Source organism: Phalacrocorax carbo, chromosome 1 (genome assembly GCF_963921805.1).
Source record: "Phalacrocorax carbo chromosome 1, bPhaCar2.1, whole genome shotgun sequence".
NCBI classification, from domain to species: domain Eukaryota; kingdom Metazoa; phylum Chordata; class Aves; order Suliformes; family Phalacrocoracidae; genus Phalacrocorax; species Phalacrocorax carbo.
In genome coordinates this window covers 44,474,978-44,578,237 of record NC_087513.1, presented here as the reverse complement: position 1 = coordinate 44,578,237, position 103,260 = coordinate 44,474,978, and the positions used below count along the sequence as shown (strand labels likewise).

Genomic DNA, 103,260 nt, shown 5'->3' with positions numbered 1-103,260 from the left:
ATAGCTGTGTCTTCGGGGCTGCATGAATAAACGTGTGCAGAACATGAAAGTGGCTCCCCGGAGTACTGGCTTTAACTTGCCTTGGGAAAATTATTTCCAGTTGGGAGTTACAGAGTTTCAGCATATGCCTTTGGGAAGGGTTAGTAACAAATACAATCAAAGCAATTAGCATGAAGTGCTGTGTTTTAACTACGAGACTCCTAACACACATTTTTGCATTCAAGATTTTACATCAGGGTTAAAAGGTTACAGGGGAAAAGGGTTAAATCAGACCGCCTAGGAATAAAGCTTGGCTGAGAGATGAAGTTGGCCTCAGAGCCCGTAAAACTTCTCGCCAGCGTGACACCAGTTTCCCACTGCTGAAGTCACTGTAAAGGTCCTAATTTACCTCTTTGGGATAGAATTTTTCCTTGGGGAAGAATTTCTGATTCTCCTTGTCAAGCTGTTGGCCTCTGTACAGAGGTCCCACACACGGTTACCAGTGCAAGCATCGATACACACGGAACAGACAACAATTTGTTACAGTAGGACCACCGATTTATTTCCCAAAGGCTACTGAACAAGAACTTGGCTAAGACAAGAATTTTGAGTGACATATGCCTTTGGCCAGATTCAAAGTAGTGCATTCAGAGGTAAACTTATCTCAATATAATTCCCAGTGCCCTAACTTTCCCCAAATTAACCTTTTTAATAGAAAATCAGTTCTCTGCTATGCTCTTTGAAATGAAATCAGATTAATAAACTGAGAAAAATTGTTTACTCATTATTTCCAAAGTGATTATGGAATAAAAAAAACTAGTACCACTGTATATATGCACCATAAAAATGAGCAACACTCATATTATTTACTGTGTATTTTCGTAGGTGCTATCACATAATATATTGTTTCTGTCTTGAGCTAGTATCTTGTTCTTCGATGGGTTGTTCCTTATTTTTCCTAAAACGTGTATGCAACTGAACTTTGAATCATGAAATAAGGAATACAGTTCTTAATTATAGCTTTATTTAGAACTTCTAGTAAACAAGGCAGGATTAATCTCACCAGAAAAAATACCATTTCGGAGCTATTCTGTTACCCAGGCTGAAAGGGAAGTGCAGTAAATCAAAAGCTACCGCAATGAAACCCCTGATGTCAAAACAGTGAGTCAGTCTCTCTCTCTCTGAGAAACACACACGCACACAGAGCATACATGGATGAAGCACCTGGATGCTATTTTAGCTGTAAATGCCACAAGTTAGCTGATGCCTATTCAGCTGTTTCACGAAGCAGACATACTCTCTCCCCCACCCCCTGCCCCAGCACGTTATAATCACCGAGCACAAAGGGAGGCTTTATTAATGTGGTGATATTCAAGACAACAGCAGGAGCCCTCTCTTTTTTAACCTCATTAAATTAAGTGTGTGGCGCATTCCACCTTAATCAAAAGAACACTCCCCAAAACGTAACTACTTTTCTTTTATTCAGCATTTCTAGTGATTAAGTTCTAACATCATTAACTATTGGCTTTATCCAAGAACGCAACATTAGTACAGAAGAAGCTCTTTAAGTTCCACCCATTCTTCATACAAAAACTACTGTGAAGGTAGAAACCACATGTATAAGGCCTTTTTTTTCAGACTGTCTCCTTCGAGTGAGATTCCCAAATCTCTGATCTTAGGCAATCTTTTACCACTGATTACACTGATTTTACCACTGATGACTACCTCATTGGTCTATATGTGGAATTATTTTTCAAAATAGGCAAAAAAAAGCTGTTCTGAAGTGGTCAGTATGTGGCTGCCAAGAACTAGGCCATGAATCGTATTTGCAGTTGCTACGGTTCATTGTTCTTCAGCTCTGAATCTGCCCTTCTCCCTTAAACTGTGGTGACTCGTTAATGATAATGGATAGATAATTTTTCAAGCTTCCTTGTTCTATAGGCAGCTGCTCATTCCACTGGGTATTTCAAGAATGGTTAGAGAAACTGAAAATGTAGTACACAGTGTTACATATAGACCTTCTACATCATAACCTTTCCTCAATAAAAGCCTTTTTTAATTCTGTATTTATGTTAAGTACTGAAGTCTATCCCTTGAAAGATTATTTACGTTCAGCTCATGAATGTTTGGGGTTTTTTTTAAATATATTCCCCAGAATGGTTGGGAATGTGAAATCCAACCTAGTATCCAGAATGCAGTACCAGTATCCCACTGTGACTATAAAAGCTTTCTGTTGGTGTTCTGGCCTTCATGCTGCCCCTCTACTATCACTACATTTCTGTGCTTACGTGTTACAACTCATCTATATTTTGTCCCTGGTACTAGAACACACGTCTGTGGGATGTTTCCATAGGACATAGATCTTTTGGACTCGATGATCTTAAAGGTCTTTTCCAACCTAAATGAGTCTATGATTTCATACATGATGACACCAGCAGCATAATGTCCAAGTAACCTCTGGAAAAGGATTTGATGGGACAGAACTTGAAAAAATTAGTTCAAGTCAATGTTTCCCACTGCCACAGTATTCCTGATTGGTACCTACACATTGATTTGGCAGCAAGTTTTTACACAAAGTTGAACCTCTGTAGTATTTGGAAATTGGATTTGTCCCTTAAATTCTTACAAAAGGAAAGGTGGAAGAAAAACAGATGGAAAGAGCTATACAGAACCGATGCATAATTATTAAAAAAATATCCAGGCCCAGTAAGCTGAGTTTATCAGCAGTGCTGAAGGTCAAGAGAAAAAAATTGGATTTGCGTCAGGAAAAATGGAGTGTGAAGGAAAAGGGAAAGGAGCCACATCTGATGCAGGATTTTTGTGACTGCTTAAGCACTGTGAACAGCACAGTGACTATTTGTCACCCTGGAGCGTAGTCTTGTAAACGCCTCCGCCTGTTAGTATAGCATGTGGTTTGTAACTGTTCAAACACCATACATCAGGCCTCATCCTGCTCTCAAAACTCGTAACAAAGACTTTGGTGCAAATGGCTTTTTCACCAATACACAGGTGCATGTATTTGGGAAGGTGTCTGCCTGCAATGTGGAAAAGTAGGAAATCATGCATATGTATTAAGTTTTACTTTCGATTTTTAGCATACAGATTTGGCTAGCTAAAAATGAGACTATTAGACTATAGACTATAGCTGTACTCTAGGTCTTGGATGTTATTAATGAAAACACACAGTAAGCGGTTTAAACACAATATTAAAAGCTGTGCTTCAAGTTCTAATTGTGTATTGGGGTGGGGATTGGTCTTAACAAATGACCTGGTAATAAGGCAATGTATTTATAAAAGTCAAATATTATAAATAACATGGCCAAAGCTTTACTATTTTATAGAGGCATATTCAGTTACAATCTGAGTCTAAGGACAGAGATATATTTACATTAATGCCTAAAAAATCTGCATATCTTTATGGGTAAGCCTTTATATTGTGGAGTTCCTTTTGCAGGCACAGGTGGGTAGAAGAGAGAGCAGGGGAAATGTAGGCATGAAGGAGGGGTGCAACCAGCTATGAGTGGGGGAAGTGGCAGGGCTGCAGCGTAAGGAGTGTGCTCCGTCCTGTGCACAGCTTCTCCCGAGTCCTTCACATTTTCCAGTGGCAGCGTGGGAGTTTGAGAGAGGCATGCATTCCTAGCCTTTCTTTTAGGGGAGTAGAAATTATTTGAGTCCTAGTTTCAGAGGGGGTAGAAGGAAGGGAGCTCTTATAATCACTAATAAACAAACTAATTAATTTTGGTATTTAACTAGGTTAGGTCTGAGTTGGAGCAGTTTTCCAAACCAGCTCACAAGACGCCTGCGCAGACAGCGTTACACATGGCTGGAGGCTGGGGGTTGAGGCAAGAATGCAGAGTTGAAGAGAGATCAGGAAACCGAGGCAGAACCATGAGCTGCATCTACATTTACGTTTAAGTTACAGGCTGAGGGAATATTTGGAGCAGAAGGGTCGTGCCATGCTGCAGGCTCATTCAAACCTTCTGTACATTGCAAGTCCTGCGAGGGGTAGTTCACATATGAAGCATACTACATTACGCCAATGGCAGCTTCCTGGAGGTAATGGGGGTGGGATGGCTGTCCAGAAAGTGGTTCACAAGTTTTAACAGATGTTCGCTTTCTGACCAGGCCAAACCAGTCTGAATTTGAAGTTTAATTGTAAAATGGAAGACAGTCTCAGTCCATATCCAGCTCCACTGAAGATGTAAGATTTTGCTGTAGGCTTCAGGGAGGATCCTGACACAGTTCCTATTGATTGTTGCACCTAAAAAACTAAATTGGGTAAGTGGGAGAAACATTTCTGAGTACCATGTTTCCTATTGCAGGTTATCATGGAGTTAACTTTAACCATAACTGCTTTTAATGTCCACGTTTGTCTAAGATTTTGCATTATCAGTCATCTTTAATGACACAGGTAAATTAATTGCATCGACACTGATTTATTAGCATTCTGCCAAACAATGTTTATTAATTTCTCTTTAACTACAAATACAGTTCTAAATCTTACAAAAGCACATTGCTTATAAAAAGCACGGCCATTTAATCAAAACACATCAAGTGTTCGGTCATTATATGGGAAAATGCTATCTTGTAGGAGCTTCCTTAAGTAATTTATCAAATGCTAAGTTCATTAAGAAGTTTTGGGCCAAACTCTGCTGATGCAAATATAGGATTCGGGTCCCTGTGTTAATAAATCAAAAGGCCCCAAGGTTGTACTTTCTGTTTAAAAGAACTTGTCCTTTTAATTTGCTGTATGACTACACAAACTTTATGGCTATGACTATGATTTAATTTCCATTTCTGGCCTGCAGGAAAAGTTTCTGTACACAAATGCCAGCAGCAATATCAGAGAATATTTTGGTTCTAGGCCCTAGGATATAACAACTTGAAATATCTGCCATACAAATCATAAAAACGTGCAAACAAAGCATATGCTTTCTCAGAACAGCACTTTATTTTGATCACTAAGTGATCACTGTTTCTGTATAATGGTTAAATATTCTACTGATAATACAATGGATTGCTCTTTAATTTTTAAACCGAGTTACTATTTTTAAGGAGGTGGACGAGTAGATGACAGTCTTGTTAGTAAAGACAGATTTCACTGTATATGCTATTTTTCTCTATAAGCCATCAAACTGAACACAGCAGAAGTATAAAGCTTTGTCACACGAAGTAGCAAAATAGCCTTGGATTTTAAGTTTCTTTAAATTTTATATTGCTTATTTTTCATTGTATAAGCCACTGTGATAATCCAGTCTTCTTGTAATTAAATGATGAGAGCTTGAAATAAATTATTTGTCAAAAAGTTTTCAGACTTTCAGACAAGATTTTTAATTCTGAAACAATTTCCATGATAAGGGAAATACTGGCCACACTGAGGTCAATGGAAGAAACTCCCACTGTCATCATTTAAACCAGTTTCATTCAGTGAGTTTATAAAGCAAAATAATCTACTAAAAACAAACTTAAAATCGTATCCTTAGTTATTAAGATAAGACTATATAGTATGTTTAGTAAAAGGGAGAGCATTTCCAGCTTAACATGCTGAATCATGGACATTCACAGCCTGATTGGACATGAATAATGAATAGTTCACTTAAGCCCTGCAAAACATATATTTTACCTGGATTTTTTTCCTGGACTCAAAAACGATTAACCGTAAATTCAGCCAATAGTCCAAATCTCAATATTTAAAAACAAACAAACAAACAACTTTTATGTATTTTAGAAAAATATACTGAACAGAAATCTTCAAACTGGAAAACAAAGGAAGAAACCCATTATGAATAGTTAAAATGTGCAGTATGCTGTTTTTTTAAATAAATATATATATATACATAGAATCTTATTCTACAGCTACTAGACAGGCAATTTCTTATTTGTGAAAACTGAAAAATGCATATAAAATAGAATCCTTCCTATCAGAAACAGCTTTTCGATATTTTTAATAAAGGCACAAATGCTTAAATTCTTCAGCCTTTGCCTAGTCATGCTTCATATAGTATATATATCAAAAATAAGTGTCAAAGGTTTAAAGACATTATTATGATTCCTCTATATGATCTGGAGATTTACTACAGGTACTTACAGACCACAGTCATGGTGTTTCTCAGTGACTTACAAGATAAGCAGAGTCCAGTCATTGACAACAGCTTAATGGACAAAAGATAGATCTTTCAGCAAAATAAAAAATATTTCAGTTGAACCCACTATTTTTGTAATAAATTAATTCAGTCATTCTCAAAACCCTAATATGCTTCTTTTCCAGTTAAATATGGGATCAGTGATGGTTCTTAACTGGAAGTTTCTAAGTAAAAGGAAAAGAACCACTGAGAAATTCTGAACTCTGATAGGTAGCCACAATCCAAAATTTTAAAACACTGGAAATGGATATTAACCAGCTTTCAACAGCTCATCAGAAAGCTACTGAGTAGAAATAAAGGATGGCTAAATTATACCTTGTTCAAATGGCTTTAATTTTCTTTCTATACATGCCATTATTTGAAAAGAAAATTTGAAGAACAGCAAACAAGATCGTCTGTCCTAAATTTGTGAAAAGTTACATTGTAAAGCATAATTAAGGACTTTCTTTTTTTTTTTCCCTGCAAATTATTATAGCCATCCAAGGTCAACAAATAGAGTCTGGTGAAATGAAACTCATTTGAATTCCTCATATTAAATCGTATCCACAGTAATGTTCAGTTCCATTGGCATGAGCAGTCAATAGGCTCTTGAATGACGTACATAATTTCAGTGCCATTTCCTGAGCAGCGTAGTGGCACAGTCAGATTACGTGTTCCATTTTCTCGACAACATTTACAGAATCTTAAATGGCTATCAATATTGACATTGAAAATTGTTGCAGATGGGCATTTTCCATCACAAGAAGCCACTTTTATCTGTGAGTAAAAGAAGAACTGAAGTTAGACATCTCAGATTTTGTTATAAAAATATTACATTTCAAACTTCTATGTGATTAAAACCCATTTTTACATTTGAAAAGGACTCTGGTCTTAAAAATTATTTTGTCTTCTAAAATTCATTCATGCTAATACTTTAATACTTCTTTATTAATTAACCTTTTTTTTGTTGTTTAATCATGTATACTCTCTTAACCTTGAGCAAAATGTTGTGCTGTGGATACTAAAATCGAATCCCTAGTTTAATCCTTCAAAACAGCATAGATAAATTCACGTTCTTTTCATGTTCACTGCTGAAAAGTTAAATTCTTTTAAGCAAAACAAAGGAAAGTCTGTCCTTCTCCTTGAAGGCTCAAGAGGAAAAGCAGATCAGTGCAAAAGCTTTTCCCTTTCTTATTCATACTGCTTGTGAGTAAGTGCACACCAGTATGAGCTGTGTTACCGCTGTAAAAAATATATTTCAAAAGTAGGTGCAGTAACAAACCAGCAAAGGCAGAGACTGGCTGTAAAATTATTTGTGCGCTAGACTTCAGCAGAGCAAATCTTTCTCTCGCATTACATTATGGGAAGAGTCTTCTTAGCTGATACTTGACAAAAAAGAAATTGATAATTTTTAATTAAAACTTAAGCAGAGTTGATATGCTCAGAAATTGAGATCTAGTTTGTTTTGTGATAGTTTTAAATCTGATTTCTTATGAAATGAGCTGTATGAAATGCTTTGATCCACCCCCTTCCAAACAGCTTGTGAACAAATGGGCCGTATCCTATTTAGACCAAAAGGTTACTCCTACAGCTTTCCTGAAATTTGACAGGGGAAAAAAAGACCTTGTCCTAAGCACTAATATTGTCAGTTATTAATTAATTAAATGTAATCATACTCAGCCCTATCCAAAGTTTGACAGCGTTAATCTGGCCAAAGAACACATATGTAGTTCCAAAACAGCCACGGCATGGGGCCACTTGATGGGCCAAAATCATGTGATTGAAATAAGAGTGCCAGGGGCTTTGCGGTGGGGGAGTTGAAGAGGAAAGAAAGTGGAGCTAAGGATATGAATAGAGATTTTGAGGACATGAAAACCTGGAGGTACTTCTGGGTGAAGTGTAAGGGAATCTGGACTGTGGGAAGGGTGGGCAGCCATCAAGGAAGTGGGGAACAAGAAGATACTGAGGAAAGGAAGCTGTAATACGGGGGAGGTGGGAGGGATAGGAGTAGGTCTTTTGGGAAGATGGGTAGAGGGGAAAGGAAAGAGAAAGAATCTACATAGAAAGTCACAAAAAGGAAGGCTTCATTTGTTGTGCCATTTGTGGACTGTTCTGGCCAACATTCTCGTTGCTCATCTCTAACCCTCTCTAATTCTGCAGCAATGTAGAGAGGCCATAACTGCACAGAGCACCCTCGATAGTGCTGCATCATTGGCTCGTAAGAGACACTAGAATGAGTTTGTTTCCACTCCCTATCCTGTTCCCTAAATGTCATAACTCTTAGTTAGCCTTTCTGTCTGCAGGAAAGCATTTAACAGGTTTTTACAGAACTAGATTCAAGGGCAAGGTCCTTTTCAGCTAGCTTAAAAACCTGTGAGGTTTGACTAAATCTTTCTTTTTAATACTTTTTGCTTTAGTCAGTACCACGTCTTTATTTTGTCATATTGCTGTCCCTTAACCTAGGTTGTTGAAGTAACTGTGAACTTCTCCACAGTCTTCTCTCCTCTTAACTGGCAAATAACTGTAATTTCATCTACATATTTATACTCCCTCATTACTAACCCTTTTGCTGAAACTAAACCAATACACCACACACACTTACTTCTGCTATTAAACTTTGGGCATGTCACTGTTGACCTTCTAGCAGGATGGAAATTAACCTGCTCAGCTTCCAATCTGTGATGATATTTTGCCTCTTCCTTTATGACTGTTTAGGTTCTTCAACAAAATCTTATCAGAGGCCTTTTGGAAGTCTCAAGATACCGTGCCGACAGCTTCTCCTTTAAGTCCTACATGAGAAGCGCATTTGCTGCTTGCACATGGCCTGGGTTTTGTAGATGAGGCTACACCAAAGCTGAGAAATGAGATGTCTTAAGCAGACCCATAAATAAATGGGATCATGAATTTATGATATGGAGACACATGCTATGTGGAGGAGAAAGCACCCAGAGAGTAAAGGTCTCCAAAGAGGAATGCAGCAGTGTTTCCATCACATCCTAAGTGGAAGCATTTCTACTCCTCTTTTAGAGTGGGATGTTATTTCATGGTGAGGAGTTCAATGCCGTTGTTGGTTCCAGGGAGGAGGGCTCAGTCTTTCAGCCATAGGAACAGCTAATTTACAAGCAGGATAACATTCCTAGGGTCAAAGGTCTGCTTTTGAGAAGATAGCAGCATTTTTTGTTGTTTGTTGATAGCCATAACCCACTTCTTAACACTTGATTTGGTATGCTATAGGCCCAGCATCAAACACGGCTCTTTTATGCTTACCGGGCTTTGACTTATACAATCATTTTTTCTTATGGTTGTCCTGATTGTCATTTTCTGGCAAATCCTTTCTTCCTTTTTGCCTGATAAAATACAGAAAATGCGTTCTCAATCAGTACACTTGTACTGTGCTACTAAAAAAGTGAAACTATTAAAATATTTTTAATAATTTTAATTTTATTAATTATTGTTTTCATTAATGTACACACTGAAACTATTACTTTCATCATTAAATAATTTTTTAGAAAAAAATCTCTTATATTAATAAATACTTCCTGTGAAGAATTATCGATTTCACAGCCAGCACATATGAGGCATTAAGCTATACAGATTTTATAAATATTAAAAGACTAATACGATTTTCACTTGCACATAAGGCAATACAAATATAAGCAATTGGAAAAAAAGATGTCTCAAGTAATTTTGAATAGTATTAGAACTAATTCTGTTATAATAAGAATATTGAATGTAAATAAGATATTGATTCTGCAATTTAGAAAATCTTCAGAAGTCAACGTTGGAGAAGGTAAAGCTGTGAATGTGATTACAACCTTGATGTTATTTTGAATGTTTAAAATTTAAATAGAACTATATAGTTTCAATATATTTTGAGAAAGGTGTCCTTGAAGGAAACTTTGAAAGAGAGAGATGCATATATTTGCTAAATATGGTGCGGTTTTTACCACCAGAAGTGAAGTACGTAGCTCTGAGTCAGCATACAATTATAGGATTAGGGAAATACTGCTTTTTAAAATACATTTTAGGAGATATTGGTAGGAGTTTTTTATTTGAAAAATAATGCTGTACAGTGCAAAGCCATTTTTAACATAATAAAAATCATAATATAATACTGAAACAATTAAACGTACAATCTTTCATGCTGCGCTCCATATCAGACTGTTATTAGTGTCTGTGTATCAGCAATTACTTAGATCTCCTATTTCACTGCCCATCAAAATCACCTATTAGTTTCACTGTGCAACCCTTGTGGACACCCAGCATATAAAGTAATAAGTGCTATTCAGCAGAGTTTCTCCCCCTTCAGCACATGCCTTCATGGTTGGGTGTACACAAAAAGAACAACTTTCCTGTTCCCCAGAAGCTTGTGAGCACTTTTATAAGGTAAATGAGCTCCGAGTAACCAAGATATTCTGCAATCACAGCTCCAGTGGGTATTTAAAAGTTAGGCTGGCTGCAGAGTACAGCTAGATTTTAATCTGTGCACTGCAGGATCGGCCAAGCTTCTGTTACTGAACTGGCAGATCACCGTACGGTCGAAGGTGTTAGCCTACAGCATCTTGGTTTTCCTTCCTCAGCAACACAAGAAAAAATGTCCTGTGATATTTCCATCAGATAGAGCTTGCCGGCATGGATAAGTGTACACAACACAATCTTTGTACTTCTACAAGTCATACAGAGAGATATATGACATTTCAGCGTATAAGGTGCAGATGTCTAATGAAAACTCTGCTGCTATACTTTTCTCCCTCCCACCTTCAACTGTCAAGAAGATCTGCATTCAGTATCAGGTGTGCTTTTTTTACTCCTTATTTCAGTAAGGAATTTCTATGACTTACCTATTCTTAAAAGCAAAGAATTATGATCATAATACAACAGTTTTGTAACATTCTGTAAAGAGTATTATTAACACATGATTGTAATTGCATGTTTGCTCCCACCAACATTTTCACAACTTTGTAAAACATGTTATTTGCAACAAAAAAAAAGAAATACAGCATAAATCCATATCTGCAAAGGTGAGACCGGGAAGGAATGCGTGCTCTTGCTCTATTTTTCAGCAAAAACAGTTCAGTCATTAAATTCAGAGACCTGGGATCAGATTTAGAATCTCTTGGCAACAATATTCAGGATGATGATATTTTTAAAAATCAGACTTTGTACTATGACTACCCTGTGCAGTAAGTTCATGTATTAAAACCAATTTCAGAAATGAACAGGAGGAAGAACCATCAGCAGCATATACATATACATAAATGGATGAACCTAATTCTGACACGTGCTGAGCAGTGAACCCTAACCAGGCTTTAGAAAACGACTGATCTGGGAGGCCAACAGGGGATCAGTATCTCTCAGTATCAGGCCCAATACCATTAACTGCATTGAAACATTTAATGGTAATGACAGCTATATGCATATATCAAGCAGTGCTTACACTATTATTAAAAAAAGAAAATACATTATTAAGAATAATACCTGGTTCACAATTAATACTATCAGTAGGCACTACTGGACTAATGGCAAAGGGTAATAGACCCAATCCAGAACCTGGCAGAATCATTAGGAATATAAGTTTCTCATGAAATAAAAACATTTTTATATAAATGACATTTCATTAATTCTTACAATGCCAACTGCAATTTTTCTTATAGCAAAAGATGATGAGCTTTCCTGTTAGTCTTCCAAATTTAGAAACTCTGCAGCTGCTTCAAGTCTCACTAAAGATGGCCTGAACTTTATTACTCTCCTGGTTAACAGAAAACGGGAATGATGCTTCCTTGTAAACCAAACTTTTGCAATGAGTCTCTCTATGGCAAGGTAAGAATTAAATATATGCACTCACTTTGCATGCATTGAATCAAGCTCTTTCAGAAAGATTATTTGTTCCCATTAAAACCCCAAGGTGTTGCAAGCTCTATTTATAAGTATTCTTCTTAACTGCTTCACCACAGGGCACATGCTTTTAGTTAAAAATAAAACAAAATAAAAATAAAAATAAAATAGCATCATTTTATGAATTGCGTCTGGTTTTTAGCAGCCACCTCCGCAAGTATTTCTGAAGTATAACAATGCCTTTCCTGAGGCCACAGAATACGGCCAAAATTATAAATCTTCCTGGTCAACAGAAAACCAGCAGCCATTAATTCTTTAGACTAATTTTCTAAATAAAGCCAACCTAATTTGAGGGGGGTTATTGAATATTTTTCAGCATAGTTTATATCACTAGAGATAGAATATTAAATAATAAGATTTTAGCACAATTCTGGTGTGTTACTTTGCTGATTCTCATTCCAAAAAAAGTATTCTGTTTTATTAAAATAGCTTTTATTTTCTATGTTTTGAATACAATAGAACAACAAGGCTTGCAGTTCACTTTCAAAGCTTTGCATAACTTGGAAACTTGAGTATTGTTCTGTGTTTGATAAGTATGAGCATTTCCCCCTATATCACCAAATTATCTACAATACACTGCACTTCTGAATTTTATTAAATAACTCTCCAAAATATTGTTATGTCTGTGACTTCCCATTCAATATTATTAAGTAAAGGTTTGTCTAAAAGAATTCCAAAGACTAATTTGTTTATGTATTTTAACTCTTAATATTGAACACAAAAAAGGCCAAAACAGAGGGAGGAGGATTTTCTGTGGCATTCAACATGTTCTTGCTCTACACAATTAGTTTTACACAACAGTGTTTTATTTTTACGTGTACATAATTATATACCTTGATAATAAAAAGTTTCCTAGTGAAAACTGCAGAGAAAATCAGTTTGTTCTCAACTGACTTTTACAATTGCATAAAATATTAAACCTACAAGTTTGCTTCACAATTCATCATATTTTAAAGTTACACACTCAGAAAATGTGAATGTACTCCCAGGTATTAAAAAGCCAATTTGGATTTGGAGATGTATTTCAAAATGCATTGGGAATCAGTTTCAGGGTGGAAAATCCTTATCTTTTGTTGTGAAATTTCATATAGGCAATATTTTAGAGCCAGCTTAGCCATAAAGAGAATGTTTTCATTATTTTAATCAAGATAACTTTTCATCTTCCACAGCTTCTATTTGGAGAGATTTGGTTATACTCCAGAACAATAATGTTAAAAATCACCAAGTCAGCAGGAATTGTTAGGTAACTATAACAATCTTATCTGATTTGTGGGGGGACTGCATGCTTTTTCCTTCTTTTTGTCACAGCAACTGAGGTTAAAAAACAAGCCTTCCAAAACCAAAGCCAAGCTAGAACATAATGCAGCCTTCATCACTTACAGGTCTTGCAGCAGCCATCATTATATGTCTGCACAATTCCTCCATTCTAGAAAAACAAAAGGAGAATATATCAAAAAAGACTGTGCCCGATGCAAAGGTGAATTGTATCTCAAGACGTTCCATGTTTTAAAGATGTCCAACTATTGAAAAATAGTATCACTGACATCAAGAGAATTACACAGATGTGATCAGCTGACGGTTTGGTTCACAAATTCTTTACAACCTCTGACATTGAAAATGAACTTGTCACTGCTTATCTGATCTGATCTGACCTATTCTCCTTTGAATAAGCCCCTTAGTTCCTATGAGCATCTTTTTATATCATCTACTACTGTTTCCCCACCACTGAGATTTATTAGGATAGTTTAAAAAATTCATGTATGCAACTTTGCTGATAATGTAAAATGATTTACACTGATCATATGCCAAGGAGAAAATTAACACCTAATAAGTAGCTCTTTACAACATTAAGTGTATGTATATGTATATACACTGTTTTGAAAGAGATCATTAACTGCAGAATTTCAGAACCATTGGTGTGCTCAATTATTTTTCTGAGTTATAGTCTTTGTTATTGATTTCTTCTGAAGTTGCTTGTTAGCTAGAAATTAAAAATGTATGAAAGTGAAGAAAATGTCCTTCTGAAATTAAAAGAGAGCATGAGAGGGAGAGGGAGAGGGAGAGAGAGAGGCTGTCAGAATGGGTGCAAGCAAGAAACAGACACCCACAATTTTAGTGGATAGCCCGGAACTGCTTATCAAGCAGACAACTGGACATAAATAGCACTCTTATGATAACAAAAGACAGAAGACATTTTTAAGCTTCGATCTTTTCATGCTAGCATGTATTTTTAATCTCATTACAGAAAAAAATACTGAATAAGTTGTTCAAGAACTTCTTAAATGAGCACTTAAACTCAGCTTCTTAAATCCATATTCCTAAATTATCCTGAGCTGCCTGTCAGAAAAGCTTTCTCCTCAGCTACTGGCTCAAGTCTGTGCTCAGTATCTCTGAAAAACAGGTCAGACTGAGTCAGGAAGTTAATTTTAGGGCCCCATTCTTTAAAATCTTAACCATTATTACTAAGGACAGATCCTAATAGACAGTGGCAAAAGGGTTCCAAATGTGAAACTCAAGCATAAACTCAAAGTAGAACAAGCATTAATTTCAGATAGAATGCCTTCTTCAGGGCTGGAAGAAATAAGGAGTTTTTTAAACAAACGCAACAGGTAGGTAGGACTTGTGCTGAATTTACAATCTGTAGTCAAGGCAGCAATGGTGCTTACCCTCTCTACATGTATATTTATTTTATTATTATTTGTAGCTTATATTAAATATATGGGGTACTGCAAGTGCAAGAATTATAAGAGGTAGTATAAAGTTAGAGAAGTATTTAATTAGAAAATAAAGTTGTAAACAAATATGTAACGTGTGAAGCACCCACAGTCTTCAAACCACTTTATATAGGTATGCCAATGTACGTTTTTAGATATATGATGTAGGTAGATACCCTTTCTTGTATGATAGATATTTTTTGTTGTGTTCCACAAAGTTTAGTTTAAGAGATAATAAAGTTTATATATACTCTGTCATCTTCCTAATCTTTGCACAGCTTAAGGAATTTTTAATATAGCCCACTTTTATATGCAGCATTTCTGAATAGCTGATCCAATTTATTTAGTGTATGTGTACTACAAACATGGCAAAGTGTTATTCCAAACTAAAGTAAGACATAGTGAATAGCACTTTATATAGTGGTATCTCAGGCGTGATTCCAACTCCATAACACTTTAAAATCAATCATCATTAAGACCCAAACCAAACTTTCATACTCCTCACAGATATTTTGTCAGTCAAAAAGCAAACAGGAACATGGAAGACAAGACTGTAAATTGCTCTCTTACATGTTTGCACTTACCACTTTTTCAGTTTAAAGAGAGTGTGTGAGGTATGCGTGCGTTGTCAGGTGTGAGCCAAACTCCACATCAGTTATTGTCACTTACCTCACCCAAAGTACAAACCTTTGTACACTCAGTGTCATTAAAAGGAGGGCACACAACACTTGATCCCAGTATGATAGCCCCCACAGCAGTCTTTGCGCACTTGTAGTTGGTGCAGTTGGAGCTCCAGGTGCTTCCTTCCTGAATAGTTAAAACAAAACCGTTGTCAGGAAAAGCAAATTATTTCAACTTTATCTCCAACCCCAAACGTCTGTAAAAGTGGTGCCCTCATGCTGTAGTACCTACTGGAGTAGAAAGTTTGTTGCAGACCACCCACAGGTGGCAAAGGGAGGGACCATCCTCTAACTACCAGTAGCACACCCATATCCATGGCTCTAGTCTCCAGCATGCTGCTCAGCACAGCTGCCCTAGAACAGAACGAAAGGGCTCTGTGCCAGAAAAAAAGACCGATAGTTTCTTTTGCTCCAAGAGCAATGGGAAGCGTGAACCAAGTCATGGCCGCATCCATGTTTCCTTGTATGTGGATGCTGGAACACACCATTGGGATCCTGAACCCCAGTGCTTCTGCTCACACACTTCCTTTCTGTAGAAACCAGAATGAAGAGAAGAGCGGCCCTGGGAAGAGGGGGACATAGAAGTCCTGATGTGAACTCAGAAGCTCCCAACTCATCTGAATCACAGTCATGAATTAGAGTTACAATTTTAACCCTACCTTGCACTTAGAGCATATCCAGCCTTAAGTAAATGATGATATTCACATATCTTTGTAGAAAATATTACAACCAATGAAATGAAGTCAAGTATTTACCTAGCGTGAAATGGCAGGTCTTCAAATAAACGCACTTTTTTCCTATCATATACCATAAATAGTCCCTAAGTGCGTAACCAGCAGTAAGGAGGTATGAAGCAAGACTCACAGCATGAGTTAGCTAAGAAGTGACTGTCAGGTACCCGTATATCATATCATTATAGTTATTTTCTGTCTCTGTCCAGAGACACTTACCTCATACACAATTAGTGTTCCATTCTTGGTATGAAAAGAGCAGGACACGTTTTGACAGGTACCACAACAAGTATGGTGACTGGAGGAAGGAATATATATTTGATGCTGGAAAGAAAGGAAAGCAAAAAAAAGGAAAAAAAAAACCTGTATTTTTTAAACATTCAGTATATGAAAATTCATTGATTTCTGAAACTAAAAATACCAAGAGAAACAATATACAGATGGATGGAGGGATGGACATGTTTACGTATGCTGCTAGAAATTGCTCCTCAAAATAATCCTGGAGACACAAGATATACATCATCACTATAAAGTTCTCAAGTTCTTTCTGAGCAAACAGGACTAGCAGAAGGCTTCACTTACACTTTTATCCCAACTGCGTAGTTGCGCTCACAGATTACATCATTCCTGTTTTTTAAGAATACTCACAGTTTCACATTGCTGGGAACAGTTCACCATTGCAAAATGCATGGCATTGTATCCTGTGCTCTGATCTTTTTCTTGTAAACACCGTACAGTGTAACAAAGGTCTCCATCCAAGTACTGAATCACTGACTGTCCAGGATTCAGTACTGTGACCTCTTGGAAGATGCACACATCAGCCTTCTCTAACAGCAAAAGAAATAAATGTTACCAGAGGAAAAAAAATCATCAGACAAATTAACAGAATCACTGAAGACAAATATAGGGCAAAGTCCTATGCTCTCCAGAAGTTTTCTCCCTTTTAGACTTGGTTGGTTTGTTGTTTTAATTACCAAACAAGGGGGGGGAGGAGGTATAATTCAGCCTAAGAAAATGCTACAAAATGCAAAACTGCCTAACATTGATAGTGTTCCTACTATAGAAGTAAAAAAAGTTCTGTTGGTCTTACTTTTAAGGAGTTCTAATATTTAACATTGGGCTAAGTACACTATATGAATTATTCTGTGCATCACAAAATGTAGCCTTTCTGTCAATTAAAATACTATGTCTACAATTACCTATGGTACAGTAACATGCTCAAGCTTACTGTGCTCCCAGAGGCAGTTTAGCCTGAGCTGCAGTCAGGATTGCAGCATACTTCAAGCACCCCCATGCAGTATGGCTGAAACTGTGCCTGCGTGGGTTCGTTGAGTGAGAGAAGGGAAGAGAGGCCTGATCTTAACTGGGCACCTACCCTCGTGCTGGCTGGACAGGTCTGTTGCACTGGTGTGAGATGTGATCTCATTTGTGCTTGACAGTGGACTGGGAGCAGTCATACCACTTCTACCCAGCTGAGGTTCATAGCCTGCTTCCTGTCTGCCTCTCACCAGAGAGACAGCACCTGACTCTGAAACCACGGGCAGTTTTACAACGCTCCTACGCCCTGCCAGAACAGACACTAAATGGATGGGTTGGCAGATAAAGCATCATATTCAGGAAAGAAAGCATAATTGCATAACTAGGTAGACACCCATAAAATCAAGATAAAAACGTGTTTATGTTTGAGAAGGTTATTATGGTCCTATTTCTGCTTTCTTTGTGTGCTCTTTTTGCTAAAAACTAAAACAAAACAGCTAGGAATATTAAAGAGTTACCACAAATGTAGTGAGTGCATCCACAAGCACTGGAGACACTACTGTCTATTTTTTTAACTTCTCCCTGAGTGTAAAGAGATAAAAGAGTTTGCAAAGTCATGAACAATTACATGTAGTGCTAAACAGAGAGTTTTTATCTAAAAATGTAAGATATTACTTCCATCACTTCCAGCTCTGCTTTCATAAAAGGCAAAAAATGCAGCATAGTCAAGAAACAGTAGCACGTTCAGAGTTATTTGACATATTTATCTCTTTAAAAAGGAGCAAAGCACTTCATTTTCTCTAGGAATGCATATGAACAGCAGGGTGGCTAAATGGCAATTTTCCCTGAGATAAAAATCATTTCAGTAATAAACATACTAGCAAAAGACTGCCTTCTATGAATTTTCTTCCAAAAGATAGGGGGAAACTCTTCAAATTTGCAACTCCTGTTTAGACTTTACATTATGCAGTCTTCACAGAAGGGGAAGAGAAGGACAAGCTACAGACATTTGATAGGGAAAATATCCCTGTCACTGTGGTAATAATGGGAGTTTGAACTCATAATTATTTTCCACATCACAGTCCCTATTATGAGAAAGTATGTGAGGAGCAAAATATTTATGACTTCTCATATCAGCTGAATTCAATAATGTTAAATCATTTTAATTAAAAGCATAAATGATTAACAAAATAACACATTTCTCCAGATGATACCTATGATCATAAAGCTCATCCTTCATTAATTGTTAAAAAGTATTAGGAATTATTTAGGTAGAAAAAAATTCCCAGCGTGTTGTTTCAAGTCAACATTGAACAGAATAACATTACAGTTGCTCTTCTTCCTTTGACACATCTTGAAACACACAAAGTGAAATTTCCCTAGGGAATAGTTGACAACACTGTGCAGAAACCTGATGGAGTTACATGCCTGAGCTGGGGACTGGGAGGCAGAGTCCCAGCCTGTCCCTGTTCAGCCTCATCACCTTTTACAACTAATTGAAACAAGGAATGGAAAGGGAGGAATAAGAGGGCTGAACACCATTAATAAAAGTATGTAAAGGACAGTGCTTACCAATTTACAGGTCAGCATAGTAGTGTTTTCACAGCTACATTCTGAGAAGAGAACAAGAAAAGCACATTAGTCGGTTACCTGATTGGTAGCTTGTTAACAGCAGTGACTAAGGAATAAAGTAATCATTACCACAGTGCCATTCTGGACAACACTGCCCAGGGATTTTTTTCTTCACAAGTGTCATGTCGTCTGTGCAATTCATGGAAGACTCAGAGCAAAGATTTTCATCACAAACTGAATGGAGAGAAAAGACCTGTATGAGTATTTACTCAAATTTCCTTTGAATTTTCCAGGTTATATCTCTTGATAAACTATTTAAAAATAATGACATCTTTTATAATTTTTATTGTGTTTCTCGAGCATCTCTATTATACTTGGAATTGAAAAATAAACGAAGGCTTTCAAAAGTGCTTTTAGTGCCTTAGAACAAGTTTAAATTTTCAGAAAACATCGCACAGCAATCATTTAATGTTCTTGCTGCTTCAGAGTGCCTCAAGATGATAACGAGTACCAAAGACAACTAAAATTACAGCTTTTGGAAAGACATGCTTTTTTTTCATCTCAGCTTTGTTGTAAAGCAAATTTCTGTGAGATAGCGGGAAGCAACTGCCCTCCTGGGATGACTCTCGTAAGAGAATACTTTCCTGTCCTATCAGAGGAGACTTACTGGGACTCTGAAAAAAGACCACACACTAACTTTCTACCTGCTAGAAGTTGGCAAAAACAGTGACAAAAGCCTTTGCAGAAACTTTCATTCGGGTGCAAGTACTAGGAGAAGGAAAAGACCAAAATGTGGAACCACCTGAAGTAAAAATTACTAAGCTCCAAACTGACTGGAAGACAATTTAATTAACTAAAATTACCTGAAGACTATAATAGGACGAGTTAATGCAGGAATAGTCCATTGATCTAAATTAAGCAGTTACACTTACAGATATTAGTTAAGAACATAGAGCACAATTTCTGTGTTTTATGAGGCCAGCAAAGTGACTACGTTACACTGAAAATACTCTTCTTTTGGCTGCTCATTGTTTGAATAGTAGGGAACCCAGCAGTATTTGAAACCCTTGGCCTACTCCTTCCTCTAAAAGCTAGAAGTGCAGAGAAAGTGCCCAAACACTAATGAATGGTACAACAGAGGAGCAATAGCAAGGAAGTTGTTTTCTTACAGGTGATTTAATACATGAACAATTGTATATTTATACACCAAGGATGGGATTCAGTTCCAGATTAATACATCAGTATTTAGGTCATCCTAGAAGTAGCTGTATACTGTTTGGTGAACTAAATAGGCTCTCCACACTCCACGGACTGCATTGGTTAGACCACTATTAAGTACATACCAAGAAATTTGAACCTATCTGAAATGTAAACACCCTCATTTAGATCTCTTAATCTCTAGCTGAAGACCACCCTAAATGCTGAATCAAAAAAATCTCCCCACACACACTTCCTGTCATTTTTACTAAATTTGGTAATAAGTTGCACCAATAGCAGTTACACTCACCGCAGTAGTAATGAGGACAACAGTAGTGTACGGTGTTAAAGTCTACAGTGAGAATTTCCCCTTCATTACACAAGGGAACAGGCTCAATACAGGATTCACAAACTAAATTTTAAAAAAAATAATCAGACATTTACAAAGTTTTAAATACTAGAAAGTTGGCACATGCGAATTCTATTGAATATTAAAAGTCAGATTATGTTTGTTAGTTGGATAACAGTGCTTTTATGGATTGTTGTTCAAATACAAAAACTTAACAAAGCAGTAGTGCATGCACCTAGGTGTCAGGGCTTAGGCTAGGTAGTAGGCAGTTTGGTAGTGAAGGACTACCGAGGCTGAGCTGCGATCCTTGACACAACACACTGAAGGAATAGATCATAGGTATAACTCAGCTGTGAAGATCAGTGTCAGTTAACAATTTTATTCTGCAGTTCAAGTATGATGTTCAAACTGATGCTGGAAATAAAAGATTCCGAAAACCAAGAGTAATTCATGCTCCAGTCAGGCTGACCTGTGTGAAGTCCCACTGACCTCTCCAAGAATTCTTGGATTAAATTATTAGGTTTAGAACTTTAGACTATTTTTAGCAAATGCTTATCTATTCCTTAGTTATCCACTAAGGCTTCTTACCACAGAGATAAGAGAAACAACAACGATCTTCCTGTTTTGCTTCAACAATAAATTGATCTTCTCGGCAGTCCAGCTGGGAAGCATTGAAACAAAGTGAAGGATCGCATTCTGTAGGATATGAAATAATCAGTATTTTTAAAAGAGCTAAGAAAATGAAAATATATTCTTCATCTCCTTAGTAAAACAAAAACTCCAAATTGACTGTAAATCAAAGGTGACACAAAACACAAACACAAAAAATATTGGAGAGTGTGGAAGAGAAATACATTATTCCTTGGTGCAATTTACAATGTCCCATTCTGTTAACAGTCAAAACCACTTGTAAGGCAAACTTCCTTACAACCCAATGCAAGTGTGGAAAATGTCCCAGTAACTGCATTTTTAAATTTCCCTTACCACATCGGTACTGTGGACAGCAGGACAGGGGGTGATAGCCTGCAACCAATTTTTCATTGGTTTTGCATGTTGGAATAATGGCATCACACAATGACATGTTACATTCTGTGGGATAGAAAACAATCAACTTTGTCATATTTGAATAGATACAAGTCCTATACAGCTCAAGATATTTATGCCTTTTAGCAGAGATGCACGAACTAACAACAGGCCAAGTCAGCTTACAGTGCACTCCACACTACTTCTATCATCAAGTGTTTGTCAATTTCTTTTGAAATTCCACCCAAGAGCTAAAACATTCATTTTTAACAGAAGTTTTGTTTCACTAGTGGACTAGTACAAAAAACCTTGGATTTCAGTGAGTCAGTTCTTACAAAGAAAAGAAGCCTGCTTTGCTGGTCCAACCAGCCGCAAGTACCTAAAAACCACTTCCAAAAAATGTTACTTTGAACCCTGTCTGAAGGTTATAATCTGCTGATGAATATCAAGCACTACCTTTTTACTTCTGTTACTGAAAACAATTTGGTACATACCACAAACTTTCTTTGGACAGCATGCCCCCTCTTCAATGACATGGACGATAACTTCTCCTTCTCTTTCACAGACTGGTGGTGGATCCTCGTCGCATTCAGGTTCTATGGCAACAATGCTTCCATTTTCTAAACAGTTGTGCATGCAACAGCCTCTGATGGACCCATTCCAGATCTCCCCAGCAGAGCGGGGTTGTCCTTTGTTATCTGTACATGCTGAGAGAAAAACATTTATATCCCTTCAACAGGTAGAAAGCACAGATTTCCTGCAAGCAACTCTGAACTAGTTTGCCATATTGGTAGCCTTCTTGAATAAAGTAACAGCACTGTGGGGCATTATGATCAAGGAATTCAAGAAAAGATCATGATCTTAAAAAGCTCAAATGAACAAATGCTCTGCTCTGGGTGAAAATAATCAGTGAGTGCAGGGGAAAGAATCTGCCTACACTATTCCATCCTGAGTACTCCAGGAAAGAAAGCCTGGGAGCTACAGAAAAATGACCATAATTTTTCCCTCACAGAAGTACGTCAGCACTGGGTCTTAAATCCAAGTGAAAGAACAAACTGCTGTAGCTTGAGATGAAGCTAGGCTCTGTTGAAGGGAGCTGTACCAGATGCACACCTACTGAGGACTGACATAGAATTTAAACATTTCTTACACAGAGCTGCAGTTAACATTAGCATATTTGGAAAACTACTCTGTCTTGCTGCACTTACTACATTTTTCTTCCGGTATACAGAGGTCAGAGTCTGTTCTATGCAGAATAGTGCCATTTTTACACACACAGTCTTCCCTTAAATAGGAACAGGGGGAATCTTCATAGAACCACTTGTTCAAGCATGTCGTGGCTTCACAGGGTTGCACACAAGGCTGGTATTCCTTGCCCTCAGGACAACTCAATGCTGCAAGTCATAAAAATAGGAAACTGAGTGGTGCTATTATTCTTTCAGCATTTTGTTGAATAAAGAGGTAGTATGAACAAGTGAGTATATCACAGAAAGCACACATTTATATTCTTAACAGTACTTCAGGTAAGCAACTAAATCAAGATTAAAAATTATTCATGACGCTTTAACTAAAACAATACTTCTTAATAACTTGTACCCTGACATACTAATGCTGTGACAGAACGGGACAGTACTTCTAATAATAATAGAAATATGTTTTTAAGTTATCACTAAACATTGCGGCATACAAAGCCACATTGGAGTATAGAACATGACTATCTGCTTACAACAGTAATCAGGTGTCCTCCATTTAATGCAGATGTTGTGTTTGTTGCATAAAGCCACATATGCAGAAAGAGCATCACACTCATAGTTCCAAAAGTAAGTACTGTTGATCCACATCTTCTCACAAAACTCCTGTGGTGACACCTAGGAACATATTGTAATTGAGAGTTACCATCTAGAAGAGCTTTCTGTAATTAAAGTAAATCATCAATTGCAAGAACTAATACAGCTGCAGGGCAAAAATCATAAGCAGTATATAAAGTAAGAAATACCTTTTTTTTTTTTCAGAACACTCAAACACTCATTCTGCAAAACTTAAACTGCCAGAATTTTTTACACTCCTTAGTAGGCACAGAACACAGTCCTAATGAGATTGTCACACTACTAACAAGAACTTTTGCAGTACAGTCCTGTCAGCTAGAGGTCAACAATCTCAGCTAAACTTTGCTGCTATACCTTCCATAAATTCCTGCTGTGAATGAATTATTACTCAGTGCTCTGTTTCTGTGTCTATAGGACCCGATAGCCTATGTTACTGGGTCTAAATGCAGGTAGTCCAACCTACCTTATTTCTGTTGGGGTTATTTGCATAAGCTTATAACAAGGTGGAAAAAGTCAGATTTTGCTTTATTCTGCCTGTTCGCTATTGTGGTGCTGCAATCACTCACTTCTGCCATAAAGTTCATTACACTGATGACTGTTACCTATCCTTGTCCAGGTGCTTCACGCCTGTGGAGCGCACAATACGCTCCAACCGCTCTGCCACTGCCACCATCAAGTATATAGAAGAAAACTAATTTCATAATGGATGAACCAAGTGCTTGGCAATTTTGATGCTATGTCAGGTTTTGCTATAAGCCAGGAAAAGATGCAGTTGCATTGTATCTGAGACTACAAGAGTTCTCCTGGAAGCATATATGAAGTAGGAATTCTGACTATTCAGATTACCTTTGATTATTTTAAATGAGATATGTTAAAACAATTATGAAAAGCATCCTGCTACCCACTGGTGCTGCTCTCCCTTCTTGATTCCAAACTACTTACCACTGTTCCCTCCCATTAAGTTTCTGTGACAAATATCTATTAATCTTTTTTAAAAAAATTCTTTTTAACCCCTTCCCTTCAGAAGAACTCCCTCACTGTGGAGGGGTCTTGGGAGTTTGAAGGAAGGGGCTCAGGTGCCTGCAAAACCTTTAACTGCATTTGTCTGTGATGAAAACCGAAGAGTAGCACAATACAAACTAAGGATGGAAAGGCAGAACAGCAAGAAGTGAATCAGGAATCTTGACACACCTATCTCTGAGAAAGAAAGGGCCAGTTGAGTAATTAATCCTTTTTACTAAGTGGGAAAAGTAAGCCAGACCTCAGAGGTTTGGGGCTTCCTCACTTCCCGTTCTGGGAAGCAGCTGTGCTGCACTACCCACCTCTAGTGGTAGTTTGCATGCTACGGCTATATCCCTATTACAAAGTACAGTGTCCAGAAACAAGTTGTGAATATTTCCATAAGAAATGCTACCAAATTGTCAAAGTAATAGTGACTACATCAAAATTTGTTTAACGGGGAATTTCTTTAGTCTGATCAGTCTCAGACTGCATTAATTGCTGTTGTATGCAGCAGAAGGTATGCAGCAGAAGGTGAGGCTTTCCGTTCTAGTAAACTGTGTCAAGCATTTATTAAAAATAACTCTTTTGGAATGTATTTGTGTTGAGATAATGATCTGGTGTCTCCCCTTTGAGCGTTGCCTACTAAATCATTTAAGAAACAGCACAGTAGCATAGGGATCTATATAGATGTGTGTTTACAGTGGTCAACATTATAAAAGCATTAAAGCTAACATGACAGAGGTATTAAAGCCACCCATCCAGTTGTTACCTCATGAAAATAAGCAAAACATAAAGAATGTGCATATCTCTCTCACTCTTTTCTTAACTATACATCTCTTATTTAATTTGGACCTGGAATTTCTCTGATCTTCACACTCACTTTCTTGTGACAAGGGATGAAGACGCTTCTGCTCAACAGTTCCATACAGTATGTGCAGTTATCTTCAGTACAGTTTCTTACTGGCCTCCTGGTTGTTACATCAAGTGTTTTCTCAATTTCCCAACTCTTAATGAACATTTCAATTTCCTCCGTGTTTGTAATTATGGTTCTGTTTTGCATTTTCAGGTCATCAGTAGGGTCTCCATTACACACGCCTGAAGACAGAGCATCACATTCAAAGCACAAACATGCCATATTACTTCCTTTGGGAAAGAAAAGTGCACTTGATAAGGTAAGATCAACATTGTGGCAGGCTCACCTAGGAGTCTTAGTCATCTGAATTTATAAATGAAAGCAGCTATATGTCCACTGTAGTTCCAACTTTCTACTTGTGATTTTAGTTGTCAGCATCGAGCTGACAGCTTAGGAAATCAAGCTTAGCAAAACAAGCAGATCATACAATACAAGTAATGATACTTTTGCCAGCAATGAATTAACTCCCGAGAAAAACTGGTGCCAAAATGTGCTGTTGAGTGTAGCAAATTCACTGACATGGCACCAGATTCTGATCTCATTCTACTGAATGGCAGTCAGCTCCATGGGAGTAAGTATAGATGGCTTTCAAATTAACTGCACATTTCTGATGATTTGACACTGTTTTGAAACTTCATTGAACATTCAAAATGCAAGAAGTTATGAAAGGAATCTTTTGATGAGCAAATTGCTTTCTCTAGAGAAAATATTTTTCTTACTCAATTTATTAATACATAACTATTGAAAAAAATGCCCCACCCAAACCCTGACTACCTGACCAAACCCACTGGCTACCTGAATTCATTATTGCATGTATTCAGCTAATTCATCAATTAAAACATATATTTCCTATAGCACGTAACAACTCATTAATGCCAAAATTTTAATCTTCGTAATAGTGGTTTACATCCCAGGAAATAATCAACCAAAGTTCCTATATTGTTTTTTCACTTTCCTTCCACATTTCTAACCACACCCTAAGTCCTTGGCTTCATGCTTCCAGCCCTGCATCCTGATACTCTATAGGGTCCCTTGTTAGAACTGGGCTCGCCTGGCGTGACAGGCTGTTATTCTCTCAGCATGGGGGAACACAGAAGATGGTATTTGCATTATAAGAAGCATTTGACAGTAGCACCGCTTTCCAGTATTCTTGGCACGTCTGCTTCTTGCTGCTGTCCTAATGCCATCCCACAAACTGTGATGGCGTTAGAATTTGTAGGGCCATACTACAGGATTGCAGAATCAATGCAGCTTTAAAAATAAAGCCAATTTACCACAGTCCCACAATTTTTTTCAGTATGAGAGGGAGAGGGTAGGAGAATCCCAGACAGGAACAAACCACAGAGAATAGGAAAGAAGCACTAAGGGAGGCTTCAGGTTTTACTGCAAAATACCAGGTAGAGCAACACTTTACAGTGGAGGTTGGATTTGTCTGCATAGTCTTCCTTTTTCTATTTTTTCATGGCACAAAGAGTAACTATAATCCTTCCAGCATTTGACCTCCTCTCATCCCAGTCTTTTTCAGCATGAGTAGAGAAGATGGCATGATACTGGGAAAAGATGCAGTACATGCAAGGTCCAGCATTCACCTTCTCTCATTAGATCTAGGAAAACTTTTCTGTTGTTCAAGCAGAATATAGCAATGGATTTTAAACACTTAATCGGTTTATATTTAAACCACATCTGAGTTGTTTTGCTTGCTTTTAAAACTAAAAGCAGTTTGAAAGATTATAAAAAGTTCCTTTTCCTGTTCAATATAGGGTAGATTCTGCAAAATTTCAATGCACCAGAAAATGAACATTTATGATAGAATTAAAGTAAGTCTAAAATACCTGCTTACACTTTTCTATATAATTCATACTGGCAGAGTTATAAAAAGGCTATCAGGGAAGCCTGAAACATGCTAAATTTGCTATCACTGTAATTTAAGTCTGAGATACTTCAGCATAGTTTTGGACCCTGGATCCAACCTTAAGAGGTCTGAATTTGGATTTACTATCCTCAGGGGTCTCAGACCCTTCCCAAGATACATGCTTTATCGGTCTTTGCATAGTGACAAGCTGCCACTGCTAAAGTCTGACAGTTTTTCTTTTCTCCCATAACCACTGAAATAGACTGTCACTACCTGAATTTCTTCAGCAGCCACTTCTCTATTGAAAAATTTCCCCCTTTCTATACTTGACTTCAACAGTATTCTTAAAAACAGGCAGAGATTAGTATATTTTTAAAAAGTTAATTAGATACAATGTAGTGATCATTACTTGCTCTGCAAGCTGCTTTATTAACAAGCAGTGCTTTGAAACAGAATTATTGATTTATTACTATTAATTAATAGAATTTTACAAGCCAACCTCAGATAGGATTATCAGTGTTGTTAATGGGGGTCACAAGGAGAGCTATAGGGACAGGAGGTCACAGACACAATATGGAGATGTAAATTTGAAATGGGAAATTATTAAATAAGAAAAAATTTGCCACCATAGCCTCACCACAAAGTCCTTCTGTCTTCATCGACGTGTTAGAGTGTAATCCATATTGTATATCTATGATGCCTGTAATGTGAGCCCACTTGATGCTAATACCAGCTGGGGTATCAATGACATACATTGCACCAGTATCCTGAATACTCAGTCCTTCTTTTGAAAATGGTAATGGTTGAATTACAGAATCCACTACTACCTAAAATAAACCAAATACATTTTAGGGATAAAAACAGATTGAGAAGATGTATTTTATCTGTCTTTACCTCTTATAGCAAAAGATACTTTTACAGCCTCTGCCACATACAATAATGGTCACAGTGCTTAAATCACAAGCTTCTCATCAGTGCCATTTCCTATAACTGCAAATGAAGTAGGCATGAGAAAAAATAATGATACAGAAATCTTTTCTAATTAAGAGAGGAATAAATCTTATTTATCACATAATATATGATAAAACAACAAAAAACTCTCATCCCAATTATTCAGAGTTACCTGTTCTGACCTCTTATTGACTAGCAGGAAAGGCAGCTCAAGTATTTATCATGTCTTGGAACATTTCTGTTCAGTTCTAGGTTATCTGGAAATATAGTCTCAAGTGTAAATGACTTTTGCAGCTTCTTTAAAATCTCAAAGGAACTCTGAAGTGTCATTTTGGGTAGATGACATATAAGTGAAACATGGTATCAGAAATTTATATTTTTTGCTTCTAGCACACCATGAATTACTGAGAACCTGAACCACAAAATTCTAATCCTGTAGTACATTCACTGTAAGTCTGATCTATTGCATTCTACCACAGAATAGCTCTCCAGCTCTCTTTTAAGTGTACACATGCTACATACTGGTGATATATACTTACTTGTCTTGCTAAACGATTGATAAGTAATTTATATGTGTGTGTTGTTACATTTAATTTCTTAAAACAGAGCCCTGAAGTGCTTGCAGGGAGAACCTGGAAAGAAAAGTGTCAAACAAGTTTAGTTATTATTCTTTTTCTAATTCTGTACCAGTACTATAGGGAATTTTTTCAATGAGTGTAATATTAATGTATTTTATAATTTGTAAAAGAAAAAAGTACTCACTAGTTTTCTTATTGAATTTGCACTCTGGAAAACATTAAAAAATAGATTAGAAGTGCAATGATAATCAGCAGCATTCTTATTTGGCAAAAATAAGTTGACTGTTTTCTATGTGTTTGAAGTTCTACAATCAGCTTCATAATTAATTTAATATATTCCTTACAAATAATTAAAAAAACATATTTCCCAGCTAATGTAGTGCACCTTTCTGTGAACTATTTTTAGAAACTTGATTTACCTGTTAAAGATTGAAATCAAAGTTGTTTATGTGGAAAATAATACAGAAAAAAAGAAACCCATGACCTGAACAAGTTGAATTAAAAATACATAGAAATACAATGGTCATGCCAATAAAATCTCCTGACCTAAATCTGATGAAACTGTTATTTTAGCAAGGCGTCTTTCTGCACAAGATTACAGATCATATGTACCATACCTCATCTGGCTTTTAACTAAACAGCTTTAACATTGAGAGCAACTCATTACCAGCATCACAAGATTCAGCATATGCTGCAAAGCCCTTTCAAAAAATATTGCTTGAAGAACTACAGCTATGGACTTCTAAAGCTCATCTGCTTATGTGAGCTGCTTTCAGACCTTTAGACTGCAACCAAGGGACAGTGAAGAGAGCAATTTAAAAGAAAACATCTAAAACAGTGTAAGACTTGGGACTTAAAAATCAAGTGTACAGTTGCCCAGTGAGAGTAGATAAGAGACAAATAGGGATGAGAAGGAAAGACAAATGAAGTTTCTCATCAGGAACTTGTTTATCCACAAACCAAAGATGGAAATACAAGCCAGTTGTTCAAGGGCTGCATGATTTAGGACTATGGAAAGGAAATGTATGTACGGACTCTCAGGATGAGACTGATCTGACCTAAACTGGCAGTCTAAAAATAAAGAGGCGGGATCCCCTCTGTAGGCAATGCAGGGAGTTAAACAACTACAAAGAACAACTCATCACTCTAATCCCAAACTCATTAATACATTCCTAAAATAGCTACAAAATATTCTTGTGACTATTCAAAATATTTTAGTATTTTGACCATACTGTAATGTATAAATTCAAGGCCTCAAGAGATTTGCGGGTGGAGATCCTCAAAGGAGACGTGCAGATTCAGAAGTTATGTCATCCCTGATAATTTAAAGGGAACCTACATTTGAATTTCCTTATAACATAATACAACAATTACTACGTAGCCTGAGATAAAATTCTTTAATCTAGACAGCGTGATTAAGCATGCTCCTTGAAAGTTGCCATTTTCCAGTGGGTATGCCTTTTATCTGAAAGTTTTAAGTGATATATTTTTGAAGAATTTCATGCCTATAACACAACAATTCAAGAAACTATTACAACTATTGCAGAAATGCAAAAATCTTACCTGATTAGTAGGACATTTTTCAATATGAGCAACAATAACTTCTCCTGGTAACTTGACTAAAATGTAGGAAGCCATATTATAGAGGGCTATGTTGTTTCCATCAAATGTAATAACACTCAGTTCAGATAGTACAGAACATTGACCTAAAAAAGAACTGTCATTTAATGAGGTTACCAAAAAACCAAATACAGGACATTTCTAAAAATTTTCAGTTTTAATAATATTTGTTTTCACATATACATTCATATACACATTGATGACCTTGTTTTGCGGACAGCATACTGAGCCATAAGCAGAAGCAAGTATCTTACATTACTCAGTGGAAATACTGTAACCTACTGCTATGTACCCTGAGTAGGGGAGAAAATTTAAATTGGTGAAAATTTTCACTTAAGTCAATGTTTTACAGGCAAAGTCAATGAATCTGTACATTGTGAGTTAAAATATATGCATTAAAATCTACATATTTTGAGATACTGATAACAAGAGACTGATCTGTCCTATCTTGAGACAAATATTTAAAAGTGCAATATTGTTTTTAGTAATGCTGCAACGTTTTTAATATGACTTTTCTTTGGCCTTTTTGTTCCCTTGGCAGACAGTCATCTTCCAGCTTCTGCAGTTTCTATGTATGAGTGAAAACTGCAGTTACAGCTAACTGAAATTTGGGGGTTCTGTCTTTCAGAAAATGCCAGTATTTAATTTGTTTTCTTCACAAGATGTTGAACTCTCAACATCTCTACTGATAGAAATTCTGAAAAGTCTCAGCTGGAAAATGTTGATGTTCATGTTGCAGATTTCATTTCAATGTTTTCATTCAAAACAAAATATTTTTACTCTCTTGAATGTTAATTCAAAGATACCAAAACATTCAGTTTATTTCATTCTGTTTTCCTGATGAACAACTCTTTTAAATTCATTCCAGTACTCAACCTCATATTCCCACTGTAATAAACCCTTAATTTATTACTTGGAATTTACAGATCAAGGCTCTGTGTTTTATTTAAAAATAAAACAGTGACTTACAGGGACATTCCCATTCTGGGCAACAACTATCAGTGTTAACTTGAACTGGCATTCCTCGAAAACCACAGTCTGGCTTCTGCACATCCCTAGGGCAGTTCCTTGAAAGGTTGTATAGCATCCAACCAGTATTAACGCATACATACTGGCTACATTTGTCAACAGGTTCAAGGTATCTTGGCTGTCATATAAAGAAAAAACAACTAGAATCAGTTTTACATTCATTGCTCTTATCAAGTCCAAGTGGTCACTTGTTCATCACCCTGCTCTGTGACAGAATCAGTTCATTTTGGAATGAACTTCTTTTGTGTGGTTGTTACAGGTGGCAATGATGCACATGCATTCACCCACACCCTGGAATACCCTATGGAAAGCATTGTGCATTGAGGCTACACGTTATAGTCAGTAATGATCTGAAGCATTTTAAGAAATACAGAATCATGCATTCTCATCATTTTAAACTCTATGACAAAGAAACAAATGAACAAATGAAAGACAGGGTGAGATTATGCAGAAACCCTAAAATTCCATGGATTATAGCTTTTTCTGCACCTCAGAAGTGTATTTCACTATCTAGAATCAGCACGTGGTTTTAAAAGTCTTTTTTTTCCAGAGCAATACATCCAAGTTGCAGAATATACCAGGGCAGTATAAGAGCATGGGTACAACAATCCTCTAAGAACAACCGAGTATTTTAACAAGTACAAATAATTTTAAAAAGGAGATATTTTAAAATATCTGGTACTGTACGCATAGCATAACAGAATGGACCAAAAAGCAATATATATATTTTAACACATAGGGGCAAGTAAAACCGATCATACCACACATTCAGAAGATGTAGACATCAGTGTATACATCATTGAACCAAAGGAAGCCTTGTCAGCTATAGCTGTCCTTGTTTCTGTGCTTGTCAGAGAAGTTTGTGTTTCCACAGGCTCTGAAGAGGAAGGCAGAGCCATTCCACCACTAGAATGAGATAAATCTATTATAGTTCTGGTCTGCAGCGCTGTGGGCTCTGTTAAACTGAAATAAGGTTTAGTGGTTTTCTGTGTTGGGATTTTGGACCAATCTGATGTTGTTACATCCGGGACTCCAGAAAGAGAGAGATTTTTTACTGAAGTTGTATTTCTTGAAAAAGGAGAACTCTGAACTGCAGATACGGTTAAATAAGGAAAGGAAGATTTCTCAGTTGTAGTTGACTTCGTCTTGGTAACATTTCTTTGCTCATGTGAAGTGTGACCACTTTCTAAAATATCCACGGTTCTTTCAAATAAGGTTGTGTATTTAACTTCTGATGCTGTAAATGAGGTACTCTTCGTCTGTGATAATGGACTTGTAGCACCAGTTGTTTTCATGACCATCATTTTTGGAGTTTTAGTGCTCTGTGACGCTTGAGTCGCTGCAGAGGTGAGTAAAGATTCATGTGACACATGCATGGGTGTTTCTATGGTGGTAGGAACTGAAGCCGAAGCCATATAAAACTCCAAATCAGCAACAAAAGAATCAGTGTTTTTTGTAGTAATCCTAGAGGCTACAGTAGTGCCAGAAGCAACTAATACACTGGCTGAAGAGGTAGGTGGCATTTTTGCAAAAATATCAGATGCTTTTAAGGATGCAGCATTCACTGTTGTGTTCATGATCATTGGTGTAGTGGACTGAGCGATGATTCCAGCTGATATGGCTGATAATTTTCCATCTTCTTCTGAAGAACTTACCGAAGAACTCTGTTTTCCTAGAGAAACAGCAGAGATACGAGTGGTCTTAGGAGGTGGCGAAGACATAGAGACCCTACTGGACTGGCTTTCTAAAGTGGCCTCAGGAGTTCTAGGCATTAGTAAAGAGGGCATTACAGTGGATGTTTTTAGTGCTGCAGAAAGGCTGGTAGAAGGGCTTATGTTTAAAGTGAATGTAGAAAAATCTACAGAAGAAGTTGCGAAGTCTATAACTGAACTTTTTGAGGTTCCTTGTGTATCTAGAGATGGAACTGATGCTTGGGTAGCAGTTATATTTTGTGTTAATGATGATGTCCTACTGACTATGGGAATCAAGAACTTGTAGTATGAGATGTCACGTAACATGGTGCTGATATTGTTAAGAAGATTGTAGATAAAGATGATGACCTTGTAAGAGAAGGATCTTTGGGAATGAAAGTGCCTGAACTTTGTGCTACAGGGCCAGTTTTCAATTCTGTATGTGAACTGCTCGGGTACTCTGTAATTTCTGATGTGGTTATTAATGTAGTATTTAGAGGTAACACCGTTCCCCTAAGAGGGAACGCTGTAGACATAATGTATTTCATTTTCTTTTTAGAAATGGATGACACTGAAAAGGAATTGGTGTGCGTTATGTATTTCTTTTCTGTTGGGGCTTTACTTGTTAGAGACATATCGGAGATTGTTGGATTGACTAGGAGAGTGGAAGCAGGAGAAGGTATTTTATAGAGACTTCCGGAGGCAACAGTGTCATCTGCCAAAGCTTTGGGCTTCAGGGAGGTAAACGGAGACTGCAGTGGTATAGATACCGTGTGTGTTACAGAAGGGCTCGAAGAAGTGTTTATAGGGATTTGAGAAGCAACTTGAGGTGAAGATACAGTCATTATGGGCAAAGCAGCAGAAATACTGCCTTTTATTAATGGAGATGTCTGCTTGGTAACAGTCACTGGAATTTCCACTGAAGATAAAACTGGCTTTGGAGAAAAACTAACTAAAGAACTTGCATTTAATGATATCAAACAAGTTTTAGACAAGGGTTTTGCTGTTTCAAAATATGAAACTGTGAATGACTGAGGAAAACTTGCCTCAAAGCTAGCAAATCTAGTAGTCATAGGAATTTGAGGAGCAGTTGAAGTCAGTGCAGAAATGGATGTTGGGTGAACAGCAGTTTGACCAATGCAAGACCTAGTTCTAACAGACACAGTAGATGTAGGAGAAGTAGGTGTGCTTAGCGTCAACCATGAACCTGGAAGAAATATGGGTCTTGTGAAAGTTGCTCTGCCAGCCAGCAAAGCTGACAAAGACACTTCAGAGGATACTGCTGCTCCCTTAGAATGACTTACTGAAGGACTACTCTTCCCAATCCCTGCAGGCAGCTCAGAAGTGGCAAAAGATGGCTTGGAGGTTAAAGGTGTTAATGCTGAGGTAGGGGGAACAGTTCCTAGCCGAGTGGTTGATATTTCAAGTGGAAATGGAACTACTACTAGGGAAGTAGGTGTTAGTAACGGAGATCATGTTGGAATAGGACTTGCACTGAGCAGGGTTGTTGGAGTTGCTATTGTAACAGGTAAAGTTATAGATGCAATAGAACTGACAGTACGTGATGTGACTGCTGAGGCTTGAAGAGCAGTTGGAAAATCTGCTGAAGAGATGGGTTTGGAAAGGACAGTAGGGCTGGCTGTGCTGTGAAGTACATCAGAAGGCTCCACTGTACTTGGTAATGAAAATGTTGAATAGGTGGCTGCATTAGATGCTTCCAATGAATAAAAGTCTGTAACAGACTCTGCAGACATATTCATTCCTCTTAAAGTTGTGTTTGCCTTCATGGTTATTTTGTCTGTCACAGCAGTACGACTTGACTCAGTCCCTGAAGTAGCAAATAAAGGTGGTGTCTGAGGAAATCTCTCCACGGTAGCACCCGTGAGAGAGACTAACAATGAAGGTTTTGTTCCAATTGCTGATTCTGTAGGTGTCACAGGTATGCCTAAAAGGAAAAATGCATGTTTCACTGTCTTTTAGGGATTATTAGTAAAGCGAAATAGCAACATCTATCTCTACTGAAGTCCCATTTAAATATTAGAAAATCAGAGCATCGTTTTGCTGAGAAGATAACTTGGCAATGGTTCCAGGTTGCCTGATGGCTTTGAGGAACTCAGCTGTCTCAGGGAGTTTTCTAATTTTCTTTGCAAATGAAGTATTAATATTTTTATTATTAGTAAAAAACTTGATTTTGCAGAACAGTTTTGAAGCAACAAGGGAAATCCATGGCAAATTCAGTAAATCCAAAATAATAAAATATTTGGAATAAATATATCTTTGGAAGATAGTATACTATATGAGATAACTTTGTACCAGCAAATGTCAAGCGTAATATATTTAATTCAAAACTTGTAAAATAAAATAAGAGACAGTATTAAAATGCAATTGTTATCTTGAAAGAATACCATATCCCCAAAATAAGCAAACAATGTGGTATCTTCACACACCGTAAGTTATGAAATAGATGTACTGAATTTGTTAGTGGTGGGTCATCAACTGAAAAGTGTAAACTTTTCACCACAGCAGTATTTCTTCCATTTGGATCTTTCTCTTATATACATATTATATACTAGCAGTATATAGTCAAATATAGTTGTGATGAGTATAACACCACCACAAAAGGTTAAATATAACGCACTCTTAGAGAAATGAAAGAGTTCAACTTTAGATATGGCTTGTTTGGATGTAGGAGATGTATTTTGGATGACTGGGAATGGAGTCTATGTCCCAGAGAGACATTCTTCAACAGAAAGATGTTCTGGTAAAGCATTTAATAAAAAACTGGGATCTGTAAAGTGATTTATAAGATTAGATCAATATAATAAAATATACTTACAGTCTTCTGGATAAACACATTTAAGTGTGACCTCATCAAGGATCATGTTTTTGGGACAGTATGGCAAGCATCCTTCAACCCTTTAAAATATTACATAGTTAATTCTAAAGCCACAATAAAAATATAAATTAACTTTAAATTATTTTACTTTGGCAAAATGAAACATTTTAATGTCTTCCCATCAGAGTTCTGAGAACTTCCCAGTGTAATGGTGAACACAGCATTTTGAGGCATTTTAAGGTCCAAAAGTCATTGAACAGCATAATTCTGTTTCTAAATTGTTAATAATAAATTCTTTGCTTCGGCTGATGAACGTGATAGCTTTGGACCATTCTGCTTCCACAACCAGGTGGAAGTTCAGATCCCTAAGGAGAGAGGTTTTCCATAAGATGAAGAACTTCTCAACAAGACTGCTTTTTTACCCAGATGTCTCATATAAGCCATTAAAATATTCAGACTCTTTTGCACTTTCAGCATAGGAGAGTGCAGACAAGTCCATATATTCCCTTACATTTTTATTTTGGGGGGATTTTTAGTAAGAATATCATGACATTAACAACCGGTGTGCCAAAACGGAAAAAGCTAAGAATACCAACAGGGAAAATTAGTAATATTCCTAATTGTAAACTCTATATGCCTAGGGAGGTAGTCTAAAATTCAAAATATCTTTTATTTTCTACCAGATTTTGTGCCTTGAGTTTTTAGGCATTTTTCCTTTTAGTTTGTTGTTATTCCGTAGATGCCAGGGGAGATCCGTGGAGCCCAGAAATCCTGTTACTAAGTAACAAGATAACATCAGTCCTGTGAAATCCCTCACCTCATGCCAATGAGCATCTCCTAGTATAAAGTTCCCTCCTCTTACAGGAGAGGGCGTAGTCCACCCTTGCTATTCCTACAGGTTTTGTTCTGTCACATAAACACCAGAAAGATGCAGGCACTTACAGCATCATGGGATGCTGGTTTAGGAAGTGACTGTAAATCCATAGAAGGGAATAGCCTTCATTTAATTTAAAAGCTTTCTACTTAACCACGGCCAGAAGCGAATCCCCTGGGCTAAATACAAACCCTCTTATTCTTGTGTTGAAAGATTGCCTGTAAACAGCAATATATACCGTGGGAAATGAGAGGCTTGTTACAAATGTTTTCACATGACTTGTGAGTTGCTCACAAGAGTCATACTGAAATCTGGATGAGTAAAAACGAATGGCTATTGCATCTACAGTAATTTTCAGAAAGCATATGGTACGCGTATTACAAAAAACAATACGGTAGCAAGATAAGCTTAATTTTACTTACGGAGGAAGGAATTTACATGCTGTTCCTTCAGGATCATTACACGTTTTAACACAAGGATTAGCACAAGATTCATATCGCCATTCACACATCCTTCTATAAGGCACAGATGCACTGAGTTCTGAGAAAGAAGGAAAAGGTATTATTTATTGATTGTGTAGTCAAGAAAATATAAATTTATAGTCTTTTCTAAAATGTACATTGGGATTTTCAGAAAAATTAAAAATGAAAACAGTAGAGAAATTCTTGAGAACTTTCAAATACATTAGATTTTGTTCATTCTCAGTTTCAAGCATTTAAAATTCAATCAAGCTAAAAGACACAGAGGCTTCAAAGATAAAAACATCTACTCACTTTTACAATATATTCTGTTTAAAAATCTTAAAAAGCAGTTAAACGTAGTGAAGGTACTGTTGGTGGCAGAAGCAATAACAGTAACCCCATTCATTTAAAAGAATAGCTATCTACAGCTCCGTAACAAGAAATTATCATGCAATTTTTTGTGACAGGCCATGTACATTTTGAAAGAGTAAAGCAATGAAAATGTATTTCGAGGACAAAATGATCATCATATCTGTAATCTTTAGAAAATAATAGCATTTGGAGGCAGAATGGAGGACAGACAGAATAGTAATTAAAAATATGATAAAACTTATTTGTTACTATTGCTGATGAAAGACGATTGCTCTGAAGGCAAGCAGAAAAAACGTGCTTATCCCTGGGGATTATGCAAAATTTACCTTCAATACTAAAGCTACTCAAACGTTTGAATTCTTCTGAATCATCATACTTTGCCACTTTAACACTGAATGAGGTGAGAATGATGAAAAAGCCTTTTTTACTGTGCAGTTCGAAGGCGCTGAGCCCTGGACTCCAGAGGCCCTGGTGATGGAAGAAGGTGGCTCGTCTCCGAAAGGAGGCACTCTCCCGCCACTGTTCCAACCCAATGGTTTCATTGTCATGTACGTACAGAAAGTAGTTTGGTCTTTCAGCAGATTCAAGAGAAACAAGAGAGAGAGCTTCCACAGAAGAGAAAAAAATAATAGTAAGATTTTCACAGAAAACAACTTAGAAGTGAGATTAAAATCTGTATATTGGCTGTTAAGTGGCTCCTTTTAAACAACTGCTTTTCACAAAAAAAGAAAAGAGTCAGTTTTATGTAACACACAAAAAAGTTAGAAATGCAGGGTCTAAAGGAGACTTCAAATGATCACATAATCCAGAGCCACCAGAGAGCTAATCAATTAGATCAAAACTACTTTCAGCCTACTGCTACCAGCCTTCAAAATTATTCATAAGCAGTCTTAGTTGGACTTGCTCAAATTGGGAGTTTTTTCTCAAATTCGGACAAATGCCTGATGATTCAGCTGTACCAAAATTTCATTAGTAAACAACATCACACAAATATTGTAAGAACATGCTTGACTTCACCTTGAGGTCAGGCTTTTTTTTACATATAATCATATCCAGCAATATAGTAAGAAAACTTGTGGCCAAATAAAAGAGACTCATCGTCTATTTGCTCTACCCAAGCCAGAAATAAAAAGTGAAGAAAATTCTCTCAAAATTTAAGAACTTAGAAGAATACTGACTTCATATCTGGTTTTCAACTTGAATAAAATCTTGAAGTGCCTTTAATCTAGATTAATACTCATTCCTCACAGATACGAAAACTACCTGTGTACTGCACAGACATAATGAATGTTTTACTTCCACTTGACATCAGTTGGAGGATTGACAAGATTGAATTAATCCTTCTGTTCTATGTACTTTCTCATTTCATATCATATCCGAAAACCTGATTTCTCCACTGCAAAATTGTCGACTGCTTCTGAATATAGTTTCAAATTTTACTGTGAGGAGAGCTCTTCTCTGGGTCAATTTTTGCGGGTTTGGGATTTTTTCAACAAATTAAATTATGTGAGAAAGCAATGACACAATCTGTATTGACTTAATTGGCACAAACCCAATACGTGTGAAGAAAGGAAAATATGTACAGAAGGAAAAATATTTAAATATATTTCTTTTGGGTTCTATAGTTTGGATCAGTCTCTGATAAGTTAAAATAGAGTTTAGGAATAGCTGTTCACCTAAGAAAATTCCTTCCACATTGTATGGAGATACTGCTTACTAACAATGCAGGAGACAGATTGGTTGTTCTAAGTTGCACATTTTATAGTCCACTGAAAGTCACGAAAAATGAGAAAAGAAAAAATAGAAGTGATTTTACTGGAGACAAAAATATCCTGCATTCACATTCAGTGTTGGTACTTGCCAGATACACATGCAAAATTTTCCAGTTTACAGTTATACAAAATATTTTTTTTTTCACAAAGGAATTCTATTCACTTGTATTTTTCAATATTTCTAAAACAATATTAGAAAAGTCAGCTTGAAAGCTGGCAGCAAGGCTTTCCAATATTTAAAGAAATTTTTTTTTAAAAAATCAGTATTTCTCCTCAATTATGAAATAGGCTGCTTCACCCTCACTTATTCCAAAAACTAAAAATACCTATACTATTTTAGGAGATTTAGAAGATGCAGCAAAAATCATTCATATAGTTTGAAAAATATGTATTATGTATTGCCATCAGCAAAATTCTTGAGAACACTTACATAAATCCTTATCTTTGAAAAGACCTGGAGTTATCATGAAACTGAAAAATACATTTCCATATGCTCCGGTTCTAGGCAGAGGAAATATTCTTCTACTGGATATGTTAGCTCCTATAATTGTGTCATTGTCTCCATAACTTGCTAAAATGTAGGGTCCTTCACCAAGACCTAAGGGAAGAAAAATCAAATAGAAAAAAAAATCCTCCTTGCATAACATACAAAACTTAAGTCTTAGTTGACACAATATATTGCCTTAAATATTTCACCATACCTAGAGTCAAAGATATTTGGAACTATAGCTCAGTGCCTCAAGGTATTACGCTGGAGTAGGTCTGTATCTGTCTGCTCAATGTACTCCCTTATTCTTTGCTTGCTTCAGATACAACAGATACCAAGTGAGCACAAAAAAGTGTGGGTAGCTATCCTCACAAAATGACCTGTACGAGAAAGCAGTATCTGGGCTGCTTTTTAATGGTATTTAGTCTTTGACATGTCCTTATTTCTATACTTCAAAAGATAAACAGAGCAACATTAATATTATTCCCCAAATAGACACTGAAGCTACTCTGAGATCTACAAGGCAATTCCCCCCCAAAAAAACAGATTTCAAATTATAAGGCTGTAATTTGACTTTTGGCAGCAATATTGCTTCAGCAGTTGTCTGCTTCATCCTCTCCCACAAACCACTTCATGCTGCTTCCCTACGTCCCCATTCATTATGCCATCCAAAGTGCTTCAGCAGTGAAGTGATGTAGCTGAAAAATAACAACCTGATTTTTCCAGTCTGGTTCACCACATCGTCATTCAAAATCTCACACTGGTTTAACAGTGACAACAGCTTCAGCTGGTACTACTGCCAAAATGGTGCTAGCCTAACCATGCCCTGCAGCAAACCCCTGGGGCTATTTCTGCTGGGCTGGGAAAGCTCACAGGGATACAGCCAGATACAACAGCATCTGTCTTTGTCACTATATCCCACTGAAAGAACCAAGAGCGTTATACCTCTAAAACTTCACCTTGTGAGTAATAAACACAATGTGTAAGTTTTGTGAATGGTTTTAATCCTTACAGTGAAAAGACTGAACCCCTTTCCAAGCCTAAGACAGCTGCTTTCAAATATGACTCTTCAAGAGCAAATGAATTCTCATAATAATGAGATTTGGCTCAGCTAGAGGTTAATCACAAATTTCTGAAGAAAACTGCATTAAAATAACAACAGTCTTTATGTGGAAACTAGGTTGGAACTCATATGCACATGAAGCCCAAAAGATTGCCACAAAATGACTGCTTTTAAAGAAGTGGTGAGGCAATTTATCTTAAAAAGACTCTTTATTCTAAATCACTGAATGTTTATCCCTACCTATTAGCAGACATTTTGCCTATGACTTGAGCAAAAGCAGGAGTGAGCTGTAATTGATAAAAGTTTCCATAAAGATTCAACAGTTTGACATCATGCAGAACAAAAAAAGAATCAGAGAAGGAGCCATCCTATGTCCCAAAATGTGTTTTGCTGGCACTTGGTGGTGGAAACATGCATAATGCCATCCTTGACTTTAACCCTGGTAGGAAGCTAAGAACCACACAGCCGCTTGCTCACTCCCCCGCCCCCCCCCTCCCCCCCAAGAGAACTGGAGGGGAAGAATTGAAAAAACTCATTGGTTGAAATAAAGACTATTTAATAAGTTTAAAGAAAAAAAAAAAAAAGAAACAAAGGAAAGCAAAACCAAGAAAAGTGATGCCAAAAAACCCCAACTGCTTACCACCAGCCAACCAATGCCTGGCTGTATCCCAAGCAATGCCAGCCCCAGCAAACTTCCCCCCAGTTTTTATTGCTGAGCATGCCATCATATGTTCTGCAATATCCCTTTGGTGAGTTGGGGTCAGCTGTCCTGGCTATGTCCCCTCCCAACGTCTTGTGCACCTCCAGCCTGCTCACTGGTGGGGTGGGGTGAGAAGCAGAAAACGCCTTGACGTTGTGCAAGCAATAGCCAAAACATGGGTGTGTTATCAACACTGTTTTCATCACAAATCCAAAATATATCACCATACTAGCTATATGAAGAAAATTAAGTCTCTCCAGGTCAAAACCAGTACACGTTACTATTTTTAAAATAAGACAAAATTCCCTATTGCAAAGAAATTATGGAAAGTCAGCTATACCTAGCAAGCTCTACATGCTGCTATTGTACTGGGCCAGACTCCCTGGAGGAGAAAAAAATTAATCTACTGTATGATGCTCATTATAGCACGCAAGTCACTGAAAAAGATGTATCAAAAGTCATATTCATATCATTGCATTTAGTCGAGTTTCCTTCCTCTTCAGTATCTTGCTCCCCACAAAGCACGTGCACAGTATCCAAATATAAGAGAGGATGCCACAGGAATTAAGTCTGTTAAATGAATACCACTCTTATTCTAAGGAACTGCTCTTTACAGTACAATATTTGTGAGACTTGTATATAAAATCCTGTAACCTATCTATTTCAAAAATATAATAGGTCCCAGTTCTGAAATTTACAGTACAAGCGCAAGCTGAAATCCTTCTAGAGCTTCTCCCGGACTGCCAAGATATTCTGCATGGTGCATTAATCCACCCCCACACTGAATATGATGAGGTTATTAATTGAGACATTAGGGATTACGAAGATCATTCAACACAGCTGGGCCACTGACCTTCACCAATTAAAAATAGAAGCAATGTTAAAACTACATACACCAAGTCAAAGAAAAAGCCCATCAATTACTTCAGTTGAGTTTTTAATTGAACAAGAGCAATCTCTTTTATATGAAAGAAGAAAAAATAAAACAAAGCAAGCCGCTTCAGAATTAAAACTTAGAAGATGATTGCAGTGTGACAAATGTTCATAAAATTTGAGACTTTTTTTTTCAAAAAATCACACCAAATTAATTTTTGTTCTGATTAATCTTAACAGTATTATCAGAGATGCATTATATCCACACCATTCATTTTTTGAGAAAAAGACTTGAATTTCACTGTGCCAAAGGCAATTAGTTCAGTGAGGTGAAAATTCAAATGTTAATAACCATGTAATAATAATAGCAATAAATGGTAATAACCTTCTAAGATACACATTAATGTGTCAGTATTTGAATTCCTTACTAATGTAGGATTGTCTTTGTTTGTATAGGACAAATCTCAAGTAATACATTATATATTGCACAGAAAAACAGTATTTTAGATATCCATAGCAGAATATGAAGGAAGAAAAAGTCAGTAAAATGACATAATAATATTAAATAGAAAAGAATTATGTTGCAAAATGACATACAATACTCCAGGCTGTTCATACAAGTCACCTCTCCTTTCTAACGGATTTAAAGGTCAAGTGAGCTTGAGGGATTGTGACTATGCAATCCTACCCTAGGGAGCGGGAGAACGGAAAAGAGATAACCTCCAACACTGCTGCAGCGACAAGGATTCTTCTCAGCATGAGCTACCAAGGGTTCTATTTGCAGTGTGCACTGTATCATATTTCATCTGAGATGCCAGATGTGTTGTTTTGCTTACAACTACGATATTTGTTTCCATGCCACCACTGTCCCTGGACATAGAGCAGAAAGGCCCATCAGGACTTGCTTTGCTAACTTGCTGAACTCACTAAACTCACATACCCAAATCAGGAGTACTAAAAAAAAAAAAATCATTATAACCTGTGAAAGAGAGAAATTACCAAACTATATTTTCTTCCAGGGTTAGTCTGAGTGAACTGATGTAAGAAAAGTGTCTCTTGGATATTTGTTTTTAAAAGAGAAACAAAATAGGGGAGGGGTGGAGATTAATATCTCAAAATGGCATCATACAGAAAGAAAGCTGATAGAATAGTACGTCAAAGACATCTTCCATATTCTAAAGTGGTCGATGTGCGGAATTATCTACTACTAAATGCTTTATAAAAATGGAATTCATTTTGGAACAAGGGAGTACAGACTTGTTTTTAGCACATAGCTAGCTGGTATGCTAGAGAACATGAAAAGTGACTGTATTCAGCAAGGTATATAAATATGAGAATAAATCAAAGACGACAGTAATATCGGATACCACATACCTTGATTGTAATAGTCACAGTCATATGCTAAAAGAAAAGGAAAACAAGCACATTATTATTATTATTACAAAGTAACAACAGATTCTATACATATCTGCATCCTGAAAACATAAAATTCACTTTCATCAGAGGAAGTCTCATTTCCCATAACTTGTTTCAGCTGGTGACTTTATTTCCTTAGGCTTTTATTCAGTGACATACAGCTGTATTTAAATAGATGTGCCAGGACAGCAGACCTGAAGCATGAATTATTCTGGAGCCAAGAACACTTCTTACTGTCAATGAAAAGTAGAAAGGACTGAATCTCTTTGCAGCAGTACACAGAACGCTGGATGTACCCCAGATCCGGTATACCAGTGCCTTTCCTACAGTCTCCATGCTGGCATACTCTGAGCACAGCCAGTCCTCTTCAGTAAAACAGCAAATTTGCGTTAAGGTGACTAACAGCTAACATACAGACAGCTTGAAAAATGTGAAGAAGTACATTTATTATTCACCTGATTCTGTCTTGTATTATTGGGCAGCAAAAGGCCAAAGATGCTTCAAAGATGAGCTCTGGTGCAAGGCCAGCCCAGGTACGTACCGCAGAGTGAAGGAGATCGCCAGTGAATCGCTGCTCCTTGCTGGCAGCATTTGTGGGCATAAGCTGCAATACTGGTACACAAGCACTCGCAGTCCCCGCCAAGATTGCAGTTGCACGTATCTGTGTGACAATTTTTGACAAAAGAAGTCACATCAATCTGGGGGGTGGAAAAAAGGAAAGAAAAAGAGGGCTGGTGACTTAATCGCATGAGCTGTACAAATTCCTGTTGCACCATTTTCACCAGGAATGCTACTTCTGGACTGAGTGAAAGAATTTAACACAAAAAATAAGGTATTTTCTAAGGTTTGGGTACATTCCTATACAAAAAGCACACTTTGAATGATTAGCTTGTACCTATGCTACAGGCCAAGACAAAATTCCATTCAGTGACTATTAACGTCTGTCAATACACTTCCTGTTCATTGATTTTGGAGAGTGTATTGAAGCTGGCAGTTTTGTGTTTTTATAAGGCAAATACTGCCATCTGTAGTCGTCCAGCCAGTTTCGCATGAACAACATCAGAGCTGCAGCTCTGATTATCAAGTAATTAATTTGTAGAGGAGATTTTGGCCAGGGAAAGAAAGCTTGAGCATGCTGGTGGCATTTTGCAGCAAAATATTTCTGCACCTATCAAGATCTTAATAGACTTTGCCCACAAACCTTCAATAGATCAGAAACCCTCTTCCCCACTCTAAAATCCTATCACATTTCATGGGTTTACATGATACATTTTTTCTTGGGTTTTAATCATCTTTTTTGTAATGTTGAGCAATGTTCCAAAACAGTGTTCTTATTCAACAGGTGTAATGCTTAAAGCAATGCTTTTATTCAGTTTAGACTCGTTTTTAGACTCTGGTCTAGCGTAGTTATAGAGCACTCAAATGGCACATGTCAGATTACAGAAATACCATCACAGTAACAAAGCAGCACTTATCTGACACAGAGACAGCTTCTCAGCTGGCAGTTGCTAGAAGCTGGCAGGGATACAAAGACTGGTTTTCTGCCTTCAGTGGAGAGAGATGCCATTTTGCTTTCATTCTGTTTCTTGTTTTGAAAACAGGGATACCACTGGGGTGGGGGCACAAGCATTAGCTCCATTGAAAATGGCTGTAGTAGCTTCGCAGGACCCACCAAACAGCATGTTGGCTCCAAAGAGCTCAACCTGTCTCTCACATCTGCAAAACAGCATCTCTCCAAGGGTCAGCAACATCCTGCTGTTGTGACAAACTGGGAGCCTAGGATCAAACCTCCTGCTGAGTTCAGGAGTTATGAGGAAGACCTTCATTTCTGTGAGTGTCAAGGCTCCTCAGCTCCTGCTGAGTTCAGTGCTCAGCTGGGCAACAGCAATCTGTCAGTCACTGCCAGCCAGAGATGCAAGATCTTGTCTGCCTGAAAACAGGGTTTTCCAGCCTCAGCTGAACTCTGAGGTCAACTGTCCCACAGGCAGGAGCTTGCCTCCATGCACAGCAGGATCCTCCACCACCCGCACAGAAGGAGTGACTGTAAAAGCACTGCTCCAAGTGCATACTGAAACCCACATCTACACTTTCTCTTCCTTCCGTGTCCCCAGTGTCAGTCTCGGCTTGGGCTTTTCTTCTTGGCACCCAGTTCCCAACCTGTGCAGCCAGCTGCAGATATCCTTGATACGAGGTCACTTTACATTACATTTGTAAGAGCCATATTTTCACATGCTGATGAATAGGTTGTAAAAACACCTGAAAGATGTTTGCTTTACAGGCTATGCCATACAGGATGGATATGTGCATGTGAAAATACTTGACTACTAATTAAATGGCATGTTTTACTCCTGACAAGCATTTTTTAATGCTATATTTTTTGTATAATGTTTGTAAATTTTAATCACAACATGGATAAGATATAGAAAATTAATTTTGAAAACACCTTTCTGTATTAGTTATTATAGTACAGCCCCTTAAAAACTCTCAGAAGTTCCATTTTTATTTATTACTTTCCACTTTGAAAATACACTCATCACTATGTTCTCAGGCACATGCTCAAAAAATTCTTTACATAGTAACTAAAGTCAACATTAATAAATCTCTGGGGTTAAGCTACTGCAACCTCCTCCTCAGGCAAATTCCTAACCATGTTGATATCAAACTTCAGTCCTGAAAGTCAGGAGGTTCAGCTGGGACATCTAATGATCTCATTTAGTATTAATAGTCATAAAGAAAATAAGAGACAGAGATGAAATGTCATAGTGGTTCTTGCTTGCACAGGTATAAAGAAGCACCTTCAATAACTAAATTCCTTTGGGAAGCTAAAATCAGAAATAGGGAAAAATGTACAGTTCACGTCTTGCATTGATCAAGGGTGGACTAAAATGCGATAAAAGATTCTCACACAAGCTGTTGTTGTTTCCATCTTGGCTAGACTGAACTTAAGGACATTCTTGTAACTCAAGTTCCAGGCTCAGCCAGGTATTGGGGAAACCAAGGATGCCAAACCTGAGAGTTTTGATGAGCTGTCAGCTGATTAAAAATCCCTATAGCTCTGAAGCTGAAATCTCACTCTCTCATATTTCTTTCTATATTAAGCAGGACAGCTAACAAAAGAAAAACATTTGATCTAAGCTGTAGGCAGATTACACAAACGCTTATTTTAGAATCCTGCAATATATACAAAAGCCTTAAAAATTTAGTTACCTATATAAATAAAAAATATAAATAAAACCTAAAGAGAACAGAACCTTGATTATCCAGTCTACTAACTCATGGCTCCCAGTTATCACTATTATGTTTAGGCTCCAGTCTTGAAAGGAACAAGGAGCTCTGCACAAACATAGCCCACCCACACAGACATACTTGCACAGCTCTACTCTGTATCCTCCATGGCACTGAGGCTGAGGGGAATGGCAAGAAGAAATTAATTACATCTTGGACATTTAATAAACTTACCACATTGCGACAAGGTGCAAAAACATCACTGTATAAAATTGAGCATTCCTTTTTGGCATAAGGGAACTTGCTCTGATGTACCTCACATGGTCTTAGTGTTTCATTTGGGCTCTTGCACTTAAAAACAAGCAAAAACACCACAAACATTTCATACAAAGGTGTGTTTACCATGTACTCTGATACACTGTAGTATCATATAATTCAATACCTGCATACTCAGAAAACAAAAATAAAGTTAAAATGCTATCTTCTTCATCTTCCCCTTTCCCTGGTTTGTTGTTATAATTGAAAACATTTGCACAAAAGACAATCTTTGTGTCTGTTCTGAAGTACTAAAATGTTCCTGCTGTCTGCTCAGCGCATAAAGACAAAATGTTTTTTTTGTGACACATTATAATCATTACCAGAGCAACCAACTGTAACATCACAAACAAATACATGGTCCAAATCCATCCCTGGTGGTTTTGCCCTGACTTTAAATGGAGTCACACTACAGATGGCTTTAGCAGTGTAAGTTCAAATAAAGAAGCAGTGGTAGGAAGAGAGCAACCCATAAAAAAAACCAGAGTCAAAGATCATCATGATAACTCAAAAATGGCTGAGATACAACTCCCTCTCTTAAAGTCTCTCTTCAAGAAGAAAAACAAATGAACGGAAGAATGTAACAAAACGACACTCAGCTCAGAAAACATGAGTTCATCCAAACCCATACTCTCTTGGTGCAGCAGGGAAGCCCAGGAGGAGGTAATGATGGACCTGTAGGCAGTATCGGGGTGTCCCAGTACCTCAGCTGAAGTGCACTCACCCACCTACACTGCCCTCCTGTGTGGATCCTCAGACACCACTGTGGGGGATGTGCTGCCCCTCCCAGGAGGGAGAAACCCTGGAAGCATCCCGCACTTCACGGTGCCAGTGCAAGCACGTTTGCCAGTAGCAGAGTTGGGTTCTAGGCCTCCAGCTATCAAATACTCCTTTACAGTGTTTAGATTTTGCAGAAAAGCTGACCAGGATACATATCTATGAAGGCCAAAGGTCCTTCCTGAAAAAATCCCTAACACCTACTGTGGAGGCAGATGAAGTGTCAAGTCTGGCTGAGTGCAGGCTGCCTGTGAGACCATTACTGAACTCAGATCCCAAGTGCTCTGGCAGCCAGAGGTTGGAAGGTTACATGAGGTTTTACAATTATATGTACATCCACAAAAGGCAAGCACAAGTTTGGGCTGCATAAGCAAAGGTCATAACATCCTAGAAGTTAATGTGCTATGGAAACACTACACACTTTTTTAAAGTAGCCACTGAACTGGTAAACTGGAAAGGAAAATCCATACACTTCATACAAAGCATTTACACATTTCTTTATGTACCACTGTCTAGATGAGCAGTATAACCACCAACACTACACATTTGCCTTGCTTGCTTGCACTATTTAAACATTTTATGTAGAGGGAAATGGATCCAAAGGGAGATATTGAGGGAGAGGAGCCTCAAAATCTTTACTCCAAAGCAGAATAGGTATCATATTCTTTCATGAGGTGAGAGATTTTGGTTCAATTTCCTGCTTTGAGTCAAGGAGACAACAAATTAAAAACTGCTTCTCACAGACATCTTGAGGGAGTGCTTTACAAATAATGATTTTTCAGGAGGTTCACAAGGCTATAAAACCTTACATCTTCTCAGCACAAATTAATAAAATACCTATTCTCCTGTGTTATAAAACAGAATTGTGGTCATCCACTCTCTACTGTCTCTTCCTTTCTCCTCACAAACCAGGTTTCCCTACTGGGTTGTGCCTGTTGCTGTTCTGAGCCTTTTCTGTCTCGCCCCTTCACCACCACTGCTTTGTCAGTTTGTTCTCTGTTTACAAACTGCAACTAAAAAAAATCATCAATTTTTTTCAGTGTTCAGAAAGAAACTTTTTTCCAGACCTTGTCTTCCAGCATTCAGATTCTATTTACTTTCAATATCCTGATGTCTCCAACACCAGAGAAATTACAATTGTTTTTAAAATTGAGCTGAATCCAAAATATCAGAAGCTATATATCTAACTTTGTAAAAAACTGAAATCCAGGCAGATATAATAATTATAATATATTGGGAAAAATACATTCTTCCCTAAAGAGATGAGTTTCATTTAAATTCAGTGTTTGCTTTGACATAAGATATTATTAATGTATTTCGCATCTGCAGACATAAAAATTAGAATGTCCTCTTATACACTGACCATGAGTTTAGAAAATCCTTGTACATCAAGTGCTTACAACATGTTCATTTATAAATTAAAATTATCATCCCTTTTTTCTAATTTATTACTGGACATAGGACTTACCTGTCCTAACACCCAGCTATCTCCAAACACCTGTGCATTTCTCACCTCCATGTTATTTGATGTAGTCAGATCATTTGAAGTATATTTGTCAAAATTTCCACACAAACCTGCCAGTTTACCCTAAAAGACAAGACAGATTATTTTTTTTACTTATAGTGACAGTCAGTAATTGATATAGGTGACATACATGGAGTAAAAGATTCTTAAACTAAAAAAGTGAATGCAATTCTGACTTATACTTTGGAAATACCTGACACTGCTATGCTTACAGTTCCATATTGCAAATAACTTTTAATAGACATTTATGTTTTCCTTTTTTCTTTCTGTTTTCCAGAACTTGTTCTTACTGTCTGCCTGTGAAAAGTGACTGAAGTCTAGTCATATTTTTTTCGGAAAGCTTAGTGGTGCATCCAGTCCAAAAGTCAAAAGTTCAGGTGAATTACCTCATGATTGTGAAGTCTGACTAGTTGTCGTTAAAACTCGCTGTCTCTAATTTTAGCTCACAATAGCAAGAACATTCGTAATAGTAGTTACAAAAGAGACAGCTGCAACTTTCTTGTGTTGGGTCATGTGCTGCTGATGGAAAAAGTATATATACATGCATACAAATATACATACATAGAGAAAAGGATATTTCTGCACAACAGTAAAATGCAGAGTTGGATTTCTAGGGTACTGTGGCTCACTGTAATGAATTATTTTTCCCTAAGGTTTGCTGCAGACATTATCTTACTGAACTGGAGCCTCTGGAAGAAACAGTCACTGGAAACAGAAAAAGCTTGAAGTATTTGTGTCCCTGCATGCATCCTGTACAACTCAGCTCCCTGTTAGCTTACTCAAAAACTGAATATTTTTTTTTCAACTGTGTATTGATGACTGATAAATCAGCTTGTATGTGAAGTAAGCATTTTAATGCTATTGGGAAAAAAAGCCTACAATAATGTTGCTTTAAAACCAGATTAGATGGTCATTGTAACTTTGATTTACACTTCAAAAAACCTGATATTGTATTCTAGCATAGAGTGCTTTCTTTTCTTTTACTGGAAAGAGCCCCCTCTCAATACGTGTGTTCATGGTTGAGATGAAGCAGGAATGTAATTCCTGAATGTGCAGATAAGGTTATTCTGCCAGGACCCAAAGGCTGAGTTGCAGAGACACCAAGGCAGATGATGATGTAGGAACAGAACTGAGAAGAGCAACTGGCAAGAGAAGGAGCCTCATGTTCTTCCCTGCATCATGGCTGAACCCTGTCACAGTATACTTATTAGGTTTAAATGTCAGCTTTTGTCTAGCTCCTTTCCTGTATCTTGCCTTCTTAGTTTAAAGCCAAGATGTGACTCCATCTGTTTATCTCAGCAGCCCCTACTACATCTCAGGATGCAGTTTCATCATCAGCACAATCCAACCTGCCATCTTCCATGTTGCTAGATATGGAAACTTCTTCTCCATTGGCTTCAGCAATTATGAAATCATGCAGTGACCTGGCTGACTCAAAACTAACATTCTCTTCCCGCCCCCAAGTAACTTTGAGAGCTGAATCACTGTATATCTGCAAGGTTGCAGTGTGTGGAGCAACAGAGTAAACAGGCATGTGGGAACCACCCCTTCTCTTCAGGAATCCAGCCATTAAATCACATTCTCCATCCCTTTTTACCTGGGAAATGCTAGTAGCTGAACACCATGATAAACAGCTATATCACTGGGAAAGTTAGTCATGAAGAAAAGACAATCACAGTTATTCAATAAGAGATCACATTAGCAACACAGAGAGTCACACAAAATCTCAGGCTTTTATTTTGGCTCACCTTCCAGCGAGGTCCAACTTTAACATGCATCATTGTCTTCTTATCCCACAGAATTGTAATGTCCTGTTCTGGAAAGTGTATCACAGTATAATATCCAGCCTTCCAAAGCTGATAGTTAGATTTTTTTTCCTGTCCCCTTAAGGTCCTCTGACAGAAATGAATATTTATTAAGACCTAATAAAGTAATTCTACAAGGTATGCAGCCAATTAATAACAAAATCTATACTGAAGAATATTTTATCTTTAGCATATAGTTGGATCAATAATATTACTAGAAATGTTGTTTAATGCTTTGATATTTTGTCTTTTCAATCATGCAAGTTTGCTTTGATTTTGTACTTTGGCTTCCCTTTCAAAACCAAGTGGAAAGAAACAAATGCCAATATTCTTCGACAGCTTGAGGCTTTTGAGCAGTCGTCTTTGTAGGACAAATAGTACTTGAAAAAAACAATGAAAAAATAAGATTCTTCCTGGCGCCTGCTGCTTTATCCAGGCCTAGGCCCTTGTACTATGTTAACTCAGACTGAGAGAAGTTTTCCAAAAACATGCTTCATTAGAACTGTAACTTTACAATGCTTATCTTAAAGGGCAACCTGAAAAGGAGAGAAAATAACTAACCTGCTTCTCCGAAGGTTCACTAAAATAAATCTCAGTGTCTCCAACAGTGATGAAAACATTCTTCGAGCAAACAATATCATTGTCAAAGCACTTTTTGTTCTGAGCAATTATAGATATATTTGAGTTATCTGTGCTCTGCAATATGAAGAATAAATCATTTTACTTAGAGACTCAATTACATTTCACTCCTGCAGATTTATTCCAGGCTTATCATCACAGAGAGATTGATAACTTAGTATTTAGACATCTTTGAAATTAAATTTAAGAAAGCTACCAAACAAAGAAATGCATTTTTAAATTCAAAGCTGAACCCACAACCAACTTAAACTTTGGAGTTAAACACAAAGAGCCATCACATTCAGCTGTGAGTCCTCTTTCTGAGGACTTCCCAAACTCAGAGGATCAGCCTAACCCTAAAATAAGAGTCTGCTTATAGACTTTTAAAATGTGCTCATACATGGAATCCAATATTTATTGCACAGTACAGTTGTCATAATCGAGACATGCTATAAAAAGAGCTTTATTTTTAAACCAAGGTACATGAGATCAAGCTGTTTTCATATTTTTAAAACCAAGAGACCTACCATCTGTCAGTAGCAGATAGAACAATTTTTGTACCACCACCCATCAAAATTCAAAAAACCATGAGTCATACTCAATGTTACTGGAGGGGGCAAAGGTTTCTGCTGATATTTTTGTTTGTGTTTTTTTCTTCAGCATTTAGAAGATTTGTCTACTCTGTTGTCTTTTGATTTGCTGGTGGTTTAGTACCCAAAATTCAAATTTACTGCCTTCCCAGTCTCATATCTTTTGGCTCTCCAGCCTGTAAATTAGTTTTGCAATCTAGGCACATAAAATTACTTTTGCACCTTGTCTCGATGTGTCTGTTTATTCACCTACAGCTTTTGTGGTTCTTCTGTACACTGGGGGAAACACACATGCACCTTGTAATTCCCTGTGCTAGAATTGGTAGTGGAACAAAGGAGACGAGCCCTATTTTCAAAGTTGATAATACTACCACAAACAAAAATAAAGTTGAGATACTCTTATTATATCTTATTTTAATTTGGCTTTCAATTCATTTCTGTCCCAATCTTTGCAAATCAACAAGAAGCCATAACTGTAGAAAAGACTTGAAAGAGTTAACTTCATAACATTAATATAACCCAATAGCAGTGCTTCTGAATCCAGTTTAATTTTTTATCAAATTCAGTCCTACAGTCATTACAAACCTGAGACAGATACAAAACAAAAATCTTGGAGGTGGCAAGCTATATATCTCACCCACTGAGTCATCCAGTCTTACATGAGAGACTTGTGTAGTGCTGGAAACAAAAAGATGTTTAAACTTTTCTTACTCCCACCCTCCTTTAAACACTCTCTGAGACTATGACTAGCTGAAACTAGTCATAGCAGGTGCTAACGGGCACAGTGGGCAAGATGGGAATGGTGGCTTTCAGCAGTTTCCCAGTCCTGGGAACTCCTCTTGGCTCCCAGCAATGGTCCTGGAGAGCTCCACTTGGCCACAATGGGAGGGATCCCTTGACTTGTTTTGTGCCCACAGCATGTATCCCCAGAGCTTTGCTCCCTCCCTTAGTCAGTGTACTCCTGAAAGATGCTGGGTACATATCCACTACCCCTCCACTCCTCCATACCACTAACTACTCCTTGCCTGTCTCACATTTGTAACCTTATTTGTTCTGTGCTCATCAGAAGTCAAGAACAAAAAAACATATCAGCAATTTTTCCTCACCAGTGGGAAACATTGCATACTGTAAATATGGGTGCTACAGGAGGCAGCTGTTTTTTCTTTCTTAATGAAAGTCATAGTGACCAAGCTGTTTAAAGAACACTTTCAATCTGAAAAATAAAATTAAAAAGAAAGCCCTTAATCCTAGATGATGGGAAGTGTAGAGGTGTTTTTGTTGCCACACAGAGGAGGTGCTACAGCTTTGCTGCCCTTAGTCTAGCATGGCCCACAAGCCAGAGGATGCTGCTACTTGGCATAGAAAACACTCCACAGCAAGTGTGAGCAAATGCGATGAACATAAGGTATGGAAGACTGCCTGCAAGCTTTGTGTTATCCTAATGCCAAGGCTTAAGAAACAGGTGGTATGTGTTAGCAGTTAGCTTGAAAGACAACAGTTAAGGTGGGTGAAGTTAGCCACTGGCTGCTAGTGGTAACGGGGTATAGGAAATCAGCTCTTCATGATTTAGCAGGGGAACTGAGTTTGAAAGTACTGAAAGGTTCAGGGTAAAGCAAAGTCCATCTGTTCCTTTCTGTTGTAAAGTTGTTTTAGGTTACACTCAGAATAGAATTGGTCACTACCTTTTTGGGAAATACACTGTGTTTTAATTAAGCCAGGATTGCTGCTGGAGTCAGTCCAGTAATTATTCCCCTCCAAGTCAGATAGCAGCTCAGAGCATTTTTGGATTTATTGGAGGTGATGTGGTAAATTAAAAGGAGACAAACTCATTTGTTTGGTAGATGGGATGCAAGCTGATACATTCTCTGCTGGCCAAATGAAAAGAGAACAAAGAAGCTACCTCCCCACCATGAGTCAGTTCAGAAAAGGACTTTGCTTGCAGTTTATGGGTCTATTTGATGCCTAGGACACTGTGGGCTGTTTTCATTGCAGAGTTCATTCCTCTTCAGTTAGCTTAGCCTCAGCAAAAGGGGGCACACTGAGTTAATAGGGAAGCAATGTCTTCACTGTAAGAAAAGAGATGGAGGGCTTTATTTTAAATAAGGGTAGTTAATTCAGGCTAATTATCTCACAGTAAAAATACACCTTTTTTTGGCAATGAAGACAAGTTCTTGGAGCAGCACGGGGTAGCTGTATTAGCTATGATAATTGAAGCTGCTGACTATGCCTTCTGACAGTCCAGGCCAATCCCTTCAGCTGAACAGCATCAACATACTCAAGTCAGAAGTTTTTGTGTATGGTTGGGATTTGAGCCAAGGGCAAAAGTTGAGTTATATTTCAAGTTAACTCTGCAGCAGAGAGAAGCCTGGAGACAGGGAGTGTTTTGCTGACCAAAGCCAGAACAGGGAGTCCTGAAGACATGCGAAGTACTTCCTAACTCATAGGACTTCGTGTTGGTGTTAAATTACTAGGAACGATGCATGATGGGAATGCAGAGACAGTGTTGGTGGTTCAGTAGAGCTATGAGTAAAATAGACATTGAAGAAAAGGGGCTTTGCATTAAATCCTGAGTCTTCTGTGCTTTCTCTCTCTCTAATTAAATCTTAGACCTAAACCCAAATATAAAAACACCATTACAGATTACATATCTCTTGTGACTCAAAGCTTTCACGATAAGATTTGCTTTACATAAATACCATTGCCATTCTCTCCATACACCTCAATAAAAATTAGGTGTTTTCCCACCTGTACAGTACCAGCCAAATTCAAAGTTGAATGACAATTTCTATCCTCATCTTCAACTTAGTCTGTAACTGCTATATATGCAGTCTCTGCTTTCAGCAGGGGAAAAAAAAGTGAAATTGAAACTTAGTAGTTAACTATTACCAACACAAAGAAAGAACAGGGACTATTTAGATAAAGTAAGGATCATCTTTTAATGTTTGTATAAGACAGTGAGGTCTTGGGCAAATCTCAACAGCTCTTAGGGACCGGGATATTGTAAATGATAATGATCGAGTTGCATCTTTATAATCTGCGCTGGATCCACACACGTATGAGAACAAGCTTTTGTCACTACTGCTGGAAGAAATGTCTGAGTAGTCACTAGGAGCAGGTCTAATGAATAACAAGGTGGGGGGTTTTGTTGGTTTTCCTTTTTTTTCTGCGCAGTCTCTTTCCAAGGCAGAGTCCCTCTTTACCTTTTTAGGTAAAATGCACCCAACAGGGGATGTACTACAGTTCATCATGTGAAACCTACTTAGGCTGACAGAAACTAGAAATAAAATGGTTTTCCCACTGCAAGAGTATCTTCCCACGTAAATTACCATATCCAGCCTGTTCCAACTTAATATCAGTTTCTTTGTGATAACATGGAGTTGCCAAGCAACAGGGAAGACAGAGTCACAGCTCCGGGCAGTCAGTCAAAAGCTCATTGTCAGTCCTGCTTCTCAGGACATTCTTTTTCTAGACTTCACTGCACTTTTTTTTCCATATTTCTTTCTAGCCGAAAAAGCAAAGCACTGCTTTTTTTTTTTTTTTTAAGTAGAGCTTGGGAATGCTAGGGTTTATTTTTGTTAGAAACTTTCTATTTCAATATCCTGTTAGAAATTTTCTATCACTATTAACCAATAACAACACTGTGCAGAATGCTTACCTAGCCAAAATGCAGCCTGGGAGAAGACAATTTAGAAGTGGCTGAATTTATCTTCTTTGAAAGTTTCATTAAAATCTCTCTAACTGTTCAGTAAAAAGACTTATTCTTTTCTGTTCTTAATAGTCTGATTTCCCCTTTTTGTTTTTTTTTTTTGTTTCGTTCCCTACAGTAAGCTAACTTGTGAACTAGGGCGGCCCTAAAAGCATCTAGGAACATACTGGGAACTGGATAGAGATAGATTAGCCCTATTTTCCTTTTCTTTTAATGACTCTATAGAGGTTTTCTTATATAGCCACACACACAAGCAAATGCAAAAAGCTCTAAACATACTGAAAAAAAATATACAGTCGTTTAAAAAGTTGAATTCACTTTCTCCTTCCTACATATTTTCAGAGATACCATTAGCTCTGTTCAGACCTAACATTTCAGTAAATTTTACAGAAACTGAGAATCAGTTTGGTTATTGTTTATTGGACTCTGAGTTTCTTCTGAAGGAACATAACATTTGAAAATATTACTTCTAGAGACCTTGATCCTAAAAGTAAAGCATCTTAGCTCAAATTTAGTGAGCATTTAGGCATAAATATTTAAGTGTTTCTGGACAGCAAACAAATTTCTTGACACCAGACATGATCTTACTCTGTTAGTTTCTTGCACCATTTTACGTGGGGGGTTGATCTCCAGGTAATCAGTGAAAACATATTAATTACGCAAAACTTATTCACAATTTAGACCAAGAAGCATCTCCTATTGAAAGGCTTCTTTCATTTTGCTGGTGTGTTAATTTCTTCTGTACCATTTCAAAATTATGTACATACCCTCTGCTTAACTTTATTTAATCTCTGCTTTTGCATCCTGCACAAATTTGTAGCATCCAATGCTTTTCCTCATAGCTATTCAAACACTGGAGCAATATTGCCTGGAGTCAGCAGGTGGCACTGGTACATACTGTCTCTGTCTAGGAAGAAATCCACGTGAAAGTTGGGAATCAACACTACAGGAAAGACAGTAGGTGATCCTCTTACAGGAGAAAGAAAAGGAATAGTAATATTACTTATTTTTCCACTGATGTTATGCATTTCTATACAAGTATTTAAAACCCCCCACATTTAGGAACTAAGAACCTAAGAGGTAAATTGGTTATGCATACACACATGCGCATAAATTCTTTTCCTCAGCGTCTTCTACAGTGCTGCAGATGATGTGATTATTTTCACCTAAAATATGACAAAGAAATTTGCAATACACCTGTAACATATGACACATTTCCAGCATTGTAGCACAGTTGAGTAGAAATGGAGGAGAGCAACACCATTGAGTAGATTCACTAATGCAAATTCAAAGGGAATGAGATTCTTCCAGCTACTGACTCACCCTCAAACAACTTCCAGATGTCCTCTAATGCATCCACGATAACACTTTCCTATTTCTTTAAAAGTAACTTCCCAAAAGGATAGTCCTCAGGCAGAATAAACTCTTAACAACTTTTGAGAAAGGTGCATTACAAGTATCTGTGTGTCTGTATACAAGCAATAGCAAAATTGGATATTAGGAAAAATTTCTTTACTGAAAGAGTGGCCAGGCACTGGAACAGGCTGCCCAGAGAGGTGGTGGAGTCACCATCCCTGGAGGTATTTAAAAGACGTGTAGATGTGGCACTTCAGGGCATGGTTTAGGAGACATGGTGGTGTTGCGTTGATGGTTGGACTTGATGATCCTAGAGGTCTTTTCCAACCTTAATGATTCTATGATCCTATGAAAAATAAATCATTATATTGTATTTTCTTTATTATATATAGGTTTTTTGTAGTAGATTTTATGGCAATATAGAGTTGCTGGGTGTTCTGAGGTTTTGTCAACAGTATTTTAAAAATCTGAATAATTTTTTAAAATCTGCTAATAATGAAAAGTACATGACAGGGAATATTTTGCTTGATATACCTCAAAACCTTGTTCTAAGTCTACATTTCTTAATTTTGAAAAAGTTGATTAATCAGATAGAGATCACTGGAAAGGTTTTGGTATTCTTTTTTATATTTTAAGAGAACTATATTAAAAAGTTTGAGAAAATATCATTTAAAGCAGATTTTCTCCTGTTTCATTTACTTAGCTTTGCCTGTTTGTGTATCAGATTTGGCTTTTGCACAGGTCACATTACTGCAATCCCTTTCTAATTAAAAATGAGATATTCTGAAGATTAAGGATTTGGGACATTCATATGTTTGTTTCCAAGTGACACATTCTACAACACGAGCTATTCTGAATCATGAATCAGCAGCACAGTTGATGGTCTTAGTTTTAAGGATCTAAACAGGTGTTTATATGGCACCTATTAGTATTATTTTATTAGTAAGTGCATGATAAATTTCAATTTTTTTCATTTTCAGTTGTAATGATAAAGCACAACATAACAGGAAAAAATAGACAAGACATAGTGGTGATAAATTTGCCTTTTCTGAGCTCCAGCAAATGATGGCAGGATCTAGAAAGCTGGAACTTGCACAAAGCTTTTATTTTTCTGAATATCATGAACATTAAATGTGTTCATTTACACTGCTGAAGTTTAGTTTCTATGCATTCAGAAACAAAAACACTGATATCCTGACCTAATCCATGGTTCTCGTGGCTCACCAACAACACCCAGAGTCAGACACCATAAGCTGCTGAGCAGTATCTACAGGTGACTAGCCTGAACATCCTCCCACTTCAAACACAGCAAAAGGCTTTCATTTTACTGCTGCCAATGTACAGCTTCCTGAAACAGCAGCACATGATGCTGTTTTTTGCTCATCTTTTACTTCTGTATCAGTAGAAGATGGACAGCAACAGTCCACAAAGCTGTACCCACCAGAGGCAGATCCAACTCAGGCAGTCCTTCTTACAGTGAACTGTCTTTCAGGCAGCCATCAGATTATAACATTTTAGAGTCACTATAGCCAAAGCACTGTCGGATGCTAAACATTAACCCAAAAGCAGAAATTCAAGGTAAAAAGGTCACTTTCTTCAAGCTGTGTGGTCACTAAATGACAAGATCCTCAGAAAGAGGATCCAACTTCTGAGTCACACCATGCAAACACCACCTCCAAATTGCCATTCTCATGGCAAGAAACTTTTCCCCAAGCCTTTACTGGAAGCCCTCCATGCTAATCTGCACAAATTGAAAGAAATCTTTCCTTTCTTGAAGAATAAAAGTGATTCATTCACTGCATAATTTAAAGGTCTGGAGAATCAGGTGGTGGAGACAGAAAGGGATATAGAGGTAACTGAGTCTGAAATCATTGATCTGGAGAAAATGGAACCAGAGCATAAATCCATTGCCAACTGTAATCAAATCTTTTGCTCACAGAAGGGGTAGAACAAATGCAAAACGAGGTACAAGCTAACGTTATCTGAGCACTGTGCTTCCCAGCTGAAGACAAGCATGGAAGGAGATGCCTCCCACAGGGAGCTCCCTAGTGACCCTTACAGGACTTCCAGAGACCCAGAAGAAAGGGGTCATCGAGAAAGGTTTCCTCTGAAATCATGAGACTGATGAAAAGCAATTTGTTGCTATTCTTTCTGACTAGAGCAAGGCAAATTATTCACAGTAAATTATATTTTCACTGAAATGTGGTCTCTCTTTTTAGACATAAATTTGCATGCAAATTGTCAAGAAACATCATTATTTCTACACAGTTACTGTTACTATAAATTATTTGACAAGTTGTTTAGGCGGACGTATTTTGGCACATCACTTACTCATCAAACTATTTACTGGAATCTGGCTTTAAGGATCAGATACGTTAATTAAAAAATTACAGGCATTTTGATTGGAACCCCATATTACAGTTTTATCCCCTAAATAGATGAAAATTACTGTTAGAGTCAGGTTGCCAATTTAAAGCATTTGTAATTTCAAGTTCTACATTTTTTACTTTCCCTCTAAAATCTTCAGAGTCTATTAAAAGAAAATATTTGTCTTAACTACAAGCAGTTGGCTTCACAATGTTGGTTAACCATGAACCTGCAGCTTTAGTCCTCCATAGGGTGGCTGAAGTCAAGCAGAATGTATTAATTTTACAATCAGGCTACGAGAGAGACCATGCAAAATACTATTTCACCCTATAGGTTTGCCAACTTCATGGATCTACAGACTGGCTACCTGGCACAAATAACGTTGAAAAAAGCTGCACAAAAAATTACGGATATTCAATAAGCGGAAATCGGATAAAGGCTACTTCTGCCTCCTTACATGTGACAAATGAATAATTGAAGAATTGTTGTGTTGTGTGTGATTGCTCCAGCTTATGGCCAGTCATCATTTAACAAATTTACGAATCAAGACAGATGTATCAGCAGGTAACAGATAAAGATTTTGAGTGCATCAACCAACTTCTGTATTAAGCACTCTAATAAAAGCATCATAAACTAAGAGCTTTGAACCTGCCTCAAGTTACAAAATAAGGGATATGCAAGGAAAGAGCTCCCTTGCTGTATTCCCCAGGGCAGACCTGTTAATCTAACACTGGGAACTGCTCATCAAGAGAATAGTCATTTGGGAAACTGCAGCACCGGTTCACCAGATCATGTGTGTTTTGTTAAATGAACCTCTGCCTTAACAAATGGTCTCTCATGTGCTATCTCCTGGCCCAAGAGAGTTACATCTGCACTTCTAATTGGCACAACAGTTCAATTATTTGATCAAATCCCTGGTTGTTGCTTTCATAATCCTCCAACATACTAAATCTGGTAATACCTTTGGCTTTAATAGAGCCTTCATGGTTGCATCAAAAAGATTAAAAAGGTGATTTAAAAATGGCCAAACCCCCAATGTCAGATGACAAAAAGTGAAAATATTTTTATTGCATCCTTTAAAGTTAGGACTAGTCCATAAAATGTGAATACCTGAGGATGAGGGCTTAGTTCTGCTGACGTCCATCTTTCAGAATACAGAAATAAAACAGTCCTTCCTTTTCTTGGCTTTAGGACCTTATTGACAACCTACTAAAGTTAATGGAAAGGCTTCAGTGGGTTGTTTTGGCTTTTTTTTATTAAAGGGAGACAAGCATTACAACACAGCTCCCTTTCATTCAAGGATATTCTGACAGGTAGTATATCCCTCTAAACTCTTGCTTGGAGACTCCCCCAAATCAGAGAAAATACAATTCTGCCTCTCAGAAGAGAACAAGTCTGAGGGGCTCCAAGGACACTGACCCTACAAGCCTTAATAAACACACTGAACTGCAGGAATGAAAACCACCACAAAGCTAGAAAATGGCCAATGTGTGTGTGATAGAAAGACAGCAATTTTCCTATAAAAGCAGAAGTCTATGAAACAGGCAAGTGGAAGAAATAGACTGCAAGTACAAATAACATGCAGTAAAAGCTTGCTAGAAAAATAACGCCTTTTGTTAGGGAAAGAATGCAGCAGCATAGAAGACAGAAGATAAGCAAGAAAATGGAAGAAAGCAAGATATTTAAATCTTTCTAAGAAAAATTTGTTGGCTTAAATTCATCAATATTCAGATAAGCTAAAATGAAGTGTTTACATGACCTATACTGATAAAACTTAAATGAGCAGGTCTGCTAAGATTTTTCCTTTTGCCCTTTGAAATTACTGAGGTTTTAAAATGTTAGAAGAAAATATCGGTGTTTTCTCTGGATTGTCATTTATCCATACAGGGCCTTTACTTCTCAGTGTGCAATGTAACTCCTAATTCCTTGAAAAAGGTTATCATTTCATGAAACATTACTGCCCTGATTTTCTTGATTGCTGAATTAAATCTTTTTGGTCATTTTCTGACTGATGAATTTATCTGTTAAACTAGTTATAAAGGGCCTTTTCATACACCTACTCTCACCTTAAACAAAAAGGCCTGACACATGATACTGATGTTGAAAACAAAGTTTGAAGTTTCATAATTGGCTGAAAGTTGATACTTTAATTTTCTCCCATAAAAGCACAAGAGCTCCTTATTAAAAGCATAGTAAAAGGTAAGGATGACTTCTTTGGTACAGTGCAATACAGTGACAAATTAAAGAGCTGTTCAAACAGATCACATTTAGGGAGGCTAACAGCCAAATTAAACAGTGAGGGCTGGTAACGTGGATGGGAACAGTGCATTATCATGCCACTGGGGACATGGGATTCAGATTATAATTCTTGGACTCAGTTCTATGTCTAGGAAGAACTAGTTTCCAACAGGTTTATTGTAGTTATCATCTCCCTTATTGTATCACTACAACACCTTTGTTTAGAGTATATAAGATCACAGAGGCAAAGTGGTCCACTTCTCACAGGAAAAATATTAGTAAAAGGCAAAGGACAAAGTTATTACAGTGTTGTATACACAATATTACAACCACTTCAGCTGTTTCAATTTCAGGTGTTTGGTGAGCCTTTTACATTTTATCCATAAAAATCAGCCTTGTAACAGCACTGCGAACTGCCATTAAGTGAATGGATTGTGTGCTAGCAACTATCAAATCTATGATGTTCTGTAATACCTTACAGGTGGGGAACATGAAGCACATGGCACGTACCTCCCATGGCAGGGTGGGTTGGACTAGATGATCTGTAAAGGTCCCTTCCAACCCAAACCATTCTATGATTCTGTGATTTAAGTTAAAAAAAATATATGTTGGTTTGTAGAACAGGTAGCACGGCTTAGGTGGTAAGACTGCCAAGATGTTAGGCAAGGCTTTAAAACTTTTGCAGCTACATATACTTTCCCACCTTTCATCTGGCTTGTTTATTTGGATAATAGGCTATGAGAGACAAGCAAGAGGCTCTCTTGCCTCTTGCCTACCTTCTGAACAAAGAGTAGCTCAAGGAAGACTAATTATATTACTCTGACACTACTATTAAAAAATGTCACTGCACATGGCCACAATGTAGGGGAGGATGATTATGAAGAGACAGCTGTGGAAACCTCTGCTCTAGGAACAAAAAAGCATATTTTAAAAAAGAGCAGTCTCATCATGCTATCATGTCTGCTCATATAACGTAGTTTAATCACATCAGTATGTGGTACAACTGTGGTGTAACTATGTACATGCAACGCATACGTGAAATTGGAGAATGGATGACACTTTGGATTATCGCTCAGGCTGCCACTAGAAAGGTGCCAATTATATCTGTTTCGTATCTTTTTCTCACATAAAATTCCATTCCTGCATTTAGTAGCTAATTTAGTGCCTATCTTCACGGTAGCAAAGTTACAGTCATTTTTTCTGTTCACTGATATGCACATTTCATTGTTGAATTTCATCCTCCATTTTATCATGCAGTGTTTCGTGCCATAAAATCTTCTGAAACTTTTGGTGGTCTGTCTTTGTTTCAGCTGTTCAGACTGATTCTTTACCATCAGCATGCTCCACCTCAATCATCACACCACCTTTTCAAAATTGTTTCTTAAGATGCTGAATGCAGGTCTGAGCATGGAACCCTGTGGGATGTCACTGGGATTTCTCCATTCTGAAAAAACCAGGCCATTTATTCCTATCTTTTTACTTCTAACTTTTGTGTCTCAAAGAATCTTCACTCTCGTCCTATGAGAGACTAGTCTCTAAAAAATATTTGTTGAAATCCATCTCCAAAAGGTCTTTATGCTAAAATACACACATATTGACCTGATCATCATCATCCATATGTTTATAGTCTTCATGGAATAACTCAGAAGGTTCATCATGCATGAATCTATTTTACGAAAAAAAAAGAGTTCAACTCTTCCACAACTGTCATTTCTCCTTATTATAATTTCTATTAATTTCCTTCATATGTACATCAGACATATTGGTCAGTTCCTGCCAAATTCAGCCATGGAGTCCTTTTAAAATATTTGGTTAGACTGCCATCTTCCATTCCTCTGATTCCAGGGTTGCACATCACATAGATCATCTGTTCTGTGTTTTAGCTCCCTCAAAGTTCTTGGGCATCTGCCATATGATCCCATCCTTTGTTTCTTCCCCCCCCAACTTCTCCAAACATTTCACAGTCAAAAATGAGCCCACAGATACATCATCTGTTCCACGCATAATTATGCAGTGCCTAATTTGTAATAAACAATCCTTCAATATAGATCATGAAAGTTTTCCATATACTAAAGAGGAAAGAAAAATAATGAACAAATTAGGCCATTCTTTCTCGCATCAGCTAAGTTTGGGGGAAAAAACAGTTTGAAAAGCTGAAAAAAGTCTGGAAAGCCTGAAAAGTAGATCTACATAGGCAGCATTTTTGTCATTTGTGTCATCACGTTCACCTGAAGAAAGGCCTGCTGGCAGCGTGCCACATGCCTGAATTATTTTCTTGGACTCCAAATGTTCCCATTGGTGTGTTTCCAGATAGGTACTTTTTTATGCAGTAGAGTGGCAGGTGACATTTGATTGTAAAAGCAAGACATTCAAGTATCATACTAAGATTTGAAAAAGCAGCATAGATTTGTCTTACACATCTCTCTGGCTAGATGACATAAGAATTAAGAAATGATAATCCACCTTTCCACCTCATCATACAGGCAAGATGATTCTACAGGTAAAGTAAGCCCTATTTTTTACATCTTAAAGGAGGAAGGTTTGTGCAAAGGTTCATATACCTCTAAAAGAGCTCTTTTATGAGACAATGTGATACATGCCAGGAGTTTGCTATGAGGTATTCTTATTATCTTCACCAAACCTCTCTCTTTTTTTAAACAAAGAAAAAAATCTGGAACCAATCTATTTTATTTCACAGCTGTGAGTACTCTACTAAAGCGTACATGAAATAAACTATTTGCAGTAGTCCTTGTTGAGAAACCATGTTTTTTCTTAAGGTTAGACAGTCAGGGTTGACAGAAAATGAACATTCTTCTAAACACATTACTGAAACTCAGACGACAGACTCTTAGATGTAATAATAGCAACAATGATAATAAACAATAGTGTTGTTAGAATATATTTCTAAATGTCAGTAATGGTATTTTTAAACAAAAAAGGCTAACAATGTACTGCAAATGTGTGCTATGAGGAACATTAGCATGTAGCTGCCAGGCAATCTCAATGAAGGATTTCATTGTTGAATTATGAAATCATTGTGTTTGATATTATTATACACATACACCCCAGATCTGATGTAGATCACATTCAAGAAGGATTCCAAGCAGCCTCAGAGGTCATAATTAACCCTCAGCCAAGCAGAGTTAATAGATAATTATTAAATAAATCTATAGATTATACCTAGTTCTAAAACAGTTTCTTTAGTGTTATTCTTCACTCATTGTGATGAAAGTGTGGTTAAGGTAGAACAGAAACCACTGTTTTCTATTTTTCTCTAGATGACATAGATTCGTAAGGACACACCCATGTACAATATTCAAACGGCTGAGCACGAAATGTCATTTACAGATTCTTCCTTTCAGACACATATGTTCTGCACCTGGTTTCTTAATATTTGTTTCTATAGATCATCTCCTGATGTTCAAAATACTTGCCTTCTCACGTAAACTTTCACTTGGACACATGGTAATGTATGAACAATCCTCCTACCTTTAGCAGGTAAGCTTGGCAGTCACTGACATAATCATACTCCAATCCGTCAAAGGTATAATAATGTCGGTCTCCATAAATAGTGCATACAGAAGGACAGGGGTAACTGGTGCAATTGAATATCCCTCTCCGACAAACACTGTAAGGAAAATTAGCAGTCAGTGTCTTCTCATAGCACGGTCATTTTCCTTTCATTTTCAAGAAAAAGATTTCTTGGGTTCTTTATTTCAAGTCATACAGAAATTCATGAAAAGAAGAAAATTCTCAGACCTTTAAACCGAGAGCTATTCTGTGAATTGCTTCTGAAGTTATTGGTGATGCCATGGCAGAAGTGTGTTGAGCATTTTGCCATCAGCACACATGTACAACAAAAATGCATAAGAAATTATCAAAATCTTAACATTTTTATGGCTTATGCAAATATTTCAGTCGCTGCCTCCAGTATAGATAGAAGACCAGGAAATTTTTATGAAATTCTGCACATATTCAATGAAAAACACCTCCAGTTGCTACCTGTAAGAATTCAGGGTATCAGACAAGACTGGAATGAGTTTAAGAAATAAATGTCAGCTACATTCAGTGATTTACATTAATTTGTATGAAGGTAATACTGACATCCTCTAGTTTTGCTTGTGTAAGTGTATATGCTCATCTGATTTGCCAAAGAAGTTTTTAACTGATTAAAAGCTGCCGTGCCAAACTTTTTTATTATTATTATTAAAGATAACTGAAGATAAATATTTTGGCTAGCAAATTATAATGGATGAAAAACTGGTTTGTGTCAATATGAGCCAAGTAAGGCTCCTTAAAAAAAGATGCTGGGTGCCAGCTAACCTTCCAATTCCTCCAATTCTAATGCTTTTTTATTTTCTTTTTTTATTTTTTTTTATTGCCTATCTTCTTCCTATATAGTCGCTCATGCTGATTGATAACTCACACTGCAAACAGTCCAGTTCCCAAAGGCGCAGACTATTTACCACTGTCATACATTTAATTTGTCTTGTTTTCTCCTTGGTTGTCTTTAATGATATTCCGTTCTCCAAAATGCCTAATGTCTTTTCTTTCCAAGATTAACTGATATGTGTGGAATCAAACATTTGTTCTTGACTGTTTTTTAACTTGGATATCTTCTGCTTCCTTTTCAGACCTGAAGAAGCACTCACCCAAAAGTCTGACTACTCTTCCAAGTCTAGTAGTGAGCCTGATAAAAGATATATCCTGCAAATATCTATAAGCAAGCATATACATTTTTGATTTTCAATGTACTCAGCACGTTTTCTGTATTGATCTCCTTTTGTGGCTCGACCCAGATGATGTGGAAGCATGCAAAATGCGTGTCACTCACCAGGTGTAACATGGCGTAGTTATCACTTCTCCTGACAGAAATTCCCTGTCTTTCCAGGTGCATGGACAACTGTCAGGAATATAACATTTCCCTTTATGCTCAGCCATCCTTCAAAAAAAAAGAATTATTAAGATGAAAGTGTAAATTCACAAGTAGATCAATGTAACTGAAACTGTAGTGTATAATCTAAACCCCGCTAATGGTAACTGGTCTTCTATCCAGCCAAGGACAATTGTTTCAGCAGCAAAAGCTGTCCAAATCAAATGACCCCCACTGTGCACAAGCTGGAGACCGCTCAAAGCTCACAGCTGCAGCTCTCCTTTTACTTCAAAACGGGTATGTTGGTATGAGGCAGCAGCTCCTATGCAAGAGCACAGGTAGTGTAGGTACTCCCCCCTGCAAACTGCAGAGTGTCTGTGTGTTATGCACACTGCTGAGACTGCAGCCGGGCTGCCCTTTCCTCTCTGCTGCTCCCTTGTTCTCCTGTCCCAGGGAAGCAGCTGGACTGAAGTGCCTGCTCCTCTGCACAGAACAGCAACCATCCTGTCCTGAGCACAGGATAGTGAGCGGGGCTACGGCAGCTGCTGCAGAGTTAGGAGGATAAAAGAAAGACAGTTTATGAAGAGCAGCAGTGGAGGTTACCTGCCTACCCCAGGGAAGTGGAAACAAGTAAAAAGTTTAAGACAAAACAGAAGCATTTAGTGCAAAAAGCAACACACCTACTTAGATCATGAATAAGTGACCCAGAGATGTGGATGTGGTTAACCTCTTTTTGCTATCTCCTCATTTCCATCTGCTTAGCAACATTAACTTTAAAAAAAAAAATTCACTGACACTCCCAATGCTGCTCTTTAGGGGAGCAATTCCTGTAGTTGTCATTGCAACACACGGTTGAGAGTTGTGTTTTCAAAGTACGATCTTGAGATTGCTTCACTTGAAGTTAAAAGGAATACACAGATCAGAGTTTTCTTCTCCTCATAATTACTGGTTCATTAAAGATTAATTGGTTTCAAGTAAGAGTCAAGTGTTCAGAAAAAATTATTAAAGACAGGAAAGAACTAGTACAGATGGCTTGGGAAGTCATGTAGAGTGTCTGTCAATGGAAGTTAAATATCTGCCAAAAATAACATAGGTATTGCTGATGCTACTGAAGGGCAGGAGAATAACTTAGCCCCATGAGGTCCCTTTCCATACTACTCTTCTGTACTTCTGTAATTTAACTCTCATATTTGCAGCTCAGTGTTAGGGTGGCTTTCAGCGTATCTTTGGGAGATGAATTTCCTGTCATTCTCAGCTCATTTCCTCATGAAATTTTGAGCTATTCTGTTCCATTTTTATAGCATACCAGAGACTTCCAGTGTTTTATTCTTTGTCATCTCTTTAACTACTGTCTAAAAGTACCACAAGCTGTCATGCAAGAATTTTAAAAATAGAAACTGTAAAACATTTTTACTTTAAGAGGACCAATTTTTGCATACTAGAGTTCATCCTGTCATGGGTTTCCAAAGGAAAGGGTTTCAATATCATGCACAAACTGCTTTACTTTGTGAGCACCATAAATACCCAGGATGCTGGAATAAGGTGCCAGTCTCCAGGAGGATTCAAGATTCCACCCCAAAAGGTTAGGTTATTGGGTCAAGCAATGGGTAGTGATAGAAATAAGGTGGGGAAAGAAGAAACAAAGATAAAAACAGGATCTTAAGAGAATTAAAAAATGACATAACAGTAAAACTTCTCATAACAAGGCTTTAATGAATTGTCCATGTAGATTTAATATCATGAGGTATATGCTGAACATTTTCTTGTATAAAAAAAGATAACTTCTGAACCCAATTTTTAAGCTGGCCCTGCTGGTCCCTTCTTAGCTAAAAGCCATACTCACTTCTTGGAACCATGAGCCTGAAAGGCATAATGGCTCCAGAAATACGATTTAACACTGATGATGGTACTAACTGCACTAAATGTTACACATTTACTTTTCTATTGAATAGTAAAAGAAGTGTTTATTCTCTTACTTAACAAAATAATTCATGTGTTTTACTCCATTATTTGACAGAAACTTGGGATTTGAGTTGTCTGTACCCCTTTTATAGTTTATCATTCAGAAAATAATCAAGTGACATATTCAATTTGAAATGGTATAATACTACTTGACTGTGAGAGCAGATATTTAGCACTGTTTTTTAACTTATATTTTAATTATTTCAAATTTTCAAATGAACTTTCATGACAATGCTGCTAGTTTGTTTTCATGCAAATATGGTGATGTTTCAGTAAAAATTTACTAGTTTTTATATGATGCCTTGTACAGATTCATGCATTTTTGTGTTAAAAATAATTATTTATTCCTATAACACTAATGGTCTTGAAAGCTAACTCCTCAGCTGAGGCAGAGGTTTTAGAGGACTACAGAATACCAGGCAAGAACAACTAGTGAAATCTTAAATAGTTATGCTTGAAATCTATGAACATCACAAGTTGCTGGAAGGGGAATTCTGGCAGTCTCATTACACTCTGATCTGTGCACAACTGATATACACTCAGGGGCCCATTAGCTACATATATACAGTGAAATAAAATTAAATGTTGAGAAAAAACAGGGAGCACTCCACCTGAGGTCAGATTGCAGCAAAAATTTATAGAACGATAACTTCAAAATTAGAGGTGTGCTACCACTGGAATTTAAAAAGCAAAAAAAAAAATGTGCAGAGTTAAACTGTGAAAATATGTGCTTCAGTTTCTTCTACCAAAGCTTACCCAGGGGGGCAAATGCAGCCACTTGCACAGGCTGGTGAGGGGACACAGGAGAAGTTCATGGCAACGTTCGCACAAGAGATCCCGCAATTCACACCCGCTGCTGGTAATCCAGGCACAGGAGATCTGCAGTCATAGTAGATTTTTCCTTCAGGGCATATGTGAACTTCAAATGCAAAATGCAGGTTAAATGAGATCAACTGCTCTTTTACACTGATGGTTTTCCATTTGTTTTTGTTCACAATCTATTTGTTTTAACGTACAGATACCCTACATTACGGTACACATAAGAACACAATCTGAATAGAAGTCTATAACTTCATTCGTATTACAGAGATATAAAATTAATATAAGTTTTAATGTAAAAAAAAGGAGCAAAACTTGATATTAAACGTCTGGTTCTATGCACCCTGGATCTGATACACAGCCCATTCTTAAAGATGGAATAATTATGGCTTAGGTAGACAGAATCTTTAGAAGTAGCATAATTTTCAGTGTACTGAACTCCCTTCTAAATCCATTAGAAATTCAGTAAAAATTTACTTTCTAGAAATCAAGATCTTAAGGCTTCCTAAACATGGATAGAGAGGCTAATTTTAGGTATTCCCATGAGGACATTGACCTACCCCTCACATGTAATTATTTATTTTTTTCATTTCCCAAGTGACATAGTAGTTCAATTTGTGCTACAGAATAAGGAAAAAGAAAAAAAATCAAGACAACTTGTGCTCCTAACCACTTATTTTAAATATGTCATAACATTAAGTATCTCATAATGAAAATACGTATGAGGAGAAAACCAAATGACAGTTCAATGTCAAAAACTTTCTCTGTGCAACTGTAATATGAGACAAGACACTAAATTACCTGTATTTTCTGTAGTGACTTCAATACATTTCACTGTCCCATTCAAACACTGACTGGAAAAGAGAAGCAAACCCATCTTTATTCAAGGGGAAGATGTTTTGTAGCCACCATGTTAAAAAAAGATGATACAGCTTAACCCAATTTAAGCAACAGAGAACAGGAGGAGAAGGAGCATTACAACCTGAAAGCATGAATTCCGACCAATATTTTGTTGGTGTTTTCTAACCACTGATCCGTAATGAGGGCCTAAACTCACAAAGGTGTTTACGTACTATTTAATTGCCTAACTTTCACTGAAATAAAAAAGAAGCTGGGTATGTCAGCCTCTGTGGGAACATATGGCCAGGTCATTCAGGATGCTGGCATTGTAACACAAAACCTTATCTGCCTTGGTGAATATGGAGAGATACAGTATGCAGATTTCCTGTTGCACAGACGTTAGGATACACAGCCTGGTTCTTTTTATGATAAAATACAGAACTGCAGAAAAACACATTTAACAATATACCTAGTACTCCTTTTTTTCTTTTCCTTAAAAAAAATTGTGAAAAAAACCCAAAGCATTGCAGAGGCATAGCAATGGCAGAAAAATGAAGCCCCTATTCCCATCTCTTGAACCAAATGAATACCAAGCTTCAGTTCTAACAGCTATAATATATGACCTCAGCAAGAATCAATCCTGACACTCAAGTCACAGACATGATTTTAAATCAGCAGATTGAGAGCATTTCTTGTAAAACGAATAAGTTTCACCAGGAAACCTGGGAGGTTTCAGTGAGGTCAGGATTCCATCATGAATTAATAATACAAAATGACACAAATATAGCTCCCTGCAAGCCTTTGTTTGAAAGACTTCCCAAAATAGAATCACATTGTTTATTCTTTTGAAACCAGCCTCATATTGCTATCATAATGCCCCCAGGTCTAAGAACAGAACTCTAACCTCTATGTGTGTGTTCTGAGATACTCAGTCCCTGGCTTACAGAATTTTCCAGGTATCCTGTTGTTAAAATAAGCAGGTATGTAATCCAATTTATTTTAGGCTCCCTTTTGCTAAGCATGTAACAAAAATTTAAATCTTGATACAATAGACCTTCATTTTATATGAAAAAATTAGCAGGGCTCTTGGGTAGCATCCAAACTATGATACATAAAAGATAAAACCCTTGGCGTTCAAACCTACCAGGAGCCTGTTGGCGTAGGGAGGATTTCTCCAGGCTGGAGGGCTTTGCCCTTGTAATGACAACGACAGGCAGATCTGTTAAAAGAATATTTATGCATATAGATACAAAAGCAAGATGAAATGGGATTTAAGGGCAATCCATTTATCAAGCTTTTATGATAAGCAGGCCTTATCATTCATTAACACAACCTTTATATTTACAGTATACTTCTGAAGGCAAAAACTAAAGGATGACACTCTGACAGTATTGAAGTCAGTGGCAAAACTCCTACAATCTTCAACAAAGCCAGGATTTTCCTCAAACTCTGTATTATCTATTTGCTGTTTCTGTGCATTAGTCTTATAGAAAGAAGCTTTTCTTCCCGGTCATGGGAGTAGTATGGCAACATGTAGTTCCCATTCAAAGTACTGTCAGAATCACGGGACAGAGGAATTATCATAGCAAGATCCATTAACTTTGTGATAAGAACCAGATGGGATAGAAGTGGCAACAGAATTCCCTAGAAACCATGCAAAAATATGGGAATACCAAGTTACCCGACACTAATAGTTTGAAACAGCTTTTATCCCTACAGTATGAACTTTAGTGATCATTCCAAAATATATGTTGCAATGAACAGCAATAACTCTGTATAATCCAGAAATTTATATAAATACTCATTCCATTATTTAATTCAGTACCTGAACTCAGTAACTCCCCATGGTGGTAAGCTGTAAAATTTTGGTACACAATGTACAAAAACTATTTCCTTTCATTGACCATTTCCTTCCATTTAACTGAAGGGAGTTGCATTGTAAGACAGAAAAAACCCCACTCCTAGTCTTTCTCTCCATACTATCCCTGACTCTGTGGATTGCTACTGCTTAGATTCCTTCTCATTTTTTCTTAAGTGTTAAAAACAAGGTTATCATGTGAAAATTATTCCCCAGGGATTAAAAAAGTTGCATCACCCTTCTCTAAAGCAGTGTGACATATCTTCTCTGAAGTGGCTGTACACACAGTAGCAGATGAGGCCCCACTATTGATTAGTACAAAAGAATACAAATTCTTTGCATATTGCTTGCTATCCTGTTTAGGCAGTCTACATCTTGAGGGAAACAGCAGAAAAACTACTTTAAATCTTGCTGAAAACAGGAAAATGTTCCTACTCACATATTCTATTTTCTTATGACTTACATTGATACACAAAAGTTGACCGACTCTTCAAAATATTTCCCATCAGGACAATTACATCCTTCTGCACAGTCATTGCCACAGATTTTTGCCATAGAAAGTGAAGCACAGGAGTGTTTACAAAAAGAAGAACACTGATGATAAAGCATACCACTGTGACACATCACAGCTGGAGGAGAGGGAGAGAGAAGGGAGAACAACATACTCTTAAAATGTGAAAAACATAAAGCAGTATATCATGGGAGTGCAAAACAGCAAAGCAAAATAGTCTCTTGCTGCGCTGGGCGAGTTAAATTGCATGAGAAAAATATGCTATTTTACTGATTTCTTAAGTTAGAAATGTTTAGATCCAGGTGGGTTTAAGTTAGACAATTCCTTGGCTGGAATTGTCTATTTTGTAAGCAGTAGGTGTTTATATATGTTAAGTGTGTGTGCATGTGGTGGGTGTGTCTATCTAGTAACTCAGGCTTTCAAGACAGGAAGAACGGGCCAGTTAAGGTTGAGGCATTACTCTATGGTTTAGAAATGCCTTGTTTTACTCCATTGCTATATCCTACTTGGCAAATCACTGCCCACCCTGTCCTGCCTGCACTGGGGAGCTCCTGACACCCTGGCTTGCCTTCCCTTAGGGAACAGCTCTGCTCCTTGCTGCTCCCTGACTGCTTTAGCCTAATAGGGGCTTCTGTATGACTTAGGGGTTCAAAGTCAGAAATTTAAATTCTGTCTGTAGCCAATGGAAAGGGACAGACACCCCCTCTGAGGCAGCTCAGGGTCCCTGACTCAGATGCTTAATGTAAAGGCTATTAGCATTCTCCCCCGAGTATGTCATTAGCCCATGGCACAATTCTAGTTTCCAGCAAAAAAGGTCAATCCCTGCATTTTGTGGAGTGAATGATATTTATAGAATTGTACACATTTCTAAAAGATACTCCGTTCTGCAAACATTACTCACCACAGTAAGAAATATGAGATCTGAAGTCAACGGTGATCCCGTGCTTGCCACAGACGTAAGCATAGTGTGCCAAAGCATTACATAAACAGCTGCTTCCGCATTTGCATGCGTCAAAGCGGCATAGCTGGTAGTATAATCCTGGACTGATGTAGGCATGGCAGGGAGCAAAAACTTCTTGATTGATGATATCACAGTGAGATGCATACCCAGCTAAGAGAAGGTGACATTGTTTTACCCAGATCCATTTTAATAATAGTTAGTCAAATGAATGGCACAAAGTATTAAAACCAAACATAGCCAGTTGTGCAACAAAAACTTATATACAATGTCTTTCTGCAAAGTTCTATAGTTTAGAACTGATATCGTAAGCAGCTCCCTCAACAATAAACTCCACTTAGGATAAAAATAACTATATAAAACCAGTTATGCCTTCCTCTAGTAGGGTGGGAAACTTAAACAGTAGAATAATATATTTCAAAAGAGTTAGCTAAAAGAGTCTTCCAAAGCTTGGAATATGGTTTTTCCTACTTGATGTTTCGTTTGGCTTTGAAATCAACAACAACCATATACTTGGCATCTCAACTCAGGAAGCATTACAAACTGGAGCTCGAGGGCATGAAAGTCCCAAACTGGCCATATACCTTCTAGTGCCAACAGACCCCCCTCCTGCCACTGAAGCATACAAGTGGTGGAATATCTCAGGAACACCATAGTGTGGATCATATTTAAGCCAATTCTGCTGCTAAAAGAGTGTCCCTACCCTTCATCCTCCCTGTTCATTCCCACATGCATACACTGACAAAAGGATTTCTAGAGTCTCTGAGTAAAGGAGATTCAAGGAATGAACTTGGCTTGGTTGAAAAGTAACCTGACAAAATAAGTAAACAAACAGTCATTAATTTTTCAGTTTCATAAGGTTAAGGTCATCACAGAACTGGAAAAATGCTTGTGTTGGCTCAGAACAGGTGGTAGTGTGGGGCAGGACCACTTACTTAGGGACTGTTTTTTCCAGTGATGATTACAGGATCACAGGAAAATCCAGGCTGGAAGGGACCTCAGAAGGTCATGTAGTCCACCCTGCTGCTCTAAGCAGCTTACATTTCTGTCAAACTCCACCTTCACTGAGGAAGCACAGAACTGAAGGTGAGGCATGAAGTATCTTGGAGAGAGCTAACTTGGCTGAGATGTACGGCTTTAGAAGACAGCTAATGCTGAAGGCATAAACAGTCTTAGAATGCCCCAGATTCTTAAAGGTTTATGATTATTCCCAGCTTGCTCCCACAGGCTCTAAATATGGCCAAATCCCACATCCTTAGTGAGGCCTTAAGTCTGAAACATTAGAAATATTAGACTAAATTCTGTCAGAATTGGCAGCTACTGTCTGCCCATTGTCTTCATTAATTGAAAAGAACAGCAACATGGAAAGCAGGAGACAGTGAAAGTTCAGCACAAAACATAGGCACTTCAACCAGCCAAAACTAAAACTACTCCAGACCTTGAACAAATCTGTGGATCCCAGATTGTCTGCATCATTTTATGTCAGAGAGCATAGATGGAGGATAAGGAAACTTTTAATGCAACAAGCATGGAGAAGCCAGAGGCAGGACTTTTGATCTGAACGCTGTCTTGGCAAGACACTGTCTCCTGTACTTTCTTTGTCAATCCACAAATGTGCATCACATCATTCCTCTTCACTGGCATAATTTATAGGACTACAGATGGTGTTCTGCTGAGCACTCTGCATATATATTTGACAGCAGAATTTAGGACTCATGGCCAGTACACCCAGCATTAAATGATCAACTAGCTTGTATTTACAAAGGATTTCCTTCATTTTACATGCTAAATGTATGGAAAGAATGGTCTTTGCCAAAAAAGAAAGAGGAAAGAAAGAGTGCACATCTAAAACTGAAGTTGAAATGTGCAACTCATTCACAGAGGAAACAAAAAGTGTCCTGTAATAATAAGACACAGCTAATTCTAGACTCCCATGTGAAAACTTACCATTTTGCTGATTAATGTTGCAGGGATCAACCACAGGAATATTGACAGGCACAGAACAAGCTGAGGAAACCTTCCATGCATTGGCATGAAGTTGTGGGGTCCCTTCTATCATCCCTGCTGGAGAACTGAAAAGGAAGAAGTCAACACTGCATGCGTCCTGCTGACCTTATAGACTATGCAGGTGAGGACACAAGTACATCAAAAAGCCTTAGATGCATAGCCACATTGAACATTCAACGTGTCAAAATAATTTCCATCTGTGAGGTATAAAAGAGGGCATGTGAAGCTTTTTCCTCAATATTTTACTCATGCAAAAATATTCTTACACTCGAAGCCTGCCCTCACTTACGCTTGATTCAAGTACTCTGAAATCAGTTGGAGGAATCAGTTGAAAAGAGAGAAGATTTTGGCCTTTATTTGAGTACATACATTCAGCAAAACGTCAAAAATTTGACCTGTTAGATAATTTCAGTGTTCTAGAGGGGGGCTGTTTGCAATTTGATGCTGGTTTTCACCAAGTATTTCAAAAGCACTTATTGCTAGAAAAGTTTTGTGATATTATAGCTTGAGGAACCTTGGAGAAAATGAAGTAAAGGAATAAGGAATGTGTGCCCTTCTAATTAAACTATTCCTGTGGTTCAGAATTACATTTTTTTCCATTAAAATGTGATGGGGGGGAAATCAAGCAGTAGTAAGGGTTAATCAGGTGAGGGGGATACTAGTATTATCACCCAATCTTTTTAGCAGTGCTTGCATATTTGCTCTGATGATAAGGGAGCAGCAGGGAGGAAAAAAAAGTGCATTCAAGCAATATCATCATCCAATAACTTCTATAAAAAATATAGTCATTTTCTAGAATTATTTGGCTAAATTGACGAGTTTCATATTTTTAAAAGTTACTTTTTAATTAAGAGATTTTATGTTGGTTATTTTAATAAAGTATCAGCATGTTAATGACATGAAATAATCAGATTATTACATTCAAGAAAAATTTTCACTTGTTATGAAACACACTCTAAATGTACAACATGCAACTTACAGAAAATCATCTCTTAAATTCCCATTGTACGTTCCACATAGTCCTAATGTTCTTGTCTTCCAGCTGACATCAATATGAACATAGATCCTTTCTCCATCTTTAGCAAACAGTATCTTCAAACCAAAACTAGTTTTCAGTTGAACAAATAAAGAAGATATATTCTGAATTTCAATAGCCCCTGCACATAGCAAAAGAAAAAGAAAAACAAGGTCACTGAAATACAACTTCCAGGTTGCATCAGTTTACTCTTTAAACAAAATAGATTTTGAAAACTCAGAAATAAAATGAGAAACTATTCACAACCTCACCTGCAGCCAAATAACCTCACCCATTCTCCATCTGATCTTATGAGACTACATATCTTTTTCATTAGCAACACAAATCAGGAATTGCAACTACTGTCGACATTAAAAAATCTCTCACCTTTCTGTACTTGTGTGTTATCCAGAAACCACTCTCGAATTTTGGTTTTTTTTAAGAAGAAAGCAATGCAACAGCATGCCTCTGGCAATGAGAAGACAAGACAAGAAACCACTTGTTTCTTAGTCTCCAGGGATGTTATAAGATTAATTAACAGATGTCTGTAAAGTGTATTGCAATCTTTAGACAGAAGTTTCTCTCTCACTGCTATTGATATGACATCAGTATAGCTCCTTCATTAGACTGTGTGTGAACTAGGGCCCTATCAAATTCCCAGCTTTCCTTCCCAGCAAATCCATTATGCAAGGAAATGGAAATTTCACAGTCACAGCATCATTTGCTACACATTGTTGGGCTACTTGCAGCTGCAGGCTTAAAGCAGATCTACCTTCACAAGCAGCCGCCACACATGCGCACACACACGCGCTTAGGTGCATAAACTGAGAAGAGGCAGATAAAATGCTTATGTGAGCTTAAAGATGTTCTTAGCTGATAAGACTTACTAGATACACCCAATTATCAAGAATGTGACACCAAAATATTTGTCATATTTGTCAGAGACTGTAGAAAGATACAAGAAAATTAATAGGGACTAATTCAAAAGACATAAAATGGAATTATCAATGGAATTATGAAGCAGAACTGTCAACATACTGAAAGTGTAACTGAGCTATGAAACTTATTGCCAGAGGAATCTGTGAATGCGAAAAGCAGAACCGTGACTGGACAAATTGAAGTGAAACAAAGTGAAGAAAAGACATAGCTGTAACCACCAGCACAGAAATCCCTAAATTCTGTTTTGCCAGAGGCTGGAGAAGGAAAGGGAAACTCCCGCTTTACTCTTTCAGAAAGAGACGAAAAATCCAGTAAGAGTTTACTACTGATCACTGTAAGATATAAAATTTAGCAGTATCATTTCCACATTCAGTAATTCCTTTTATAACATCCTTTTAAGGCTGATTTATTTTACTATCCTGTCCAAAACGGTGAAGTAACCTGCCTGAAATCACAACATAAGTCAGCGCTGAATGTAGATACCACAGAGCACATGGATTCTATTACATGCCATTTATTCCAAAAATCTTTAAGGGAGCTAGACCTTAACATCACCATCAAGATGATATCTAACCTCTCTTCACCTCCCTTCTTTTTCTTACCTTCTCCCCCCTAAACACAAACAAAATGAGTGGAATTTCTATATATTCTGCAAAGAAATGAGGGCATAATGAAGAACTCTATTTCACAGACTGAAAAAGTACATTTCTAGAACCATTACTAAGGTTGTAAGTAAGTGATTGTATATTTCATAAGTTATGTTTGAAGAAATTCTTTTTTTCATAGACAGATATTATTTAAAAGCTTTGGAGCATATAAAAGAAAGAATGCGAACCCTGGTAAAATTCTACTCCATGCACTTCTTACCATTAAGGTTAAAAAGTTGGTTAGGGCCAGTTTGGACTTGACCATATCTTGTGAGAGTTACTTGTTTGCTCACATCATCTTCAAGAACTAGTGTTATAGACTCAATGCAGGCATGGTCAAAGTTCTAGGTAGAAACAAGTTTCACCATCAGAAACAGGCAAAGACATTAATATTACCATGGAAAACAAAATCAAACAAACAGGAAAAAACAGTTGTATAGAAAGGAAATACCAGAGCTGTCATCAGGTAAATCAGTTTTTAACTATCACTCAAAGCATTAACTAGAGCACCCAAAATTGTATGTAGACCATAATAAAATATTGCATATGCCTATAAAAGTAAGGAGAATACATTTTATCTATTATGGCAGTCTAGTAGTAAGTGGACAGAGGTCCCCAAGTACTGATACTGGCTTCAAAACACATACTTGCCCAGCCACCCTGGGTACCCCTCACTGCTGGGTTAACCAGTGTTTGAGCAAGAGTCCAACCCCATCTATATCAAGCTGGTGCAACCAGCACCCAAATGCAGCAATTCAGGAGAAAGGAACTGTTGCACACATGAAGGTGCTTCTCTCCTTGAAACGTAGTCATGATCTGACTGCAGACCAAAAGGATATAATTTCTCCAGAATTATACCACAATAATTTATAAATATCTGACTATCAAAAAATGGTGACTTATGAACTAACTCACACCCAACATTTTAGAGTGCTGTCCAGGCAGAATTTATGATGAACCTAAGTACAGGACAAAAGGTGACACATAACCTGCTTAAACCAAGCATCTTATGCTTCCCAGGGCCCCTATATTTTCACCCACAAACTTTTCAAGGTGCCTAGAGTTGTGCTAAGAGTTATTTCCAGTAGCATCCTTGTCTCTCAGGGACTACCTAACCAACAATTTCACACTTGAGGCTACCTGAAATGCAGAAACAGAAACCTCAACAACTTTGCAGGAGAAGGAGGTGCTTACAAAAAAAGCAGAGGCACCAGCTGATAGGCTAGCTTTTGAAGGGACCTGAGAGACAGTCCCATAGTAGGGCAGCATCAGTGCATCACTCCCTGCTGGTGAGTTGAGGCGCCCCAGCCCTAAGCACATGGGCAGCTGTGAGTCACTGTCTCAGAGCCCCTTCTCCTGAGAGACTAAGTGACTAATAACATCATTAAATCCAGCCTCACAGGTAAGTACTTTTTATAAGCACCTCTGTTTATAAAGCCTGTTCTTGGATACCTGTCAAAATACTTTCAAACAAATATGTGTGGTGGCTAGTCTCTTCAGTAGTTTTCTAAAAGGCATTGTTCCAAAAAATTAAATATGCTATAACATATCAAATAAAAATCTAAAGCTACCACCAAAAAAATCTCTTGCCTAACTAGTAGTGTATTAAACCTGTTCAGTGCTGCCAGTAAGAGCTTTTCTAAAGCCTAAGACATCTGTTTGTACCATAACCAAAGATGTATATACTCGTTTAATGTGCATAAATGAATAACTCTTTAGACTTTATCCCTCTGACAATGCAATTGATTTTACAAAGGCCAATACAGTATGTGGCAATACAACCACTTACAAAAAAAGCTGTAAAATAATTTCAATCTATATTTTCGGTTAAAGATAAACCCTTAGTTTACAGTAGAATCTATACAAGATTGCCTGAAATGTGGATGGACACGTTTGTTGTGAATGTTCAACAAAAATGTGACTTACCTGTCCACAAGGTGCTTTCTGTAAAGTGATTGTGAATTTGTTTTTCCCAGTGCCTTTTACCAGAATATACTGGCAAATCCCAAGAAAGGTAAAATGACGTCCATCAAATGTTGTGAAATGAGAGCTACCTGTGATGGAGCACTCAGCTGGAAAGAAATAGGATAAACAAGAATGATCACTTGCATAAGAATGTATCATTATTCTGTAAACGATCGAACAGAGCTAAATAAGAAACTTTCTCCTTATTTCTAAGCACATAATCCAGGCTAACTTTAATCTACCTAGCTATTATGGCATTTCGAAATAAAATGTTATATACACCTATTTCCATCAGGTGCCATCTCATATTGCACACACCGATGTGCAGCATCTTTTGGTTCTAACTAGATAAGATGCCTTTGAGCCATGAGTTCTCTGAAATACAAGAGTTTTCTCTTTATTACAACTCTGAAGTTTCCTTGAATCTTCTTCCTCATAAGTTTTTGGCATGACTAAGTGTGAAAGAGGACAAGTTTCTTTCTCCTTCCTTCTAGGTACTATGGCACTGCTTGCTACCACAGGTATGAAGAGGCTGCAGGTATCTGTCTTCAGGGTACATCTATATTTGTTTTTCAGTTCAGATCAGGAGTGCACTGTTGAAGCAAGTCTCTAGCGCACCCCCACTTACTGCACTTTCATTCACACCATGGGGCAGTGTCAGGGGATAGGAACTAGATTCTTTTTGGCTGCAAATACTGCAGGAGGTGTTCTGTGGGAGCACATTTAACCCCTTCCAGCTACTAACAGGCATTCAGTCCCTAGGCTAGACTTGAGTTGTCATAATTAACCCACACACACACCATGTGCACGCCACACACACAAGACACATGGAGTGGTTCTCAATGTCAACAGTTTTAGACTACAAATCCACCCTGTCAAGCCTTGCTTAGTAACTGTTGAGCCTTGTTTATTACCTCGTTCAGAGGGGCCTCCTTAATTTGGAAAAACTTCCCCCTTCCACAAGTTTCGCAGTATAATTTTGTGTAAGATAGAGAACTGTCAAGGGACTTTCACTACCTGACTACTGCATGTTTCCTCTGAGTAACTAATTACAAAGACATGCAATCTTTAAAGATAAGGATCTTTATCCAAACAGGAACTGCTTTTACAAGGGAGAAAACGCTGCACACTAAGCATTAGAATGACGTTTTTGTTATTATTTCCATTACAATTGCATCTAGAAGTGAAAAGATCCTTATACCTGGTCTAAGTACTGCACAGTCAGCAGAAAACAGCCACCTGCCCCAAAGAACACGAGATAGAAAATAGAGCAGTGGATGTAACACACTGAGTTAGGGAAGCAAATGGGAAAAGATAAAATGACTACGATCAGGCAGTTAACAACTTCACCCCAGCTGGCCCACTGCTACTCTCAACATCCATCTGCTTAATCTTTCTTCTTAAATTAGCATCCCAAGCCCTTGGATCATATTTGGTTCTGTTGTCTTCTGAAAAGTTTATCCCTTATGTTCACTAAGGAGAGAAAAGAATAATGCAGTACACATACCTGGGCAATCGTGATCAGTGCAGTTCCAAATGCCACCAATACAAATGCTAAAAAGAAAAATCACAAAACACAGAAATACAGTGTTCTGATCTTTAGCAAAAAGAGCAGCTTTGAGCTAATTAATGTCTTGAATTCACCCTTTCCATAGAATAGCCTGCATATTTAGTGATACACAGGGCCCAGACTGTAAAACGTAGATACTATCTATTTTTTTAAAATGTAAGCGTGGCTATGATGTTAAACTAACTACGGGCAGCAGTCGCAGGGAGAGGAAACACAGACGTGAGGCTTTCACATACCAGTTGCTACATTCTTGTTCAATTTTTGAGCCTACAGGGAAGGCAGTTCCATGATAAATACAAGGACAATTCGACACTGAGATACAAGTTCCGTTTTCCATAATGAGACCTATTGGGAAGGAAGTTAATAAATGAGATAAAAAACAAGTTAATGAACTCTGGGTCACTGCTCTTCCCCCATCTGAATCAAGCAATCAAATCTGCCAGAAGGTGATCTCACCAGCCTTAACCAAGGACCAACTAAAAGAGGTGCTCAGTGAGTACAGAGAGCTCAGAGGGATGAACAATGAAGGTCTCTTAAAGCAGCTGTCACTCTAAATAGTTGCTTTATCAAAAATGTCTGCCTCAAGCATATAAAACCGTACAGACTCAAAAATGAAAAGATTCTGAGATCACATAATCTTTAGTCCTTCTAGAACAGGACCGTTCATAGTCCAATCCATAATTGTTATTGAGTACAGGTCTCAGGAAGCTTATTTTCTTGTACAGAGCATAAGACACATTCTGTTTAAACAAAACCTCAATAGATTTTGGAATAATTCAAATAAAGTGGATTAAATCTATGCAATATCTAATTGTAGCAAGCATTAGTGATGGCTCCAGATTTTAATTGATATTTCATTCTTAGCCACCTTTGTATTCTAGACAAATGTTTAGAACACAATAAAAGGAATAGTCACAGTGAGAATAACAGCACCTAGAGCAGAATTTACAATATTCATATTTTCAGGCTTTAACTTTAAGCACAGTCTATTTAGATAATTTTATTATGCTGTTGGATATTAGCTTTACACGTATTTTTTCACATAAAATTGACAGTACTTACCATCTGGACAGTAACAGCCATCTAAGCAGTGTAGGTTGCTACCAAGACAATCTTTTTCAAATGTGCAGGTTGGTGGGCAACAACTGATACAGTCACGGTGTACAAAGCTGTCATCACACTTCTCAGCTAGAAAAAATACATGGTACATTGAACATTAGTGCAATTTCTCTTTCCATAACAGAGAACCACTCTCAAATAGAGAGTTGTGCATCGCTTCTGGTGTAGGTAATCAGGTAAAATGGATCATCTGGAGAGGTTTTTACTGAGGAACTGTGGTGAGTCTCTCATCAGTATTTAAGTCTTTACAGCACCACTCCAAAAGAAGTTTCTGTGACACATCTCAGCTCACATCTCAGCTAGTTCAAAGTCTTGTGCATGGGACTGAACTGCAATTGATAGGTGGTGCTGAAAACTAGAAGGAGCTGGATTAACTGTATTAAGTCTGGGCCAGTAGAGCCTGAAAGGTCATCTGGGAAGAGGGGCAACATCAGTTCTCCACAGACATTTGTTCTTTGTCCTAGAATATGATCAGCACACTTGATGTTTCAAGCGATCTGCGGAAACATGAATTTTGTATGGATCTAGATCAGATCATAATGGAATTAAAACATTCCTCTAGCAAGTCATTGAATTCATTGTTCACCAGCAACAGTGAAGCTGGCTGATGTACTTCAGTGTCAGGTTTGAGTCCTAGAGTGACAAATGTTTTCAAGACAGAATTATTTGAAATGAGTACGTGGGGTATCTCAAAGGTCACATGGTCTTACTACAGGCAGGAAAGTCATCCCTCCAGTCCCGCACCGGGGACCCAGCGTGAGAGCATGCTCTAGCGTACTCTGTCACAGCCCTGCAGTATGTTTCATCATCATCCACTCTGAAACGATAAAATGAGAGAGTAATCAAGGAACTCAGATCCCATCTACAAATCTCTGCCATGGGACACTGCACAGGATATTTCACACGTAGCTGACACCACTCAGTCATAGCAGCACACAGCAAAAATACTATGAAAGGAACACGGTACACTGAATATACTGTTGTGTTTTTATCATTTGATCTCACAAACAGTTATTTCATTTTAATACTACCACAGTGAACAAAACCACTAATTTTTTACAAAAAAAAAAAAAATGCTGCTTTACAGTGAAAGAAAAACATGGCCTTGTCTTGAAGACAATGGACAACTGAACAGACTCAAGATCTGCACCTCAGGCCCTCTCCCTCCTTCATTACATGGAAATTTGACCTACACTCATAAAAGACATTCCAGTCCAAGCAACAAGTTCAAGTTTCCAATTGACTGTCAGTCTTTGAACTTAGGTGAGAAGAACCCTGTTGGTGGACTCCTGACCTTGTGCTGAAGTGCTCAGCACCAGAAGCATTATCCACTGAGTACTGTAGATAGGCTCAGGGATTTACAACAAGACCTTGAGCAAAGACATTATCTCTGCCTTAGTCTATACAGAAACAGCTGTACAGTGTGCTTTTGCCAGGATCAAGTAATGAAAAATTATTCAGTGTTTAGGTAAACTAAAATTTTATTCAGATGTAAGTCACATAAGGCGAGATACCACCAACCTTTTGTTACTGTGAAAGTCCAACAACTCTCATCACTCACTGTGGAGGACTTGATGCCAAAATGAACTAATCATAACACATCATTTCTATTATAAGCATGACTGTGACAGATAGCTGAGTTTGTCTTTCAGCACACAAGATCATGCTTCCAAAATTAATGGTCTTAAGAATATATTACATTGTGTTTGTAGCCTGTATTTCTGTATTTCAATACATCTGTTACCAAATCAAACACCACTATACTCTTTGCTAGAGTGATCAGAGTCTCTCCAGCTCTCCTTATCTAATCCAATTAAATGCGTCTTAATAGAAAGAATACTTGGCATATACTATGGCCCCACAAAAAACTTCATAAACTGACACTAAGCCACAAGAAGAGAGGTCTCTTTTATAAAGAAAATAAGCCTAAATTAATGAGGTTCTGAGAAACAGAAACTTCCTTCAAGGTTTTTAACATTCATACAATTCACATCAATGCACATATGCATGTTGACAAAAATCAAATCCGCCATAACACTGTGACACTCATACAATATCACATTTGAAAATTCACTTTTCATTATTCTTATTTTGCTAAGAAAAAGTCTCAATAAACTCCTGAGTTACAAAGAGACCATACAGAGCCAACTCATCTCTTCTCTGAGAAAATCAATGTACAGATCATAAACTTCAGGAAGCACACTTTGGAGATTTGCCTACAAATACAAATTCCTCCATCTTGACTTTAGGGCAAAGCAGAAAACTATAAATTCATCAAAAATTAATGAGTTGCAGTGGATTATACTGAGTGATTCTTACTCCTAGTCTTGTGATCCATTCCGTATGTTTTTGATTAAATTGATGATACTCTAAGAAGGCCATAATAGTACCTGGTAAAAATCCTAAACCCCACTAAAAAGGAAGTAGTACACTGCTCAGTCACCTATTCAGTTATACTCTGGAGCACCAGGTTAACTTGAAGGACAAGAACTAAAGAAGAGTTTGGAGACCTAAGGGAAAAATACCAGGTTGCATATAATGCGAGTATCTGAGGGGGGTAACTCCCAATGAGAGTTTAATTTCTTTTGACAACTCTGAATTTACATAAATAAAACAATTTTGAAAAATTCTACTAATCTGAATCATAGTGGTTGCTCACCAAAACAGTCCACTGTGTCAGAAAAATGGTCCAGCTCCTCTAGTATCATTGATATTTCCCTCTAGTATCATCTCCATGTATTTTTGATTCAGGACATCCAGATAGAGCTTTCAGATTTTTGTGATTAGCAGCTCCTCTTTTGTCATGATTCTCCATGGATTTCTCTTCTATGTATTTGCCTAATATATATTTGAATCCATGTAAACCTTTAACAACCAAAATATCCCTTGGTAGGCTGGTTCTGTGCCCTTTGTTTCCACACTTAAATCACCCACTGAGAAACCCCATCTTTTTCGCTTTGAACTTGGTTTCACCTAACTTCCCTCAATGCTGCTCAGTTCTGGTCTCAAATGAAGCAGTCACCATTCATTTCATGCATCAAAAATAAATACATAAGAACCCCAGTCTTACCTGCAAAGATCATTCATACAGCTAGAAATATAAGAATACGGATCTATGCTTTCATGACAGCTGAGGAAAGGAAACTGTAGCAATATTTGGCACTTGAAGAATATGTCCTGCGCATAAAAGAGAATCAGTAAACAATTTTTAGCAAATACTTTCTTAACAAGCACACTTCTTTTTAGCTTTGTTTCCCTAATCTAAGGTCCTTTATATCGCCATCAAAAATTGAGAATCTCACAGTCTCACTTTATTATTATGTCTCCTTTATTATTCTTCCTAAAATTTGTCCTCTCTGCCTAGGTTGGCTTGATTGCACGCTGCTCCTAAACCACCAGGGATGAGTGTGAAATGACAAAAAAAAGCGTTTTGTGTCAATGCAGGAGCTGAGCATGTTACTTTTGCAGTATTTCATAATTTCCAAAATAGTGAGGTGTAAGATGCCAGGACTGGAAACTGAACCCAAGTCTAACACAGAAATGAAGAGCTGTGCCACTTGGCACATCCTGTCTGAGCCTTTGTACTTTTAAGCTAAACATCTGAAGATCTTCAGACATTCCCTAGCAACAGTCCTGATCTGAATCTTCCCTTTGTCAAAGCCTCAATGCATTTAAGGCTTTTTTCAACATGGTGTAAATTGGTAGATTCTTGTACAATCACTAGGCAGTGAAGATTAAGAAAAAAAAAATATATAAAACACGATTAATTTACCTCAGTGGATTCTGCATCAGCTGAGCATGGACTGGAAAAATCTGAGGCAGTAGGTATACAAGTTACATCATCTGAGGTTTGCACAGCCCAGCTATTTGCAAATTCAGCGATGTCTTCTCTATATTCACCAACTGCATGAAAACATTGGAAGAACATCCAGGAAAAATAAAATGTCAACACAAACAAAAAAGACAACTTGGAAATTTCTGGTAGTTTTTCAATGTGTTCTGTACCTCAGTTACAGATGTGTTCAGAGTATGGGTGGTGTAGAAAAATGTTACTTTTTTATTTTCAGGTAGTATCTTATACTACATTTAAATGGAAAGATTTTAAAAATATATGACAAGGTGCTGGTTGGGATATTTTTTAAGTGCAACCACTGACAATTTTGTAACAAATATACAAATAAGGACAAGCATCATGCATGGAATACTTAAGAAAAAATACATTTCCTTAAAACAATTTAAGGCTTTCACCATGTTTCACAAAGGTCTGTTAGCACTATTATCTCCCTCCTTCCCCCTTGCTGCAGAAGAGCCCTACAACAAACACACCGCTACATGCCCCATTCTCCTCATAGAATGAGCATGGGAGAAGTAATGAAAAAGATGCATGACTGGAAGTCATGGCAACAGGCTGAGGAAGACAGACGAACATACAAGAAGGTTGGCAGTAAAGAAACAGACCCAAAATTTCCATGTTTTTGCAGCAGAAACTAAATATTACATTTTCTCTGTGTTCTTACGTATGTCAAAAAGGGTATATTGCCTTCACCTTGAAGAACCTTATGGTAATTGGTATCTGTGCTACGGTTATTTATATCTATGCAGGGTTAGGAGATAGGAAATGTAAATGAAATCAGCTACAGTTTTTTTCATGGAGCTATACTATCCAAAACTTAATTTAACTTCTTCTAGCACAAGATGTACAGTTTGTCACTCTTCAATGTGGAAAGCCCCAAAGCACACTAATCAGATATTTGTACTTCGACCTGCACAAATAAACAAAGATCCTAACCACCAGTCTATTTTACTTAAGAGCCAGAGAGACTTAAAACATTTCTTCCTCTCTGACAGAATAGTTCTTTAGGCAGAGAACCCTTCCCAAACATAAAAATCTGGGTTTTGATCTAGAGGTGAACCTGTTAACATAACTCTGCTTCTGCAAAAGAATTAAAAATATTTTATTTACATTTCAACATGGCTTGAAAAAAATTTCTAAGTCCTCAAAAAATGCCACAAAATAAATTCACGTCCTTGAAACAGTTCTATACACAGATACAGCCTTGTATATTAAAGCAATACAAAGATGCCATTAAAGATGAAGATAAGGAAACAGAAAAGGGGTTTGTTTTTAAACTGTGCTTTGAAATGGAGTATTACATGCCTCTCAGCAACTTATTTATTTGGGGCACTGCAAATAGAGAGCATTCAGATTCTGGAAGACTTAGGATGGATGTAAGAGCTTTCCTTACACTACTGGGGGAAGTACTTTAGCTGGGGGAGATAACTCATCATCCCAAATGATTTATAAGATTTGGAAACGCTTAGGAAAATGTTGCGGTTTAGAAGTAATTTGAATTATCAGTCTGGTCTTGTAAAGAATCAAAACTTCATGCTTTGTATTTGCACAGAGTCAAGGCACCATGTTATACAGCTGGTTAAAGGTTAAAATGATTCATAGCGCTCTCTAAAGTACACTACAGTAATATTATAATTTCTGATAAAGAAAAATGCTAGAAGAAATTATGATGGTGAAGAAATGTAGCTCTGGAAATGAAGAAAGCTAAGAGCTGGAAGTCTTTTATAACAGATAATAAAATTAAAGAGACCAGAATTACTATTTTTTAGAGATCATGTGAATTCATTATCTCCTCCAAACTCCATTTTTGTCCATTATTACAGATCACCAGTTTTAACTAGGTATTAAATATACTCTGGTGTGCAGAAGCTAATGTGTGAAATGGAACTTACTGCCCTCACGGCAGAAGAGGTGTGAGAAGTTTATATTGGGCAGATTTTTAAAGACAATACAAAGGTAGATACACTGCATCTTCCTTCACTTAGAAAGTCAAAAAGCTGTTCCATCAACTGTAAAAAATGGGGGGAAAGAGAGAAAGGAAAAAAGTTTGTGAGATAACTTTTGTGACTTAAGAATATGCAGGGCCATGGGACTAGATTCTCTCAGCAGTTAATGGTAACAGTAAAACAGTCCTATCTTTGTTTCTATCAGAGACAGAGAAAAATATTCCTCATATTCTCAAGCTTTTTTTTTTTCTCCACATTAGTTGCAAGTAGGACAAAAGTCCTTATAGAGTATTCCCTACAGAGACTACAGAATATTCTACCAATTTAGCAAGTCATCTCTGCCTCAGATGCAGAATTGGGCAACTCCTCATCCTACAGGGTAGGTGGAGGCACATAATACACCATACCAACAAAGAGATATAAGAAACTCCCTGGCAACAGCTTTAAAATTTACATATGTCAACTAGCATTTCTATGATGCTTATATAAACAAATGATTCTAGATGGTGCTTTTTCCAAATATTAATATTTTGACTGTTCTCTCCTTCTCCCTCTATCCTTAAACATAGAGAAAAACCACAAGCATTTGTTTATCTATTTATTATCTGAAGGCACTTTCATCAGCTAAGATAAACATACCCCAAGTGCTTTGCTAAGCAAGAAAAGGCTTAAACATACATATAAATACTTCCTTGAACCGAGACTTTTCCCTTAGCGTATTTAATGATGAGGGAAAGTAGAGCAGATATTCTATTTTCTACTGAAATAACTGAAACAGGACTATGCCTTTTTACAGTACTATATTTAAAGTGAACACAGAAGCTGTTCACACAAGGTAAGGGTGTATTTCTAAGCTATTTACTTACTATTTTGCAGTATCAAGTCGTCATATTTATTGCCATTAAAATTTCCACAAAGGCCACAAGGTTTTCCTTTATGATCTTCTGTCAGCTTAATATAAATACCAGAGTTTCCATCCCAAGCAAGAGAAAAGCCAAAGGTAGTCTTCACCAGAATATAGTCAGCCAGTCTCTCAAGGAAAGCATTTCCAACTGTCTGAGGCAATATTAATCTGGAAAAATAAACAGCCTGCTTCAAAGATCTCAGATGACATGAGGTTAGTGCTAGAAAAATACCACATAAAACATCACCTTCTAACTCACTAAGCCCTTTTCCCCAGGTTTATACAGTCACTTCCATTCATTTCTTCATCATGTTTTTACTATCTTTTCTTCTCTTTACTTCTCTATATGGACAATCAAAAATGAATGCTTTTCTGCTGTATACCTATCAGCTGTACCAATTATAAGCCTGAAAGAATAGTGAAACTCCATTTTCAAAGCCCAGCATGGGCACATTGAGGAATACATGACTTCATGACCATGCTGCATTGCACAAGGAGCTATGTGACACTATGACCATCAGCAGCCCTTCTGGGCACGGGGTCCTCACTGTGTTATACATCTGCAAATGGAGGAACTTACAGTACAGAAAATACTATTGACCAAAATACTGTATATTTTCCTCCTTTGGCCAAAGACCACTGGACAATAATGTTGCAGTACAGACCTAATCCTAATCTTCCAAAGTTGCTTCTGTTGGGATTAACAGCATCACTGTAGCTATCAGTCTCAGATGCTAACAGCTATTGCATTACAAAGGGGATGGTGAGAACACCTTAACAACTATTTGAAGTTTTCTATACTTCATCAACCAGTGAAACATACTTATGACAGCCTTGGACTCATCTTTTTACTTATGAAAAAAACAACTGGTAAATTTGGGAGTTTGATGTACTGCAGAGATGTTTTGTGGAGTTTTTGCGCCAAAGGGGCAAAGGGGACTTAAGATCTTTGATTCAACTAATTCACAGTTTGCTAGAAGAAGATAATGTCTTACAGCAAATATAGCTACCAAGAATAAATAATGACTGCCTTGTTCAAAATGGTATCAGGATGCACCAAGGATTAGCTAGAACTGATGGAGACTTTGTCTGTACAAAGTAGGGATGGGTAATCATTAGGTTACAGCTGAGAAGTTCAACACAAGGTTCATGTGGGGAGTGCATGATGTCCTCATTCAGGTATTACATCAGCACCATTACATCTCCTCACACAAGAGCTCTATCAGCCCCCATACAGAACAGCAAGGGATTGGTAAATACATGTATCAAATTATTTTCTCTGGCTGGTGTAAAAAACATCAATTTCCCAAATGCCACACTATCTTTTTGCAACAAAATGTTAAAACCCACTTAGAACACTTACCTTATTCCTTCTTTTCTTACTTCATGTCCTGAAATAATTATTTCTTCTTGGTTTGAAAAAAATAAGCTGATGGACCTCTGACAAGTATATACCGAACCGTAACAGTGAGGACTGTTATGAACCTTAGAGGGGAAAAATACACACACAATCAGAATAAATGTTTGTTCCTGATAATTTCACACAATTTTTCATAAACTCATATATGATATTTTACATTTCTATGCACCAATCACTGAAAGAGCTTTACAAATAATACTTAGAACATTAAAAAATCATAATTACAAAGATATGCAAAACTAGAAGTTCACGCTACCCAATACTACTGAGAAATACAGGTACAGCAATTGTTTAATAGAACAAAGCATCACAATATTGTGTTTTAAATACTGGATGAATTACCTATGTATTTTATGTAGGTGAACTTCAGAGACACTGCAGTGTCTTATAACTTATAGGCTTATAACTGCCAATATAGGAGCTTGTTATTTGCAGTGAGGATACACCCCTATTGCTCTGTTTCTAGAGGTCTCATCTTCAAGAGGGGACTACAAACCAATAGAAAACCTCAGAGTAATACCAGCATTCTCCATGCCAGCTCAGCCTGGCACCCAGCTGAACTACAATATGCCTTCATGAACCATTCAGGATTTGTTGAGATTTGGAGTGTTCCCATGTATTACTGCAGGCATCTAACTTACACGGATCTGTTAAAAGCTGTTTCACACTGGCTTTCCAGCCCTGGTAATGGAGAAGGACAGGCTTTTCTGAAGTCTGCTTCTGCCCATTGCTATATAGCAAAGTGAGCCAGAGTATTAGTTTGAACCATATATCAGCTTCCCTAGTTTGAAAACAGCAATGCAAATACAAGTTTCAGTCAGTCAGAGAGAGATTTGCAAAACTGTGCCTCAGATATTGGCAATGTGTGACTTCCATGACTGCCCACTACTAGAGAGAGGTGTTAAACAGATCTCAGGCGCATGCTTCCAGAAATGAAGACCATGCAAGTCCTATTGCAGCATGTCAACAGTTGTATGGCAGTGAAGCAGATCTCACATTAAAAAATGTGTAATCAGACCTCTGAACAGGCACGATAAGCCAGCACAATTCGTTTTTACAGTTTGGCAAAAAGGAGAATACCCCTGAAGTCAGACTTCCTTTGCATTCCCAGCCTTCAGTGTGGCAGAGCACAACTTCTGCAGGATGGTCCTTTTCCCCAGAGACCACACGGCTTTCGTGGGCCAGGGCGCACTCTCAGGACTTGAAAACTTTGGGTTCAGATTTATTCTGATGATAGGGATATAGGTCTCCAACGTTTTGTGCATATATTCTAACCAGTCAACTGCTACAGTTCTGAATTACACTCACATGGTCTAAGTGAGTTTTAGCACATACCTACTCCAAAAGCTTGAGCAAAGCTTCAACAGCTTTCATTAATCTTAGTGGGGCTGAGCCACCCAAACCTGTGGGATACACTAGACTACAGTGCGTCAAAAGCCTGTGAGCTGATTTTAGACACCACTGAGGAGACAGGGGAATGTGTTTTGAATCTTAGATATCTCTCATTAGCTAAATAAAAATGTAAACAGAGTTTAGTTAGCTCAAATATGACTCTAGACTCATATGACTATGAGTGTGTGTTACTATTCGCTGAGGATGGGAGTTGCATTACCAATTTACTTGGCAGTGCTGTGAAGCTAAATCGATTAGTAACTAAGAAACATTTTGCCAGCATAGTAATGGAGGCTGTAAAAGTAAGGAGAGCTATCATTTTTGTAGAAAAGCTCTGTTGGTAAACACATGCAGTTTTAACACGTACTCAAATTAATCTTTCTAAACGGACACTTAATCCTGGAAGTAAAAACCGGTTAGTGTTTCTTTGAGTGAAATAAACCAAACCAGGAAAAGCATTAGAGATTTTACATGTATAAAGAAAATCATAATTAAAGACATCATAAATGTTACTAGTGCAAACCTGGCCCAAGACAGAAATATAATCAAGGAAAATCAAAATAATTTTTCTGTTTTTTCTCCGCTAGAGACATGGATTATTAAAGCCAGAGGACCATAATGTGAGGATTTGGCAAGGATCTTGGCTCTCCTTTGCCCAGTCTGTAGTAACTGCAGTGCTTCAACATTACTTATGACTTTTCTGAGTAAACTTTTTCAGTATTTAGCAAAACATGGCGTTTGTTCCAGCAGTTGAATGGTAGCTTCTCTCTTTCCAGAGCAACTGGAATCCACTGAAATATTGATTCTAGATTTTAATATAATCTTGGGCTTTGCTACAGCATTTTCTAAAAAATCCTAAAAGATCATAGCCACACACAGAATCCAAAGAATTAAAATGAAATCATGGAAGGCAGGTGTAACAACATGTCTATAACCTGAGTGAATAGAAATGGCAGTTTTAATGGCAGATTTATCTTCTCTAGATGCTATTATCTGAGGGGAGAGGAGGTCATGTGTTTATAAATGAAAACTAGTCCTTGCAGCAGAAATCAGCATCTAGGTCTGCCCTTGGCCCTGCAAGTACTGTGACTACCAGGGCTCAGAATTAGGACACCTTTTGTCCCATCTCCCATGCACAATCAGCACCAAATCCCAATCATTGTGTAAAAAGCAACATAATGAGCTCATACCCTCTCCCCACAGTAACCAACAGCCTGATAAATAGGGCATCTCCCTTCAAAGAAGGTATAGGTTTGAACTCTCCCTGACCCAAAGTCATCAAGTATGGATACTCAGCAATTTGACGAAATTACTAAAAAGAATGCCTTCCATACCTAGGCCAAGATGAAGGCTTTTGAGCTATTAATCTTTTCTGCATGACGTAGAGGTAATCCAAAATTAGAATGCAAATCCCCAGAGGGAACAGAGTTTTCCATGGACCAGGGACGTGGCTCCCCATAGTGTGACGATGGCCGTGAATCAGGGCACAGTACACTCTGGTGCCCCGCTATCAGGCAGGTGATAGCTGTTTGCACTTTATTCAGCAACTCAGGTTTTTTTACAGTCTGACAGCTGAAGTTTATTGAAGTTTCCAAGGTCTGCTTTAAGACCCATTTTTGCTCTCAGAAAGGAGAGATCAAAGATCGTTTGTAGGATAGGGGGAGTAAGAAATACTATTTTTAATATACTGATTCTGTTGATTATCATTTCATCAGTGTTTTGAGCCACTGCACAAAGGCTTAGACATTTTCCAGCAGCATAGCCTTATATTTAAGTAAACAATGCAATAGTTTGATCCATTTATTGTCTCTCTTCTTATTTCACTTATGATGAAAAGTAAGTCCTGTAATACAGGAATAGTCAGTGTGTTATTTCTAGCGTATGCTCACATACTTACCCAAACAGTGTACTGGGGTTCTGGAGTACTGCAGTCTTTTGCAAAAATATAGGAGCAGTTTCCTGGGAAGTAGTAGTAGATGCCATCAAATGTTTCAAAATTATACTGTCCCCATGATTTGCAAATCCCATATCGGTCCTTACCGGTGTTAGGTACTGGAGACAACACACCAAGTTTACAGCATGAACGGTAATAAAAAATTGACAGGTGTCACAGGCATCTACAAAAGTAAGAGCTCAGAAAGGAAATAAGAGCTTATAAAGGAAATACATAGCAAGGACAAAATATAACCTCATTTCTTCAACTTTCAATAAAGTCAGTGCTTTTTTTTAATCCTTAGGCTGCAGTTTTAGTCACGTGTGACCATCACAAATTTTGAATTTGCTTTAGTGGAGACCTTTTAATTATAAGTAGAAGCAAGGGATTTAGATCTACTGCAGATCCTGGAAGACAGTTCTTGTTGATCCCTGCACCCAGCAGGTTCTGGAAAACAGTGCTTTGAAATAGTTGGTAATTTTATTTCTGATAATTCACTGTTTGTTAGAAAAATGCAGTGAGTTTTTGGTTGTTTGGCTAACAATAAAAAAGCTGGCTAGTTACTGATGTACTAGACAGTCATCTATCTGTTATAGTATCTATGTATCGTTACAGCCCACACATTAAAATGTAGGCATTCCTGACGTTGCTTTATATATATCCCTAACACATATAATTTTAATCCTCTTAGCTACTAAGAGAATGACAGTCATACTACAGAGGAATCATAAATAAGCTGTTAAAGGTATTCATTTAAAAACTTGCACCTTAAATCTTACTTGAAGCTGAAACTTGACTCTTTTAGCCCAAAACTTACCAATTTGGCACCTGCTTCCTTGAGCCTGAAATAACTGACAGTCACAGTCACCTGCCTCTGTGCAGGCTGCTCCATTAAGGCACTCCTGAGGACATGAACCTGTAAGCAAGCGTATTAGCTTTTTAGTAGATTATATTGCAAATAGGCTGAGAGAACCTCATTAAATCTGTTTATTGTTAAATCATTAGCAGCTATATTAGCTAAGAAAAATTAACCAATAAGAATCTCCATTTTTAAAAGTATACTTAATCTTATCCTTTGTGTTCCTTGGTTAAAAGAGAAGCAAGGTTCTCTCTCGTTTGGTTTGAGACTTGTAAACTAACAAAGGAGCAAAAGGTTAACCTCCTCCCAGCAAACAAAAGGTCAAGTTCCCATGTAAAGAAACAAAATCCCAGTCCTGTTGGTCTCAAAATACACAGGACACAGATTATTTTAATTGACCAAATTCAGTGCAATTTATACATATGTTCAGCTCCTCCCTCCTAAGCATTACAGCAAAGAGTACATTCAGTTTATGAACAGTCCAGAATATATAATTTACAAAGTCAAAACCAATTATAAATAACCTTCCCCCATGCTAAAAAAAGACAGTTAAAAGGTTATTTCTGCTTCAGAGGTGACTGAAGTCAGTGACTTGAGATTCCATGGGAATGGCTTGCCTTATGCAATAATTAGTAATTGTTTCCAAAAGCAGTTTCATTAAAGGGTTCTATAGTCTGTTGGGAGGCTAAGACCTCACTGTCATCTACTAACCATTTGTTAGGGTGGCTCCAAATTATAGTTCCCCAAAAGTGGGGAAAAAAAGTAGTTGCAAAGCAATATTTCATCAGGTTTTGCAGATAGTTGCTCTCATTCTTGGTGAAGGTTTAAAACCCTGGATACAAATGCTTACAATCTTGCTGACGGAGATTAAAAAAGCATTGCAAAAAGCAGGAAGTAAATGAAATTAACAGGCCCTTCCACTCCCAGTGAAGCCATGGTAAAGCTGCTAGTGGCATTAAACAGGAACAAAATGGGACTTTTACAGTAAAGCATGCACAGAAGTTACCAATGATTAAGACTATCAGCCTTCACTGTGAAAACTCCTTTCCATGCTTATTTTCGAATTTTTTCCACTTAAGAATTGCTTTCCAAATATGCACAGATACTCTGAAAATACCAACAAAGCAGAAAATGTTGTTTATAGAACAACACTAATGTGGAAAACATCTTTGTTGTTGTTAGAATTGTGAGCTGTAAAATTACATATATTCATTTACATAGAAAAACATGACAGAAAGCACCTACCCAGGCGTATGTATTTTCCAAGAGGATACCAAAGTTCAGTTGAATACAATGAACTTTTCTGCAAAAGAACTTCTGTAACTTGGACCTGCTTTATGTGTTTGCACAATGCTTAAAGCCCTCCAGGAGTAGCTGCATACTTATTGCCTGAGCATCCTTGTCCCATTACATAACCAGTTACACACCTCTCAGACATACTTATGTCCTCTGCCAAGGCCAGAAAAAGTGGCAGAAAACAAAAATTGCAGTGAAACTAAATTTTTTTAAAAAATCAAAGTATTGCCTTAGTTAGCTGTTCAGATTTGGTTGTAAGGCATTATTTTGAAAGTACATTTTTTAACAGGAATTTTCCATGATTTAACATGAATAAAAAGAGATGGGACAGGGTTTTGTAGGGGACATAATGAGAAGGGCTTCCACAACCCACGGTAACACAGGAGAACTGGTAGGAAGGCAGCATTTTCAGGACCATCCCTCCCTCCTGCGGGTGAGGAGCATGGCACTGACCTCCTGGCGGACTCCGCGTCAAGGCCCCATGAAAGTGTGATTGAGGAGAGGCAGCTTGAATCTGTCAGAGGAACATAAAACATTGGGTTGGGACTTTAAGTACAGAAGAATGATTTGTAGCTCACCCAGCACATGGCACAACCATGGGTGCTGCAGGAGGGATTGGCACCCTGGACCAGCAGGGAAGGCAGTGACTGCAGCAACCAGCACCGTGGGGAGGGGGAAGCATGGCTTTTGGTGGGATGAGGAAGGATATGCCTGCCTTGTAGGATCACCGCTGGCCTCCTCTCAATGCCCTCCAGTGCCAGTGAACCAGCAGGGCTCCACCTGGGGAGTTCTGCATTTACATTTGAAAGGAAGAATGAGGGGATGGAAAGCCCTTGTGCTCTTTACACTTTGGTCAAATATCAACAGTTGGGGAGCTTGGAGATGCGACATCCCTCCATTTCCTCTTCTCCCCTAACTCATAATCTGTGTCCTATCATCCCACTGTGGCCACTCCAGCTGCAATGGATTTCATGTCCTCCTTGAGGTCCTGCATATTTGCATTTCAGGTCATCCCAAACAAAAGAGGAGGCAGATCTGGATCTGCTTCCTGTCTTGTTTAGGAACTGGGGAGCATCAGACTATAAGGAAGCCCTGTATCTGACCCAGCGCTCTGCTACTGCAGTTTGTCACGTCACATCATCCCTTCCAAGAGCTGATCCCACTCCAGGCTGAAAGCACTCTGGGGTTTTTGCCCCCACTAGTCTGACTGGAGAGTTTACCAGGGTGAAGTGCTGGGTAGTTAGGTATTTCCCTCTTACATTTATTCATGGCCAGTTTAAACCCTTTTGATTTATAAAGCTTGGCCCTTTTGCTTAAATAGCTCTTCTTCCCCAGGGTTTTTATTTATTCCCTCTCTGATGTACTGTGAGAAAACCGTTACCCTTCTGTGCTCTCCACAGATGTATACACCAGCCTCCAGCTGCACGACTAAGCAAAACAAATTGTTTAAGTCTTCACTTGTTAAGCTAATTTCTTTCTTCCCTCCTGCCACCAGTCATTCTCCATGTCTGGAGTTAGAACTAATGGATCTTTAAGTGAGTGGCACTGTGCAAGGAAGAGGTTAAGCTAAGTCTCACTAATGCCTCGTACAGTGACATAAAAACTTCCCTTTTCCAACTGGAAACACTTTGTGGGATGCATCCAAGTAGCACAATCTGTCTAAAATCAACCTGAAACAGACTTCGTTAGATCACTACCCAGAAAGCCCACACACCAAAACTATTCCTGGTCCCCGTGGCTCATTGCTAGCCAGAGAGGATCCTTTCCCTCCCTGCACAGCAAGACTCATTTCCATTTCCCCTGATAGTTACTCTGAGCTATCCTCCTCAGGAAAGCAGCTTTTGGCCTTTGCTTTATTTCAGGGAGGTATAGCATCCTTGCTATGACAGCACAGTCCTGCTGAAGGCCCTCTCTCCTGGGACACCATCGCTCCCCAGAGCCTGTGTCCCTCAGAGGCTCGATTCACCTTAGCACAGTGTTTCACACCAGCTACCTTCTGACCTAGTCAGGAGACACGTAAATCTCAAAGGGACTGTGAAAAAATCACCTGTGGTTCGGCTGCAGGCTCCCTGCAAGACCCTGAGGAGGGACTGCCGTGGGCTTCATGCCTGCCCCCATTGAACAGGGTCATAACCCTTGCTTGGGCTCCGTAGCCTGAGACACGTACCAGTGGGGGAATGAGATTCCCCCATTTACTATTAAATTTCAGTGCAACTTTGCTGGGATGTAGCGTTGAGGCAGTGGTGGGCCCAGGCAGTGGGAACCAGGGCCAGGCCGGAGCCACCACCGTACCATGTGCAGGAGGGAGCCTGGCTGGCAGCACTGCCACTGTGCCTCCCATCAAACACTAACAGCTTTCCAGGGCGCTCTGTTCACCCTCACAAAAGACAGAGGCGTTGCGGGTGGTTTTTTTCCATGTTGTGCATCAGTTGGTTTGTCAGGGTCCAGGCACTTTGCTGAGGCGGGGGGTGAGCAGGTAGGGAATAGCTACTCCTCCTCACTGTCCTCCTGTTACCGCAGCCCTTCTCCCCACAAAGGCTCCTTTGTAAGGACAGCAAAGGCCCAGAGCAGAAAAGGGGGAGGGTTTCTCCTCCCTTCTGCTTTTGGAGTTATAACCTACCTCAGCTGTTACGAGATCTCTCTTCTGTCGAGTTGCATTAAACTCGTTTCTGGAAGAAAACAAAAAGGATCTTGTATAAGCAAAGGTCCCTGGAGCAACCTGAATAAGCAGCTCCCCCGAGAGAAGTGTTTCTCTCTGATTACCATCACTTTATCAAAGAGGTCTTTCTCGGGTTAACATTTAAAAAGGTGCTTTTTCTTTTTTTCTCTTTTCGTGGTCTCATTTTACAGAGTTGGGCAGCACTCCGATCTCTGCTTGGACAGGAAAGTACCTGGAGCTTGTAGGGGAGACGTAAATAGGCAAAATAGGCTTACATGACAGGATACAAAATTGTAAAGCAGCTTCATATTTACTTGACTCTGCTGACTCAAGTGAGTGGCTGCGAGTTCCCCCAAGTGTTATTTGAATACACTGTGATGGTACTTTTAATAGCAAGAGATGGCTCTCCAGTTGTAGCTGACTTAAATTTGTGATTAAGTTTAGAAGCAAGGGCATCAAACTATAAAATGTACTTAGTTTTATCAACAGTCCAAGATGGCATATAATTTGATGTGCATGTGTGTTCACTAGATGTATTAGAGGTCATTAGATAGCCGAAGCTACATTCAACTGGATGCTACCATTGAAATTGATGGCATAGTTCCCATTTAATTCAATGGGATCAGGAACATTCCCTAGTTTGGGTTTTGTTTGGATTTCAGCTTCTACATGAAAACTTGTATTGAAAATGTTTATTTTAAGGCTGTATAGCACTTACTTTTCTGGACTTCACATAGCAGCTAGGATTTTATCATGCAATTAAAACTGTAGAAGGATACTCATTTAATGTATTTTTCCAGTCATGAAATCATGATCTCATCCTGGTTTCATTCCATTATTCCTCTAAGCTTTCTCAAGACCATAGAAGTATCATTTTTCATACGGACTTCCTCCATTTTTCAAACAGAGGACCCATGGCCTTTATGTAAATTCTTTGAAAAGAGTCATAAACGTTCTGAAAGTGTGTTTTACATCCAATGTACATCCACATGACATTTTACCTGTCAAGTTCAAGGCTATATTTTACTTTTTAACTTGCACTGCGTCAAACTTATTCATTCTGTTCTGTATGTAGGGCTTGACAAATAAGGAATTAAAACTTACCTTGAAGTTCTTCTCAAAAGAGAAAGCTTGCAATAAGATCCTGTAGATTAAAAAGTCATCAGGTTAAATATTTTTGCTACAGCCTCACTCTGCACTTGGCAAACAACAGTTTGTCAAGTGTAAAACACCACTATTGGATTTTGTTCTTTACTGATCCTAAGATTTCCAGAACATCTTTACACAAACTTTTGTGTACATCCCTTCCAAGGGATGTAGAACTACATGCTTTGCTTCCTTAGAGTTTGATTCTCTCAAGTACTCATCACCTGCAAGTTTCCATGGTCTCAGTTCTGGTACATGCTACCAGGACAAAAAGCAAAGGGCACACAGTTCTTCAGAGGCTCAGACCAAAACTGACAAAATACAAGAGGTCCTCAGAGCTATCCAGAATCAAACTTCTAGGGTGGTTACCTATAATTTCTGAATGTTACTTGTAAAATTCAATTGCAATCCACATAAAATTCAATTGCAATCCACATAAAATACACTAGAGTCCATGCTTGAAAAAAAAAACCAAGCAAAACAAACAAAAAACTCCTTTCTCAAATTGCCTTAGAAAATTTTGTAACTGCTGCAAGAAATCTACAAGATCCATTTGCATTACATAGAAAATAGGATCATTTCTATAACCAGAAGAGCAATTATTTACCCTAGCATTTTAAAAATGCTTAAACAAACTGCAGGTGCAGTCTGATCAAACAAAATCATACCCCACTGAAAATCATTATACACTTACTCATCTGGCAGTAATGGCAAGAAAGCCAAGAAACTTAAATTTTATTCCTAAATAATTGTTTTGTAACAAATTCAGACATAAAAATGTATCTTTTAAATAAAATAAGAGCTATATTTTAGTTTGTACACCTGTGAGAGAGAATGGCGATATACAGTTTTTTAACCTCTGTTAAAAAACTTTTTCATTTATGAATTCCAGCAAGGGTCAAAAATATTGCTTTATAATGACAGAAGAATAAGAAGCCTTATTATTAAAATATGTATAAAAATATTTTTAAAGTTAGTAGTACTACAAAAATAGAATAAAGTTCTTACCTTGCAAAGAGGACAGCAGTGAATGAAGCAAGAATACACTCCACGGTATCATCAGCTTTCCCACGATGTTCATTTCAGTATAACTTAGTAATAGGAAATTTATCCAAATAAATGGCCTTGATTATGATGGCATCTTAGAACTATGTATTTCTACAGTGTGTTTAAATCCTTTAAAAGTTAGATGGTTGGATGCATTATTTAAAATAATGCAATGCAAAAAGGAAAAGAAATGGAGGCATCAAGCTTGGTAGGTACATATAGCTTCAGGAGCTTTGCAAGCGTTGCATGCAACTTTCTGGCTGCATATCTCTCATTAGCAATGCATGGTAACTCCTCAGCAGAGTCTGTATTAGTTACACTTTCACTAGACCTGCGAGTATTACTCCTCTGTTGAATTGAATCAGCCCTTTATAACATAGCAGACAATGACACAGAAATGTTGCCATGTCATGATGGTTTGAGAGTTCCTTCCGTCGTCACACACCTTTGTGTGCTGTGAGGCTTGCACTGAGCACTGCCCTTTACTGCTTATTACAGTGAAATATTTTTGCAAGACCCTGCAATGATGCTACTGTATAAATTCTAAGCAGATAGTTTTAGGCATTAACATATTAATGTTCCTCATCTCTTCTAAAACGAGAGATACAAACTTCCATTAAATAATACACCTGGATTTTTAAGAATATTTTAGTTGCATTTTTGTGTATAGTTTCCTTGTATCACAAAAGAAGGCTTCCCAAAGGATAATTACTTTTTTTTTTTTTAACAAAACATGTTATGAAAATCCCGTATTAGCAAAAAGGATAAAGAAGCGAACAGGGCCAATGGGGTTTGGTTTTAATTTTCATTAAAATATAAAAATACAATTTCACCAAAATTAAAAATGATCACATTTTAAAATAGAAAAATCTTACCTACTTTACCCTAACATTAACAAAATCATTAAAAAGCACAGCTTTAAAGACACATATAATGCTAATTGAAACTGCTACTACTCATTTTATTTTGCAAAGCGTGTCTTTTGCCTAACCCTCCACTCTTCCTAGGATGTGCTTTGTGAGACCCTCTGAGCATGCTACAGAAGGTGGGTTTGGACCAAAATAAAATTCAGAAGTTGAGGCAACTGAGTAGTTCTGATTAAAAGTTCACCCATCATTTCTTCTAGCCCTTTCTCTTCCCCACTCCCCAGCTGGACTAGAAGAGAAGGCAAAGGAAAGCACCCAACTTCTCCAACTACAAAGACAAAACCCTCTGTCCACACCACAGCCAACAGTACTCATGCAGGTTTGGGATCACTGGTGACCCAAGGATACTTACTGCAAACTGATATACGTTCTAACACTACACTATGTTTGGACTATTTCTTAAGAATTATTTTTATTACTGTTGGATCTGAGAAGCTGA

The 103,260-nt window shown here is 37.7% G+C and overlaps 1 protein-coding gene across 1 annotated transcript; it reads right to left on the bottom strand.

Moving 5' to 3' along the window:
- Nucleotides 1–4,072: 4,072 nt before the first annotated feature.
- Nucleotides 4,073–101,929, bottom strand: OTOGL (otogelin like). The gene is given in 59 exon segments (XM_064444181.1): nt 4,073–6,878; nt 9,369–9,448; nt 11,580–11,651; nt 13,377–13,422; nt 15,398–15,517; nt 16,341–16,445; nt 16,770–16,948; nt 17,897–17,960; nt 18,951–18,991; nt 19,080–19,184; nt 20,458–20,559; nt 21,085–21,192; nt 21,481–21,585; nt 22,014–22,226; nt 22,728–22,913; nt 23,246–23,387; nt 25,228–25,442; nt 27,750–27,939; nt 28,603–28,695; nt 28,826–28,849; nt 30,205–30,347; nt 31,231–31,408; nt 32,052–33,280; nt 33,283–34,926; nt 35,818–35,897; nt 37,114–37,231; nt 37,851–38,129; nt 39,727–39,894; nt 43,794–43,820; nt 44,377–44,533; nt 47,295–47,411; nt 49,621–49,740; nt 51,426–51,572; nt 52,044–52,178; nt 65,847–65,985; nt 67,192–67,299; nt 69,949–70,111; nt 70,813–70,865; nt 71,996–72,070; nt 73,173–73,338; nt 74,122–74,331; nt 76,126–76,250; nt 77,165–77,342; nt 79,007–79,130; nt 80,713–80,858; nt 82,259–82,305; nt 82,558–82,666; nt 83,384–83,509; nt 84,151–84,257; nt 86,511–86,617; nt 87,213–87,343; nt 90,106–90,311; nt 91,507–91,628; nt 94,853–95,007; nt 95,706–95,804; nt 97,497–97,557; nt 99,664–99,712; nt 100,807–100,846; nt 101,857–101,929. Coding segments are annotated over 59 exon segments (9,852 nt in total). The 3' UTR covers nt 4,073–6,677.
- Nucleotides 101,930–103,260: the final 1,331 nt, after the last annotated feature.